Consider the following 125959-nt stretch of genomic DNA (forward strand, 5'->3'; position numbering starts at 1 on the left):
ACATGGGCTGCCACTATGGGTACCTGGCCCAAATTTCTGACAAATCATAATTTCCTGATAGGAATAAGTGAGAAACTGTTGATGCAACTGCCTCGGGGATGATTGGTCAACACCCCGAGTTTGGGCAAATGTGGGGAATTTCGCTCAAAAGGGGAGACAGTTACAAGCAGTTTTAATTGTTGCAAGCGTACGAACTCAAGAAAATCCACTTGAGAGAGAAGTTTCAATAAACAAAAAGGAGTTTATTGGAAGACAAATAATAAAAGCAATACACTAAGTTACTAGGAGGTCCTAACGTAAAAGCAATACTAATATGTTTAAAAACAGACTATTGTAAGGCACATTTAGCTTAAAGTTCCAAATTATATGGAAATTCCCAGGCTGTCTAGATTGTTACTTTAAGACTGGTGTGTGTGTGTGTGTGTGTGTGTGCGTGTGTGTTAAGGTTTCAGAAATAAAAGAAAGGGATAGATTTAGCCCTGGAAGAGCCGGGCAAGAGGCTGTATCACCCGTCCTCACTGAAGATCTGACTTGGGCAGCTGGAGACTAGCATCTGTCCAGGGAGGCAAAGTGGAAAGCAGGAGAGTTGAAGGAATTAGTGGGGTTGCTCATGAGGAAAGTTCCAGCATGAGGTCAGCTGGATAGATCAGCGGGGGTGGGTGGGGTGGTGCACGATCTAAAACCAGGCACAATGAGCTGATCCTTGGCGTGAGGGCAGTGAATTGGCCAGGCAGGTAGTGATTTCAGCACAGGTGGCCCCAATGGAGAGGGGAACACCAAGGTGGTCTGCTGGAGTTCTTGTTGCAATGGAGTCCCCAGTGTGATAGAGAGGGGAACACAAAGCTTGCTTGTTTCAGTCTGGTGAAGTCCCAAGTGTAAAGCACAAGGGACCTCTTGTAGCAGTGGAGTCCCAAGTATATAATACATGAGGAAGAACACTGAGTCATGGGGTTAGGGATACTTATATCCCACAACCAGTATTGCCTCTAACAGGGATTCTCAGATGTTGTTGACTACAACTCCCAGATTCCCCAAGCAAAAGCATTTGTAGCTGGGAATTCTGGGAGTTGTAGTCAATAACATCTGGAAATCCCTGTTAGAGGGAACACTGCCAACAGTGTTCCTTGAGAGCACTTTGCTGTTGTCATGCTCTGCTGAATAGGGGAATCTAGACAGGTTTTTCCAGAATGTGTTGTGTCTGATCGTCCTCCCTGAGTGTAGGGCTGGACTGGGGGCACTGAGAGGGTGGTGGAATGTATGTGGGGAGGGTGCCGGGTTTTTAACAGAATAGGTACTTAAGGGTGGGAGTATTCACTGCTGCTGAGTGTGACGGGGCGCAGGGGCACACCACAGGTGGGGCGCACTGGGAATATGCCCTGTTGCCCTGTGGGCCAGTCCAAGCCTGTCTGAGTGGGAAGGTGCATGAATCACCTATTGTATTCAAGGCTGGTTGTGAGGACAATTGGAGTGTGGAGGTGCGTCCAAGAGTATCCTGTGCTGGGATGGGCTTCCCAATATTTCTATCAAAAGTTTCGATGTGCACCTTTTCAAGTTACGTCATTGACTCACCCCTATTGTGAGGGAGTCTGCTGCTGCACTTGTCTTTATCTGCTTTCCCTTCTTGGCCTAATTGCTTCATTTGCAACAGGTGTTATCTCTCTTGCGAGAGGATGAGGGGAGTTTTAGAGTTCATACTAAGACCAAAATGACCTCGGATGCCAGATAACTTGCAATTGCTAGTTCTAGAGTCTGCTTAGCCGGGTCCCCACATAGGGAGGGGGTGTGCGAAGCTAATTCCCTTTGCAGTCTGTGTTACTTGCACCCCAAATCTAGGGGTGACTAGTCCACTGCCAACTAAGTGACTTGTCCCCATTTATAACATAAACTGGGAGCTCACGTTGAGGTGCAGCTCATGAACATAGCAAAAGTGCAATCTTCAAGCCTGGAGATGCAGTTGCAACCAGGGAGGCTTCTGGGAGCGGGCAGAATAAGCTCAGCTGGTAACAGTGTCCATGATCCATGTTTCCCAAAGAAGGACAAAGATCATCTGAGGGGAAGGTAGGAGAGGTCCTGCCTCCACCCACCCACCCCACCTTGTCCTCCCTGCTCTGCTCACAGTTCATGAGAACAACCTGACAGTCTCATTCAAGCTGTCTGGAGATGTGTTGTTGTTGTTTTGTTATTGTTATTGAAAAAGAATATCAGAATCTTGCCCTAGCAGGATGAAAACTCCAAACTGCTTAAGGTCAAACAAGATGAGATGTTTACTGTGTGCTTAGCAATTGCATGTATCTCTGTTTTCTTTTGTAAAGAGCTGCTGGATTGGGGCCTGACCAGAATCAGGGCCGCAGTAGGAGGGAAGAGTCAAGGCATCCTCCTCCCACCCTGGTACAATCTGGATGAGGCTCTGATATGACTGCTATTTTCAAAGAAAAAAAGAAACACATAAATGTCATGTTTGACCCTAGAGAATGCATTGCACATATATAGGTTTAATTTGCAGTGTGACATTTGAATCAGTGATTAGAATTATCTAGTTAGTTATTTTTCTTTTCATTTGATCAGAATATGGGAGAGAAGGGAAAGGAGTGGTCAGATATGAAGGCAGTATGTTGTGGGATATGAAGCAATGATGATTTCTTTTAATATGACAGAAAAGGGAGAGGAGAGTTAGCTTCTCTCTTGTGGTAGTAAGCATGACTTGTCCCCTTAGCTAAGCAGGGTCTGCCCTGCTTGCATATGAAAGGGAGACTAGAAGTGTGAGCGCTATAAGATATTTCCAGAAGGCTTCAAGTTCCCTCCCTGGCTTCTCCAAGATAGAGCTGAGAGAGATTCCTGCCTGCAACCTTGGAGAAGCCGCTGCCAGTCTGTGTAGACAATACTGAGCTAGATGGACCAATGGTCTGACTCAGTATATGGCAGTTTCCTATGTTCCTATCTCAAGCCTTGATTTCCCTCTTGGTTGTACATGAAGTGGACAATGTTTCGGGACACCAAGGTTGAGACCGAAGACAGGGTCCAGGAGCGGTAGTAGCAGTAACTGGCATTCAGCTGTAAGTGGATAAGGTCACATTGCCAGGGCAACAAGGAGGAGAAAAATTCTCTACACTGACTTCACTAGAAGGTTTGTTTCATTCCCACAAAGCTGTCAAGTAACATGAAACTCTTTGTAGCGCTGACCACATAGCAGTGAATGAAGAGACAGAAAAACATTACATCAGTAGCTAACTACGCTGCTGGTGGGGAGAAAGGGAAAAGGTGAAGATTTCTGAAAACTGCACGTTTAGCAGCATTGTGAGAATGCTTCCCTAGTGTCCTCCTAGAAGTGGTTTTTGCTTGCTTTGCAACTTATCCTCTACTCCCTCCATACCCATTACAGTCTCCTTAGGCGGGTGCTCTTGGAGTGGTGCTCTCTGCATCTCTCTGCATGTGCTACATTCTTGGAGTGGTGCTCTCTGCGTCTCTCTGTAGCATCTGCCAGCCCTGTTGAACTCTAACCGCTCCTGTGCCTGCTTCATAGTCATTGTTCCCCTATATCACCCATTCTCTTCAATGAGACTGGCTTGTTTTGGAACTAATGTACGCTGTAAATGCTTGATCTCACTGGACAGCATAGATTTGGGAATGAGGGCAAGGCCACAATGTGTGGGAATTGTGACAATAACTTCTAGGGAATGGACAGATAGGAAAGCTCATGCTGAAGACTGAGTGGTGTTTGTTGGTGTCTATCTACATCTATCTATCTATCTATCTATCTATCTATCTATCTATCTATCTATCTATCATATTTTTATACCGCCGGATACGTAAATCTCTAGGCGGTGTACAAAATTTACAATATTTAAAAGTCACAAATTAAAATACATGACAATAAAAATGATAGAATAAAATTATTAAAACAAGTTGTAAAAAATTATTAAAATTAATTCTAAGTAAAAGCCTGAGAGAACAGGAGGGTCTTGAGGGTCTTCCTGAAAACAAACAGAGAAGGAGATGCTCTTATTTCAGCAGGGAGCATATTCCAAAGCCCTGGGGCAGCCACAGAAAAAGCCCAGTCCTGGGTCGCCACCAAACGAGCAACCGTAACCGGACCTCTCCAGAAGATTGGACCTCTCCAGAAGATTGGTGGCAGGGATTATGACAAAAGAGGCACTCTCTCAAATATCTTGGACCCAAGCCATTAAGAGCTTTAGAGAATAACCAGCAGTTTGTATTTCACCCGGAAACATATTGGCAGCCAGTGCAGTTCTTTTAGAACCGGTGTTACATGGTCCCTTCGTGTTGTCCCAGAGACCAATCTGGCTGCTGAATTTTGTACCAATTTTAGTTTCCAGACTACGTACAAAGGCAGCCCCACATAGAGCGCATTACAGTAGTCAAGCCTGGAGATTACCAGCATATGTACCACTGTTTTAAGGTCATTCACCTCTAGAAATGGACTTAGCTGACATATCAACTGAAGCTGATAAAAAGCGCTCCTGGCCACTGCCTCCACCTGAGAAACCAGGGAGAGCTTTGGGTCCAGGAGCACTCCCAAGCTACATGCCTGATCTTTCAGGGGGAGTGTAACCCCATCTAGAACAGGCAGATCAAAACCATCTCTCGGGTCCTGTCCCCCCAGAGTCAGTACCTCTGTCTTATTTGGATTCAACTTCAGTTTGTTATCCCTCATCCAGCCCATTACTGCTTCCAGGCAGGCATTTAGGGAAGATATGCCATTTCCTGATGAGGTTGGCATGGAAAAGTAAATCTGGGTGTCATCAGCATATTGGTAACACCCAGCACCAAACCTTCTAATGATCTCTCCCAGAGGTTTCATGTAGATGTTAAAAAGCATTGGAGACAGTATGGAGCCTTGTGGGACTCCACACTTTAGTTCTCGCTTAGCGGAACAGTCTCTAAGTGACACCATCTGGAATCTGCCAGAGAGGTAGGAGTGGAACCACTGTAAGACAGTGCCACCCAATCCCACCTCCCCCAGGCAGTCCAGAAGGATACCATGGTCGATGGTATCGAAAGCCGCAGAGAGATCCAAAAGCACCAGCAGAGTCACACTTCCTCTGTCGATAGCCAGTTGGAGATCATCTATCAGGCTGACCAAGGCAGTCTCGACCCCATAGCCCACATGAAAGCAAGTTTGAAATGGGTCTAGATAATCTGCATCATCTAAAACTGCCTGGAGCTGAGAGGCCACCATGCACTCAACCACCTTGCCCACCCATAGAAGATTAGAAACAGGTCTGTAATTAGCTAACTCTGAGGGATCCAGCGTAGCTTTCTTCAAGAGTGGTCTAATGATAGCCTTCTTAAGACAAGAAGGCATTTTGCCCTCCCTCAGAGAAGCATTTAGAATATTAACCAGACCCTCTCTGATAATATGATTATCCGATGCAATAAGGCAAGTTGGGCAAGGGGCAAGAGAACAGGTTGTAGGGTGCACAGTCCAAAGCAGTTTATCCACTTCCTCAGGAGTCACAAACTGAAAGTGTTCCAATCTAATCCCATGAGAGGAGTTGCTGGACACCTCCACAGTAGACTCTGCAGTAATTGTGGAATCCAGCTTGGCCCGAATCCAAGAAATTTTATCCGCAGAAAAGTAGTTAAAGACGTCACAGTGAGTGACTGATAGTTCCAAGTTTAAATTCAAGGGGGAGGGGGTACATACTGGCCCCCTCACAACCCTAGACAATGCAGCTGGACATGAATTTGCGGAAGCAATGCGGGCACAACTGCCTGCCTCTGTAGCTGCCTGCCCTCATTGATGATGGCAAAGAGCCGACGTGCATGGGACCAGGACCAGGGGAGCTGAGCACCACCTGTCTCCACACCTGCCCAACTGCCTATCTCCCTCTGCCCTCATCAGCACCAGCAAGGAGCCAGTGGGCAGGCTAATGATGCAGTGGGTGGTGACATCATTAGTTTGAGTGATTACCAGTGCTGATGAGGGCGGAGGAAGGGAGGTGGGCAAGGGATGGAGGCTAGTCGTGATAGTGGATGCGGAGGTAGCAAAAACAGGAGCAGGAGCTGCCAAAGAATCTAGCCACAGGATGCTGCCCACACCACTATACTAGTGCAGCTTGGTGATGTCATCAGGTGCCATCAGCTTGACCAGAGAATGACGGACACAAGTTGGGACTGAGTGCGGCCATTGAAATGGCCAGATGCACTTGCATCCTGAAAATAAGCAATATGAAAAGGTGTGTCTAATGAAGGAGTGCAAGAACCTCCACCCGGGGGGAGGGGGGCGTGAGGAAGCAGACAGCCCCCAGATCTTTGCAATCCCCTGGACATTTACTCCCCCCACTGTGTCTCAATCATAGCTATGCCCTGTCTCAGTGGTAGCTGCTGCATTATCTTGTTCTAATATCTATCCCTTAATGCTGCAATTGAAAAGGTGTTTGCACTGTGTGTTGTCTTCTGAACCTTGATTACAGGATTAAGCTTCCACAAATGAATTGGTTACTCATTTGGTCTTAATGCAGGCCTGCTGAAGGGATTCTCCTAGTCCAGGGCTGTGTGACTTTGGTCCTCTAGCTGTTGGGCTATGGCTCCCATCATCACCAACTGTGGGCCACTGTGGTCCAAGAGCTGTAGTCCAAGAAGAGCTGGAGGGCCAACGTTGTGCAGCCTAGTCCTAATCCAAGGTAAAAGAAGGAGCAGGGAGTCTACAGTCTGGATTATATCTAAGGGGACAGCACATAGCTAATTTGCTGTGCCTGAACAGAGCACATGTTGCACCATGGAAGATTGTCTGGGAATGAAATCATAGCCAGGAAATATCCAAACATGGCAGCATTCAAGCAATAAATATGCAGTCATATGAGACCACAAAAAATGGAGCCCAGATGATGAGGAGATGCAACTTGAGGAGAGTCCAACTATCCAATGGATGTATGTGATGATGTCTGCAAATACAATGAAGCTTCCATATGTGAAGCTTCAACTGGCATTCTCATTTTTTTGGCCATGCAAATGGAATGCCTACATTGGTGAGAAGATACATTCAACTTTTCTTTTGTCTTCCATCTCACACTAGGAAAGAGCACAAAAGATACTCAGAGGTGCTTTTTACTCTCATGTGTGATGACAGTTTCAGAGTATGCACCATGACTGAGCAGCTAAGGGCAGAACTACATGTTTTGAAGGAAAGATACTCAGAGGTATATGAGTGTTTGAGTCCACAGCCCCATGTTTTCCTTATGTGAGGGCAAGGGAGTGTTTGCAGGAAAACTGGAGAGAGGAAAGAGGAGCATCCCTTTTCCGCACCCGTTGATTCTCTTATGCAAATTCCTTTCACAGGCTGTTTCAAATCACTTATGTTGTTGTTGTTGTTGTTGTTGCCTGGTAGGGCTCTGAAATGAAGACGTTAGGCTGGCTGGGGGGAAATAACATTGGGGGCAGTGTTCCCTCTTAACAGGGATTCCCAGATGTTGTTGACTAGAGGTAAAGTTGTGCCGTGCAGTCGGTGTCAACTCCTGACAACCACAGAGCCACAACTCCCATAATCCCCAAGCAAAAGCCATTGCAGCTCGGGATTCTGGGAGTTGTAGTCAACAACATCTGGTAATCCCTGTTAGAGAGAACACTGGTTGGGGGGCAGTATTTGCAGGAGGGAATCATACCTTGACAGGAGAGTTCTCTCACTTTAGCATTTCCCCTGTAAATACATCTCTGCTTGGACCTCCGGTTTCCTGTTTTGTCTGAAATGGTCTCTTTGAGTTGTTCCTGAGACCAGCCTGGCTGCCAAACTTCGTACTAACTGAAGTTTCCAGACTATGAACAGCCCAATTGGGCTAGAGTGATTGGCATGCTAGCTTTTAGTTCATGGGGCAGGAGGAAGTGATGCAACCAGCATCTTGTCCAAGACCTGTAAACTCCAGTAACAACTCCAGAATTTTATGGTTCTATTATTCAACAGGGCTGTTCATACTACCCTAAACAGGGTAGGAGGAGCACCCAGCTAGGGTAGGAGAGCTATGCACACTCCTGATTGGAGCTCTCCTACCCTAGCTGGGTGCTCCTCCTACCCTGTTTAGGGTAGTATGAACAGCCCTGTTGAATAATAGAACCATAAAATTCTGGAGCTGTTACTGGGGCTTACAGGTCTTGGACAAGATGCTGGTTGCATCACTTCCTGAATTCATGTGAATTCACACATCAAGGTAGAAGGAAGGGAAAGTGATCATGTGGGAGGCAGGAGGTGGGTAGGACAGCTTTTCACCTGCTCTCAGTAAAATGCTGGGGACTGAATGTGGGTAGGCCATGCCTGTCCACCCCAGCTCCACATGATCACTCTCCCCTCCTCCTATTTTGATGTTTGAATTTACACCAATGGCAGCACTAGGGGAAAAAAACTGAGGGGGGCACATAAGGGGCAAGGTGCATTTCTTGGTGGGCTAGCTATGCCCCACATGTTAGATTTCTGGAACAGGAAGGTGGGGGCAGGTGGGTGGCAAACTGTTCATCTCTTGCCCGCCTCTGGAGCCACCCTTGATTCACATGGTTGTGGATTGGGACTGCACACAGTTCTGCTACCTTGATTGGTCACCCCTTTGACCTGTTTAGGGTCATGTGAACAGCCCTTATGACTGTTAACCATTCCTTTTGAAACCTCTTAGTTACACTTGATGTTTTTTAAAAGGTCCGGATAAGAGACTTCTGAAATATTATTCTTTCAGATGAGAGCCAACAGTCACTCTTGATGATGCCAGTCTCTTGTGGATAGCTAAGGAAGAAACAGCAAATCCATTCTATGTTCCACAACTGCAGAATCAGCTCATAATTTGAATTTAGAAAGCTTGGCCTGTTTCAGATTAAAGGATCAGTTGGAAAGTTAATGCCTGATGCTTCTTAACAAACCAATGGAAAATACTGTAATGAGTTTGGATTTATGATTATGAATGCTAGCTGGCCAGCTCTTTGTACAGCACACAATTCCTCACACAGAAAACAGTAAGATTTTGCATTTATCCAGTGCTCCAACTCCTTTCAGAGGTGGGTCAAGAAGAAAAGCCATTTTGCACACGTAAAGCAATTTCTTGCTGGTGTGAGGGCCAGGACCTAGCAGAAAGGAAGAGAAATGGAAACGCTTTCAGAAGGGAGGAGAATTAAGTTACAGTCTTGCCACAGGATATTGGGAGCTTTTCTGCTTCTGCCCAGAAATTACTGCATTTCTTGCAGACAGAAGGTTTTCATTATCCCCCTTTATTTAAAGTTTTAAAAGTGACACTGTTAAACATGAAATGTGTAATGAATAGTAATTCAACATTTTTCCAAATATTAAAACAAACAAAATTTCTGGCATGTTTGATTTGTGTCTAACAGAACAGCTACACATTTGGATAGGGGTATGGGGGTGGTAGAGGAGAGAGAGATTGCATTACTTGTGTTTTCAAGACTTATTTCCTATCTTTTCTTCTATTCTACCAGTATCTTATGTAAATCTGGTATTTAATCACAATCAGCCTACTAATGTCAAGCTTGCTTTCTCCGTGGCTATAGAAGTAAACTCCTTACACATGTGAGTGGTATCATATTAAAATAAGAATATGCTTAAAATCAAGATCAAATTAAAATGCTTAAAAGTATACCCAGTTTGTTTTCAGAATAAAAGGTATGTATTAAGAATATGAAAATACGTTATGCCACCTTATAATGTTAAGCAAGGATTGTTGAAATAATGGTCTGTAGCACAGATGCCAAATTCATTGGGCTGGGAGGGCTGATTTACACAAGTGGTTATGGTCCCAGGAGGAGAGTAAATTCAGGACTGTGTATATACTGCCCACAATTCACAGCAACACTCCCACTAATTTAAAGGAAACAATACAGTGCATTGTGTAAGAAATAAGCTTTTGTTTGCTTTGATTAATCAAGGTCAGTAGACTACTCATAATTACACGGGGGGGGCATTTGAGGAGTGCAGTCTAATGTTCACACTATACTGTGGGCTACAATATGGTTTGGTATCTCTTGGTTTGTTGAACCTATAGATGCTGGTGGGGAGTTTGTCATAATCCTCTTTTATAATGTGTTTTACTAATGGTGTGTGATTCAGTCCATGGGTTCTGGTGGCTAGACATAATCCTGTCTAATCCTCACCCTTGCAAAATTCTTGTTTAAATCACATGGACACACTAGTACAATTATGTTGTGTCACCGTGTCATTTTATGAATAGTAGTTGTGGGGAATCATTGGTACCACTGTTGGACTCAAACCCTTCTCCTAAGAAGCTTAACACCTACATACACAAGCTACCTGGCCACTGAGTTATGGGAACCTGGGATAGGGATGGTGCAGTGGGTTCTTCCTGACAGCCTGCTTGTATTCTGTGTGCAGCAAAAGGTATGGAATGGGTCATATGACACCAGCTCAGGTGTTCCTGCTTTTGCTGCTTGCTGCCTTCCAAGCATGGTTAACATGGGGGTATCATTGATGAGCAACATTGTGATTGGTGGATAGTGACATAGTTGCCAAGATCTCAGTGGGAATTGCTGTACTTATAGCTATGGTGGCTCTTTTTTCTAATGCTATTGTTGTGTTTCCGACTTTGCTGCTGGGAAAGCATAGGATCCTGACCAAATTATACTGTAATGCACCAAACATATTGGGGGTGGAGGGTGGGGGTGGGGCGCTAGAAGGGATCATGAAAGAGCCTAGCACACCATCAACACAGCATAGCTCCTCATTAACTAAGGGCAGCTAGATGTCTGCTGCACATATGACTCTATCCTTCCTGTACTAGTGATCTCAGAGTAGAATATGACATACTGATGCCCTAAGCCAGGGATGGGGAACCTTGGCACTCCTGCAGATGTTGGCCTACATTTCCCATAATTCCTAGCTATTGGCCTCTGTGGCTGGGGATTATGGGAGTTGTAATCCAAAAACAGCTGGAGTGCCAAGGTTCCCCATCCCTGCCCTATGTCAGACTTAAAAGGCCCCATAACTAGGGATGTGTGAAATGTTTTGGATACAAAATGTTTTGTACCCAAAACAGCCTGTTTCAGGTGTTTTGTAGACAAAACAAAACACCCATTTTCCAGATCCAAAAGTTTTGTATACAAAACAAAACGTCCCTGTTTCGGCTACAAAACGTTTTGATGTTTCGAACCTCCATTTTGTGGTGATCTCTGAGTCAGTCTCCATTTTGTGTTTGACATCTCTTTGAATTTCCCACCCTTCCAGCCTTCTGACCAGAGACCTAAATCATGGGCTGACCTGCTGACAATTCCCTCCTTGATCCCCATTGGCTCTTTTGCTTCTTGCCACTCTTTACTGACCCCACATTGGCCAGGGGAAGGGTTGCTAACCCATGGGGTGCTGGGTTCTGTTGTATCTGTATTGTTCTGAGTGTAGATTCTCTGGTAGCATATGAGAGTGGATTCTTGTTTTTCACTGAAAATCTCGTATGCTACCAGAGAATCTACAATGAACATCTCAGAAACAACAAAACCCAGTACCCCACGGGCTTATGGGGGTGGTTGGCACCCTATGTGCACTACACAACCCCTTGCTCTGGGCAACCCCAGTGCCTCCCAAGTGGAATTATGGGGCTGCTGAAACCTCCATTATTCCCTATGGGAGAAATCTTAAAGACACGTATACTTCAACAAATCACAAAAGACCAGCCCTTTGCCCAATTCTTTTGAAATAATTCTGGAAGTTTCCTTGCCCCCACTGGGCACTACCACCCACCACACTCCACTCTGGGTCATCCCTTTCCCCTTGATTTGAAGTGACACATTTGCTGGAATCCCCATTATTCCCTATGGGAAAATTCTTAAAGATGTGTAAACTTTAAAAATTCGCAAAATATCAGCCCTTTGCCTAATTCCTTTGAAATTTGGGTGGTAGTTTCCACCCATTTGATACTACCACCACCACCCACTCTTTTTGCCCTGGGACCCTTTTTAAAAATCCAAATCGATTCAGATTCAGAAAATTCGGCTACAAAACAAAACAGGGCTGATTCGGATTCAGAAAATTTGGGTACAAAACAAAATGGGGGTGATTCAATTCGGATACAAATCGAAACAAGAAAATTCCAAAATGCACACCCCTACCCATAAAAATAAAAACAGGTTGGAAGTCACACCCTGGTACCTCACTCTCCCCTGCTAACTACTCCCCTCATGGTTACAGGTGTGTTCATCTGAAGAGGCAAACACTGCCTGTAATCATGATGGCAGGCATTGGTCTAAACCAGGCCCTGGGCTAATACAATTTCAATATAACTTACCTGGAAGCCCAGCCCACAAGCAGCTAGGAAGGGATTGGAGTGCTAAATTAGAAGGCTGTGTCTGCACATGAGAGACACATCTTCTAGAGTAACAGTGGACAGAAGTGACTCCAATCATGGGGTAATCCAGTAGTTCCTTCGTCCATCCAGAAATTCCACTTCTAATACAACTTGTTCCGTGTCTCTTGAAAAAGCTAAAGTTTCGCTTATAAGAAGTCAGTGGTAAGGACGTTCTCCTGGTTCTTCTCAGCTTAAACTTGCCTTTGTTGAGCTGCATCCCACTAACCTTTGGCTCAATCTCTAAAAATATTCCTCTACTTTCTTAGATTTAGACCACATCTCTTACTTACTTGTCAAGGCGCCAAGTTAAGCAAACTTAATTCTTTTCCTCACTCTTCATAAGTCAATCCTCAAGTCATTTAATTATTTGTGTAACTCTTTACAAAATAAGCCAAATCCACCCCTTTGAATAGCTCTGGCTGTTGTTTTTATTCCATCCCCCAACATTCCTGTCATGTATGTCATGTAGTTTGTTCCCTGTTATATTAGAGTTTCCAAACATTAAACATTTTTTTGCCACTAACATAAAAAATATATATCTCAAATGTTCATAACATATATTAAAGATAACAGTCCTGCAAAATGTTAACCAGTGGATTTTCCCCTTTATGCAATATTTCCTCAAGCCCTTCAGCAATTGCAGGAATTATATATGCAAGGACACTGACTGGGAGTCTGTTGGCAACTTTGTATGGGCCATGACTGTTGATTTCCTATTTCAACAGGAAGCTCTGTCCTCCTTCCCTTGTTTTGTACTGAAAGAAGCGGAAATGTTATCAGGGACTTGGAATTTCCTCTTCATAACGATTAATCTTTCTGTCATGAAGGAGACTGTAATTTAATTTTTTGACTGTGAGAAACATGCCATTAAGTGTTCAAGACAATGTGTAAATTAAAAGTCCAACATTTTACCCATAATTTCCTTCCAGAATAAGATATTATTTCTAATAACATTGTCTTCTGATATACTGTAGAATGTCTTTCCATGATTTTTTCTGTCTTTGACTCTGAGAACCATTTCATACATAATGAAACTAACAGGTGCACTGTGCACTATGTATTCCTCAGTGTGTAACCAACACAGGAGTAAAACCCTGCAATGATAGCTAGCATGTACATTCACAGATCTCATCCAATATGCTGAATAAGAATTGCATGCAGGGAATGCTTCCCTCATGTGCACAGAGGAGAAGGTCAAGATGATCCAGTTGACATAGTATACCTGGACTTCCAAAAAGCTTTCCACAAAGTTCCTCATCAAAGACTCCTTAGGAAACTTAGCAGTCATGGGATAAGGGGACAAGTACATTTGTGGATTGCTAACTGGTTGAAAGACAGGAAATAGAGGGTAGGGATAAAAGGAGAGTTTTCACAATGGAGGGAAGTAAGAAGTGGCGTCCCCCAGGGATCTGTATTCTTATTCATAAATGATCTAGAAGTAGCGGTAAGCAACGAGGTGGCCAAATTTGCAGATGATACCAAACTCTTTTGGGTAGTGAAATCCAAAATGGATTGTGCTGAGTTCCAAAAGGATCTCTACAAATTGGGTGAGTGGGCAACAAAATGGCAAATGCAGTTCAATGTTGGCAAGTGTAAAGTGATACACATTGGGACGAAGAACCCCAGCTTCAAGTATACGTTAGCAATAGCAATAGCACTTACATTTATATACCGCTCTATAGCCGAAGCTCTCTAAGCAGTTTACAATGATTTAGCATATTGCCCCCAACATTCTGGGTACTCATTTTACCGACCTCAGAAGGATGGAAGGCTGAGTCAACCTTGAGCCCCTGGTCAGGATTGGACCTGTAACCTTCTGGTTACAGGGCGGCAGTTTTACCACTGTGCCACCAGGGACTCTTACGTTGATGGGATCTGAGCTGTCGGTGGCTGACCAGGAGAGGGAACTTGGGGTCATGGTGGACAGCTAGTTGAAAGTGTCGACTCAATGTGTGGCAGCTGTGAAAAAGGCCAGTTCCATGCTAGGGATCATTAGGAAGGGGATTGAAAATAAAACTGCTAATATTATAATGCCCTTATACAAAATAATGGTGCGGCCACATCAGGAGTACTGTGTACAATTCTGGTCATCACATCTCAAAAAGGACATTGTAGAACTGGAAAAGGTGCAGAAGAGGGCAACCAAGATGATTAGGGGCCTAGAGTGCCTTCCTTATTTATTTATTATTATTTAATTTATATACCGCCCAAACTTTTGTCTCTGGGTGGTTAACAAGGACATAAAAACAATTAAAACAAAAATAAAAGGTTAAAATAGTTTAACAATTTAAAAACAGTATAAAATTAAAACCTACAAATTTAAAAAGCTGAAAAAGCTTGGGTGAAGAGATGGGTCTTCAGATATTTTTTAAAAATAGTCAGAGATGAGAAGGATCGTATCTCAGCAGGGAGAGCATTCTACAATCATGGGGCAGCAATCGAGAAGGCCCATCTCCGTGTGGCCATCAGACGAGCTGGCGGTAACTGGAGATGGACCTCCTCAAGTGACCTCAATGGGCAGTGGGGAACATAACGAAGAAGGCGTTCTCTTAGATAGCCACAGCCTAAGCCATTTAGGGCTTTATAAGATATAACTAGCACTTTGTATACTGCCCGGAAACCAATTGGCAGCCAGTGTAGCTCCATCAGCAAGGGTGTAATGTGGTCTTTCCGAGATGACCCGGAGACCAGCCTGGCTGCCGCATTCTGAACCAAGTGAAGTTTCCGGACTTCGTACAAAGGCAGCCCCATGTACAGCTCATTACAGAAGTCCAGTCTGGAGGTTACCAACAAATGTACCACCGTTTTGAGGCCATTGATCTTGAGAAACGGACATAGCTGGAGTATCAGCCAAAGCTAATAGAAAGCACCCCTGGCCACAGCCTAGACCTGAGAAACCGGGGAGAGGTGTGGATCCAGAAGTACTCCCAGACTGCGAACCTGTTCCTTTTGGGGAAGTGTGACCCCATCTAGAACAGGTAGGTCAAAATGGTCTCCGGAGTTCTGACCCCGCACAATAAGTACCTCTGATTTATCTGCATTCAGCTTCAGTTTATTCTGCCTCATCCAGCCCATCACTGCTTCCAGGCAGGCATTCAGGGAAGATATGCCATCTCCTGAAGAAGTTGACATGGAGAAATAGATCTGGGTCTCATCAGCATACTGATAACATCCCGCTCCAAATCCCCTAATGATGTCTCCCAGCGGTTTCATGTAGATGTTGAAAAGCATTGGAGAGAGTACGGAGCCTTGAGGGACACCATGCTTAAGCTCAGATTTTGAAGAGCAACAGTCTCCAATCAACACCATCTGGAATCTGTCCGAGAGGTAGGAGCAAAACCACTGTAAAACATTGCCTCCCACCCCCAACACCCTCAGGCGTTCCAGAAGGATACTATGGTCGATAGTATCGAAAGCCGGCGAGAGGTCAAAAAGGACCAACAGAGTCACACTTCCTCTGTCAATTCCCAACTGAAGATCCTCCATCAGGCCAACCAAGTCAGTCTCCACCCCATAGCCCGCCCAGAAGCCAGTTTGAAATGGGTCTAGATAATCCGTTTCCTTCAAGACCACCTGAAGCTGAGAGGCCACCACCCTCTCAATTACCTTGCCCAGCCATTGGAGGTTGGAGGCAGGCCTATAGTTGCTCAACTCTGAGATCTAATGTAGGCTTCTTTAAAAGAGGTTTAATGATTGCCTCCTTGAGACAAGGAATCATCCTGCCTTCCCTCAGAGAAGCATTTATGATTTCCACCAGGCCTCCTACAACAGCCTCACTGCTAGATAGAACAAGCCATGTCAGACAAGGGTCAAGAGAACAGGTGGTAGGCCTCACCGCTCCAAGCAGCTTGACCACATCCTCAGGAGTCACAAACTGAAACCGATCCAGTCGAACCACATAAGAGGAGTTGTTGGACACCTCCAATTCAGACATCAAATTAATTGTGGAGTCTCCGTCTGTCGGCCCGAATCCAAGAGACTTTATCTACGAAAAATTCTTCAAACACATCACAGCGGGTAACTGATTACTCCAAATTCTGGTTCAGGGGAGTGGGGGCAAATACTAGCCCCCTCACAACCCTGAACAACTCTGTTGGATGCGAGTTCGCAGAAGCAATATGGGCAGAAAAGAACCGCTTCTTTGCCGCACGTATTGCCTGAGCATAGATCTTTAAATGTGCTCTATGACATAATCTGTCGGATTCAAGTCGAGTCTTTCTCCACTTGCGCTCCAGCCGCCTACCTTGCCGCTTCTGCCCCCGTAGATCTTTCATATACCAAGGGGCCAGTTTTGAAGCAGGCCGGAGGGGACAATTAGGAGCAATCATGTCTACTGCCCTGGTGAGCAAGTTGTTCTAATTCTCAGCCAGGCCATCAACAGGATCACCGGCAGAGCCAACATTAAATCCCTCCAAGGCTTCTTGGAATCCTACCAGATCCAATAAGCTCTTCGGGCGGACCATTCTAATAGGCCCCTCGCCCCTGCAGAGGTGGGAAGTGGCTGTAAGTCCAACCTTAACCAAATGGTGGTCCGTCCATGACAATGGGGAGATCGTAGGAGTCCCCACCAACGGAACACCACCCTGATCAGAGTTAAAGACCAGATCAAGCGTGTGACCTGCAATATGCGTCGGTCCAGAGACCACTTGGGATAGGCCCATAGTTGTCATGGCAGCCTCTTGAACGTGATGTGTTGAACAATTGTCATGAACTCCTGAGCTGCCCCAGACAAATTGGTCCGGAAATGAACATTGAAGTCTCCCAGCACCAAAAGTCAAGGCAAGCCTACAACACCTGGGGCTATTTAGTTTAGAAAAAAGACGACTGCGGGGAGACATGATAGAGGTCTATAAAATCATGCATGGTGTGGAGAAAGTGCATAGAGAGAAATTCTTCTCCCTCTCACATCACACTAGAACTGGGGTCATCCCATGAAATTGATTTCTGGGAAATCTAGGACCAAAAAACGGAAGTACTTTTTCACACAATGCATAATCAACATGTGGAATTCTCTGCCACAAGATGTGGTGACAGCCAACAACCTGGGTGGCTTTAAGAGTGGTTTGGATAACTTCATGGGGGAGAGGTCTATCATCGGCTACTAGTCGGAGGGCTATAGGCCACCTCCAGCCTCAAAGGCTGGATGCCTCTGAGTACCACTTGCAGGGGAGTAACAGTAGAAGAGAGGGCATGCCCTCAACTCCTGCCTGTGGCTTCCAGCAGCATCTGGTGGGCCACTGTGTGAAACAGGATGCTGGACTAGTTGGGCCTTGGGTCTGATCCAGCAGGGCTGTTCTTATGTTCTTAATTCCCTTTCCCTCTCAGCAAACTATTCCTCCCAAAAATATGTCCCTGAGGGTCCCACAACCCTCAGGGACATGTTTTCAGGAGGCACAGGCAAAAATAAAAGGGTCTTCATTGATAATTGCCCCTCCAGTCTACATGGACGTGTTCCCCATGCACAGCTCTTACTCATTGGGGCTATTCTGATGATCAGGAAAAATCGGGCTAGGAAAGCCTAGCCCGATTTTCTCTGATCATCAGAACCACCGGGCTCGGCTGCGAGCCTGGTGGTTCTAGAGCTTATAACCCACTCAAGAACCCCTGCCCCAAAACCAGGTTTGTGGAGTGAACGCTCGGCAAACCTGGTTTTCTGGATTGTGAGTAGCCGCAGTGTGGCTTCGTGCTGTGCCTACTCATGAGTAGACCCCCAGAGGGGAGGTGAAAAGCCACCTCCCGGCTCCAGGGGTCTCCTCAGTATGCCCTGCGTGTTCGCGCAGGGCATACTGGGCCTTCCAGGGGCTTCGCGGCCCCTGAGCTCCCCAGCCCCCGCCAGCTCCATCACAGAGCTGGTAATTGGTTTCTTCTGCTCACCCGAAGAAACCGGGTTTCACGGATCGTGAGACCCGGCTCATAATGCCAGACCTTCTGTTTTATAAGCAAGTCTCTATAAGCATGCAATCCAAGAACAAAGTAATTTATTAATAAATTCTTCTTTGACTACATTTTCTTTGGCAGAGAGTATTTTCAAGCTGTAGGCCATGATACAGAATGAAATCCAGATCCTGTGGTTGACAGAAAGTCCTTTACACACTACTATGAAAAACACCTCTCATCAGTCCAGAGATGAGGCCAGGGAATATATGCACTTGGATCCTCGTAAGGCAGCGGTTCTCAAGCTATGAGAAGGATTAAAAATTCTCTTTACCACTTAAAGGATTGACAAATTGTATTCATTAAACTGGAATGTATTTTGGAAATACAGTTTAGATGCTATGGTGAATTTTAAAAGTGCTTTCAGAGCATAGTACAGATAGGAAGTATACTTCTTTATGTGCGCTGAACATAACATGTGAATATCTGTACCTTATGTGCATATGCCATTGGTAAAACTGGTCATCCGAGTGGTGAGGTAAATCTGGTCTTGGATGCGTTACACACCCCATGAAAGACAAAGTCTGCAGTTTGGGGGTGCTTCTGGACCTGACACTGTCCTAGGAGGAATAGGTGATGGTGGTGTGCAGAGGTGTTGTTTACCAGCTAGGGCTGGTAAGCCAGCTGTGACCTGACCTTAGTCACTCATGTTTGGTAACATCCATATTGGACTACTGCAACACACTCTACATGGGGCTGCCCTTGAAGATGGTTGGAAGCTTCAACTGGTCCAGAATACTGCTGCAAGGATACTCATGGGTGCAAGTCACTTCATGAGTGTTACACTCATCCTGTGGCATCTTCAATGGTTACCAATCCACTTGCAGGCTAGATTCAAGGTGCTGTTCTTTAAAGCCCTACATGGCTTGGGGCTGGGATACCTGTCAGATTGCATTTACCCATATGAACCTGCCAGGAAACTCCGCTCTGCATCTCAGACCCTGCTCATGGCCCTGTCTCTAACAGAGATCTGGTTGGCAGAGACTAGAGACAGGGCCTTTTCGGTTGTGGCCCCTTGGTATTGGAATGCCCTCCCAGAAGAGCTTCTCCATGCTCCCTCCCTCAGTGTTTACAAAAAACAAACAAACAATTAGACACACATCTTTTTAAAAAGTCTTTTAACTGTATTATATCTGGTAGGGGTTTTTTTAGTTCCTTAGTTCCTAATTTTTAGCTTTGTATTCACTTTTAATTTGAAACTTTAAAAATCTGTAATTTTAAATGTGGTTTTAGCCTGGTCATTTGTTTAATTTTATTAATCTTTTACTTTATATTGTATCTATTTTATTAATGTTGTGACCCACCTGAAGCAGTAGTGTACTGGAGGGGTGAGGTGTAAATATTTTAAATAAATAAATAAATAAATAAATATTGTACATGCATTGAACATAGAGTAATTTGGGCCAGAACCAGCTGGCCCAGGCGCAGAGCATCTGCACCTCTAATTCTCACCCCTCCTCCCCCCCCCCTCATTCTTGGCCATCCCCCATCCCTCTTGGTTCTCTCTCCTTCTTAGCCCCCCTCCCTCATTCTCGGCCCTCCCCCCTCCTCTCCCCTTCCCTCTCCCTCAGCTCTTCCCCACCCCCATTCTCGGCCCATTTTGACTGCTGCTTCCCCTCCCCTGCCTCTCCCCGCCACCACTTTCCTGCCTCCCGCCACCGCTTGCCCATCTCCCCGGCCACCACTTTCCCCAGCACCACTTTCTCTCAGCCATCTGGCCGTCCATTAGCCTGTCTGTTTGCTTTTCCTGGCTGCTCGCTCGTGAACTCTTGCGAGAGCTGCCACACATGGGATTAGCAACTGGTACATTTAAGAGAATTATAGAGAGAGCATTTAACTCTAACTCTGTAGCATTTAACTGGGATGTATCCTGCAAGGCTAGTTTTCAGACTGTCAAATCGACACCAGCGGGCACACTATTGTAACCACTGATGCTTCTGAATATGGTTTGGGTACTGTCTTGACCCAGCAAAAAGGGGACAGGGAAGTTACAGTTGCCTTTGCTTCCAGAGTGCCTACTACTTCGGTGAAGATGCATTCTCTCCTTGAAAAAGAAGTTCTAGCATGTTCATGGACAGTGAGGCACTTCAGGACATACTTGTGGGGCAGAAAATTCACTTTACAGTCAGACCATAAACCCCTATCTGCTTTATTTACTGCCCGGACAGGGGATTGAGTGTAGTGACCCCAAGAATAGCCAAATGGATCACCAGACTTATTGATTTTGATTTCCAGGTAGAATATCTTCCAGGTCTTTGGAATACAACTGCAGATTTTTTATCTTGATTTCCACTTCCAGGCCAAGAGGAGATCTCAGGAGGATGAAAGAGCAGTAATTGCTCACATAGCTTCATCTACTCATGGAGTGATCATGTCTTCTGAATGGAAAGTAGCCCTCAGTGCTGATCAAGTGCTTACTGAACTTAAACCTTACATAATTAATGGACAGCCATGCAAAAACAAGGTACCTGAACATCTTCAACCATATATGCACATAGCAAGTGAGCTGTCCCTTCTCAGTCTGCTGGTGGACTGATCGTTTGGTGGTGCCAACTTCTTTTCAAGCAAAAGTGATCAAAATTGCCCACGAAGTTCACCTGGGCATGAGCCTGACTAAAAGGTGAATCAGAGAAAGTTTCTGATGGCCAAGGATGGACAAATCAATTTAAAATGTGCTGTATCTGACAAATCGCAGAAGACTTTTACCACCCCCTTGACTCCAGTAGAGTATCCCAATGGTCTCTGGGGAAAACTTGCTCTGAATATAATGGGGTCTTTTGATAACCAACCCACAAACCAAATATTTGTTATAGTGATGGTGGCTTACTATTTCAAGTGGCCAGAATTTTCGTTTGCTGACAACATTACTACAAGCAAGGTGATCCAGTTCATGGTTGTAGTTTTTGCAAAAGAAGGTCTTCCTAAAGAACTATTGATTGACAATGGGGCACAGCTTACCTCATTTGAAATGGAGCAATACTTGCATAACCATGGGATAAAACACCATCCTCAAGAAAATGGTTTAGTGGAAAGAATGAATAGATTAGTGAAAGAAAGTTTACAACTGACTACTATGCAATAACAACCCTGGAACGAAACAATTAGGGATCTGCCCAAACCGTGGTTCAAAGCATGGTTCAAGCACTTTTAGGGAAATTAGACAGGGAACTGTAAGAAAAAGGAGTGCAGGTGCTTATCTGCTCTCTGCCACCCCTTCCAGCTTCCTGTGCACAGGCACCATTTGCATGGTCAGCAACATCATGCTGACCACACAAATGGAGCCTGTGCATGCACGGATGCTGTGTATGCTGACAGCATGTGGGGCTTTTGGGGATGCACGCTGCCCCAGCAGGATCCTCACTCTGAGGATGCAGAGATTCATGATTGGGCAAGGGATAAGCAACAAAAATACAAATTGTATGTGGATCAGAAAGGGGGTGAGTGGATCAGAAAGGGGGTGCAAAACCGCAAATATTTCTGATGGGAGACTTCGTTCAAGTATGGCTGCCTTATAAATGGAGGTTCCCGATATTCTGGACCAAAACAAGTTATTGAAATCTGAGGACATTCTGTCATATTGGATGATGGAAAGAAATTGAACACTTTGAGACTTTCCAGCATGCATACTATGAGAGAAGAGGGAAGGGAGTCTGGTTCCCAGAGAGGAATTGGAGAGAATTTTGATCTTGCTTCCAGTTTTGACCTCACAGAGGAGCAGGGGAGTATCTAGGATAGGGCAGGCAGGGCACATGCCCCGGGAGCCAATTGAAGGGGGCGCCATTTTAAAAAAATTAAAAAAAATTAAAATGGCCACCGAAAACAAAATGGCCATTGTGCATGCTCAGGTGGCCTCTGTGATGCCCTAGGCCATACCAGGCCTCGCAGAGGTCATTTGAGCATGAGCGGTGGCCTTTTTTTTCCAGCCGCCATTTTAAAAAAAAAGATTTTTAAAATGACCACCGCACATGCTCAAATGGTCCCTGCGAGGCCCTAGAGGCCAGTGGGGGAAGGGGGAAACTTTGAAGCCTCCCCCCATGGCCTTTAGGAAGCCCCCCAAAGGAATTACAGGTAATTTTTTAAAAAACAAATTAATATAATATAAGTCACTGTACACATATTCAGACTGTCACTATGTACAGAAAATCAGGGCTTGTGAATAATGAGCTGAAGCTTATGAGCTAGGATTGTATTCATTTGCTCTTACTTTGCTTCTTGTGATAAGTGAGTTAAACATGATGTCTTAATAATATGGCTATTAATGGTGAGTTTGTCTTTGAATCAGTGTGAAATCCTTAGTATTAAGGCCCGCTGGGAGTTTCTTGCTCTCTTTCTCTCATTTTAACTGTCTTTCTGAAATACTAGAATATATTCCAAGCAGTGACACAGTTTACTCTGCATATCCTTTAATTATTTTCAGAGTATCTGGGAAAGGTCAAATTCTCCATTTATTTTTAAAACTTATGTAATAGTGATGCTACAATGCATAGCAGAGAATTAGACAGGCACTTCTGTTTAGTTTTCCAAGTACACCTCCACATAGTATTTGGGTATTTCATGAGCCCCAGCATACTGAAATTTGTAGTTTTCCAGCATTTTTTGGTCTGGCTACGTCCACTGCTAAATAGTTTTTGAAATATTAAAAGATTAACGAGCTTGACTTGTATTTCTCAGCTGATATTAATTTTTCAGCTGGTAAAGTTATCTGAAAGATGAGTGTCAGATGTTTGGACAGGGGGCGCAATTTCAGTGCTTGCCCTAGGCGCTATTTTCCCTAGATACGCCTCTGCAGAGGAGACTGATGACAGTGATCAACAATCCTCTTTACCAGAAAAAAACCATCATTAACAGCTCCTGTGCCAGAGAAGAATTAGGAGAAGTGACACAAGACCACCTAAAAGACTACAAGACTTTGTCACTTAATTTTAAATTATAAAGGGGAGGGATGTGTTGTGTTCTGTCTAGTAATCTTTTACGTTTTGTTGTTGAGAAGTTTGTCCCAGTGGGATCCTGTAGAGACTGTGTTTGGGAGAGGGGTGGAGTCAGAAAAGAAAGGGAAGGGAAGGAGAAGGAGAAAATGGAGTTCTTTCTGAATAAACCCTTAGTTAAATCTACATAAAATTACTTTGAGTTTATGAGGGAAGGAGCTGTAAAACAGGAGGAAACAATAAATTCTGCTTTCTGCATATTGAGATAATGAACCAACATCCAGGCAGAAACAGCTATAAGAAAATTGGCAATATTGATAAGGGCGCTTTCCAGACTAGCTGCTCAACACAGCAAAATCCCTCTGTTGAGGCAAGTCACATTGAAAACATAAACAGCAAGGGGAGTAGTCTCACAGAAACTAACAACCTGAAAAAACAGCAACTTCCTTAAGCCATATATATGACGTTCTAGCTCTTTATATCGAATACATACATACATACATACATACATACATACATACATACATACATAAAATATATTGCAACAATTAAATTTGAGACTAGGCATTTGGCTGCTGTCCACATAGGGACTGTGGTGTCACAGCGCAGGAAGTGTGAAAGCACACTTCCGAGATTCAATATGACCCCGTTGCACGGTCTAATCTGGAAAGCGCCCTGAACTGAGGGGATGAAGAAGGGAGCAGAAAGACAAAACTGGGTATCATCAGCATTATCCATTATATTGCAAGCCCAAAGAAAAAATCTGATTGTTGAGGGGAAGCGTATGCAGACGAGAAATGAAAAATGCAATTGACAGATGCTTTAAAATAAAGACTTTTGGTAGTGTTGTGTTTTGAAATAAGGGATCCCCTTTTCCTGCTGCAAAGATAAATATTTATGTGGTTATATCTGCTTCACAGATATTATGTTCAGCGTATGGTAGAAGTTTATAATAGTCCTGGCCAAGAAACATTTTGTTCTCCTTGGCTGACATCACACTTCTAGATATCAAACAGATGCCAAGAAAGAACTATGTCCACGTGCAAACTCCACTCATGCCAGGAAGCACAGCAACGTTGACAAAGAGGGATGCTGAGATCAGGATTGTGTGAACACATTCAAAGAATAATGTCCTGGCATTGCAGTCACATGCCATTCAATATAAAGGTGCCATATTTTAGCTACTATTTACCCCCCCAAATGGGATTTTTCTTTAGAAAAAAAACCCAAACAAGAAATATCAAAAGGCTATAACCAGAAACTTTCATAGAGTAGATACAATTTTTTAAGATGAAAATATTCTTAAACTCTGTTTTAAAAAAAGATCCCATTTAATAAAATAGAATAATCACAGACCACCCAAAGTTAAAAGAACTCTGGGACAGAGATATCAGATGGTGATATCTTAAGTTGATATATCCCAAATGGGATGATAAGGGTTGTTAATATGGATGATTCCTCAGCTAAGGGAATCTGTCAAAATCATGCTCTGATATCCGTGTTGTGAAAAATGTGGCCCCATCTAAATTATTATCAATATTATTTATTTACACAGTCAGACAGGTGTTATTGACTGGTTTGTTTTATCCAGACATCGAGTCCTTCCCAAGGACCTGGGATGGCTGAATTTTATTGTCAATGTTGTTGCTGTTGTTATAGGTATCGTCGCAGAATATAGGCTGTTCCCAGTAAAGCTGCTTTTTGTGATTGGCTGGTGGTGATTTCTGTGGCCCCTATGGTGTTGAGGTGCTCTTCAAGGTCTTTTGGAACTGCACCCAGGGCGCCAATTACCACTGGGATTATTTTAGTCTTTTTCTGCCACAGCCTTTCAATTTCAATTTGTAGATCTTTGTATCTGGTGATTTTTTCTATTTCTTTTTCTTCTATTCTGCTATCCCCTGGTATTGCTATGTCGATTATTTTGACTTGTTTTTCTTTCTTCTCGACTACAGTGATATGTGATGTATTGTGTGGCAGATGTTTGTCTGTTTGTAGTCGGAAGTCCCATAATATTTTTACATCTTCATTTTCAACAACTTTTTCAATTTTATGGTCCCACCAATGTTTGGCTACAGGTAGCTTGTATTTTTTGCAGATGTTCCAGTGTATCATCCCTGCTACCTTGTCATGCCTTTGTTTGTAGTCAGTCTGTGCGATCTTTTTACAACAGCTGATTAGGTGGTCCACGGTTTCATCTGCTTCTTTACAAAGGCGGCACTTGCTGTTTGTGGTGGATTTTTCGACTTTTGCTCTTATTGCATTTGTTCTTAGTGCCTGTTCTTGTGCAGCCAGTATTAAACCCTCTGTTTCTTTCTTCAAGTTGCCATTCTTAAGCCATTGCCAGGTCTTGGTGATGTCTGATTTTCCACTTATATTGTGCAAATATTGACCATGCAGGGGCTTATTTCTCCATTTTTCTGCTCAGTTCTTGACTTGTTCTTTCTTGTAGGCCTGCGTTGTTTCATTGGTGTTGAATAGTTTCGCATTATTGACCATTTGAAGTGCATCTTCTCCACTGTCCTTTATATATTCTTCAAGGCCTCTTTTCTCCTCCTCTACTGTTTGATGGACTTGCAGCATTCCTCTTCCACCTGAGCTGCGAGGGAGGTAGAGCCTATCTACATCACTGCGGGGGTGTTTATTATTATTATTATTAATTCTATACCGCTCTATATGCAGAAAATGTACTCTGGCGTGGCCAAAGCCCCCTGGTGCCTGAGATAGCAAGGTGAGTTACTGTGATCTCCCCATCCATGGGATGTAGAGCAGGCTGACTCCCCCCATGCCCATCTTCTTATCTTACCTGCACCACTCCTTATGTGATGGGTGACCACTGCCACCCTTCTCTTCCTTCCCCTCTCAGTCTTCCTCCTCCCTGCCTTTTGAAAAGGGAAGTCATTAGAGCACCAGCAAGGGCAGGGGTGGAGCCACCATTGGGTGAATGGGTTCAAAGAACCCAGGCCGCCACCAAACAGGGGCTACACCTTGTGGCCCCGACACGCCCCCTGCATGGCCGATCTTCCTCCCAAATGGAGCCAGCCCCATTTGGGAGGGAGATCGGCCCGTGCTGCGTTGGCTGCATGGCTGGAACAGCTCTCCCTGCCTTTATACTACTGCACTGCAGTAGTTATTGTGTGTTTTTGGACACAATAGAATAACCTTCCACTGGTGCCAGTTCTCTCTCCAGTTTTTGTTGTTGTTGTGGACTGTTGTATCCGGGCATGTGTGTTTCATAATCAAATGGAAGAGTAATACGAAGAACAGTCCATAAGTGGTCATCATGCAGATGTTCTCTGTTTCCAAACAGAGATGTCACTTTTCTCAAATATGTCAGATTTATGCCATTAACCCTTCTCCAAAGTAAAGATTTTTTTACACACAAGTAGAACTTCCTACTCCTGAGTAGTCCCATTGGATGCTGCCCCAACTTTTAGGCACAGAACCCACAATAAATTAACATATCACTCCAGGGTAGTTCAGTAGTGTCCCCCACATCCCAAGCATGGTGCCCTGTGTGACTGCACAACTCACTGAGAATGTGAGTTCTCGGCTAAAAAAAGGAGCACTTCAAACCCACACTAATGAGGATCCATACCGCTCAGTTCTCAGCATTTCAGCTGAAAGGACATTCTGTGACTGACCATCTGGGAGCAAACATGCATTCTACAGGCCAGTCACCTACAATCACCATTGGGGGCAGTGCTTGGTTTCTTGTAGTTTGTCCTGGGCACAAACTTCCTAGGTGTTAAAATTTGCTAGATAGGCATTGTCTCTGCTCTTGTCTAGGGGCATGCGTGTCTGAATGTTTCGTGTCTATGTTTGTGTTTGGGGATGGAGACTAAGTTCTTCCCTCCTGTTAGCTTCTTACTTGCTGTCCTTAATTCAAACTGAGAGGTTCTCCCTCTCTCTTCATAAGAGACTGCTAGTCTGTTTATTGTTTTCTTAAGCCTATGTTTTAGTTAGTAATAAATATCAAACTTGTTTCTCATTTAAAGTTGGCTTCCTGCTCAATTATGTATAGAGTATAAGTAATTTCTGAATAACACTGGGCACACAGAATACCAACGTCTTCTGTCTATCCAAGCCAAATACAGTTGACAGTGCTTCCCTTTCTATTATTATATTATTATTATTTTTACGTTTATATCCCACTCTTCCTCCAAGGAGCCCAGAGCGGTGTACTACATACTTGAGTTTCTCTTTCACATCAACCCTGTGAAGTAGGTTAGGCTGAGAGAGAAGTGACTGGCCCAGAGTCACCCAGCTAGTTTCATGGCTGAATGGGGATTTGAACTCGGGTCTCCCTGGTCCTCAACCAGCACTCTAACCACTACACCATGCTGGCTCCAAAAGAAAAAATAAAGTTTTATTTATAAAGAAATAAATAAAGAAATGTGGTTGCATTTCTGGGAGTATGTCTGACTTCTTGTGTTTCATAGTGCCTACACAGGTCAACCCCTTGCTCAGGAGATCATGTGCCAGCTATATACAGGGGTGGGTGGGTTTATTCCTCACCGCAATTCTCTGAGCGCAGGCTCAGATGAACATCGCCTCGCACACATGAGAACAGTGGCAAGAATACACTTGCCTTGATGTCACTGGTGGATGTGCCAAAGCACATTTGGCACATCTTTTCATCATGTGAGAGGGATGAAAAGATGTGCCAAGAGCACACATCTTTTCATGTGCACTCTACACACATGCCCCAAGTGTTGTTCCATGACTGTATACATTGCTGCACAACTTGCAGGCTTACTTGTCTTTGTTGCAGAACTCCAGCTCGTTTCCCAAGCTAAACATCTCCTGTTAGTGCATCAGTTGTTTCTGCATCACAGCACCAACATAATTTCAAACTGTACTTCTTTAGTTTGCTTAGAATGTGTTACCAGAAGGAACAATGTCTGAGAAACCTAACAGCTGTTCATCAACTGCTGGTCAGACCCAGGAATGTAGCTGTGTTTCAGCTTCTGCACAAGCAAGATCCAGATACCTGTAATGGTTGCCAAGTTGGCAATCACTCACGAGCACCCCTCTAAGGTGTGTATGTGCGCGTGCGCACCAACCCCCAGGTTGGTCGCACAGTTTCTGCTGCACCTGCCACCACCGCCCAACTGCCTGGCACCCTGGCACCCCATTTCCCCCTCTCCCCAGCTGGGTCATCACCACCGCACCTCCATGCCTCCTTGTCCTCCCCCCTTCCCCTCCAGCCGGGTCTCCTCCTCCTCCAGTTCTGGCTGCAGGTCTCACAAGACTTTTGGCAGATGGAGCCAGAGAAGCACAGAGAATGGAGGGAAGAGGACGGGACGAGGCGGCAGCAGCTCCCCCTGGCAGCCCAGAGAGACCAGAGCTGGGGGCCTGGGGGTGGAGGGAAGGTTAAAAAAAAATCCTTCCTAAAAAAAATTGGCACAACCCTTCAGGTACACAGATCTGATCCTAGCAGGGCAGCACAAACATCCAATTATGAGCCTAGCAGATCTAACAGATTTAGGAAAGCCCCAGAATGGTACCCTTATGGAAAGGGCTAGGCTGGTTGGCTAGAGGGGAAGGATGGCAGAAGCATAGCTGTGTGCATGCCATACAAAACTGGAGGGGATAAAACTGTGCTTAGAATAAATGGTGCAAATCAAGCCAATCAGTCTATATTTTCTTTCTTTTCATCATCTAGACTGCTTCCAAAATCCAGGTTCTCAGAGAACATGGCATTACTTTGGCAAAGTGAAGAGTCACTGCATTTGAACAGCAGCTATTATGACTTGTGTACATATGCAACTTCAATTCCATGTATTCTCCCAAGTTCTTTCATTTATGCTAGATGCAATTAGAAAATCCTGGAAAAATAGTAACCACTAAAGAATGAGTAAAGTGTGCCGTTGAATCGGTTTCAATTCCTGGCAGCCACAGAGCCCTGTGGTTGGTAGAATACAGTACAGGTTTACCATTGCCTCCTCCCGTGCATTATAAGATGATGCCTTTCAGCATCTTCCTATATTGCTGCTGCCTAATATAGGTGTTTCCCATAGTCTGGGAAACATACCAAAGGGGATTTGAACTGGCAATCTCTGGCTTGATAATAAAGTCATTTTCCCACTGCACCATTAGGTGGCTAATGACAACTGGTACAGCAACCAGCCTCAGAATTGATAATGAAAACATTGAAGTGGTGGATAGCTTCTGCCTTTTAGGATCAACCGTCAATAGTAAAGGATCCAGCAGTCAAGAAATACGCCACAGGCGAGCACTTGGTAGGGTTGCAATGAAGGCCTTGGAAAGGATATTTAGATGCTGTGACATGTCTATACCTGCAAAGATTAGAATCGTTCTGACAATGGTTTTCCCTGTGACACTCTATGGATGTGAAAGCTGGACTTTGAAGAAGCAAGATAGAAAAAGTATTGACACTTTTGAACTTTGGTGCTGGAGAAGACTTTTGAGGATACCAAGGATAGCCAGGAAAACAAACAAATGGATCATAGAACAAATCAATCCAGAATTTTCACTCAAGGCACAAATGACCAGGCTCAAACTATCATACTTCAGACACATTATGCGAAGATCCAGCTCCCTTGAGAAGTCCATAATGCTGGGGAAAGTTGAAGGAATGAGAAGAAGAGGACGACCGGCAGCAAGGTGCATGGACTCAATTACGACAACAATGAATGCACCACTGAGAGACCTTAAAGGCCAAGTTGTAGACATATCATCCTGGAGAGTATCTATGTGGTTGCTAAGAGTCAACACTGACTTAACGGCACTTAATCAATCAATCAATCAAAGAATGAGTAAATATTTAAAACTTGTTACCTTTTAGATTTGATTTGATTCAGTTTATTACCATCATAGATCATTATACAGTTCAGATATAAGGGTTCTCAGAAGTGAATATCGATACTAATGTCTCTGTGTATGTGTGTGTGTGTACACATAAAATACACAATTAAGAACTATTACATAACATTAATATAAAATTGAATAAGATAACCACCACCACCACCACCACAAACATCTCCAACACACCATGTGTGGATCTTGATTGCAGCCATACAGAATTTGGCCACCAGATGCAAGACATCAGTATATGTATCGGAGAGAAATACATTTATATAAAACTCATCAGAATTAGTTGGATATTGAAAAACAAGAGGAGCAATAAATCTAAGATGCAAATCACGATAAAAAGAGCAATACAAAAGTACATAACCGATTGTTTCAACATCGCCATTCCCACAAGGACACAACCTCTCCAAATAAGGGGTCCTCCTAAACCTACCCTAATCTTGTTCCCTTACATAAGTGTAACTAGCACAGAGCAATAAAGGTACCAGGAAATGAGGTGCAAAAAGAACAATAAAGATCATGCACAATATTCATAGTCACGAAAATAGTCACAGCAAAAATTTTAATAGCACAAACTTTGCATGCGGCGCTTTGCATGGCACAATAATTATTAACGTGTGTGTGAGTGTGTGTGTGTGTGAGAGAGAGAGAGAGAGAGAGAGAGCGTGTGTTATGTGCACACACTGCCTTGATACTGCCATCCAAAACAAAACTCTTTCCGCTCACTGATTATAAAAATTAGAGGGAACACAGCTCACAGGTACTCCAAATGTGGCCGCACCATAGATTTGTATAAGGGCATTATATAAAAAGTAGAGGTTTATGCACCTTTACGCAGCTGGGGGTGGAAATTCCTCCCAGAATCCAGATGTGAGTTAATAAATGTCACAATTTAAGTATGAGGAAAGTGCAGGTTGACAACAGATGGATGACAATGACGTGAACCCCCAGCACTGGTTCAGTGGCGTATCTAGGGAAAATAGCACCTAGGGCAAGCACTGAAATAGCGCCCCCTGTCCAAACATCTGACACCCATCTTTCAGATTACTTTACCATAATATCAGCTGAAAAATACAAGTCAAGCTTGTTAATCTTTAATCTTTCAAAAACTATTTCGCAGTGGACGTAGCCAGACCAAAAAATGCTGGAAAACTACAAATTTCAGTTTGCTGGGGCTCATGAAATACTCCAATACTATGTGGAGGTGTACTTGGAAAACTAAACAGAAGTGCCTGTCTAATTCTCTGCTATGCATTGTAGCATCACTATTACATAAGTTTTGAAAATAAATGGAGAATTTGACCTTTCCCAGATACTCTGAAAATAATTAAAGGATATGCAGAGTAAACTGTGTCACTGCTTGGAATATATTCTAGTCTTTCAGAAAGACAGTTAAAATGAGAGAAAGAGAGCAAGAAACTCCCAGTGGGCCTTAATACTAAGGATTTCACACTGATTCAAAGACAAACTCACCATTAATAGCCATATTATTAAGACATCACATTTAATTCACTTATCACAAGAAGCAAAGTAAGAGCAAATGAATACAATCCTAGCTCATAAGCTTCAGCTCATTATTCACAAGCCCTGATTCTCTGTACATAGTGCCAAACTGAATATGTGTACAGTGATTTATATTATATTGAATTAAAAATAATACCTGTAGTCCCTTCCGGGGGCTTCCTAAAGGCTGTGGGGGGGGGGTCTGCAAAGGTCCCCCCTCCACCCGCTGGCTTCTAGGGCCTTGCAGGGACCATTTTAGCATGTGTCATGGCCATTACTTTTTTTTTAAATGGCCACTAAAAACAAAATGGCCACCATGCATGCTCCAATGACCTCTGCGAGGCCTGGCCTGGCATAGGGCCTCACAGAGGCCATTTGAGCATGTGCAGTGGCCATTGTGTTTTCAGGGGCCATTTTTTTTTTTTTAATTAATTTTATAAAATGGCGCCCCCTTCAAGTGGTGCCCGGGGCACGTGCCCTGCCAGCCCCACCATAGATACGCCCCTGCACTGGTTCCAGCGTGCACGCTTCTCAAAGCAATGCCAATATGCAGCTGGCCATGCCTCCTGATGCTGGCCATATCTCCCGATACCAATGCCAAAGTCAAGGGGCTTGGCCAGCCCCCCTCCCTTGCCAGCACCACCATTCCCCATTTTGTGGCAGCCATACAATACCTTTGCTGCAGCTTCACTTGTTGGATGGTTTTCTTTCTCGTTTGCTCTTTCCCCCTGCATACAAGCAAGGTGCCTGAAGTTGTCACCTCCCTTTGCCTCATGGACAATCCACCACTGTGAACCTCCCATAGCAAGCCAATGAACAAAGGGTGACAGTCCTGGACTATCCTGGTCAGGATCAGGACTAAGTCATAACTAAGCACCATTGAAATAAATGAAACACATCTAACTTAATTCCTATTAATCTGAATGGAACTTTGCAATGACTAAATCAGTTTGGATCCTGACCCCTGCCTGGAAGTACCTGTAGGGCCAGCTAGTAAAACGTAACCCCTGTATTTCTACAACGGCATCTGTAAAGGGGCATTTATGGGTGGGGGATGACTGTTCTATTCTTCAGACAGAAAAGGGGGAAATAATGGGGGGAAATAAAGAAGCATACGATCCAATTTTAAAGAAGATTTAAATTTCCTTTTTTTCTTTCCAAAACTGAAGCAATATGTTTAACATGGATGAGGAAAATATGCTCCCTAATGTTTTCTTTAAGTTGCGGGCACACTTAAAAAAAAACACACAAATGAAAATTAATGAAAGAGGAGAAGTATTTGGCAAAGGTGCTAAAAGAGTTAAGGTCTCAGTCATCCCGTTCCAGAAAAAAGTGATTGATGATGGTGATGTGTAACATTTCACCCCCTAAGAAACGTCCTCCCTTCTCCCTCAAAAATGAGAAGGGGGCGGTGTGCGGCTGAACTGAAGTTCCCCCATTTCCAGGGGCTGGCTGACTCTGCTGTTGTTTCAGTTTGGGTTAAAGCCGGGTTGAAGTTATCCTGATATTTCTGGGAGGAGATCCAAAAAATGTGGGGCGGGGGAGGAAAAGGGGTTAGGAGGGGAGGGGCTGAAGATCAGGAAAGGAAAGCAAGGTGAGGAGAAACCCTTTCCTCAGTATCACAGTGTGTGTGTGTGTGTGTGTGTGTGTGAGAGAGAGAGAGAGTTTCTGCCTGGAAAATATATCAGCCTTGATGCTCTGGCTCGCTAGAGACAAAGGAGCTGCACTTCCCTGAAGAGGACGGGATTGATGGGGAGGATCATGGAACTTTAAAGGAGAAAGCGGAGAGCAGTTGCAGCAGCTCTGACTTCAGCGAAATGTGCCTCTCTCTGGCTGCTCCTGGAAAAAGGCAGAGTTGCGCGGGTAGATGGAGAGAAGCAAAAAACCTTTAGGCTGTTCCTTTTCCCTGCACCCGGCTTGGGAAAGGAGGTGAAAGAAAACGAGCCATAGTAAGCCGGACGTTTCCTGGAGTCTGTTTTGTAGCAGAAGAATTGCCTTTGAGCTGCCTGCCCCGTCGTAGATCTACATGGCCAGACTCACTGTCTAAAGAAGGACTTTGAGGGGGGGAAGATACCGCTGGGAGGGGGACTCTGCTTGTGAGGGTAAGTTTTTCCTTTGTACTTTTTGTGAGACACAAATTACTCTTGGGTGTCTGTGGCTGGGTGTTAAATATGTAGATTACTACGTAGTCCTCTTTGGCTTGTCTCTCTAGCAACAGATCCCAGTTGTCGGTTGATGATGAAGATCTCCGTCATTTTTGTTTAAACTGTTTCCCAAAATGAGGTTTCCACATTTACATGATCTACAGGCACATCTTGAGAGCACCAAACAGCCCTCCTAACTTTAAAACTAATGCTAACCCCCCCACCTTCTTGTCAATAATGGTTTTGCTCTTGATACATGCTCCTCTGTTAGAGTTGAATTTCATCTAAAGAGAAAGCCAAAGCAAATCTGGGGTGCATGGAACATGTGTAGGAACTCTGAGGGCAGTAAAAATAATTTCAGTGGATTAATACAATTTATCTGGGGGTGGAATGAGTGTTGCATTTATGGACTATCTGTGAGAATCCAGTATTGTCATTAACACTGCCCTCCCCCTGTCTTTTTATTTTTAAAGTTGCTTTCACAATGAACTGGACACCAGTTGTGAGCTTAACTGTTTTATGGGCCACATGGCTAGTGTGTGGCTCTGAAAAGCCATTGAGGCAAGAAGAACGAGGGAGCCATGGAGTCAGGAAAGGGCTTTTGGCCTACAGGGGTGGCAGCAGACCATCCTCACAGCTGAGGAGAGCTGAGGCATCTCACAGACTTTCAAGGCCTTCTGGTAGGCTTCGTTACCGGCCCCTTGTCAAAAGGGATTCTTTGGAGTTAAAAGGTGCACAGGCAGCTCCCCTGGAAGGTGGGAGTCGTGGCCAGATAAAGACTAGTGATACCAGAATACGCCAGGTACAGAGACCTCAACCTGAAATGATTAAAGATGAGGGAGCATCAACTGTGTATCGCTCACGAATGGTACGTTTCCCATCTGGGTCCAGTTCTCCCAATATTCTGGCCAGCTTTGCTGGAAAGAACAGGGTCTGGATAATCTCTGCTCCTCATGCCTCTGATGGTTATTACCGACTCATGATGAGCCTGCTAAAAAATGACGTCTATTGTGAATTGGCTGAGAGACACGTCCAGCAGATTGTCTTGTTCCATTCAGAAAGTGAAGAGGGAGGGAAAGTTAGGAAGATAACCACTGAAGGGAAAATCCTGGAACAGCCTCTAGATCCCAGCCTGATTCCCAAGCTCATGAACTTTCTGAAACTAGAGAAGGGGAAATTTGGCATGGTGCTGTTGAAGAAGACATTGCAAGTAGAGGAAAGATACCCCTACCCAGTGAGGCTAGAAGCCCTATATGAAGTCATCGACCAAAGCCCCATAAGGAAAATTGAGAAGATAAGGCAAAAGGGCTTCATCCAGAAATGCAAAGCAGCTGGAGTAGAGGGCCAAGTGATTGAAGAAGGTAACAATGGTGGTGGTGGCGGCGGCGGCACCAGAGTAACAACGAGTGGTGGACATGTCCACTCATCCCCAAAGAAAGAAGAAACTAGGAAAAGCAGTGCTCAGCCAACAAGAGTTAAAACTGTGAAGAAACATTTAACAACCACAAGGCCATCTCCTTCCCCTACAACTAGAGCCACTACCCTTCCTCCTACAACCACAACTCCTAGGCCAGTCACCAGAGTAGTGACAACAGCAAATAGACCTACAACCATCACCACCACAAGTGTTCCTACTACCCAGAGAACCTGGACCACAAAGTCACACACATTGATTCCCACAGCACCTGAGACAACTACTGCCCAGGTTACAGAGGATTTCTATTCTGCTGTATGGAAAGAGAACCGCAGAGAAAGGCATCCAAGCCACACACACAGGCAACCATCCGGTACTAGAAGGCCTAGCAAAGCCATTCATTATGATACCTACACAGAGATCCCAACAGCTCCCTCAGAGCACTACACGAGGGCAAGTTCTGGTAGATACAGAGACAACCGCACAGACAGGAAGGACTATAACGGTAGAGATTCCAGCATTACAGCAGGTCCACACAAACCTGCTAAAACCAAGCTACCTAAAAAGAAAGCCCAAGACAAAATACTGAGCAATGAATATGAGGATAAATATGACTCAGGGCAACCTGTTGTCCCTCGTTTAGGGGAAGATGTTCCTGTAGGAAACATCCCACCAAAGAAAGGGAAAGATCCAAAGAAACATGACCGTTTAGATAAATCTGAGAAGAAGAAGAAAGAAAGGTCTGAGAAGAAAGGTGAAAAACAAGCCAAGAAGGACAAAACTGAAAAGAAGAGCAAGCAAGAGAAAGAGCGCAACAAGAAAAACAAGAAAGGAAGCAAAACTGAGAATGAAGGGATCTTGAAACCCAATTCCAAATCTTTCACGCAAGCCTCCAGGAAATCTGTGACAAACCTTTTGGATTTCTTTGAAGGCAAGAGACGACTCCTGGTAAGTAGTGTGCACTAACATTTGTCACTTCAGTTCACTAATTAGCCTCCTAATTTGTGAACCACATTTATAGCACTCTACCACCCCAAAGGGGCAGCCATTGCGTGATTCTGGCTCCTAGCTGTATTTGGTTGCATCTTTTACCTCTGTCTTTAAAATGTCTTTCTTACTCATGTTCTTTGATATTTAGGTAGCATCTGTTTTCCCCTGGAACCTCTCAGGAGAAAGCAGGTGCCACCAGAACAAGCAAGTTCATGTTGGGGAAGAAAAGGAGAAAGTAAAGGTCTAGAAATGCTCTCAGCCAACTGTTACCTGTTTTAGCCTCGGGGGGGGGGGGGAGCCCATATTCTTCTGGAAGCTGGTAAAGGCAAAGTGAGGGTTCTTTCTGCACAAGTGTACCTCATGACGATGCTGACATGTAGAGCAACCTCTAATCATTTTTATAAGAAATCTACCACTTTTTCCTTTGAAGTGATAAATCATAGATATGTGCCCTCCGGAATTATATCATATTATTCTTTCCTAGAAAATTCAGATAGAATGGAACTCTGGTATTTTCTAACTAAAAGGGGGATAAATAGAACACCTGTGATAAGTAAGTTGCAAGTGTGGAGGATGCAGTTGTTTTTTAAAAAAGTTTTGAGTCTAACAGCATATGCATTTAGAACACAAAGGCAGACTTTTAATCACTGATCGCAGCTTGAGTTTACCCATCTGCTGAACAGAAGAAAAAATATTGGAAAGAGGAATTTACTCGGGGGCGTAGGTAGGGGAGAGGGGGCCCGTTCTCACACACACACCCTGGTGGCCCCACAGAGTGAGGGAGATAATGATGAAGAAAATAAGGAGGGGTAGAGCTGGGGGGGACCTTGGGAGCTTGGGGGCCTGGATTCTTTGAACCCATCTGCTCAATTATAGCGACACCCCTGAATTTACTGTTCAGGTTTCCTAGCCTAATTCTGCAAGCAGGAGCAGAGCAACTCTTCTTCTTTGGCTCCCTGGGCCCTAAGAAATAGGGGAACTTCTCCTTGGATTCTACCCCAGGCTTTGCCTGCTGAATTCAACACCAAGATTTAGAGTGTTAAAAGAAATTGATACTTCTACACGTGCAAAACAGAAGGTATGTAGCCAGAACTGGCATCAGGGGGTTAGCATACTTGGGCAACTGTCAAGGGTTCAGGCCCTTATTTATTTTATTTTATATTTATATTTATTTTACATTTATATTCTGCTTTTTCCTCCGAGTAGCTCAGAGTGGTGTACATTAAAATGGCCCACTGCTGTTCTCTGAGACCCATAGTCTTCAAGTGGTAGCAGAGTGAATCTCTCAGGGGCTGCCCAGGTAGGAGGGGGCCCATGGAGTGTACTTTGCCAAGAGCCCCCTTGTAGTGATAGTAAGGACTGGAGGGAGGACTAGGCCTCAGAGCAACTGCTGGGAAGGTGGACCTTTCCTAAAAGTGTGTGTGTGGGGGGGGGGAGCCCGGGAAGTTCAAATCAAAGGGACCAATCCAGAGGACTGGGGCACTTTCCAGATTAGACCCTGCAATGGGGTCAGGACATATCTCTGAAGTGTGCTTCCACATTTCCTGTGTTGTGACACCGCAGTCCCTACTCTGACAGCAGGGTGCCGTTCATATTTCCAATGCCTTATTTCGAATTCAATCACTGTGATATAGGGCTATGATGTCATATATCCAGCGTAAAGAAATTGTTGTTTTTTCGGGTTGTTAGTTTTCGCGAGACTGCTCCCCCTGCTGTTTATGTTTCAAATGCGATTTGCCTGAATGGAAGCATTTTGCTGCTGTTGAGCGGCTAACCCAGAAAGCACCTGGGTGGGGATTTCTGTCTCACCCACCAGCAGAAGCTTTGGCTTATTAGTTAGTCTGTCCCAGGAGGGCCCTGAGGAGGCAGCAGGATGAGAGCCGCTGGGGAGATGGGAAGGCCTCTGAGTAATAAGTTAGGACCAAATCAGTTAGATGCATGAAAGAAGTTGTTTTTCTTTACTGATTGCTTGGACTCTGCATTGTCAGGTTAATGAAAACTTTCTCTTATCATCTGTTTTATGAAAAGACAAATGTTCTTATTGCATACCTTTAAAAAAAAAATCTAATAATAAACCCTTGTTGCTGAAGTGTGCTAGTCTTCATTTTGGGTCTGCCTAAGTCATATGCCTTTGAAGGCCCAGGACTGCACAGCCTTTTGGGGAGGGTTATGCCACTTTAACCTCCCCCAGGAATCTTATGTGAAAAGAGTGGTGTGTCCCACATTAAAATAAAGTGGATGGTGGCAGCCTACTGTGAATCCCTTACAGATAAGGATTCAACCCCAGTGAATTTCCCTCATATCCTCCGGCTCTGGTAGGAGTCAGGACACCCCTGAATTCTAGAGCCAATCCTATATGTAGCTCATGCCTCATAAATATATAACCCGTCACAGGTGGTGCCGCTGAAGGGGGAAAAAACAACAAGAAAGATGGACTCTTTGGCACAGTGATGACGTCATCAGAAACACTTCCTTATGATGGTTTGTCAACATGGCAAAAATAGTGATCCAGAGAAGTCTGATGTAGATCTCAGTGAAACAACATACAGTATAGACTCTTATTTCATACAGTGTTTCTGAGATTAATGTCAGTCTCCACACTAGTGTTGCAGTAGTGCAATGAGAGAAGTTGCTCACTCTTAAGAAGTTTGTGGAGCTGTGCAGAGTTGCAGTGTTATGCAGTGTCATGCAACTGCTGGTAGAAATCCTTTTCTAGGATACATACAGGGTGTTGTGGAACATGCGGTGGAACCTATCAATATCTTCCACTAGCTCAAGAACAGGTCTGGACCAGACATTGCTTTCTTTGTGCAATGACATTGCACAATCTCCTTGCACTAGTGCAACAGCATTACACTAGCACAGGGCTGCACACTTGTGGTCCTTCAGTTGCTGTTGGACTACAACTCCTATAATTCCCTATCATACCCCTGGATGGGATTGCGCTGCCCTTGAAAGAGTTGGCCCGCGACTTGGGGGTCCTCTTGGACTCGCAGCTCCTGCTCGAGCAGCAGGTGGAGGCCATAGCCAGAGGTACTTTTGCCCAGCTTCGGCTGGTCCACCAGTTGTGGCCCTATCTCAACTGGCAGGCCCTGGCAACAGTAACTCATGCCCTTGCCATCTCTTGCCAGGATTACTGTAATGCGCTCTACCTGGCGTTGCCTTTGAAGACGACCCGGAAGCTTCAGTTGGTCCAGAATGCGGCAACCCGCCTGCTTATGGGAACTAGGAGATATGTTGTATGACACTTCTTTTGCCATCGCTGCATTGGTTACCTATTTGCTTCCGGGTCCAATTCAAGGTGCTGGTGAATTTAAAATGCTTCAGGGCTTAGCACCTGCTTACCTTCAGGACCGCCTCTCACGGCCAGTTCTGCCCCATCCTGTGAGATCTTCTCAGGTTGCCCTTCTTTCGGTCCCTGGTCTCAGCGAGGTCCATAGTACTAGGAAGGGCTTTCTCTTTTGCCTCCCCTTCACTTTGGAATTCTGTTCCCCACCCCCCACCCCGCTTCGGTCTGCTGCCTCCCTTTCAGCCTTTAAGATCTTATTGAAGACGTTTCTTTTCCTCCAGGTGTTTGCCCTTTAAATCTCTCTCCCTCTCCCTCTCCCTCCATCTCAGATGCTGTTCTTGCCTATACACCGCTCTGAGTCTGTAGATTGGGCAGTATATTAAATCTCTTAATAAATAAATAAATAAAATAGTGGCCAGAAGTCAGGGATGATGGGAGCTGTAGTCCAATATCTGCAGAAGGGCCAAAGTTTTATGACCCTGCACTAGTACAACGCTAGCCTGATGTAGGCCACTGTCTCCAATGGCACTTACTCCTAGGTAAGTGTGCTTGCAGCCTTAATTGCTACCTTTTTCCAAAGCACAGGCTCCATGTCTTTAACAGCCACATGAGAAGCAGATGTCCAACAGGTTCAGTCTATTCTGGAGGTGCAATGATAGGGAAGTTGTGCACCTGTTGAATATCTACCTTTTAGTAAACTGGCAAAGATGTAAAACCTTTGTTGGGAATCTAGGTGGCCACCTTATTCTTTACTGATAAGAAGACTGGTCCTTTCTAAACACACAGTCACACATATGAATTGACAGATAGCCTTGTTTCTTGCAATGCTTCCACCATCTCTGATGCAGGCTTTGTTTTCAGCATGTGGTAGAATGGAACTTAATATCAAGGTTCTGACCTTGAATTTAAATTGGAGGCCTAAACAGCTAGGGGAGGAATTAAGATCCAGCTGGTGGCCACGTCCAGGGTTGCCAGCTGCCCAGAAAAATCCTGGTTCGGCCCTTTCCTGTGCCTTGGATTTGCAGAAATCAACAAGCTAAACTTTTTGTGTTTTGGAGATAAAAATTATCACCTGCTACTGTCTGCAGATCACATATAGTTAAAGACATAAGAGCAAGGGCCAATAAAAAACCTGGCAATACAGAAGCCAGCCCTGAAATCTGGATTCATCACTGGTTTAGGATTCCTAGCCTCTACCAACTCTTTGTGTCTGTAGTTTCTGCTTCAGGCTCAGCTATTTTGGTTCAAGTACTTTGCTTTTGTTTGCAATCTGTGGTTGAAGTACAGTGCAAGGGGCTTGTGTGAAGAAGCCTTTTTATTCAGACTCAGGACTCTGCCAAGGCTGCATATGCAATGTATACTAAAATTAAAACATGTAATCATTTTTAAATGGTTTATTTCAAAAAGGATGACATTTTATTTTAAAGCTATGGCTTTAGAAGAAGACAGTTAACCACTCCTAAAAGTTAGCCAGAATAGTCGTGATTTACCTGTGTTGTCCCATTGACTTTGTAACTTGAAACTAAAACAGGCCCATAATTTCTTACTGATGCAACACTTCAGAGTTTTTTCTTGTTCTTTTAAAGAATTGCTGTTTGTGCACATGTGTGTGTACCACAAGAGCAGAAACACAAACATTTCTTCTTGAATGAAAAACACCAATATATTTGCATATGTACATCTATATTTAGACCTACAGATTTAGATCCCATTTAGCTTGAGACTAGTTCCGTATAAGTAGGACAGAGCTAAAGCTATGTGTGGTGAATTTGAGGTGCAATAGCTAGAATTTAGGGTTTGACTTGTGGGCCAAAAATAGGACTTATGCAAAGTCCCGTTCAGATATTTATATCTCTGGTATGGTTACCATATAGCAGAAAAAGAAAGCCAATGTGTAGTGATAGATAATTCACTGTTCAGCTATGAAGCTCAAGTGTGACTTTATCATTACTCATACTCTTTTATTCAGGCACAGTGAATTAGCTGCATAGTATCCTCTTAAATAAACCCCATCTTAAAGGCTAGTGAGACTCATAGGCCACATTCACGTGTAATGTGGAAGCGCAGGTCTAATGGACCTGTGATTCCACTCTCCTCCCCACCCCTGCTCTCCTGTCCTAATTAAGACATAATGGAGAGCACTCTCTCTGCAGTCAGCAAGACTGCAGAGAGGAGGGAGAACTGGCTGTGTGGGAATCCTTGCTTGAAGGACAACCCACACAGCCAATCATGCCCAGAGAGAGGGAGGAGCTCTCCCTCTCAACTCCAGTTGAAAGGAGTTCAACAGCCTGCAGTTCCAAATTTGGATGCAACGCAGGCTGCATGGAACCTTGGGTTGGGGTGATGAAACTCACTATAACCCAAGGGTTCAAATTGGAGTTCCAGACAGGAAACCTTGGGTTGCTCGCATTGCAGAATTGGGGTTGCACGCATTCAGATGTAATGACCCTGTTGTATCCAGGACACACAAGTGATATGGTCCATAAAAGTTCATTATTATAAGCAGTCTTCTCAAGACAGTACAAACATCATAAGAGCAGAGCAAGCAGTCAGTCAAAGCAGAGCAAGACTAACTCCCATTGCTTTCTGTTCTCTTTTATACATTAGATAAACACTGATCCCTTTCATCTAGTTTCTTACTCTCAGCCCCTTAAAGGGACAGTACCTTAAAACCACATCACCGCTTTTCTCCCCTTCTTAAATAAGATTAACACACAATTTTACATTACATAATCCTTCGTCCATACTGGTAAACATCTTATACGAACTGACCGGCTTTCAGCAACCCCTTCCTCTTATCTTGCTCATTTTCCCTTTGGGTCCTTTGAACCTCTTCTCTCGATTGAAATCCAGCCACTGAATCAGAATTATCGGGTGCTGTCTGTGAAATAACACCCTCCTCCTTACTCACAGGAGCTAAATGGGAAGCATTCCACAGCCTTCCATCCAACAATTAATAGGTATACTTTCCCTTCCTTTCAACAACTTTACAAGGAGATGTAAATCTGCTCTTCCCTTTTCCTCTAATTCCTGGTGTCTTGACCTGTACATATAAACCACATTTAAGTTCTCATGCCTTAGCCCTCCAAGACTGATCTATATACACTCTGGACTCTTCTTGTTTCTTTTCCACCTTTCTCCTCATATTCTGCCCTGAAGAAATCTCTGGTCTTTATTTTACTACCTGAGCCACATACAACTTAGTCTGCATCTCTCACCCATGCAACAATTCTGTGGGTGATTTTTGTGTTATTGCATGATGTGTAGCTCTATATAACTGCAAGAATTCAGTAGTAAAGTTTTCCCGTGCTTTCCCTTCTAGTCTTGCTGTTTGTAGGCTATCTTTTAAGGTTCTTCCCCATTCAATTGACCCATTCGCTTGGGGGTAATATACAGGTGTTCTCCTATGTATGATGTTACGTTCTGCTAGAAACATTTCAAACTCCAAAGAGATAAATTGAGTCCCATTATCAAAGATTATCTCTTTAGGGTTTCCTTCCCTACTGAAAATGCTGGAGAGAAATTTTATGACTACTGCAGAAGTAGCTTGTTCAGAACTCTGGTTCTGCGTTATGTGAGAATGTGGCCATAGATATTGTTTTGCATTTCTCACTTGCCTGAGTGCCAGGCTATACAAAGAACCTAGAAAGAAAGGGCTGTTTTAGATAATCAATAAGTCTGGTAGTAATGGTGATACTGTAAAAATGCTGTAGATAGCGAACAATCATGCATTGTCAAAATGCTTTATTGGGCTGTTGTCTGGATGAGCAGCACACATCACAGTTCACTTCTTGCAAAGTACTATGAGCATGAAGTACTGGCAGGCCTGGGACTGACACTGACTCTGAAGAGCTGAGAGAGACTTCAGAGTGACTTTTGGAGGGCCTAGAGTCTACCCAAAGTGGAACTGGAAGAGCCTTCTATTTGTGTAACAGAATCTTTGGATCCAAGCCTAAGTGATTGACCCTTACTCACACAGTTTCCTGATTTGGACATAATGGGAAATGGAGGTTTAACAAACCAGGAAGCTTTGCATTCAGCTGGTTGTACAAAAGGAGGAGGAAAGGTGATGGGAAGGAGAGGACCCATGGCTTTGTCACACCCTCACTAATACATTGAGGCTGTTCACACACACACAGCCCAGCCTGGGCTAGGCTGCATGTGTGAAGCACCAGGCTCAAGCCCGATCCTGGCCCTGCCCCCACACCAAGCCTGTGTTTTTAACCCGGGGTTACCTGAGGTTAAACAAAACTATGGTTCGCTCGCTTAACCTTGGCTAGTGATCATCTGGGCGATCACTGCCGGGTTAAATAGGCCATTTTGGCAGTGAGCCAGCGGGAAGGAGCGGCTGCTCTAACTACGTGCCCTGGAGTACCTTGGGATGTGGGAGGGGGGAGTCTTTCCAGCTCCTGCAGTCGCTGCTCCTCCGCTTGTGTGGCTGCATGGCATGGCGGAGGGGAGGGCAACCACTGCTCGTCTGCCAGGGAAGGCAGGTGAATTCCTGCCTCCCCCACAGCACACCCATCAGCGGCCTCGAGGTCGTGTGAAAGACCTCATTATCTGGCTGGTTGAATCATCTGAACCAGGCCAGTGAGCTGAGAGTTCAACTAAACTATGTAGATTTGGGGGCAGAAGCAGGAGAAAACCACTATGGGGATGTAGATCCCCACGGCAAATGTTATCATGTAGTCCACTCAGTTAAGAAGTTACCATGGGAGCCTTGTGAATAATATCTGAGCTGTATCCTAAGACAGTTAGCATTGCTAAGTCCCACTGAAATTCATGGAACTTCAGTTAATCATGACTGACTTGGCTCATTAATTCCAGTGGTGATTAGGCATGACTTACCTAAAATGCAAAGCTCTGTTTCTTCTGATACGAATACCTTCTGCAGACTATCATAAACTTGTTCTCTGTTGTCTCCTAGCTGATCACAGCACCCAAACCTGAGAACACCATGTATGTGCAACAGAGGGATGAATATCTGGAGAGCTTTTGCAAAATGGCAACTAGAAAAATCTCAGTCATCACAATTTTTGGCACCATGAACAACAGCCGCATGAAGATTGACCACTTCCAGCTGGGTTAGTTATTTTGGTTTTAAAAAAGAAAATTCTTCCCTATCTTTTCTTTCTTTTTTGAAAAAAGGAACAATTTAATTAGGGTTAAAACTTGAGAGGCCTTTTGTTGTGGTGAAATGGTCCCTTTCCCCTTCTATATTTGCATAGCTGGCTCTGGTATTTCCCCTGTTTACTTTTCCAAAGCAACGTGTCCACATTCATGGAGTATCTCCACGCTAGTTTATCAAGTCAGTGAAATAGCAGAAATCAGAGAAGTGTGACTAGGTTATGCTGGGGTCAAAGAGTCATTCTATTCAAAGAGTCTCTAGTATTCAGATCTTTGTGTAACTGTGTGATTGTTTACATGATAAGTGTTCAGTTTATTCTGCACACCTTTAGCACTAGGTGGTTAACTTCAAATGCAACAAAATAGTAACAACAACAACAGCTGGCAGATGTTAAAATAAAATGCCATGTTTATTACTCATATTTACAAATGTAATATTTTTGGGTGAAGGAGACCCATGCTTTCTTTTCAATATTTAATTCAGGAGTGACTGGTGGTTAGAATTTTGGATTTGCACTATGGTTAGGCATGGGTTCTGTGCAGCCTTAGAAGTTCACTCTCATGTAGCTGTTTGGATTACCCATAAGGGCTTGCCTTAAGTTTATTTGGAGGCTCTGTTCTTTGCTTGTTTTACTGCAGTCTAGAAAACCTCTGAGTGTTATATAATCAGAACAGAAGCATTATCTACTTGTTGGCTTATTTTTAAAAAACAAAATTGTACATTGCCTTTTTTTTCTGCCAAAGACACTGAAAGCAATCCATACGTTTTATAAACATATTAAATATAGGTGATGAACAGTAAATTTGATAACAATTTGCAAGCTCAGTTAAGGCTTAAATTATTTTCTTGTTTTTTATAATTTTATTTCATTATAATCTTATTTATTTGGGTGGTTTAGATGACAATGCAAAGATTCACATGATGTGAAATTTATATAGGATTACGTAGTATGATGGAACAGCTTATGTATTTCAATACCAAAGATTAAAATTTGGCTGCAGATGAGAGCTTTTGAAAATTGTATTGCTTTGGACTCCTCTTTGGATATTAACTATTTGCAGAGGGAAAGGTTTTTAAGTCTGGGGAGGGCAGGGCATGAGCAGAAATTAATAATTAGTATTAGGACAAACAGTTTATTGAGTTCTGTGCATGGGCAAGATCTTCACTGCTGTGTGAGCATAAAGGAAAACATACATGCTCCAATTAATTTAAAGTGTACAAATACCAACATTAATTAGAGGACAGCAGGGGTTTTTAATGGATCTTAGAATTTACCACTGCCAGTAATCTCTTTCCAGTCTTCTAAAATGCCATTTCTGGTAGACTTTTTGAACTGTTCTTTTTGGCTTAAACTTTTGGGATGAATTTGTACATTTGGGTTAATCCACTTTTCAGCATAAAAGCGATTTGTTTAGTCATGCTGTCACTGAAATATAAACCTGAAACTATCATTCTAAATTATGAAACCAAACCCTTAAGAGATAAAGAAAAGACAGTACTGGGATTATACAGCCCTGATTACTATTAACCTTATACTGACTGCTCTAAGCTTGCACAGACTTCTAAGGCTGCGCTTAATGAGTTTGCACTGGCCTCCTATCTATTATTTGGCTTTAGATATTTCCATTAACAGCATCATAAAAATGACCCTCAGATGCTTGTCCATAAAGATTTAGTGGCACACATTTTGTGCAGTATTAGCAGGGAATCAGAGAATAGTGTGGATGCAAAAATGCTGGCTTGGAGCTCTGTCAAGAACATCGTTCACTGGGAAAACATGCATGGAGGGCGAAGGGGGAGCAATTTTCATTTCTCCCTCCTCCCTCCAAAGGCCATTTTGCTTCACAAATATGTCCTTGAAGGTCATGCAGACCTCAGGGACATATTTCTGAGGCCAAAAAGTCCTTTTGGAGCAGCTGAAATCACTCTCCCTCCACATACATTTGTCTGTTCAGCAACCTGGACTGAGCTTTGAGACCGCGTTTTTGCAGCCACACTGCTCTCTGCTGCTCACTAATACTGTGCAGAATGTTTTAAAACTGTTGCATTGGCAAAAAACCTGAATGCAGTTGTTGTCTTGGCATATGCATCTGGAGCACTGAAAATATTTTCCTCTTCACTCCCTTTCCCCCTTTGTTCTATGGCCTGGTCTATGCATCATTCAAATATAAGTTTAATGTAGGTTACTGACATTGGCATGATTGTGTGAACCCACATCAAGGCAGGAATCTCAGGTTCATCTCAGGCCATAAACCACTTGGCATGGATTCACACAATCATGCTAGTATTGGTAAAAAAGTGAAGCGTGCCATCAAGTTGATTTTGACTCCTGGCACCCGCAGAGCCCTGTGATTTTCTTTGGTAGAATACAGAAGGCATTTACCATTGCCTCCTCCCACACAGTATGAGATTATGCCTTTCAGCATCTTCCTATATCACTGCTGCCTGATATAGGTGTTTCCCATAGTCTGGGAAACATACCAGTGGGGATTCGTACCGGCAAACTTCTGCTTGTTAGTCAAGCATTTTCCCGCTGCACCACTTAAGGTAACCCCCATTAAAAAACCTAGATTTGAACTAGTGTTTAAATTTGCATTCGAACAGGCCTGCAAATGATTTGGGTTTCCCTAGCACTTATCCCCATGTAATTTTCCTCTTAAGATAATGAGAAGCCCATGAAGGTGATAGAGGATGAAGATCTTGTGGACCAGCATCTCATCAATGAGCTGAGGAGGGAATATGGAATGACCTACAATGACTTCTTCATGGTGCTGACAGACTCTGATATGAGAGCTAAGGTAGGGTACATTAGCAAAGGTACTGGAATAAGGAAGTATATAAGAATGAAAATGTGGGAAGAAAAGGCCAGGAAAGAGAGTTGAGTGCATGCGAGAGGAGCTTAGGTCAGAATGGAGCAAAAAAGTATGCTAGTATTTGAAGAGGCATGAGAACTTTCCCCCGTAAGTTAAGGGGGATGGGGCCGAAACTCAAAGGTCGAGCATCTGCTTTGTATGCAGAAGATCTGAGGTTCAGTCCCTGCTTTCTCCAGGTGGGACTGGCGAAGGGAGACTCCTGTCTGAAACTTTGGAGAGATGACTTGGTATAAGGCAGCTTCCTCTGTAAGGGATATCAGTGGAGAATACTCAACTGTATACGGAGAGGACACACTTTCAAGTGTGCACTGGTGCACCCAGATGGTTTTGGCACCCGGACCATCCCACCGCAAGGCTGCCCCCACCACTGTGAGGGCTCCTCCTTGCCACCGTGAAGCCCTGCCATGCCAAACCGTTGTTTTTCTGTAATTTTAGCCGCCATGTGTGGGCCAAGCAGGCTTCGCTGTCCGTCCGGCCCAACAGTCCTTGACAACTGCAAGGCATGCCTGCGCAATTTGAATAGATTATCATAAGCCTGTGACATCACCCCACCGGGGGGTGGGGGGGTAAGTTGAGCAGGCCTTCTGAACACACCCCCAGCCATGCACATGGTGGCTAAAATTACAGAAAAGCCACAGTGTGGCATGGCGGGGCAATGGCAGAGTGGCATCAGAACCTCCCCCCCCAGTCATTTGGAGCCCCCCCCCAGACCTTGGAGGCCCTGGACTGGGGCCCCAAGGTCTGGGGGTAAGAGCACCTCTGCTTTCAAGTCCTGGTTTTGGTGAATGAGCCTACAAAATGGCTGAAGACATTCATGGTAGCATCTTCAGCAACATGACCTATAAAATAAATAAAATGATTTATTTCATTTATATCCCACCTTTTTTCCATGATGGAACTCATTGCAGCATATTTGGAATTTCTGGAGTTTCCCATCCAGGCACTGACCATACCTAGACCTGCTTAGCTTCAGCAAGGTTACTACATGTGCTTTCAGTTCAGACTATGCCCTGAAACCAGTTAATACTAAACTGATATAAATCTTGAGTCAGGACCAAGGACTGGGTTCAAGATCTAGGGGTTACATCCCTTCTATAACTTTGTTTGGCTTGATCTCCCACCCAGGGAAATCTGCGACCCCAATATGGATTCCTGGGCAGCCATCTTCATCCTCTACAACACAGAGATGAGATGGGATCAAATAACAATATTTATTCAAAGTTAACAAACAAAAGCAGCACCATAAGCAAAACTACAAAGATATTCATAAATCTGAAACTCCTCACTTCCTTCCCAAAGTTTAGATGCACCACAACAAGTCTGTATCATTTGATATTACCCACAGATAATCCACTTGTTAGTCTGTTAGTCAGTATTCCTATGTTTGGCTGGCCACCAAATGCAAAAATTAAGAGTTTTGCATTAAGGCAGGTCCAGCAGCTGCTGGCAAGCAAGAGCTCTGAGCTCCTGGGAGGAAGGATGGGATAAACATGTGATAAATAAAAATAATAATCTATCAGTATGCTGAGGCTTCATTATTAAGTTGCTATGGGAAGGTGGATGCTAAGGGTTTTATTTGTGATCAGATGCGTTCTCAACACTTCCTTCTGCAGCAATACTATGAAGTGCCTATAGCAATGAAGTCTGTGTTTGATTTGATCGATACCTTCCAGTCACGTATCAAAGACATGGAAAAGCAGAAACGTGAGGGCATCGTCTGCAAAGATGACAAGAAACAGTCCCTAGAAAACTTTTTATCCAGGTATTTTCTGAAGGTTTTTTGAACCCATTTCACTGGATAGTATAAATTGGTTTAAAAGTCAGCATTGTTGAATATGTGTTGACTATGGGTAACCGATTATTCTGGCAATTGTCTCAGTAGTTTAATTACAAAAGGAAACAAAGAAATGCCAGAGTTGAGGCCTGTCTAAAAGGGCAGACCCTCAGGCACAGCATCCCTGACCCCCGAATTCCAAATGTGTGCAGAAAGCTGTAGAAGACTCAGCAGGGTGTTTTCCAGACTGCTCGGGAGGAAGTGGTATAAAATCCAATGGCTAGCCCTGATGTTTTGAAGCCGGTTAGTTAGCCCTATTGGATTTTACAACACCTCCTCCCACACTGAGGATTTAAGGGGGGAGAGAGAAAGAGAAAGCAGGAGGAGAGGAATCAACCCCCTCCCTCCACTCTGGATCTGTACACATGGCACTTGCCTGAGAGAGAATAGGAGGGGTGTGTGTGGATGACTGACGGCTCTCCCTCCCCTCTCAGTGAATTTGCACAAGGGCAGCAGACTCTTGCAAGAAAGAAAGAAAAATGGCGATTTACACCCCCACCTCTAAAAGCAAGCCTACAGCGGAAATCCTATGTACTTTTACTTAGGAGGACATGGGGATGTGAGAACTGGATCGATGTCGAGCTGGTTCGCCATCAAACTCAGTTCAGCTTGACCTTGAGCTGAACCCCTCTCCCCCCGCTGGCAGCTCAGGGCTGGTTCGGGGAGCTCTACCCTCCCCCCCCCACACAATTAAAATCATTCACTGGCGGGTCCAGTGGCCTTGGGGGTGCTGGCTTGGCCATGGGGGGGGGTCCCCCTGGTCCTCTAAGAGCCATTTTTTGTCAGTTTTCGGGCCACTCCAGCCCTTCCCCCAGTGGTCATGGTCATTTTGGAGGCCACTGTGCATGCATCCTGGCCATTTGTGTGGCCGGGTCATGATCCGGGGTAGGCAACTTTTGCTCTCCAGCTGTTGCTAAACTATAACTCCCACTCTCCCTAGCCACAATAAACCTACCCTTGCTGTAGAAAAATGCTGAGTGCAGGGCAGGTCCACCCTCAGTGTGATCATTGACTTCTTCTGAACCTTCATGTAAGATTTATATAGAAACTAGAGCAGATGGACCACTGATCTGATCAAGGAATGATGTCTCAGTGCACTTTCCTGAGGTGAGGTAAGGTAAAGTTGTACCATCGTGTCGGTGTCGACTCCTGGCGACCACAGAGCCATGTGGCTTTTTTGGTAAAATACAGGAGGGGTTTACCATTGCCATTTGCCATGCAGTATGAGATGATGCCTTTCAGCATAGAGAACCTTTAAGATCTCACACACAGTCATTTGCTTTATGGCAGAAGGAAAGAATAGTCTTACTTTAGACCATGAGGAAGGGCCATAATTGAGAGACAGATGTCTGACCTAGACAATAAAGGGTCTGTGTTTCTGCAAAGGGGAAACCACACAGTGGTGTTTGCCTTTAGATAACCCTAATCATTAAAATAATAAAGCACAGAGTGAAATGCAGAAGTAGTATATCTATAAATGGAAATGCCTCCAAACATCCTTTTTGTCTTTTTGTTTCTGCAAATCAGTAGCTTAATGTAATGGAGAGACCTCCCGCATCTCTGAATGTTGGCAATACTAATTTGTTTTCCATAATTACCTCTCCTTTTGAATGAAACAGCAGGAAGGAGCATCATTTCCCTGCCATTGCTCTTCTGGGCAAGACAGTCTAAATGATGATGTTGATTGTTCTTAATTTGTACGTTGAGTCTCAGCAAAAGGAACAACATTGAGAACTCTACAGACTCATATAGGGGCAGACTGCCGATTTGTGTCTACTTTGTCAAGGGCCTTAGTGTTGCCTATGCTTATCTTTGATCACAAATTCCTTTCCCAGGAATCAACAGTCTGGGCTTTGAGTTTTATTTATTATTATGTATTCTGTGTTTATACCACCCTTACAAAAATGGCTCAGGGTGGTTTACACAGAAAAATAATAAATAAATAAGATGGATCCCTATCCCCAAAGGGCTCACAATCTAAAAAGAAATGTAAGATATACACCAGCAACAGTCACTGTTGCTGATGTTTTTAGTTTTGAATTAGTTTTATTCTAAACTAGTTGAATATTTCTCAACCTGGAAACACAAACTAAAAAAAGTTGGGGCACACTGGAATCTCCCAACACAGACACTTGTGATTTTTATTGTATTTCTTTACAGCTGGCTCTAAAAGCAGGGCAATTAAACTCCCTGCTTCTGCAGGTGGCTCAGCCCACAATGCACCAAGAAGGATGTGTCCCTCCCAGTGCATAAGGGAACAAACAGGCTCCAAAGTGGGACATTCACACACTCCACTTTTGGAACTAATTGGCTTCCTACGCCAGCGTGATGTAGTGGTTAGAGTGCTGGACTAGGACCGGGGAGACCTGAGTTCAAATCCCCATTCAGCCATGAACAGAGACGTATCATGGGGAAATAGCACCTAGGGCAAGCACTGAAATTGTGCCCCCTGTCCAAACATCCCACACCCATATTTCAGATAACTTTACCATAATATCAGCTGAAAAATACAAGTCAAGCTCGTTAATCTTTTAATATTTCAAAAACTATTTAGCAGTGGATGTAGCCAGACCAAAAAAATGCTGGAAAACTACAAATTTCAGTATGCTGGGGCTCATGAAATACCCAAATACTATGTGGAGATGTACTTGGGAAACTAAAATTGCCTGTCTAATTCTCTACTATGCATTGTAGCTTCACCATTACGTAAGTTTTTAAAAATCAATGGAGAATTTGACTTTTCCCAGATACTCTGAAAATCATTAAAGGATATGCAGAGTAAACTTTGTCACTGCTTGGAATATATTCTAGTCTTTCAGAAAGACAGTTAAAATGAGAGAAAGAGAGCAAGAAACTCCCAGCAGGCCTTAATACTAAGGATTTCACGCTAATTCAAAGACAAATTAACCATTAATAGCTATATTATTAAGACATCACATTTAACTCACTTATCACAAGAAGCAAAGTAAGAGCAAATGAATACAATCTTAGCTCATGAGCTTCAGCTCAGTATTCACAAGCCCTGATTCTCTGCACATAGTGCCAATCTGAATATGTGTACAGTGTCTTATATTATATTAATTTTTTAAAAATTTTTTTAACCCATAGCCCCTTTGGAGGGCTTCATAAAGGCCATTGGGTGGTCTGCAAAGGTTCTCCCTCCCCCCACGGGCCTCTAGGGCCTTGCAGGGACCATTTGAGCATGTGCAGTGGCCATTTTTAAAAATAATCTTTTTTAAAAAAAAATGGCTGCTGAAAACAAAATGGCCACCACGCATGCTCAAATGGCCTCTGCAAAGCTTGGCATGGCCTAGGCCTTCACAGAGGCCATTTGAGCATGCGCGGTGGCCATTTTGTTTTCAGCAGCCTTTTTTTTAAATTTTTTAATTTTACAAAATTGCGCCCCCTTCAAGTGGTGCCCGGGGCATGTGCCCTGCCTGCCCTACCCTAGATACACCCCTGGCCATGAAACTAGCTGGGTGACTCTAGGCCAGTCACTTCTCTCTCAGCCTAACCTACTTCACAGGGTTGTTGTGAAAGAGAAACTCAAGTATTTAGTACACTGCTCTGGGCTCCTTGGAGGAAGAGCGGGATATAAATGTAGAAAATAAAATAAAAAAGTACTGGCAGGGATATCTCCTTCCTGGAGCATTATGGGGCATATCGGCATAGCACACTGGTTGGGAAATGCTGAACTTGCCAGTGCCCTATCAGGTTTGGGAGATTCCTGTGTGAAGTCTCTATCCCACTAGGTGACTTGTACACATTCTACAATAATGGTGCTCAGTAGTGGGGAAATGCACACTGTGGTGATGTCACGACACAGGGCGAATGATCCAACACATAACCTGGGAAAGGAGGAAAAATTTAACCAGAGCATGCTCTTTTCAGCAGCAGCTACAGCTACATAATGGGACTATTCAAACAGCCGCACACGCACACACACGTAGGCAGGCGAGAAGGCAGGGTTTAACCTACCCTCCCTCGGACGACCGCTCTGAGCCCGTAGTGTCCAAGTCGCATACCCACACAACCAGCGCTGCCAGGAGCAGTGCAGGTAAACAGATACTGGGTCTTGTCGTCCTGGCCTCTGAGAATCCCACAGTGCACCTCGCGCCAAGCAAAGTGCACTGGCGGATTTCCCCAGGGAACTGGCACTCTAGATGTCTGTCTCTGCAAGCAGCTTGCACTGACACACAATCTCGGGAGCCAGATTAAGCACATGTTTGCGCCCTTAACCTCTGCTTAGAACCGGGCTTTGGCACTGGGTTTGGCACAGCAGCACCCTGCGGATTTCTGCAGTTCTCACGGGCAGCCAAGCCCAGGTTTGGCTGCTCATGAGAAGAGCCTCAACATGTTGTTCCAACCTCAGTGTATGCCCAAGATACGGCTCCATGTGTTTGTAGACCTATTTCCCTTCCAAATAGGATGGCCTTAGAATTAAGTTTTAAAGTTGGAAGGGACCTTGGAGGCCTTCCAGTCCGACCTCCTGCTCAGTGCAGGAAACTGCAACAGCATCCTTGAGAGATGGCCACCCAGCCTCTGAAAAACTCCAGTAAAGGAGAACCTACCTGTGTGAGGCACACAGGAGACAACCTGTAAAGGCATGGGGCAGCATCCAGACTCAGTTATTCATGACTGAGTTCCATAGAAATTAATGAGTATCGAGTTAGCCATGACTAACTTATCTCATTCATTTCAGTGGTGCATAGCCTTGACTAACTAGCTTGGATACTTCCCATCTGCCACAAAGCATGCATCAGCCCTCAATTTCTTCTCAATGAAGCACTGAAAAGAGAAGATTCCAGAAGACCAAAGAAGTACTGAGACACTATCAGTAGGACAGCAACATCTGCAGCCATTTAAAAGACCATTTCCTGCTATGAAAAATGCCCATGTAGTGCTGTACATTCCTCTAAACCCAGTTATGATCGTTTCTTCTATGGGAGTAGTATATTGTTTCTGAAGTATAGCATGCTTCATTGAGGCTTTCCAACTCATTACTACAAATGTGCACCGCACCCACCAACTTTCCTGAATAAGGCAACAGAAGGTGGTCTCTCACAGGAGAAAAAAAGTCCAGCTGGAAAAAAGATCTTTTATTCACATTAATTCTGCTGATCTACAGAAACCTGGGATTTTTACAGCAGAGCAGGATAACCTGAAATGTAAAATGGTATTTTAAAGCATTTGAGTACTATTGCTTCCTCATGCTCATAATCATCCTGATTCACAACCCAGTTAAATAGAAAAAAATAAATCTAGCTTTATTCCCATTATACTAGAATCAATGGTACAAAATCAGTTCAAAGATTCATTCAGATTAACTGGGCTTTGGATTGGACTGAATGTTCAGCACAGTTCTGAGCTCTGTATGACAATAATATCAGAAAAACTTACAATAAATTCTGGCCTCAGATCCATTTATAATATATTTAGGGAGTTCATATCTATCCAGGGTTCAAAAGCAGAATTGTGTTTATAATTCTCTAAAACAGAGGTATTTTCTAGCAACAGCAGAATGGTCCCTTTGCTGATGGTTTACTTGCTAGATATAAGTTCTTTTTCTTGATCTTCAGCCTGTAAAAATCAACCAAAGTGAGCTTAGCCCTTTCCCAAACAACTGGTCATCCATGATGGCAGATGGAGTGGTTGACATTAATAAAGTGTATGAGCAGGAAATGGCTGAAGCAAGAAGTGGTTGTGGTAGAAAGAAGACTTTTTAGTACTTGTGTGGGGAAACAGTTGAAGAGATACCTTGTTCCATCTTCCCCACTTTCCAGCCCCCACACCTACTCATAATCCTCAAGCCCTTGTCAGTCCAAAGTGGGTTTTTGCAAAATAATGAAAGGGCTGGAGATACAATGAGTGAAACAATACTGTAAAATTATTTTTCAACCTATCCTGAGGGGGAGAGAGGAGCCTGTTTGGCTTCGGAACCGAGCTGAGCTGTGAGCCTGCCCGGGTGCCCCCCTTGGTGAGGAATGAACCGCCACCACCCACAGAGAGGCTAGGCAAGATTTGAGGAGTGGCAACTCAAACTCAGACACTAGTGCCTATGCCTTAATCCACCTATCGTTGTGATTCAGTCCCCTACATCTCCAGATAAGGCTGGGAAAGACCCCTGTTTGAAACTCTGGATAACTGCTATCAGTCAGTGTAGACCACGGTTTTCAAATGTGAGCCCCTAGATGTTGTTGGTCTACAACTCCCATCGTCCTTGGGCCATTGTGACTTGGGATGATGGGAATTGTAGACCAACAACATCTGGGGGCCCAAGTTTGAGAACTCCTGGCATTGGCAATACTGAGCTGGCTGGATCAACCATCAGACAGAATAAGACAGCTTTATGCACTGCTCAGGGTTCCAGTGACTCACAGGGGTGGGGTGGGGGGTAATATTATGCAATTTAGGAAGATTTCTCTTAGAGTACCCTCTTTTCATTCCAGATTCCGATGGAGGAGGAGGCTGTTGGTGATATCTGCTCCCAATGATGAAGACTGGGCCTACTCACAGCAGCTTGCTGCTCTCACAGGTCAAGCCTGCAATTTTGGTAAGTAATGCCCCCATTCTATTATTTTCTAACCATTAGCTACGATGATGACGATGATGATGATGATGATGATGATGATGATGATGATGATGATGATGATGACGGTCTCTGTGACAGAATGAGAAGCCTCAAGCCTGTGAGCCAGAGCTACCTTCACCCTATGCATTTGCCCAGCTAAAGAAGTGCCATTAATCATACTGTTGGCAGAAGCTATTTTTGGCCATCTCCACGTGCATGCTCCATGTGATGTTTTGCAAGTCTCTTTCAACATGTGCCAGCCTGAGCATTCGGGGAATCTCCATGCTAGCAGCAATGTGCAGCAGTAGCTTGAAAATTACCTCTGAGATGGATCCAGTGAATATGGGCAAGAGGCGTACAGACATGTTGACCCATGCAAGGAGCACCACCATGCAGAACCCATTTTGGGCACGCCACCTACTGGATATAACATATGAAGAGACAAACTCTGAGAAACAGGCATTTAATTGCCTACTTCATTCATTGGGTTTCAGCATCTTGTTGCCTTTGTCATCTGTATCTCTGAACAGCAAGTTAATAAGACATGACCTTTCTTTTTCTTTTTCCCCCTCCCCTCCCTCAAATCTTGAATCAGATGGTGATTCTGGATCCTTGTAAACTAGCAGTTTTTAGGCTCAGCATACAACTTGACCTCAAGCTGACTGGTCCACAAAATATCTTCCATCCATATTCTAGAATGGTGATCCTATAAAACTTTCTATGTAGATTCCTAAAGAAGTTCCACATCAGCCTTATGCATTGAAGGTTTATGGAACAGGGGCTTTTGAAGCATGTCTTTACCTTCTGCATTATAGCAATGTTTGCTTTTGGCTTAATGGAAATGTCTTTTATCACACCATCTCCCGTATTCCTTTACAGGTTTGCGTCACATAACTGTCCTGAAGCTGTTAGGCCTAGGGGATGAGATTGGTGGAGTGCTGGAACTGTATCCAATCAATGGTGAGAAACTCTTTCAAGTTTTTAACTGCTAATCATGGAAGATATTTCTATATGTTTATTGAGCTCTGTTCCTGCAAGATGCATATTCCTCCACCACCCATCCCTGAAATGATATATTTTATGGTTCTTAAACGGTTCTTTAGCTGTGGCTACAGAACATGCACAATAGCCACAGCTGTGAGCACAGCCATTAGTGAAGCAAAACAGTGCCTTAGTAGCCACATTTGAGAAACAAAACCAAGCCCGGTCTTGTCCACACATGAGAACCGGTGGGATCACACCTGATCTCAGCACACCTTGGTGGCAAACCCACCAAGCCAGCCACCCTCTTAAATGGAGTTAAGAGAGCGTGAGTCCTCTCTTGACCCTGCTTTTCTGATCATCTGCCAGCCCTGGCTGCTTGCAGCCGGGGCTGGGAGATTGCAGGGTTCCCGGCTAGTGTTAAGGGGATCCCCATAATGCACTGCACACCATGTATTATGGGAATTCTGGGGGTGGGGTGATGCCTCCTGGCACCCTGACCCTCCCCTCTGCCAGAGAAGGCAGCTGAACATCTGGGTACATTATCTTCCATGCCCAGATTAACAGAGAGGATGGTCTGTGGTGCAGATAAGGTAAGCCTTTTGAGGCTTCCTCCTCCCCTGCCCCTTCAAGCCCTTTCTTATGGATTGTGAGAAAGGGCTCAGTGGCTGACATCCTGAGGCTCTTCACACGACCAGTGTGAAGAGCTGTAAGGGGGTTTGCGGGGAGAGCGGGCTTTGCCATACACATACACAGCCTGCAATTCCCTGCATTTAAAAGCTGTTTCAGGAGGAAGAAAAATGTCAAGCATATGAAGCAGAACTGGTATGTAGGCAGGTAGAAGATCTGTGTGGGCTGCATGGACTGGATACAACTCAAAGGCCCAGTTGTATTGAATTAATTTGAATTGTCTAATTCAGATGCTTTTGCTTATTACCTTGATCCCAGTAATTTCTGGATAGCCCTACTGCATCTAAGTTACATTAATGCATTCTGCATTAAGTTATTTTGTTTCTCCTGAACCTTCTCCATTTCCCCTAAGGGTATTCCTCTTGTAGGCATACACTATAGTTAGCGTAGTGTCACTGTGGTCTGTAGGATAAAGAACTAGGGCCTGAGGAATGATCAGCAGCCCTTACCACTGGCAGCAATATAAGAAAATGACATTGTATGCTTTAAGAATTTACCTATGGCAATAGTAAACCCCTCCTGTATTCTACCAAAGAAAACCACATGGCTCTGTGGTTGCCAGGAGTCGACACCGACTTGATGGCACAACTTTGCAACTTACCTGTGTATATCAAATGCTGATGGTATCCCCAATTCTGGCCTTTTCTAGGAAGCTCCAGTGTGGACAGAGAAGACATCCCTGCTCACTTGGTGAAGGACATCCGCAATTATTTCCAGATCAGCCCTGAATATTTCTCCATGCTTCTGGTTGGAAAAGATGGAAATGTCAAATCCTGGTACCCTTCCCCAATGTGGTCCATGGTGATAGTGTACGATTTGATTGATTCTATGCAGCTTCGGCGACAGGAGATGGCCATTCAGCAGTCCCTTGGCATGCGATGCCCAGAAGACGAATATGCAGGCTATGGATACCATGGTTATCACCAAGGGTACCAGGAAGGTTACCAAGATGACTACCGTCACCATGAAGGTTACCACCATGGATACCCCTATTGAGCCTTTGACTGCACCCTGCTTGCATCTTAGTCGCTGTTCAAACCACAAAAGGGCCAGCCATGGACATCCTTTCACAGCTGCCTAAACCCTTTTCTTTCTTTCAGTGTTCAGTCAAGGGACTACACCAAGTATTGGCCTTTGGCTTTTCTCTAACACGCATGTCCATGAAGTGAAATAGATCAAACCAATATCACTGATGCCTTACGGAATAAAGACTCTTTTATATTTTCAAGCCCTCATAATCTGAGGGTATTACCAGGTGCTGTGTATGTATAGAACACCCCTCCCCACTCCAGCCGTGGACATTGTACTATCGGCAGGATACGGACTGTAAAATAGACACTAACACTTGTGTAGCTCCTCTCCCCACTGCATGGGGAAAGAATATTTATTGGAAAATATTGTGAATGTTTACTGAAGAATGGTGGATCATAATACAAGATTTACCCCTGAAAAGGTAGTTTTTGGGAAAGCAATACAGAATGGATCTTTCTAGAAAATGAATGCTAAAGGAATTTTTTTAAATGCTTTGACTAAAAGGACTTTTTCATAATAAACCAGCTCTGTAATCAGCTGGTTTCACCTATCAATTACCAGTATGAAAGCTGAGATTGCTAAACATTTCAAGTAATAGAGAGGAAGATTCTTAGGGCATACCTTACATCATGTTGCTGCTTTGGTGGTGCCCTTTTGCCTTGCAGATGACGTTTTTCTGCCTTCTTAGGAAGGAGGGCATTCAGCTCAAGTCATGTTCCATCTTTGGAACAGAGTAGATGGAACTTGCAGGGAAATCCCACCCACACACCCCTGCTATTTCTGCCTTGGTTGGGGGAAGTCGGACTTTCTCAAAGCATTGGCACTCTCTAAGAAAATTTCCCCAAGGGCTGCCATGTTATCTCAGGAGACTGGAATCCTCTCAGAGAAGAAAAAGCCTTGCATAATCTGAAGTGATAGGACTGTTTTGTGTCCAGACCTATCATTCATTCTGTAGAGCAACGCAGCCCCTCCACATGTACAGACCTTGCCCTTTTCCAGACTTGCCCATCCTTTGTCAAGGGAAGGAGTGGCACTCTGAACACGAGTAGGGCCCTCCAATTCTATATAGGCAGGACCAAGCCCATCATGTCTTTGCCTTTCACTCACTTGCCCTTGAAAGCAAGACCTCTATAGCTATGCTTTCCTGGCTGTCAATGCTATCCTACCTTTTAGTTCCAGATTATATCAATCCATTCCACCAAAAGATAGCCACTGTCTCAATAGTCTGAGGCAAATTGCACCTCCACTGGAGGCAACCACTTAAGCTCCCACACATTCCTTCACTGGGTTCTATAAGAGAAGGATTTTTGCCTCAGTTAGTGTCTCTTTGGGATAATTGTTCTTCACAGCACAAATGAAAAGTTTAGTTCTCACTGAGGTGGGGAAACTTGTATCTGGGATGTAGCACATATGAGCATGAGCCCATGTCCTTTGCCATGTGAAACATCATGTGCATGGATGATGTCTGTATCTCACACTCACACACAACCAGTGTTCCCTCTAAGGCGTGTTCATGTGCATACACTCACACAGTTTATGATGGCTCAGATAATTTTAGATCCTGCAACCCAGAATAAAACTCACTCCACACAGAAATGAAAAAATTAGAGCACTGCACACAACCTTCCATGCACATGACATTTCACATGGAAGGGGGTATGTATGTATGTATGTATGTATGTATGTATGTATGTGCGTGTGCACACGCAAGCACGCACACACTATTCCATGTGAAACATGTGCATAGATGTGCATATATATGTGTGTGTGTGTGTGAACACATGCCTGGTTGTGGGTGTGTAGTGGATTTAACCCAGCCTTCATCTCAAAGCAAGCTCACGTGAGGGGAAGGAAAATGCTGAATCATCCTCTCTCTTGCTTTCACCCACAAAGGCTGTTCCTTTATAACTTAAACTGTTTCTTTAGTAGCTCAATCACTGCCAACACGCCCACTTTTTAACAGTTTAATCTCCCTCTGGTGTGGACAAAATTCCAGGACTTTTTTTTTACTATTGGAAAAGTACACAAAAACCTCCATGTGCAAGCCTACACGTGATGAGAAAACTTGGTAGAGTTACTGAGCAATCAAACTGAAATGTGTGTTGCATCAGAGACAAAAATCCCTTTCCAGCCGCCCCTTCTCGAGTTAAAAATCCACTCAAAGAAGCTGGTTAAAATTGAAAAAAACAAAAGGAAAAATAAACTTTATTTAAAATACTGCAGACTACTTCCGTCTGAGGCTCTCTCAGCTTTTGGTTACAGGCAAAAGGAACACTCGGTAACTACAAGAATACTTCAAAAAGCACCCTCAGATGATATTGGGACAGCACACTTTAAAAATCATAGTTACCCAATTGCAAAGAACATAGATGTAAGAAAATACAAAAAGTCCTTTTTTAGAGTTTACAGAGACTTTTGGAATGCCCTGCTGGAATGGCACCGGCTCAGTTTCTCTTAGCTTGTTACGTTACATACAGATAAAACACAATAGAACAGCTGTAAGGATCTGCAAAGCACACTAAGGGAAAGTAAGAAGTCTAATGCAAGCTAACTAACAAACTATTCCCTAGCTAAACCTTTCCCTGAAGCCAAAGTCCTGGCTTCTGTCCTGAACCTACCAAATCCATGGTAGAGACTTCAGGCTCCTGCAGCCCTAATTTGCCAGGATTGCAGACCTCCTGGTTGCAGCCACTGGCCTGGCCAGCCAATCTGTTGCTCACCCACCCTGGCTCCAACTGAGAACAAAGAACCCCTTCTCTTCCTGCTGCAAAGTCCTCTAGGTCCCGCCCACCGTGTGCTAAGTGGCTGATCCCTAGAGGTCACTGCCTGTCAGTCAAGACAGGCTTCACTTCTGGTTCAGTCTTTAGGGGAAGGAGGGGCCGTTCGCTACTGTGTGTGTGTGTGTGTATATATATATACACACACACACACACATATATATATATATACACCATCCATGTACATAACATTATACACACACACCCCTATGTATGGGTGTATACATAGGAGGAGAGCTGGTCTTGTGGTAGCAAGCATGACTTGTCCCCATAGCTAAGCAGGGTCTGCCCTGGTTGCATCTGAATGGGAGACTTGATGTGTGAGCACTGCAAGATATTCCCCTCAGGGGATGGAGCTGCTCTGGGAAGAGCAGAAGGTTTCAAGTTCCTTCCCTGTCTTCTCCAAGATAGGGCTGAGAGAGATTCCTGCCTGCAACCTTGGAGAAGCCGCGGCCAGTCTGTGAAGACAATACTGAGCTAGACAGACCAATGGTCTGACTCAGTATATGGCAGCTTCCTATGTTCCTATGTATGTATGAATGAAGTGGTACAGCTTAGATACAGACTTGCCACCTAATCTCACTGAAAACTAGAACTTTGGGATCTTGCCTTGCAGGGTTATTAGACTGCATGATGGACATGACCCTGCCCCTCAGACGTATAGTTTTGATATACCTGAGCTGAGTATGCTCCTGCCTTTGTGCGAGGGAAATGGAAATACTTACCTAATGGATTTCATAAGCAGGACACATTCCACCCACCCCACCAGTGATATGTCCCATGTTATCTGGAAACTCATTAGCTGAAAGGAAAATTATTTATATCCAAGAGCTTATACAATACAAAAAGGCTAGAGGCTGGTCACCACTGTGGCCAGTTATGACTACTGCTACTACTTACCTGGGATCGACAGGAAGTGGCTGGGTCTACAAGTTTCTTACATGTGACCTGTGAGAAAACTCTTTCCTGCCTTAGCATTATGGTGATGCATTTAACTTCTTGCCTGTTACTCCAAGCTCAAGTGTTCTCAGCCTTTTACCTCAAATCCATCCAATCCATTCATTCTGTTCAGGGAAGGTGAAACTCTTAAACTCTACTAGTCAGAAAAATATGTTTCCCATCCCCAAATGGACCATCACGTAAAGTACCCAATCCAGACTTTGCATAGATGGTTATAAATCGTTGTAAGGGCAAGCAAAACACATTCTCCACAGCTGAAAGAGTAGGAGTTGCCAAAGTCTTGGTGTGTTTGGGTAATGCTGACCTGTGATATGTGTTGGGCAGATTTATACATGCAGGCTTTTTATGGGGAAAAAATTCTCCAGGAATTTTTAAGGGAATGTGTCTCTGCCTCTTGCTTCCTTAATGGAAATGTAATTTAAAACTAATGGGCTCACAGATGTTTCCTGGAAATATCAAGCTAAGAAAGACAGATGTAATGATGGCTGCTGAAGTGTAGAGAGACTTAAGGCGATCACATGCAGTAAAATACACTGAAAAAATATATACTGTGCTACAGTAGCCCTAGATTTAACAATTGGGTGGAGAGGGTGTGTGTGTGGGTGGGGTTGCTACTAATGGTTTCCTTTGCAAAAACAAGCTGTCTATTAATGAAATAAGCATCTGGAATCTTCATTTGCAAGTAATTTCCGATTACATTTTGAACAAGCCAAATAAAGCAGAATCCCCTCTCTCTCAAAGGGCAGAAGTAACATTATACCAGGAAAGATGTATTTCCTGCACATGTGTCTGCCAATGAATGTGAAAGCAAAGGGGTGGGGGAGATTTACAGGGGAGGACTGGCCGACAGGAAAATGCTTAATGCCTTTCCAGGGAGCTTTCCCCTTCAGCCAGGCTTCTTCCAGTCTCAAGGCACGATTGGTGGAAAACCAATTACATACACCTAGCTATGCAGACATTCGCAAAGGAGAACTGATATAGTCATGGGCAGTGTTCCCTCTAACAGGGATTACCAGATGTTGACTACAATCCCCAGAATCCCCAGCTGCAGTGGCTTTTGTTTGGGGATTCTGGGAGTGTAGTCAACAACATCTGAGAATCCCTGTTAGAGAGAACACTGGTCATGGGAAGGATTACGCACTCCCCTCTAACCTGCCCATTCTCCCTGCAAATGTCCCTGCTCCTACATTAACATTTTGAGGGAAAATAAGACAAAAGTTTGGGCGGTATGTATGTACGTATGAATGAATGAATGAGTGAATGAATGAATACATACATACAGTATGTAGTTCCTTTAAGATACAAGACAAGTGTGTATAGATAGATATCCAAGTTAACAGTGAATTCAGAATTTTAAAACATTTTAACTTCCTTGAGGCTATGCTCTGAATTGAAATACAAAGGGAGAAGTAGGAGCTTGCCTGATTTACTCTTCCTTTGCCTTAAGAAAATCCACAATATCCAAGCTACAGAGGGGCTTAGTGTAAAGATGCTACCCAGCCTGAAAGCAGTGAGTGACAGTTTCAAATGGCTCACATCAGTTCATGCCATTACCACCAACCCCCTTCAAATTGGCATTTGATTTCTACATTTTTTGCAGTTTTAGAAAGTCAATTTTAACAAAAAGAAACCCCACTTTCTCCACATACTTCTTCTAGCCCTATAAAAATAAAACAAATTGTTCTAGTAAAAACTAATCTGCCTACTTTCCTTTCACTATCCCTACAACTGGACTGAATTTGATCCAGATCGGTTAGGCAGTTCACACATTAGTCCATTTGTGCCTCAAATGTTCATGTATCTGCTATCTTGAATTGGGGTGGATGACATCATCACAAACTATTGTTTGAGGTGTCCCTACAACTGTACCAAATTTGGTCCAAATTGGTTCCCAGTTGCTCCTCAGATGTTCATGTGTCTACCAGCTTGAATCAGGGTAGATGACATCATTACAAACTACACCCTTGAGCCGTCCCTAAGTGTCCCTACACTTGCAGAAAATTGGGTTCAAATCAGTTAAGTGGTTCACAAGTTAGCTTGATTGCACCTTAAAATGTTCATGTGTCCGCCATCTTGAGTTGAGGTGCATGACATCATCACAAACCACACCACTGAGGTGTCCCTGTGTGTCACTCACTACAACTGTACCAAATCTCATTCAAATTGGTTAGAAGGTTCACAAGTCAGCCCACTTGCACCTCAAATGTCCATGCATCCGCCATCTTAAGCCGGGGTGGATAACATTACCACAAACTATGCCACTGAGGTGTCCCTATGCATCCCTACAGCTGTTCCCAATTTAGTTCATGTTGGTCCGGGCACTGCAAAGTTTATGGAGGGGGGACACACACATGGAATGCCGGGTGTTCTCATAAGCCTACTGGAAAGTAAGCTAATAAAATCCAAGGTGCATTCAGTTGGTTAGTACACTTCAGTTTATTTAGCCCTGTGGCACACAAGTCTGGACTGTAAAACAAAACCCAACACAAAGGGGTCCCACATTAACCCGAGGCAGTCAGGCTGAGTCCCTCAAAGAATGCACTCAGATTTAAAAAGAGTGAACAGCAGGGAGCCCATGCCTTCCTTTATATTGACAAACACTGGACAAGTTTCCCTCAGAAACCAGCAAGGCTATTACAGTAGTAAAACAAGAGCCAAAGCAGAAATCAAATCACTGTCAACATTAACACCTGCTTCAAAGCTGCTCTTCTATTAGTAACAATAAATTATTGTTTCAAATGGTATTTCTGAAGGAATACTGGTAAAGGAAATTATAGGTCAGGTTCAAGGGGGTGCTCCTTTAAGACATTTCTTTAAGGCATTGTAGGAGTGTCATAAAAGAAGCAAACCCAGCGACACTGTATCCTCCCATCAACACAAACAACAGAAACATTAGCAGCAGCTTATATGACCACACCACCACTTACTGGAGTACTTGCATACATTCCAGCTCACAACACTTCTGCAAGACAGAGTTTGAACAGTACTTCTGCCTTCATCTTAGAGACAGGCACTGGGGCTGGAAGCGTAAAACTGAAGATCCACATGTGACCATTCATGTGCTATCAAGGTTCCCAGTTATACTGAGTGAAACATCTGGATTTAAAATATTCTTGATCACCCTGCCAGACTAGTCACTTGCCCAGCAAAATATTAATTTTTTCTGGACTATTCAACCACTTCGGAACACTGCTCAAGCCAGTTTCTGACCAAACAGCATGCAAACAGACAGGCCTGTAAAATGCTGTATCAAGTATTTTATACTAACCTGCAAGGCTGACTTTGACAGTGTTTTTCAACACAGCACATTTTTTGGAGTTTTGTATTGAAAGACACAGGGAAATGCACTATCTTCTCTCTTCCGTATATTTAACTCTCTTAAACGTATCCATCGCCTGTCTATCCCCTGTCCCCGTCGCTAGTCTGGCAGCTGCTCGCGAACTCTCACGAGAGCCGCCATGCAAGCGATGGGGACAGGGGAGTAAATAGGGATGCTGGCTGCCGCGAGTAGGTGGCAGTGGCAGCAGGCCAGCCCAACTATTGGGAACAAAAGGCAGCAGCCTGGCTGGCAGAAGGAGGCGGCCGCTGCCGGGAGGCGGCAGGTGGGAGGAGGTGGCGGGCCGGCTTTCCGGCCAGCCGACCAGAAAGTCGGCCGGGGTGGGGGAGACGCCCGGCCCAGCTAGTAATAGATCTATTTCCATATAACAATAAATTAAATTAGACTCCTAGTTGTATTGAAATGGATAGGATACATTTCTTTGTTGCCGTAACTTCATCTTGGATGGTGGTCCTTGAGCTTTTATCACTAAAGCACCAAAAATAAACAGGAACATGCAACATTTTCATCACCTGGATGGCTCTTTCAATTTGCGATGAGGAGGGAGAAAGCTCATTTTGAGCCTTAGATATCCAGGTGAGGAAGCCTTAGACATCCAGGTGAGGATCCTCATGCCCTTGAATACAAGGTATGCAATACTCAGTCCCTGCAGCTCATCTGATGAGCAACCTGCCAAGTACGGACCAGGCCTTGCCAATACACTGTGACGGAATCCACCACGGAAAGCTGCTTCACACATTACATTTTAAAATTGTTATTGTATAAATCTTACATGTACACCAAAACACACAGTTGTGCTTGTCACAAATGCACATTTCAATTGTGTGCATTACAGAGGTATTTGCCCAGGAACCACAGTTAGCGATGGCTCCCTGAAGCATATACACATAGGGGCAGAGACCCATTTGCCAATATAAAACATTCCCAATGAGGCAATGTCAGTGCTACATCCCAACACATTGCAGCACAAAATAATCTCAAATATAGTCCAACAGCACACACATCTGTATCTCTGGAGGACTACAAATGGGCAGCTTCTATGGCCCTAGCCATTACGGTCTGAATTTCCCCCAGTACCGCCAGCTTTGAAAGGACATACTTTGCTCAACTTCAGTTCAGTGGAGTTAAGATTCAGCAATCTTAACATCCATGGTTCAGGGATGCTTCCAAATCTATGTAGCTGCATCCACATAGCCTCCCATGATCCATACCACCTTGAATGCTCTACTGCTATAGAAGATCTTCCCTTTGGTGGTGTCAAGTAAATAAGATTTTCTTGCAGAGCTTGATGACAATAAATACAGTTTCAAATCCCTCCTTAGGTTTTAGGTGTGGTTTTTTTTTTAAGTAAAAGCACTTTCCACCTATTCATGGAAAAGGCTCCCTCCACGTGATATTGTTGAACCCGCATTTTCTTTCAGAGAAGTGCCTGGAATTCAAAAAGCCAAACCCATCCTATAAGGCCTCTTCCTCTGAATCATGATCGCTGTCTTGCTTGGTAAGTCTCTCAAGCTCTTCTCCATCCTGTTAAAACAAAGACAAAAAAGGGAGAACGTGAAGGGGGGAAAAGGCACACACAAATATGAAGCTGCCTCACTTAGTCAGATCACTGGTCCATCTAACTCAGTACTCTGACTAGCAAATGGCCCTGTGGTTTCAAACACAGGAATCTTTCCATTCTTACCTGGTGCACTGGGACCCATTGCAACCCTAACCCATACTGTGGAAATAAAACATTATGCCATTCTTTCTTTTCTAATTATTTATCTGCACCAATATATGCGGAATTTGATTTCAGTAATGGGACAATAAAATTCATTTTCTCTATGCTGCGCATCTTTCTGTAACAGCAACACAGAGAGGTGAAAAGAAATGAAAGTAGCAAGCAGGGCAACTTCTGACAATCTGTGCTCATGAATAGACTCATTATTATGAATAGACTATTCATTATGAATAGACTCAGTATCACTCCACATAACTTTGAGAGCTGCATCTCGGAACAGGATGTTCATGGATGCATGTAAGTAAATTGTGCCGTCGAGTCAGTTTCGACTCCTGGCAACCACAGAGCCCTGTGGTTGCCTTTAGTAGAATACAGGAGGAGTTTACCATTGCCTCCTCCCACGCAGTGTGAGATGATGCCTTTCAGCACCTTCCTATATTGCTGATGCCCAATATAGGCGTTTCCCATATTCTGGGAAACATACCAGCAGGGATTCAAACCGGCAACCTCTGGCTTGCTAGTCAAGTCATTTCCCCACTGCGCCATTACATTTTACCTTTTAAAAAAAAATTTTTTTTTTTAATATATCCCGCTCTTTCTCCAAGGAGCCCAGAGCGGTTTACTACATACTTAGGTTTCTCCTCACAACAACCCTGTGAAGTAGGTTAGGCTGCGAGAGAAGTGACTGGCCCAGAGTCACCCAGCTAGTATCATGGCCGAATGGGGATTTGAACTTGGGTCTCCCCGGTCCTAGTCCAGCACTCTAGCCACTACACCACGCTGGCTCATTAGGTGGCATGTAGGAAATGCTGAAGTCCCTTCTCCACTCTATGTGGAGGCATTCATATAATCACAAGTGTTTGCCCATCAGCTTAAAAATCATTGCACATTTCTAATTGTAAATAGTACCCTCTGCTGGTTAATATCTTGAATAGCAGAGCCAAAATTCAGCAGAGTTAAGTGTAATTCAGCCCATATCAAGTGGCAAGGAGAGGACCAGACTAGATGCAAAATAGGAGATCCGTTATTAGGATCTACTTCCTTAAAAAAAAAAAAAAGGCAATTGGGAGCCAATCAGATCTGGACCCCAGCACTAACTGTGGGGTGGCTTTAATAGACACACACACACACACCCGCCGCCGTTTCTTCCAGTCAAGGGAGGTGGGAATTTAATTGGGGAAATGTCATGGGGTGGAATGGTTATATCCCCCTTCCCCTCGATCCAACTCAGAGGCCACCACAGCTGCTCTTCACTGGCCATTGGGGAGGGGCAGAGAAGGGGATGATTTGATTATGTATCTCCCTCTGGTGTCATGTCTAGTTCAGCCCCAAAGGGACAAAGGTCACCCTGGGCCTTGCAAGATTTAACTCTGCATTAGATTAGGGCCAGCATATTTGGTCATTTTTCAGCTCAAGAGAATACAAAGGCTGTTCTTCAGTTAGCAAAACCAGAACTGTATTTGGAAGCTGCAGAATAAGCCTTATTTGTTTTTTAATGCCCACTGCAATTACATGCAAACAAAATTGCATGTTGCATGCAAACATCTGCTCCCAGAAAAGCTGAACTCTTCTCAGTCACAGTGACCAGAGAAAGTTATGCTATTAAAACAAAACAAAAAAATATGCAATTGTTTTGCATAGTTTTATTGATTCAAATTGTTTGAATCAATTTTACTGATTCCAAAAATTAGATTACCATACATTCCTAAAATGCTTTCACTGTTGAAAAAGAGGGGTGACTGCTCAGGACAAAGCCACACATTCCAGAAGGGGTACTTTGTCCTAATTACACATAAGCACAAGAGCTTTGGTAGGATATGGAAAAGAGTTCATAGTGGTGGGTATGTAGTATGAGGTGGGGGGGGGGGCAGCACTGGCAAAAAGAAACAACCCTTTTACTCCAGTGTTGCGAACAAACTTTACCCCCTGCAATGAAACAGGAACTGCCCATTAGCCAAATTGGGCCAGCACTCCACCCAGAAAAGCTGCTACATGGTACAGATGTGCTGCATTATACATTTCTATCTCACTCTTCCTCCAAGGAGCCCAGAGCAGCGTATATGGTTGTATGTATCCCCACAACCCTATGAAGTAAGTTAGGCTGAGAGAGAAGTGACTGGCCCAGAGTCAGCCAGTGAGTTTCATGGCTGAACGGGGATTTGAATTCGGGTCTCCCTGGTCCTAGTCCAACACTCTAGCCGAGGGCTGCACAACTTCGGCACTCCAGCTGCTGACTAAAACTCCCATCACCCCCTGTCACAGTGGCCAATCGTCAGTGATGATGGGAGTTGTAGGCCAAGACCTTCGGAAGGGCTGAAAATGTGCAGCCCTGCTCTGTTCACTACACCATGCTGGCTCTCAAGCATTAACTGAACAGAACCGATAACTCAAGGCTGACTGAACAGACACATTTTTGAGGCAGGAAGAGAGAAAAACGGTATTTGTGGCCCCTTGCACATCCCGTTGCAGCAGGAGCAACCCCACTTCCCGGTGCCAACACCATTTCTTGAGCATGTCTCTACAGTGAGGAGGCTAGTAAGTTTTTGCAGAGCTGAGGGGGACAGAGCCATACATTTGCCAGGGACAGGATGCTGCTTTTGCCACTGTGGTCCTACCAAGCAGCCACAGTGGCTGGTGTTCCCCCTAAGGCGGATGCCCGGACTTTGTTGACTACAACTCCCATAATCAACATCTGGGCATCCCTCTTAGAGGGAACATAGGAAGCGGCCATATACTGAGTCAGACCCTAGGTCCATCCAGCTCAGTATTGTCTTCACAGACTGGCAGCGACTTCTCCAAGGTTGCAGGCAGGAATCTCTTTCAGCCCTATCTTGGAGAAGCCAGGGAGGGAACTTGGAGCCTAGATGCTCTTCCCAGAGCAGCTCTATCCCCTAAGGGGAATATCTTACAGTGCTCACACTTCTAGTCTCCCATTCATATGCAACCAGGGCAGACGCTGCATGGCTAAGGGGACAAGTCATGCTTGCTACCACAAGACCAGCTCTCCTCTCAACACTGGCAGTGGTGGGACAAGCCAACACTGCCCATTCAACAGTCTTGGAAGAAGACATTTCAAAGCCTTACCCCGCTGGAACGTTCCCATGCACCTCCGCCAAATTTGCTTCTCTCCCACTGAGAAGTGTATTCCACGGATCGAGGGCTGCTGCAATGGTAGATAAATATAGACAAAAGAACCACTGGAGCTTCCAAGAAAAACTCCAGAGAAGGCTTGAAGTCAAAGACAAAGACAGACACAGTGGTGATGATCACGGTAGTAACCTGCGCGGTCAGGACATGGAACATGTTGTCTCGGAACTTCAATATGAAAGCCACCGAGAGCCCAAGGAAGGCAGTGACAAAAATAAGGGCCACAGAGAATGCATTGTGGCCATAGAAGAAGCCACAGTATTCTATCTGCCGTCGGCGTTCAGGGCGGAGGCTCAGCATCAAAGCATTGAACATCGCTCCAAAGAGATATAGCTTGGTGTTCTGGACAAAGATGTTCTCACTAAACTGGCCTCCTTCTTTTAATATCTTTTCATTGTAGATGTTGGCCAAGGCAGAGATAAAGCACTGCAAGAGTATGAGTACATGTCCAAGACCAAGCGGAAGCTTTCTCAGAGCTCCTGAGGCAGCAACGGTGATGTTCCACCTGAAGGTGGGAAAGTGCCATGCTGCCGTGCAGTTTTCTCCTCCCCAGCACTCCCCCTCTGGCTTGGTGTATGGTAGGCAACTGTTTGAATGGGAGAAAAAGCTGTCGTGGTGAAATCCATGCACATTCAAGCTATGTTCGTTGTTTCCTGCCCCTGCAGTCAAAGCTACGATAGACAGGAACAAAATCAGCAGAGATGCCCACTGCACCCAGGAAACCTGCCGTCTGTGTGTAGACAAGAAAGATTCTTTCAGTGTACATGGACAGGCATGAAACAACCCAACAAGTGAAACCCAAAGCAACATAAGTGTCAGGTGAGGCACTGGTGTGTATGCCCCCCGCCTCTCTCTCAGACCAGGGTTCCCAGCAATCAAGCTCCCACATCTGACTTCCCACACTACTGGAACTCTGTTTTCACTGCACACCAGTAGACTGAGCTCTTAATTCAAGGATGCCTTCTAGGTTTCTTTACTGGCTTGTCTGATTCCAAGGGTCAATGCAGATTTAATAAGCCCTCCAGGGATTCTCAACGTTGGGTCCTCAGGTGTTATTGGACTTCAACTCCCATAATCCCTAACCAAAGGACTCTGGAGCTGGGGATTATGGGAGTTGACGTCCAATAACATCTGGGGACCCAACGTTGAGAAACCCTGCTCTAGAGCCCTGGGAACATAGGAAGTTGTCATATACTGAGTCAGACCATTGGTCCATCTAGCTCAGTATTGTCTCCTCAGACTGACAGCGGCTTCTCCAAGGTTGCGGGCAGGAGTCACTCTCAGCCCTATTTGGAGATGCCAGAGAGGGAACTTGGAACCTTCTACATGTAAGTATGCAGATGTTCTTCCCAGAGCAGCTCCATCCCCTAAGGGGAATATTTTACAGTGCTCACATGTAGTCTCCCATTCAAATGCAACCAGGGTGGACCCTGCTTAGCAAAGGGGACAATTCATGCATATTTTTATTTCATACCACCCTGAGTTCTGATTTTTGGAAGAAAGGAGGTATATAAATCTAATAAATAAATACAAACTTGCATGTATGATGTTGGTGGCAGAATCTGTAACTCCTGAGTCAGGCTTATTTGCAGACTAATCCCACACATGTTTAATTCAAATAGAAGTCCCACCAAGTTCAATGGGACCTATAACCGCCCTGAACAATTTTTGGAAGGCCGGTATAGAAATCGAATAAATCAATAACAACAACAACAACTATGTGTACGTGTGTGTTTTAGACTGCAGCATTATTCATCAACAGTCAGCATAGCAACTGAACTAAGATCCATCAGGATCAAAGATTTGTTCATTAATGTACAAAAACTAAAATTATTATTGAATTTATTTTAGCTTCCCATGTATTTCAAAACAACTTTGGACTCGTGTTTATAAGCACTTTACAGAGACCTTGATAACCTAATAAACAAAATGCAGGCAGCCCTCAACTTAAAATATTCCAAGTTAAGACAAATGGTACTTGGATATTTGTAAACTTCCACCTTGTTTCAACTTTACAACACTTGCTGCAGAAAGGGAGACACCACTAGCCAGCTGCTGGTGTGTGTACTGAGGAGACAACAGTGGTTCAGGCTCACATTGTCACGGAGACCAGCAGTCCTCGCACCAGCTGCAGCAACTGAGGCTGCAGAGGAATTGCCCGATTTCCCTGTCCAAGAGGTTCCCCATGCCGTCATCCTCCAGGCTCAGATGCTGTGCTATGACGGCGAGAGGAAAAGAGCCCGGCCTGTTCTCAGCCCACACACCACTTCTCATTTGCCCTCCACTTTCCCTGTCTAACTGTTATCCAAGAGGAGAAGGAAGTGGAGGAGAATTATCTAGTTGCCTCCTTTCCTTCCACAGAAATGGGAGAAAGAGCCACGAAGGGACTGGGAAGCGAGTGGGTGGCAAGAGTGGGCAACTTCTGATTCTCTACCATCAACTTCTCTGCTGCATATCTGTCTGCACACACCACCAGCTGTGATTGCAGCAGGGGGGCGGGGGAAACAGGGTATCTGGACTTGGTTCAGGAACCAAACACCCATTTATAACATTGCTTCTACTGGGGAATAGGTTTCAAGTTAAGGCGTTTCAATTTAAGAAACAGCTTCCAGGAACCAATTGTGTTGCAAGTCTGAGGACTTGCTGTAGTAATAAATGAAAATGTGCTTCCACAGCTACTTACTTCAGCACTATTCTGAACAGGAGAGCTGTTGTGATGATGACAAAATTTGAGAACAGCACAGCCATAGCCTAGAGGGAGGAAAGTGAGGCATAAAGTTACAAGCAAAATGCAACCTAGTAATAAGATATCCATCAGCCTGTAGGGCTGTGTAATCAGGAAGCCCTGATGGTGCAAACTAAGCAAATTTTCCCATTGCCAAACAGAAGGTTAACTGCCTTTCCAGCAGATTAAAAACTGGTTAAGAACTGGGCACTTCTGGCACTGAACTGATATCCCAGAAGTCCTTGAAAACTAGCAGTCATGCGTTATTGTTTTTGCAAGGAAATAATAAAGTTGTACACACTTCTACTGTAATGCCCAAAGTTGGCCTTATGACTTTCACCCATGCTGTTTTTCCAGAAGTCCTTTGGTGGCCATAAGCAAGAAAAGCCCCACACACCATCATCACGCAAATGGTGCCCACACATGCACGGATGCCATATGCATAATGATGGCGTGCGGGGCTTTTGGGGACATGCACCACCCCAGCAGGAACCTGGAAGGGGTGGTGGAGAGCAATTAAGTACCTGCTCTCCATTTTCTTAACGTTCCCTTTTAAATTTCCCCCAAAGTACTCAAACCACAGTACAGGCACATCCTTACACGTTAACTACGCATGAAGGCTTAATATTCATAACAAAATTCATAGAATGCACTTCCTCGTTGAGGAGCACATATACATATGCACAGCATTATACATAAACATGTATATTTAGATGCTACATACAAAATCAAGAAGGCGTGTGGAATATTAGGATAGGTTCTTTCTTTTTCTTACTATTGGAAAACACTGTTCTTTTTTTAATGAGAGAAACTGCATGCAAGCTTTTTAGCACATCCTGTTTAAAACTGGGTGTGGCTGCCTGGAACCAGAGAAGATGGCCATCTCTGTGCTGAACTTTGAGGCATTTGAAAAAACTCAAGGGACTGTTTCCTTTTAAAAACAAGTTAGCTGAACCTACACTCTGAACCTCCTCCAGCTTGCCCTATAGCACTGGGCTATAACGGGACAACGTACTGCCCAGTTACCATCTGTTCTTTTTATATGGGTTTTGGGTAGCTGAACTAAATTTATTGTGGTAGTGGTGGTTTCATTATGCCTGTCCACCCAGTTTGGACTGCAGATGGTTTAATGGATACAGAATGCATTAATTGCTGCTTGTATCTATTATTTTTAGAGCTGGTGCAGTGTAGCAACCAAGAAACATAGCTGTGAAGCAGGACTTCTCCGGTCAGAATGTTATGAATCTACTAGGTGGCCTTCAGCAAGTCATTTTCTCTCAAGTCCTATACAGAGGTGTGTGTGTCTGTGTGTGCACACACGCATGCATGGGTGGTGGTAGGGATGATGTACTTGTTTGTGTTCAGTGTTCCAGAGTGTGCCTGGAAGTCTCGTCCCCAGCACTGATGTGCTGAGAAGTCTCACTCTCCCCGCGCTCTTTCCATTCATGGAGTGTCTAAAGAGGAAAATGCTGTAAGCGTAATGGTGGGCGTTTCCATTGTCAGATGCCTGGAGCACCCCAGAAATGCCCACCATATACTTAAGGCATTTGCCTCTTCAGAAAAATGCTGTAAACAGGGAAAGTGTCAGGAGGGTGAGGCTTTTGGGTACAAGATTCCTTCCCCTTCCCCACCCCAACATCTGAACTGGACTACTATGTCCACACTCATACAACACGTGTACACGAGTCCTGTTCTGTACACAGGTACAGTTATTCACATGTTATGTTGAACACAGGTACAGCAGTACACTGCCTACTGCTGTATCACCTATTTGAGGGGCCATTACCCAGATTCACTTTTAAAACACAGGTACAATCATTCACACAAATACATGTACAAGTATAAATACATCTTTATAACTGTACAACATAATGTCTGAACAGGGCTTCAATCAATCATATGGAGAGAATACTATACAGGGTTGCTTTAAGGATTACATCAAGATAGTCCTATAATCCCCTGCTAACTTGGCAAAGAGGCACCTTTTAACATGGAGATTATCTTTTATTTAGCAGGAGGAGAGTAACTGGCCCTATCCACCCCCAGCACAGTGTCTCCAGTGACTGTTGCTGGTGTCTATCTTATGTTTCTTTTAGATTGTGAGCCCTTTGGGGCCAGGGAGCCATCTTATTTGTTATTTCTCTGTGTAAACCGCCCTGAGCCATTTTTGGAAGGGCGGTACAGACATTGAATAAAAATACATACATACATACATACACACACGTGAAGCCTTCTGCATATGAAAAGAAGCTAGACAAATGTTAAGCATTATTATTTTTGTTCTGTTTGCTGTTTTCTTTTATAGTGAGCCAGATTTTTATGGGATTTTGTTAAGCTGCCTTGAATGCCATTTGGCAGAAGGACAAGACAAAAATATTTAAAATAAGATATACTCTAAGTCAGGGCTGCACAGCTTTGGACCTCCAGCTCCTATCATCACCAGCCTTAGTGGCCAGTAGCCAGGGATTATGGAAGTTGTAGCCAAACATCTTCAGGAGGGCTTGTGCAGCCCTGCTCTAGATGAAGCTCAGCTCGGTTCCCTTGGCATTTGTTAGTGCCAAGTTTGTTTTGAATACAAGCTTCTGTTGAAACCATTAGGTAAGACCAACGTGCTTTTCTATCCCCTAGCACAACCGCAATATTGCTCTGGCCAAGCCTCCTCCTAGCCATCTGGTATAGCATTCATGGCATTGGTAGTTCATCGGGAGAGCTAAAAACGTTGACCTAACCACAGTCACCTGACATGACCGTTAACTTGTTCTGGGCTACTTTAAGAATAAAACAACTTCTCCGTAAGTATGGGACTATGAGACTCACACAAGACCCCTGAGTAAAGAGGACATCCTGTATTCTTGAAGGATTACTTACCGGCTGGAGATAGGACATCACATAGAAAACAATTAGGTTATCGAGAAAATAAAGAAAGGCAGGAATTGACCATTTAACGTAGCTGCAGAATTGTCTCCATGAGCTGCAGCCAAATCCACTATGAGAATATCCCCCTAAAAAGAAACAAATGGATTGGAGAGAGAAGAATAAGTCATCAAAGCTACTTAATTGCTCACACGCACACTTTGCTGAATGTTTGCAATTATTGTTGGTTTTAAACAGCCACAATCTTTGAATCCTTAATAAGTTTACAGTTCAGGAATTTCCTCAAAGACTCAAATAAGAGACTATACCATGCCTTTCTGGAGTAGAAACTAGTTTCAACTATGCACTGGATATCAAGATCTCCAAAATCCAATTCTGTAGAGATCATTTTAAGTTTTCTTTCCAATGTATGTACAGTGCTTCCATAATAGCTTTACCATGGGCTGCATCCTAACCTTCCGTGGAGGGCTGCCTCGCTGTCGGAAGCTCCTTCCGCTCAGGGAAAGAGTTGCACTTACACAAAGGTCCTTTCCACTCATGGAAGGATGCTTTGCGTAAGCACAGGTCTCCCTCTGCCAATGAAAGCAACCTTGACACAGCTCCACAAGAGGTCAGGATACAATCACGTCTTTTTTGCATGCTGAGGCATTTGTGTGAAATAATTCCTACGTGGAAAAAACTGAAGGCTGTCACACCAGAGAAACAGCTAGTTTCCAAGTATAATCACATTTTTCAAGTGGGGCCTTTAAAAAAACAACAAAAAACCTCTCCACACAAATATGACATAGAAGAGTCACAACATAAGCACTTTACTTCACAAAAGAAGCATGAACTGGGCCTGCAAAGCAAGTGGTAACTTTGAAAGATGCATGGGTTTAAGAGGGGATGGAACAAATTCATGGAGGGTGGGTTCGTCAATGGCCATAAGTCATCATGTGGAATGGCTAGTAGTCATCATACAGAAACTCCACATTCAGAAGCAGAATGCTACCGAATCCAAGTTGCTGGTGAACAGCAGCAGGAGAGAATGTATTGCCTTCAAGGTCTGCTTGCAGGCTTCTGGTGGCATTTGGCTGGCCACTGTGGGAAGCAGCATGCTGGACTAGATGGACCTTGGGCCTGATCCAGAAGGGCTCTTATGTTCTTAGGTCCACTACACAATTTTTGCTGGCTTATACTGACTGCTAAGCATGATGACATTTAGAACAGAAAGCTGGTGTTATTTCTAAAGCACCACAATCCTAGATAAGAAGGAGCTGGTTCAAAATAATAAGGAGAAAGAGCTAGAGATTAAAGACACAAAAGCAGAGAACCAAAAGGAAAGGGGTTATAGACAGTGTTCCTGCTAAGGTGTGCATGTGTGTGCAAGCTGACCATTTTAATGTCCAGTTAATTTTAGTTCTCACTCAGGATGAATCAGGAAGGCCCCACTCTGAATGCACATGTGCACACACTGCTTTGATACTGCCACCCAGAACAAAACTTATTCTGCACACAAATGAAAAAAATGAGAACACACTGGTTATGCAGCCAACTTTGTCTCTATTGAGCCCTTTTGCATTTGAAGAAAAAGAACTAATGCATGCTTGGCATTTTCCATTAACAGCACAAATAGGCTGGGATCCAAAGAGCTACTTAAGCCAAGCCAAGGATTTGCACTTGCCCAGTAGAATTTTTGACAGTTCACATCCCCTTTGAACAGCAGACCCTCGTGCCATATTTCAAACAGGTTTTCCAGTTCTCCTCGATTCCACAAGTTGTTTCCCATACCACAAGAAAGGCTGCTGTTCAAGAAATACATGCCTGAAGCCTCCTTGGACACATGGAACTAGTTGTATGGTTCTTTGGATTCTGGCCATTTGCGGGGCGGAGGGGGAAATCAATTTGCTGGTATTTTGATTTATAAAATAATGAAGCCTATTAGCCTTTCACTTAATCGAAGAACAAAAAGTATCCATATGCTCGACTTTAGTAGGACTATCAATCTATTTAAGGTTCTTTATAAACATTAAATGATTTCGGCAATATTCCAAGGAATTATCAATCATGTTTTATGGACTAGAAAGAGAAAGATGAGAAACATCTTCTCAAAGAGCTCTGCTAATGCACATCGTGCTAGATCCAGAGCAGCACAATCAAATTTTTTTAAATGGCGGAACTAAAAAGCAGAAACAGAAATCCCAGTATTTAACACCTACACTACGTATAGGTCTGCTGGTCCCATTTTCTGTGATAGCTCATCTGTACTGTAAGATGGACATCAAGAGCTGTTAAATAGGTAGGATGAAATTACATAGCAAGTACTCTAGAAAGGCCATTGTAAAACCTTTAATGAATACTGCCAGCTAGATGGAAAACTGATAGGCCAACCCAGTGTTTTAGGAGCGTGTGGCATCTAAGCCACACAATGATGAAGGAAATCAGTGGCTATATGCGTTTTGCTACTATATATAAAGAGCCCCTGGTGGCGCAGTGGTAAAACTGCCGCCCTGTTCAATCCTGACCAGGGGCTCAAGGTTGACTTGGCCTTCCATCCTTCCAAGGTCGGTAAAATGAGTACCCAGAATGTTGGGGGCAATATGCTAAATCATTGTAAACCGCTTAGAGAGCTTCGGCTATAGAGCGGTATATAAAATGTAAGTGCTATTGCTATTGCTATATCCATTATCTAGACATTTCAGATATTTATACTGCATACATGCTTTGTGTGAATGACTGTATGTGTATTTATCTTAAAAGTGAACTTGCATACAGACCCTCTCAAGTACAGGTACTGATACGTGTACATTGTACATGCATTTAGCATATTGTGTGAATAACTATATGAGCGTAAAGATCTGTACATGCATACACTATACACAGATTCACAACAAACTGAAAATAGGGCTTATGACTCCTCTGAATTTGTGGAGCTGCATAAAGTGTAATCTTGTAAAAAATAAAATCTTGTCAAAATATAACGACCTTTTAGCCCCAAAATGAATGGGCAAGGACTATAACCATGATATTCAATTAGTGGGATTTCTTCAGATCATATAGATTTTAAGCAAAGCAAATGGCAAGAGAGATATTTTCCACTCTTCACACCATTGCAGTTTTCAGGGCAGTAATGCCACATCCAAGGAAATCTCATATTTTGCAAGCCAGACAAATATTATAGATGCCCCAAATTGCAGAGACACACAGTAAACTGCTAGAGGATATGCCCACAGCTCAACTCCCAGCAGTAGTCTTACCATTAACAGCTTACCTTTCCTTGTTACCCAGAGTGCCATTACCAGACAGAGCACCAGCTTAACTAATTCTGAGCACACATTCACAGTTGCAGGAAGGTAATCATACTTGTTTTCTGAGGAAACAACAACAGAGGTCTCAAAGAAAAATGTCAAAACTATTCACCCGGACCAAAAACAAGTACTGATTATAACCATGTAGAACTGAATGATCAAACATACCTTCATTGGCAGAATATTTCATCAGGAGGATACGACTGGATCCCAGAGTAACAAAGGCACCACCTAGAAGTATTGTGTACATGGCTGACTTCAGCCACCGGTTAGGCTGGCTACAGCATTTGGACTCCATTCTGTCACCTCGTCATCAGTGCCCTTTGAACAGATAAGCAAGAACCCTTATCAGACAGGTCTGCTCAGGAAACAACATACATTTTATTATTTTCTGGAGTTCTCAATAGGCTTCTAGTGATTTTCCCGAAAAAAATTGGACAAACTCCATTTTGCTGAGAAACGAACCACACTCTGAGGAATTCTAATCTATTCTTGCAGTGCTGTTATAAGAGAACCATTAAAGATACTACTAAAGGTAAAGGTAAAGTGTGCCATTGAGTCAATTTCAACTCCTGGTACACACAGAGCCCTGTGGTTTTCTACAGGAGGGATTTACCATTGCCTTCTCCCATGCAGTATGAGATGATGCCTATCAGCATCTTCCTATATCGCTGCTGTCCAACATAGTACCAGCGGAGATTCAAACCGGCAACTTTCTGCTTGTTAGTCAAGCATTTCCCCGCTTCGCCTAGCACAATGAAATGCATGTCCACTCTAAACTTAAGAAGAATACCAGTATCTGGAAAGTTTATTCCATCTGATACAATTGGGGACATGTTGTACGATGCTAATTTAAAGCACTGTATTTTAATTCAAACTTACGTATTGTATAGGTTATATATAAAAGTTAGGTTATATAAAATTAGGTTATATATAAAATATATAACTTATCCCTGCAATCAGGCTCTGTACCAGAGGACAGGAAAGTAGCAAGTGTAACACTGATTTTCAAAAAAGGATCCAGGGGCGATCCAGGAAATTACAGGCCGGTTAGCTTAACGTCCATTCCGTGCAAATTGATGGAAAGCATCCTCAAGGATAAAAGCACATAGAAGAACAGTCCCTGTTGGGAGTGAACCAGCATGGCTTCCGCAAAGGTAAATCTTGCCTCACAAAACTTTTGGAGTTCTTTGAGAGTGTCAACAAGTGTGTGGATCAAGGTGATTCAGTTGACATAGTATACCTGGATTTCCAAAAAGCTTTCGACAAAGTACCTCATCAAAGACTCCTGAGGAAACTTAGCAGTTATGGGATAAGGGGACAAGTACATGTGTGGATTGCTAACTGACTGAAGGACAGAAAACAGAGGGTAGGTATAAATGGAGAGTTTTCACAATGGAAGGAAGTCAGAAGTGGGGTCCCCCAGGGATCTGTACTGGGACTAGTGCTTTTTAATTTATTCATAAATGATCTAGAAGCAGGGGTAAGCAGCGATGTGGCAGAATTTTCAGATGATACCAAACTCTTTCGGGTAGTGTAATCCAAAATGGATTGTGAGGAGCTCCAAAAGGATATCTCCAAACTGGGGGAGTGGTTGACAAAGTGGCAAATGTGGTTCAATGTTGGCAAGTGTAAAGTGATGCACACTGGAACGAAAAACCTGAGGTTCAAGTATACGCTGATGGGATCTGAGCTGTCAGTGACTGACCAGGAGAGGGATCTTGGGGTCGTGGTGGACAGCTTGTTGAAAGTGTTGACTCAATGTGCAGCAGCTGTGAAAAAGGCCAGTTCCATCCTAGGGATCATTAGGAAGGGGACTGAAAATAAAACGGCTAATATTATAATACCCTTATACAAAACGATGGTGCGGCCACACCTGGAGTACTGTGTACAATTCTGGTCACCACATCTCATAAAGGACATTGATTTTAGAACTGGAAAAGGTGCAGAAGAGGGCAACCAAGATGATCAGGGGCCTAGAGCACCTTTCTTATGAGGCAAGGCTAGAACACCTGGGGCTATTTAGTTTAGAAAAAAGACTACCGCGGGGAGACATGATAGAGGTCTATAAAATCATGCATGGTGTGGAGAAAGTGGATAGAGAGAAATTCTTCTCCCTCTCACATAACACTAGAGCCAGGGGTCATCCCATGAAATTGATTGCCAGGAAATCTAGGACCAACAAATGACAGTACTTTTCCACACAATGCATAATGAACTTATGCGTTTATGCATAAGTTGTATGCTTATACAACTGTGGAATTCTTTACTACAAGACGTGGTGACAGCCAACAACCAGGATGGCTTTAAGAGGGGTTTGGATAACTTCATGGAGGAGAGGTCTATCATCGGCTACTAGTTGGAGGGCTAAAGGCCACTTCCAGCCTCAAAGGAAGGATGCCCTTGAGTACCAGTTGCAAGAGAGTAACAGCAGGAGAGAGGGCATGCCCTCAACTCCTTGCCTGTGGCTAGCAGCAGCATCTGGTGGGCCATTGTGCGAAACAGGATGCTGGACTAGATGGGCCTTGGGCCTGATCCAGCAAGGCTGTTCTTATGAGGTGGTCTGCAACTTGGTGGTCCTCTTGGACTCGCAGCTCCTGCTCGAGCAGCAGGTGGAGGCCATGGCCAGAGGTGCCTTTAACCAGCTTCGGCTGGTCCACCAGCTGCAGCCCTATCTCGACCAGCAGGCCCTGGCAACGGTGACTCATGCCCTCATCATCTCTTGTCTGGATTACTGTAATGCACTCTAACTGGTATTGCCTTTGAAGGCGATCCGGAAGCTTCACTTGGTCGAGAATGTGACAGCCCGCTTGCTTATGGGCACTAGGAGATATGTTGTGTGACACCTCTCTTGCGGTTGCTGCATTGGTTACCTGTTTGCTTCCAGGTCCAATTCAAAGTGTTGGTTCTCATCTTTAAAATCCTTCAAGGCTTAGCACCTGCTTACCTGCAGGGTCGCCTCTCCTGGCCAGTCCTGTCCCATCCTGTGAGATCTCAGGTTGCCCTTCTTTCGGTCCCTGGTCTCAGAGAAGTCTGTAGTACTAGGGCCCACGGAAGGGCTTTTTCTGTTGCTGCCCCTTCAACTTTAGAATTCCCCCCCCCCCCGATTCGGTCTGCCTCCTCCCTTTCAGCCTTTAAGATCTTACTGAAGACATTTCTTTTCCACCAGTCTTTTGCCCTTTGATATTTTTGTTTGTTTGTTTGTTTAGCCCCCCACCCTTCTATTTCAGGTGCTGTTTGTACACCGCCCTGAGTCTGTGGATTGGGTGGTATATTAAATCTCTTAATCAATCAATCAAATAAATGAAAGTAGATAAACAAAAACAAAAGAGCACAGACACCAACATCCCTCTCCCATAGACTGGGGAAAAACCCCTCCCTATCATCTCTACTGAATCAAGATATGAGCCCCTGGTGGCGCAGTGGTAAAACTGCCGCTCTGTAATCAGAAGGTTGCAAGATCGATCCTGACCAAGGGGCTCAAGGTTGACTCAGCCTTCCATCCTTCCGAGGTCGGTAAAATGAGTACCCAGAAATGTTGGGGGCAATATGCTAAATCATTGTAAACCGCTTAGAGAGCTTCCAGCTATAGAGCGGTATATAAATGTAAGTGCTATTGCTATTGCTAAGATGAGGGAATCAACCCATATCAAGGTCAACCCATAGCAGTGTCAGTTTTGTCTAGAAATAAAAGCAACCTCAAGCATACTTTCACAAAAGTGGCCAGTCCCCCCAATTCATGTTTTTGTTAATTATTTCTCTTGTTCACATTTGTGTCCCCCCACCCCACCACCAAAAAAGCTAAATTTAAATAGCTAAATTACAGTCAAACTGCATTAGTCTGAGTGCTTCACAAACCGATACAGACTGATGAATCTCGTAGACATGCCTGGATAGAAATTTTGTTACGGCTTGAGTGTGCCAATTCATCACACCCCGCACAATTAATCTTTATTACGGTCTTAGAACAGCATGATGTAGATTACATTAAGGCAGCATAAAAACAGGCTATGCCCGGAACTGTGAAGACAGTAGAGAGGCTAAAAGCTATACACTGTTATACAGGTACTGTTAAGCTGCGATGAGCTATGTTAAAACTACAATTAAAAACAAGTAAAATGGGTAAAGGTAAAGTGTGCCATCAAGTTGATTTCAACTCCTGGCGCCCACAGAGCCCAGTAGTTTTCTTTGGTAGAATATAGGAGGGGTTTACCATTGCCTTCTCCTGCGCAGTCTGAGATGATGCCTTTCAGCATCTTCCTATATCGCTGCTGCCCGATATAGTAGCTGCGTGGATTCGAACCGGCAACCTTCTGCTTGTTAATCAAGCATTTCCCCTCTGTGCCACTTAAGGTGACTGTAGAAATATTTAAGTGGTTAAAATCTTAAAGCACACCCCTCACAGCAGGCTTCAGGAACTGCAACATCAACATGATAAATACAGACAAAAAGTTGCACAAATACAGTACTTTCTTTTGCAGGAACTACTTTCCACACTACCAGAACAACAGTAAAGCAAATAGCAGTAAGGGAAGCTTCTGTGTGGACATGCCCTATGATGACCGAGAACTGTTTTCATACTACGTCACACTCAAGTCAAAACCAGTGACACAGTCATTTAGGGCTTATACACACAAACTTGCAGAAGGAACAAAGGCAACAGCTTCCCTATTTTTAGCATTACCTGCTTGCTAGCCCAGATTCCACACTGGTGACAGGACAACTGCTCAATCATTCACATGAACCTTGCTGTAGAAGTATTACCCTCACTCCCAGATTTGGAAGAACATGAGGGGTGGGGGAGAAGGTTGCTTGCATCCTTAAGAACAAATGATTAAATGGTGGGGCAATATGTAGGATATAAGATGAGAGAACCTGCCAGGAGCAACACAGGACTGAAAGAACTGGGCGGGGTCATTCCCCTCAGGCTCTTAAGGCTTTCAATCTTAAGCTCATTAACATAGTCCTGCCCAGGAGCACACAAGGGGGATAACCCATCGAGATGGCCTTGATTGCAGCAACCAGAAGAAACCTTCACGGTAAGTGAACCAATGCTCCATTTTAAAGAAAAAATAAAGTTTCAAATTCTCTAAAATTACACTGGTTTGGGGTGGAAGTGGGGTGGGAGGAATCATCATAAATGATGTCACCAAACTGTCCATTAGTTACTCTTGAATACACACCCTATTAACAAAAGTGTTAATTGCACTAGCAGGAGGGAAAATCTGGTTTTGTCAGCAAGAACTACCTGAACACTATAAAAAAATCAGTTCCTCCTACAATGGAACACAACCTGAAAGAAAGACATCTGAATCCCTCTACTGTTTCAGGATGATACAGTGAAGTTATTTCCAAAGCCAAAAAGGAAAGCAAAAATGTCCTAATCCTACATCTTTAGAATATATGGGAGAGAAAGAAACAGCAGATGGATATTCGCAGCAAACACTGTTAGAAACAAATTTATTACATTATTGGTGCAAGGAGGTGGAAGAGCTCAGTTATGACAGCAAAGACATGGCCGGGGGCCGATTGTGGAGAAGATCATGAACTGCGCATGTCCATGTTCCAAGTCAAGCTAAAGCGGAAAAAACATATGATCTTGAGAATGTACGCACCATTTTCAATGAAAACATCAGAAACCGCTTTGAAGTCCTGAAATTCATTGATAGGGAACCAGAGGAACTGTGGAATGAAATCAAAGAAGTTAAGGACAAATGTGAAAGGAGACTGCCAAAGACCAAGAAACAGAAGAAAGAAAAATGGATGTCACAACAGATGGTGGAAGTTGCCAAGAAGAGAGCCAAAGTCAAGAAAGATAAAGACCTCAGGAAGGAACTTAATAGGGAATTTCAGAAAGCTGTTAGAAGAGACAAGGAGCAGTACTACAATGACATCTGTAAGGACCTTGAGGATGGAAACAGACATGGAAAAACAAGAAAAGTTTTCCAAAAGATCTCTGAACTCAGAGGGAGTTTCCAACCTCCAACTGGTATGTTAAGGGATGCCAAAGGACAGATAGTAGCTGATTCAGAGAAGATCAAACAGAGATGGAAGGAGTAAACTGAAAATCTGTACAGCAGGGATGTCAATATCCAAGGTACTCTAGAAGATATTCCCTACTTGCAAGAAACTCTAGTACAGGAAGATGAAGTTAGATCAGCTCTCCGGTCATTACCAAGTCGGAAGGCTACAGGAATTGATGAAATAGCTACAGAAATATGGCAGGAAACAGAAGAGGAATCAGTCAAGGCTCTAGCCAAACTATGCCAGCAAATTTGGAGAACAACATAGTGGCCAACAGATTGGGAGAGGTCAGTCTACATACCCATACCAAAGAAAGGAGACTTAACAGACTGTGCAAACTATCACACAATATCCTTAATTTCACATGCTAGCAAAATAATGCTCAGGATCATCCAATGCAGATTAGAGCCCTATGTGGAAAAGGAAGCCAGATGTTCAATCTGGTTTCAGAAAAGGCTGAGGAACAAGAGACATCATTGCTGATACACACTGGATAATTGAGAAAGCCGAAGAATACCAGAAAGAACCCTACAGAAAAGCCTTCAATTGCGAACATGTCAAGTTGTGGAATATCCTTAGGAAAATGGGCATCCCAGAACATCTTACTGTTCTCATGAGAAACCTATACACAGAACAGGAAGCCAGATGGAGCATGGTAAAACAGACTGGTTCCAGATTGGCAAAGGAGTAAGACAAGGCTGTATACTGTCTCCTTTATTCAATTTATATGCTGAACATATACTGAGAGAGGCTGGATTGGAAGAAGATGAGTGTTGTTTTAAAGTCGGAAGAAGAAACGTCAGTAATCTGCGCTACACTGATGACACCACTCTGATAGCTGAGAACACAGATGATTTGCAAGCTCTAGTAATGAAAGTCAAGGAGCACAGTGAAAAAAATGGGACTATAACTAAATGTAAAGAAGACTAAACTAATGACAATGGGTACAGCGACCAGCCTCAGAATTGACAATGAAGATACTGAAGTGGTGGATAGCTTCTGCGTTTTAGGATGGACCGTCAACAGTAAAGGATCCAGCAGTCAAGAAATACGCCACAGACTAACACTTAGGTTGAAATGAAGGCCTTGGAAAGGATATTTAGATGCCATGACGTGTCTACACCTACAAAGATTAGAATAATTCAGACAATGGTTTCCCACATGACATTCTATGGATGCGAAAGCTGGACTTTGAAGAAGCACGATAGAAAAAATATTTACATTTTTGAATTTTGGTGCTGAAGAAGACTTTTGAGGATACCATGGACAGCCAGGAAAACAAACAAATGGATCACAGAACAAATCAATCCAGAATTTTCGCTCAGGCACAAATAACCAAGCTCAAACTATCATACTTCGGACACATTATGTGAAAACCCAGCTTCCTTGAGAAGTCAATAATGCTGGGGAAAGTTGAAGGAAAGAGAAGAAGAAGACAATGACCAGCAGCAAGATGGATGGACTCAGTTATGACAACAATAAATGCACCACTAAGAGACCTTAAAGGCCAAGTTGAAGACAGATCATCCTGGAGAGAATCTATCTATGTGGTCGCTAAGAGTCGACACCGACTTGACGGCACTTAATCAATGAATCACATAACTGAAGAACCATAATCAGCACGTATATACGTAATTAGCAAAGTACTTCATATACCCCTCTCAGTACACCTTTATTAGAAAGTTTACTATCCCCCTAAGTAGGCCTGTATTATTAACAATGTATGGCAGACAGGAGTAGGGCTGTTAGCATTTTACCAGCCCCACCTTTATGCCTTAAGAAGCAGCTCCATATGCAGCTTTTTCTGTTACCATTTCCAGAGGAAAAGCTTCACCTGTTCATTTTCTCTTTCTCGGATTCATGTTACAGGTACAGGAAAGAAGGCTATAAGAAAGAAAGAAAGAAAGAAAGAAAGAAAGAAAGAACGCTTCCTGTCAGCAGCTTGTGACAAAAAGAGAATTGTGGTTTGTTTTGAGTCAACTGATAGCAAGCTCTGAATCAAGGACTCCCCAGCTGAGTTCTCTTCACTACTATGCTATGCCAGCAGATCTAAAGCTCCACAGACTGAATTACAAAATAGGGGAATTACCCAACCTCCCATTTTAGTTCCTGTAGACCAGTGATGCTCAACTTCAGCCCTCCTGCAGCTGTTGGCCTACAACTCCCACAATCCCTGGCTATTGGCCACTGTGGCTGGGAGTTCAGGGAGTTGTAGTCCAAAAAAGGTTGGTGGGCCAAAGTTGAGCAGCCCTGTGCTAGACATTTGTCTCCAACAAAATAAACAGCTTTCATTATTGCTTCATAATAAGAGATAGGGGCAGGGGCTTACTCTTAAGAACATAGACAGCCCAGTTGGATCAGGCCTAAGCCCCCTCCAGTCCGGCATCCAGTGGCCCACCAGATAGCTCTGAGAAGCCCACAGGCAAGAGGCGAAGGAACATAGGAAACTGCCATATACTGAGTGATACCATTGGTCTATCTAGCTCAGTATTGTCTACATAGATTGGCAGCAGCTTTTCCAAGGTGGCAGGCAGGAATCTCTCTCAGCCCTATCTTGGAGAAGCCAGTGAGGGAACTTGAAAGCTTCTGCTCAATGCCACAAGTTGTGGTGACAACCAACAACCTGGATGGCTTTAAGAGGGGTTTGGATAACTTCATGGAGGAGAGGTCTATCTACTAGTCGGAGGGCTGTGGGCCACCTCCAGCCTCAAAGGCAAGATGCCTCTGAGTACCAGTTGCAGGGGAGTAACAGCAGGAGAGAGGGCATGCCCTCATCTCCTGCCTGTGGCTTCCAGCGGCATCTGGTGGGCCACTGTGCAAAACAGGATGCTGGACTAGATGGGCCCTCTTGGGCCTGATCCAGCAGGGCTGTTCTTATGTTCTTCCCAGAGCTGCTCCATCCCCTGAGAGGAATATCTTACAGTGCTCACATGTCCTCTCTCTTGCTTCCCTCTCTCTTGTTGTTGCTCCCCTGCAACTGGTATTTAGAGGAATCTTGCCTCTGAGACTGGAGATGATCTATAGCCACCAGACTAGTAGCCATTGATAGACCTTTCCTCCGTGAATTTGACTAAGACCCTTTTAAAGCCATCCAAGCTAGTGGCCACCACCACACCCTGTGGAAGAGAATTTTACAGATTAATTACATGCCCTGTAAAAAAGTACTTCTTTTTGTTGGTCCTAAAATTCCCAGCCTTCAGCTTCATAGGATGAACCCTGGTGCTAGTAAGAGAGAGGAAGGAAAAGTTATCTCTGTTCACTCTCTACTCCATGCATAATTTTATATACACGTCAGGTCTCCCTGTATCCACTTCCTTTCCAAACTGAAAACCCCCAAACGCCATAGCTTTGCCTCATAAGGAAGGTGCTCCGGACCCCTGGTCTTCCTGGTTCTTGCACCTCTTCCCCAGTTCTACAATGTCCTACTTAAAATAGGGCAATCAGAACTGCACGCAATACTCCAAATGTGGCCGCACCACAGATATATATCTCTCTCTCACCCTGCCTTTCTCAAGCAGAGGGTAAAGAGCACACGCAGAATAGGACGCTTACCTGAAAGCTTCTGCTTTCTCTGCAGGCATTGCCTTCTTCTCTTCCACTTGGCACTTACGCACGCGCAGAAAGATAGAGAACGCCTCCGCCTCCATCACATGACTGAGGGAGAAGACTCCTGCATCGCTCCGAACGACGTGCCACCCGTAGAGACAGAAAAAAGCTAGAATGACACACTAGCTCAACCTTCGGGAAAACCATGAGAGCCACGTTAATGCTCGTAGTTCTAGGCAGCGTTCCCTGAAAGAGGGATTCCCAGAGGTTGTTAATAACAGCTCCATAGTTCCCAGCCAAAGGCCATTGCAGCTGAGGATGATGGGAATTGTAGTCAACAACATTTGGGAATCCCTCTTACAGGGAGCACTGGTGTCAGACTAGACGATCTGTCCAGTTTTAGACCAGAAGAACCCATAAAGACAGTGATGGATGTGAAGGACTCTAGTCTTTCCACCCCGCAGCTCTAGGGTGGCGCTGCTCAGCTACAGCAGGGATCGCTTTCCTGTGCAGGGTTCTCCTGAGGCTGGGAAAAGTGGAGAGGGGTGGTGGTGGTGTCAGATCACGTGGCTGGGGATTCGCTCATGTGATCCCCACCCCCTCCCCATTGGAGGAGGCGGAGGGGGGCTTGTGGCGCCTGCCTGTCGTCTCCCGGAAGGAAGATAGAAAGGAGGAAGCCGCGGGGTTCGCGGCGGTGTGGTCGGTGCCGGGGGCTGGGATTTCTCCGGCCGCCCGTAGCAAGGCAGGATGCAGAGCGTCATCAACACCGTGAAAGGGAAGGCGCTGGAGGTGGCCGAATACCTGACGCCTGTGCTTAAGGTGAGGCCCTGCCCACAAGCCGCCCCCCGCGGGAAGGGGCAGCGCTGCTGCTGCTACACACACTAAGGGGGAAAGGGAGTGGTCGCGCCCCGCGGCCAGGAACCCCAGCACCTCCTCGCAACACTCTGCTGGGCGAGAAAAACAGAAATCACTTGCAAAGGGAAGGCACGGAGGAAAGCTCTCCTGTCATGCCCCTAAAGAAAAAGGGGCCTCTGCCCCACAGACCCGCGGAGGGCGCAAGAAGAGGTCTCTCCCCTTTTGCCTCTCCACGGTAGGAGAGTGTCTCACTGCCTGCTTCACAGAGGTCCCTCGGGAAGGACGTCCCTAGGCGTGGAAAGGCGCCCACGGTCTTCCTGCATCTGTCACGGGCTGCTCCTTCTGCATTTCATAGTCGTCTGGCCCCGCTACTTGCGACCTTTCTCTGTCCAAGCCTGTGCTTGGTGTATGTGTAGCTTATGTTGCAATATATCTGTTGTGGTTGTTGTTGTTTTACATTTATATCCCGCTCTTCCCCCAAGGAGCCCAGAGTACTACATACTTGAGTTTCTCTTTCACAACAACCCTGTGAAGTAGGTTAGGCTGAGAGAGAAGTGACTGGCCCAGAGTCACCCAGCTAGTTTCATGGCTGAATGGGGATTTGAACTCGGGTCTTCCCGATCCTAGTCCAGCACTCTAACCACTGCACCACACTGGCTCTCTGTTAGTCTTTAAGGTGCCACTCCTGGACTCTCTGTGGTGTGTATGTGTTTTTTCGGTAGGTAACTGACTTGGTTATTCCTCTGAAATTTGGTCCATATAGTTATCTTCACACATCAGGCTTCTTGTGAAACCTCTCTGTCTCACAGGGCTACACAGCTGGAGGGCATCTCTCCCCACCCACCCCACCCCCGAATTTGTAGTTTTTACTGCTTTGGCAGTAAAGTATAAAAGGCGACAAGTGTTGCCAAAAGCACAAGTGTAAAAGAAATGCACTTATGCTCTTTAGTCTTGCAAAATGAAATGTTTTCCTACACATGCAGAATTGTACATGTACAACAATGCCCAATAGGAGACTTTCTCCATGCAAGTGATGCATGTAGGAAGGACACACCTCTGCTATTAGAGAGACACTGCTGTATGTGTAGAGGTTACTGCACTGCTTTAGAGGTTACTACAGTTGCCTCTGCAGTAGGGAGACCTCCACATTCATTATAGATGTTCCCTTAGCTCTGTTATTTCCTCTTGGAGCACACTTATTTAGGAGCCATAGATGGGACTGGAAGTATTCAGATGTTCTTGGTGCTTAAACATGTCGTGCTGGTTCCTAGGGATTGTAAAGTTGCAGCCTTGTCCACACCCAGTATTTTTAAAATGGACATGCTAACTCCTGGAATCTAGGAATTTGAAAAACTTTGTCAGCCTTGATCATCAAGTTTTGCAGAGTGCTGTGCCATGGAATGCGTGAAACAATTTATCCAGAGAACTGACACCACCTCCTTTCTAGTGGTTTTGAACTTTCTGGTGATTTTATTGAGTGGCATAAGAATGATGATGTAAGTTGAAGAAACCTGTAAGGCTAGGCAAAGTTGATGAGGCTTTTGATGGACTTAATTGTGGGTGGGTGGAGAAGGCAGGGGTTGAATGACACCTGTGATGTGATGGAGCGTTGGACTGAGCTAGTATCTGAGGAAAGTAGTGAAGTGCGAAACTGATCAATGGACAGGAAATGACTGAGAAAATTGAGCTAGAAGAAAAACAGAAGTTCTGTTGTTGGAGGATATGGGTGTGAAAACTTTGTAGTTCTGAAACCTATTCCTGAAGTGCTGCTGGTATCTCATGACTTTGTCAAGAGGTATGATAGTGCAGAGAGAGGTTCACATTAGATACATAAATCTGTTGCATGGCATGCTTACATATGCATATTTTAATGTGATTTATTTGTTACTGCATTGTTCATTTATTTTGAAATTTTTCTCTTGTTTCATCCTATGCTTAAATGGCTTACAACCATAAACAACAAAATCCCCTTTTAAGAACATTAAGCACAAACAAGTGAAAACCTCCAGTACCAGCAACAAATTACATATCCAACCCAACTGACTATTAGATAAGTTCTTTGAAGAATATTATTTACAAAGGACATAGTTTTGAATTGTAAGCTGCTGGCAGTGTTCCCTCTAACATGGATTCCCAGATGTTGTTGACTACAACTCCCATAATCCCCAAGCAAAGGCTATTACAACTGTGGATGCTGGGAGTTGTAGTCCACAACATCTGGGAATCCCTTTTAAAGTGAACACTGGCTGCTGGTGGTCTGCACTATCTTCCTTTTGTAACTTGTCAGTGAATAGTTGCCATCATCTAGTTTAATTTTGAGTTTCAAACTAAATATACTTCTAAAGTGCACTTTCTGACACCTTTTCTGTTTTCTGCCAAACTTCTGGTTATCATGTTTTGTTAGATAATTGGAAGATGTTTCTCTTCCTTCTGCAGACTTTGTGCATGAGCTACCTTTTCAAAGTATAGACACATTTTAAAGCCAGAAGTTATAGTCAAAGCTGCGTGAACCAAAGCTAGCTTGATGATAGGAGCTGCAACCTGCCTTTGCAGGAAGAATTACAAGACTACTGTTAGCAGGAGTTGTGTGCCTGACAGTCATCTTGAGCATCAGGGGTTTTTTTACTAGTTAGTTGCCTTTTTAGAATTTTTGCTTACACAAGGAGAACTGGTTAAAACTCTCGTTACCTTTGAAACAGTTTAGCTCTACACCTGGCTATGTTCCATTGATATAAAGGTAAAGTGTGCCGGCAAGTTGATTTTGACTTCTGGCTCCCACAGAGCCCTGTGATCTTCTTTTTGGTAGAATACAGGAGGTGTTTACTATTGCCTCCTCCCATGCAATATGAGATGATGCCTTTCAGCATCTTCCTATATCGCTGCTGCCCAATATAGGTGTTTCCCATAATCTGGGAAACATACCAGTGAGGATTTTCCCATAATCTGGGAAACATACCAGTGAGGATTCGAACCAGCAACCTTCTGCTTGTTAGTCAAGCATTTTCCCACTGCACCACTTAAGGTGACATTCCATTAATATAGATGTCCATAATTGTGGTTGTCAGCTGGCCAGTGGATGTCAGAAACCTCTTTCTTGTGCCTTAGATGCCCAGCACAAAGTGAGAAACCCCTCCCCTCCCTCAAGATCTCATATTGCAGAGATCTTGGAGGAGGAAAGGACTCTCACTTCATGCCAGGTAGGAGAAATGCATTACATCCCTTTTTAATGAACAACATATTGTTACCAAGTGGGAAGTGTTGCCTTCAAAGTTCAAACAGCATATAAATTATATTCTCTTGGAAATTTAGTGCTGCTATACATGTTTTGAAGTGCACAATACCAGATGTTTACAGGAGTTAATAATTTAGTGCCGTATGTACATTTTAAAAACTGTATACAACTTTTAACTAGAAATGTGGCAGCTCAATGAAAGGAATAGAGCATGTGGGATAGCCATTCTAGGAATGGTAGTGTAGGTTTTTATAATCCAAATTTATGACCTTTTTGAGTAGGAATGGTAATAAACACTGGTTGACATACTACACAGAGAAACATCAACATAAGAAAGAGGCACCCATGCTGCTATGATGTATTTTAAAGCAAAGCTATGCTGTTGTGGAGGTGGGCTGCTCTTTGCCTACTAAGGTTTGTGCAACTGTAGATGCAATGCTACTCCCTTTATTCCCAGCAGTGAAGGTATACTTCACAGCAACATGGACACCTTTCTCTTATAGCAATGTTTCTTTGCATGGTAGTCAGCCGCTTACTTCAGTGTCCTTGAGCTATGGATGTGTAAATACTTCCCTTTTTGGTTCATTGAACAAATGTTTAACAGTGAGAGGTATGTTAAGAGCTACTTAAGCAGTCAATTGCCGTAATTTGATAGTCTGATTTAGATAACATACCTGTGACTTAGCTTTAAAAAAACCCAACAACAACCCAAAGATTGCAGTAGTGGGCAGGGGAGAGAGAATCTAAAAACAATATAAGCCTTGATAAGACACCAGTGTAAGAAACACTGTAAGAAGTGTTCCTATTTTTGTTAAAGCTGAAAAAGATACTAGGAGCAGGTAGCAGAAGAGGTAACATTTGGGAAGTTCTGTGTTGAAAGCATGCCAAAAGGAATCCAACCCCAGTGAATAAGTTGTTTCCTAGGGGCTCTGAAAACTCTTAATAGTTATCTCCAGTTCTTATTCATATGCTTTTTGATATGACTAGTAAAGCCATTGAAAATAGGGGTGTGCATGAACCGGTTCGGAGGCCATGTTGGAGGCCTCCGAACCGGACCAGTCCGGTGAGGGGGGTCTACCTTTAAGGGCGGGCGCCCCTGCCCGATCGTTGCCAAGAAGTCGATTACATAGGAGCACACATGCGCCCGTTGCGGCACACATGCGCCTGGCGCCGCCTGGTGCGCGTGCACGGCGGCGACAGGCGTGTGTGCGTGCCGCGACAGGCGCATGCGTGCTCCTATGTAATCGACTTCCGGGCAACGACGGGGACAGGGGCGGCAGGGAGGAATGCTGCCGCCCCCAAAACTTCAATCTTAAATGCAGCGCCGGAGGGGGAAGAGCGACGGGAGGGGTAAGTTCTACCCCCCCGCCCTTAAAGGTAGACCCCCCTCAGTGCCGGACCGTGCCACAGTGGTTCCGTGCACACCACTAATTGAAAACTGGTGGTGGTTTTGGGTGCTTATAGAAACTGAACTCATTCAGTGGGACAAGTATCGTTTTTTTAATTAACTTCTCATTCTGCAAAGAACTATGCTCTAATGCTGTATACTAAGGAAGCTGGAAAGGCTTCTAAATTAAGGCCTGCAGTTCTACAGCAAAGGAGTGTCTAGCCAGAAAGCAGAAATGGGAATGAGTATATATTTTTTCTTTATTTTGAGATCTTTGACTTCAAATGTTTACAGATAACTTACTGTCTTTATTTTCTTTGCAGGAATCAAAGTTTAAAGAAACTGGAGTTATTACTCCTGAAGAGGTATGCAGTTTAATATTACTTGAAAAATCAAAATCAAAGCAGTAAAAATGTGGCATTCCTCTTGTAGGGTTTGCTGGATCTTCTTGTTGCTAAGTAGAATTGGGACATGATGTTAATATTTGGGTTTTTGTTAAATAGGTATGTACCTGGGAAAGCCTGTCAAGATTATAAAAACATTTTTTGCATCACTAATAGCATAATTCTATTTATGTTTTCTCAGATATAAGTTCCACTCTACTCCTAGGTAAGTGTGCATAAGATTGCATCACTCATGACTGCAATCCTCTGCATGCTTCTCGGAGGTAAATTTCTTTGGACATATGTAACAGAGTAAAGCCTTTGACCAAGAGCTAGCTCACATGAGGGAAAGAAAATGCTGAGTCATCCCTGCTGAGCCGCCTGAGTGAGCTTCTCATAAAACTAATCTATATTTCTGGTAGCATTAAATTCTGCCAAGCACCCTAAAGTTTGCAGAGAACCAGACCAGTAGATTGAGTGCTTTAATCCAAGGTCCCTCTGTAACAGGGTACTGGGCAATTTTTTTTAAAAAAAACCAAAACCTTCCATATGTAGGCAGGCCTACATGGGATGAGAAAACTGATAGCTGCTGAGTGCTTGTGGATGCTTTTGCACCAGAGAAATCCCCTTTTCTGCCCTCCACTTTTTCCTTAGTTAAAAACCAACTCTGAGCGGCTTGTAAAAAGAAAAGGACAAAAACACACAGTTTTATTCAATTACTACAGACTGCTTCCATCTGAGGCTTCTAGCTTTCTTAGATACACTCACAAATACTTAGTAGGTTGTAAAAATAGGCTGCAATAGGCATGCTTAAATGTTTATAGAGTCTTTTGCAACACCCTAGGTAGGGTGGGTGTAGGCTAGTGTTTCGTATTTTAATTACGTTACAGGTAAACAATATAGAACAGTTTCAGGAATATGCAAAAGCGCACACACAAATATAAGTTCCTGATGCTCAGTCTGACTAAACAAACTATTCCCTATGCTGAATTCCCCTTTCCTTGAACTCGCCCAATTCCTGATGAGAATCAAGCTTCCTGCAATCCTTTTTTCTTTTCTTTTCTTTTTTTAAAAGGATCTACAGAGTTATTCCTTGAGAGAAACCTCCATGCTGTCTTCAGCCATGAGGGAGCAAAACTCCATTGCCCCTCACTAAGCCTTTCTGCACATGCTTCTCTCCAGCAAGACCACCCTTCTTGTTCCCAGAATTCCCAGCAACCACTCTCTAGCTCCCACCCAACTATTGTTCTGATTGGCTGCCCTGGAGTTCACCAGCGTGTCAGTCAAGACAAGGGTTCATTCCCTGTTAACTCTTTAGAGGGAGGGGAGGCTGATCACTACAACATAGTTACATTTATTTCTGAGAAAACATACATAGGATTGCACTGCAAATCATTGATCTGTTTTTATAGGTGTTTTTCAAATATTTTACTCTGTTTTAACAGCATCTGGAAGCTGCTTTGGGGACCATATTAGTGAAAAGGCGGGATATAAGTTTCTTAAATGTCTATGCTGTAGGCAGCTGATAGCAAAGAAGATTGTAAAAGGAAATGTGGAAATCTTCCCATTTCTTCTTTCTGAGAGTTCTGCAGAAGCAAACACTAAAATAGCCTTAAGTTTTAGCAGTGGACAGAATTAAGGCTAATATTTGTGTGAAAAAATGAATACTGCTTGCACAAGGGGGTAGAAAGGTGATTTTCATTGTCACTCCCTCCTTGCAGGAGTAGAACATTTTTAGTTGCACAAGTATTTGTCTGAATGATACCCACCAATCTTAAACAATATCTTTTTTATGAAGAAAAACCTTTTCTCTATCATGCTGTAGAGTTCTCTGTGAGTGTTTGGATCTCACTTCGGTACTGGTCCTTTCATGAATGAGGGATGGTGTGTACTTATCCCCTTAGCTAAGCAGAGTCTGCCCTGATTGCATATGAAAGGGAGACTAGAAGTGTAACCACAGTAAGATATTCGGCTTAGCGGATGGAGCCGCTCTGGGGAGAGCATCTAGGTTCCCAGTTTCTTCTCTGCCATCTCCAAGACAGGGCTGAGAGATTCCTACCTACAATCTTGGAGAAGTTACTACCAGTCTGTGTAGATGGTACTGAGTGAGATGGATCTATGGTCTGACTCAGTATATGACAGCTTCCTATGTTCCTAGCTATGGTCTCTAAATACATGTTTGTGTTGTGCTCACAGACTTCAGACTGTGTGATCAACACAGTCTTCAGATTTTATTATCAAGGTCCGGGATATTACCTTGTAACCCTAATTGGAAAATAGATGTTTGAGACCCAGTAAGCATGTGAAATGAGCAAAGGGCAGAAAGATGCAGATAAAAATAAATATAGGAAGAAAGAGGGCACGCTCAGGCAAACTTGGAAGGAGAGAGGGTTGTTAATCTGTTGCAAAGTGTTAAAAGTGAATTAATCTGTTGCAAAGTGGATGGCAAAAGTGAAAGGTTTTTAATGTTACAAATCCTGACAGATGTATTCATTCTATTCATGACTGTAATCTAGGCCACTCATTGTGTTGCAAATAGATATAAGAAGGGATGCAAAAAATTATACACACCTTGGGAGAGAGGGTAGGGATATACATGCCTTCCACCTGTTGCCTTTCCCTTTTTTCTTTTTAAAGAAACTAACTTTTCAGTTCGTACATATAACTTATTTTTGTTCGCTTATCAATGGAACACCTACCATGTAGCTCTGTTTTTACAGAGATCTGAGAAATAAGTGGCAATGAGGAAATCTTAATTTCCAGTAGATAATACAAAATGCCAACAAGGGATTGCTGCATATTTCATCTGCTGTGATAATAGTGATAAATAATTTGTAGAGCACATAAAAAAACAAGCTCAGGAATTTTCATCAAAAGGAAACTAACTTAAAGCTTGCTTGCTCGCTCGCTCGCTCTTTTTGGCAAGTGGGGTTCATCAGGTTAAGAAATGAGTAAAAGTAATTAATAGTGCTTTGCTGAAAAGAAAATAGTTGCAAGCAGCTCTGCTTCTTGAAAAATGTTTTGTCCCTTGACAGAAAGGTGTGAAACTGTTCACAAGATGACAAATGCCAGAGAAGGTGGTGGGGACTGCCTTCCGTTCCCAAGGCTGGTTTCAGGAGTCAGTATCATTGGGCAGTTGCCCAGGGCCCACTGCTGATATCTAAGTCCACCTCATAGTCTTCATGTTGGGCTAGCAAACAACTCTCTGGGCCCATCTAAGTAGGAAGTGGCCTGTGAAGCACAGTTTGCCAAGGACCTCCTAAAGCCTGGAGCTAGCCCTGCCCATTGGCACTGCCCACGTAACCATGTTAAATCTCTTCCTTTGGGAAGCATACTTGAATGCACACTTCAGTGCAAGGGAGCAACAGTCTGCTTGCCTTGATCATAGGGCCAAGTTCCCCACCATCACCACAACTGGCAAAAGATTAGGAAATCAGCTAAGGAAGTGTGGTGCCTTTGAACATTCTTGTGCGGCCCTAAATGACAACTTGCACGTTCAGAATTGAATGCATCTTAACATCTTATTAAGGTGATTTGAGGTTACTCCCTGAACACCTGGCAGTAGGTTTTTACTGCAGAATATTCACAAACAGGAGTTTAATATTTAATGGTAGTGAATGCATATAAGTTCTGTTTAATTTGACTGCAAGTAGCTTATACTGAGCCAACTGAACACTTAACTCCTATTTCATTCATAGCTAAACAGAATGAAAGATGTTATCAGTTTGGTAGCTTCTTGCATTACTATCTGCCGGCCTATTATTCTGAACCCTTGCTTTGAAACTTAAGCCACAGTTCTATGCAGAAAGGTTTGATAGTGGTTAGAGTGATCATGTGTCCTCTCTTGACCTGAAGAGTTCTTTGAGTGGTTGTCTGGATTCTGATCACATCTGATATAAAGCAGCTTTTGGAGCCAGGTATTTGCCCTATACTGATATTGACTATAATGGTGGGGACTTCATTAGCTTCGTTCCTCTACAGAATGGAATGAAAGTTGCAGGCTTAATTGTCTATTGGGAGGACTTCAAGCTACCAACATTTCAGGCAAATGGGTCCCAGGATTTCTTTGTTGGCATGCTTTACCTGTCTGCCTTTGAATCCTTTCCAGTCTGGCTTCCAACCTGGATATGGGATGGAAACTGCCTTGGTTGCCCTGGTAGGTGACCTACACCGGGAGATAAACAGAGGGAGTGTGACTCTGTTGATTCTCCTGGATCTCTCACTGGCTTTCGATACCATCGACCATGATATCCTTCTGGGACATCTCCAGGTTGGGACTTGGGGACATGGTTATATGGTGGCTCTACTCCTACCTGGAGGGGCGTACTTGGAAGGTGGTGCTGGGAGATGCCTGATCCACCCTTTGGCCTATTCAATCCCCTATGCTGTTTGACATTTACATGAAACCTCTGGGAGAGGTCATTTGTGGGTGTGGGCTATGGTGCCATCAGTATGCAGATGATACCCAGCTCTACTTGTCTTTTAAATTGGCAGACACCAGGGAGGCAGTGGATACTCTGAACTGGGGCTTGGTGGCTGTTCTGGGCTGGATGGGGGCAAACAAGCTGAAAATTAATCCAGATAAGACAGATTAATAAAACTCTGGGTTGATAAAACTGATCATCCAAGTAGTGAGGTAAATCTGGTCTTGGACGGGTCATGCTCCCTCTGAAAAACAAAGTCCATAGCTTGGGGGTGTTTCTGGACCTGACGCTGTCCTTGGAGGCACAGGTGGTGGCGATTTGCAGAGGTTCCTTTTACCAGCTATGACCCTGCTTGGAGAAGTCAGACATGACCTTAGTCACTCATGCTTTTGGTAACATCCAGATTGGACTACAGCAATATGCTCCACATGCAGCTGCCCTTGAAGACTGTTTGGAAGCTTCAGCTGGTCCAGAATGCTGCTGCAAGGATGCTTGTGGGCTCAAATCACTTCATTAGTGTCACACCCATCCTGCGGCAACTTCTTTGGTTACTGGTCTGCTTCCAGGGTATATTCAAGGTGCTGGTCTTGACCTTTAAAGCTCTACATGGCTTGGGGCAGGGTACCTGTTGGACCGCATTTGTGCACGTGAACCTGCCAGGGCCCTCTGCTCGTCATCTTGCACCCTGCTCACAGCCCCGCCTCCGAGAGACAGGGACTAGAAACAGGGCCTTTTGGGTTGTGGCCCTCCAGCTTTGGAACTCCCCCCCATGAGCTGTACCATGCTCCCTCCCTCAGTGTTTTTTTAAAAAAATAAAAATACAACTTTTAAAAGAGGTTTTTCAATGTTTCATCTGTTGTTTATATCTGATAGGTTTTTAGTTTTTATAGTTTTCAGTTTTTAGCGTTTTAAATAACTGTTAATGTAAAACTTTTTAAATTGTAGTTTTAATAGTGGCTTTATCCTAGTCTTTTATCTTGTTTAACTTAATTTGTTTAATCTTATTTTACTTTGTATCTATGTTGTTGGTGTTGTGAGACACCCCAAGCAGTAGTGTACTGGAGGGGCGGGGTACAAATATTTTAAATAAATAACTTTTTTGACAGATGTCAGCAGACACAGATCAAAGATTAGTAAGTTCAGTGGGAAAGGGGCAGAAAAGGCAATAACTTTGTTCTTTGTTTTCTGAAAGTTGCAGGGATGGTAGTCTCCTGGGGAGGTTTTGAGCAATTTTGTTTTGTTTAAGTGGAGTTCTCTTTCATTCTCTGGTTAGAGATGCAAGAAAGGACTTGGATTGAAAATTTAGTGGCCGACATCTAGACCAACATTGCATGAATCAGTGTGCTTCCTGAAAATATGGCCCTGAGGTTGGAGGAATTTTAGGGACACATTTTCAGGAGGTATAGATGACTGCAGAAGGAAGCAGGATTGGTGAAAATTGCCCCTCCCCCATTGGGGCACAAAACATTTTTGGGCACACATATTAGTCTGGATGCCTGCCAGTAGTTTCAGTAGTGATTATTAAGATGCTGAAAGGCATCATCTCATCCTACGCAGGAGAAGGCAATGGTAAACCCCTCCTGTATTCTACCAAAGACAACCACAGGGTTCTGTGGTCACCAGGAGTCAAAACCGTCTCGACGGCACACTTTACCTTTATTAGTACATGTTCCATTGGCATCCATCACTAGTTCTTGGAGGAATGCCTTTACTTCTTGAAAATGTTCAGCGTGCAAAGGCCACCTATGCAGCCTGGCTTGTAGATGATCTTATTAACGGCTCCTATTCAGGAATTCAGCCCCAGTTCACAGAATTGTCTATAAGCAAATTATGTAGATGTCCTGATCAGGCCTCGTTTTGGTGTATATCTGCAAGAATCATTCCAAGAGCCATTCTCTATCAATTAGAGTAGATAAATTACTGAGCTGGCACCAGTAGGCTTTGGATTCACATTCTGTATAGAACAGGGGTAGGCAACCCTGGCACTCTAGCTGTTTTTGAACTACTACTCCCATCATTCCCAGCCACAATAAATGGAGCTTTAAAGCTGGAGAGCTGGTTGACTACCCCTGGTATAGAAACTGTTCATGATAAAGCTGCTTAGATTGGTGAAATGCTGTATATTTCAATTATACAGGGAAACATTCTACTCTTCCTTTTTTTATATAGTTTGTGGCAGCTGGAGACCATTTAGTTCACCACTGTCCTACTTGGCAATGGTAAGTAAACTTCTGCAGGCAACACAACAGAGGAGCTAGAACCTAATTCACCACCTGGGATCCTGTAGGTGCAGTAGGAAGCTTGTATACATGTTTCCCACCACAGTGTGTATCGAGCAACATGTGCAGTATTCAGGCATACCTAATGCATACAATCTTTCTACCTACACTATTTTTTTTTAAAAGGGGATAAGGATATCGCAAAGCACTTCTATGTATGCATGTGCACATGTAGCACTCATGTCACCTATTGCTGCTTGAGCACAGTGGCGTACCTGCAAGTGCTCTACACTAAACATAGAATTCCCAGTGAGTCACTAGGCAAAGAGAAGCCTGTTTTATTGGTTCAATGTGTTTATGTGATAGCCTTGGTTTAATTCTTTCCTTGAACTCTACCAGTTTTCTCTCCTGGCAAATAATTTAACCGGTCATTCTGTGCTAATTGGTCAGAAGTTTTGCATTAATTATAAGTTGGTCCTGGAGTGAAGACATTTTGACTTCTGCCCAGATGCCATGGACACTTCAAAGCACTCATGATATTTGCCATATTACTTGTGAGCTTTTATTGGCTCCATTGTCATTACAGCCAAATTGGATTACCTTGTTATGATAAAGGGAGGGACCTCCTGATTCCAACATCTAGACAATCTTCAAAGTAATTGCTTTTATGAAATGTACATATTTACTTTTCTCTGTGTTGAATAGTTTTAGAAACTACTTTAGCAGTTTTATTTTTCATATTGCCAGTGTAGCTACAATTGTTAGAAAGCAAATATTAAATGCTGCAGAAGGAGGTCGATAGTGAAAAAGACCTACCTAACAATATTAGGTAGCCATTAGGTATTAACTCCCTAACCTAAACTTGAGATTTTTTCCTAGGATTGTAAATGTGAGAGGATTGGCACTTTTCAATCTGCCAAGGTTTTTGCACAAGTCTCTGAGCTTCTACTTTTTCGGCAAGCTCACTCTTGATTGGTTGCCAGTAAACTTGATGGTGTTGCAAGTTATAAAAGAATTTAAGGGCCAGAGAAAATACCATTCTGAGAGTATAGCACATTATTGTGTTTAAGCAGAGATGGAAATCCAAAGAACCACATGGCTAGTTCTGCATCTCCAAGTGGCCTTTTGGGCTTGCAGACTGGTGGGGGTGAGGTGTTGACAACAGCCTCTAGTGCTACATAACAAACCACTGTTGAAATTGTGGGCTTTTTCAAAAGCAGTTGATGCTATGGCTGTGGGGCATTGCTATTCAAAGGATAAAGGGGTTGTTGTTTTTTTTTTTTAATCCCACTGGGCATGCCCAAACCTTTTAGGTGCAATTATGCTGGGTTCTGGCTGCAATATTAGTTGGAAGTGTGGTACTACAACTGTATAGGAAGCAGATTGTATGTCTGACTTTGTATATTTCAGGGCTGCAGGAGAAGAATTAAAGTTCAAGGCTTATCTTCCAACAGACAAACAGTTTTTGGTCACTAAAAATGGTAAGTTTGACATTAGTTTGTAATTGTGACTGACTGTACACCAGCCACAGGCCTGCAGAAGTGTGCCTTTAATTTCAAAACTGTAACTGAATAAACTTCCTATATTCATGCCCAGTTCTTTATACTGTATTGCACATTTTGGAGTGACAGTGAACTTTTGAGATTTCGACTTCTTTATGCATGTGGCCTCGGTCAACAATTGGCATTTGTGGCACTGCTCACTTATAAGTTTTTCAGCACTATTTGTTCTGTTAAGCACACAGTGTACTTGCTTGAGATTTGTGGCCTGGATTACATACACTTATTAAGGGAATGGGGATTGGAGTAGGTGTTCTTCTTTGCAGCAGGAATCTAGACTAGATGGCTTTTTAATTCTTTCCAACTCTGCTTCTGATGGGTTCTATAACAGCTAAACTGAGTGAACATGAGATGTAATTTCTGCAGAGTAATCTGGAATATTTACTAAAATGTCATTTGTAGCATTATTCTGTAGTATTTTGTGTATGTGCATGTTGCAATGTAATTGCTGCTCTTTGTATTTGTCCTTCTCTAATTCATCCTCCTTGAATGTGGATAATGACTGTAGTCTCACCATGCTGCATACAAGAACACCAGTACTTCCTAGCTGTACTAAACATGTCTTGCTTTGGGTGTATTCGAAATGCACTAGAATTAATCACTATAACTGTAAACATACTGCACTGGCATCAGACAGGTCTTGCCTTCTCTGTTTTTTCCAGCTGGAGTATCCTTAGCCATTAACAAAAATGTATTGGTCCTTCGTCCTTGTTTTTTGTACTATATAATTTTATTTCCTTGTATACCATTTTTCAACCAAAAAAAAGTTCTCTAAGAGACTTACATAGCCAATGGTATACAAAAATGGTTCCCTATCCTAAAAGGTCTTGCCATATAAATATTCTTGTTCATGAGGCCATCCAGTTTATCCTGCACCTGTATTATTTTCCAATTCTTTTAATGTTAATGCCTCCTAATGGTGTCAACTGAAAATTACATAAGTAATTGCTTTCCCCTTTCCAAGGTAACAAATTAAACCCTTAGATAAAAAGGCTTAGATGCTAGTCTTGGGAAGCTCTCACTAGTTTCTTTTCAAAGTTGGCCCTTGCATCTCCCTATTAAATGTGCTTTATCTATTTTGCAATGCTGTTTTGATATTTATATTTTTCTGTTCTAAGTAACAACTCCTGTGTGGCACTGAATCAACTGCTTTACTAATATTCAAATAGATATTTGCCCTGCTTGTTACTGTGTGACCTGTGGAAACACAACTCCCAGTGACATTTGCACTGATTCCTAGATGCTTTCAGTAGACATTTATTGGCAACTAGGTGAATTAGGTTAGGTTCAACTCTGCACTTATCAGTGGCAGATTCAAATGTGGGGAGTGTCTTGCCATGGCAAGATTTAAAGTGATACATCAGCAGTAAGTGATGTAAATATCCAGTTCTAAAGAGACTGAGAGAGATTCTGTTCTGTTGATTGTGTGAATGAACACTATATGCTGTTATGTGTAGTGCCATGCTATAAGCGATGTAAACAGATGGAATATTCAGATGAACTGGAAGCCATTATTGAAGAAGATGATGGTGATGGAGGATGGGTAGACACATTTCACAACGCAGGTATTTTAATCTTTTCTAGTATACTTGTAACCTTATTTTTTAAATCCATGTACGCTCAAATTCTGGTGCCTGTCAGTCATCCCATTTTAATCCAAAAATGTCCCAATACACATCCAAGACCATTCTTAAACTTTAGCTTAACTTCACTGAATCCTTAACCATTTTAAAAAGCAGGTATTGAAAATACCCCAATTATATCAAAAGGAGGGGGTGGCTTTGAGCAGCTGTATGTACAGGCATAAAGTTTCAGTGAGTTTCTTTTTAACTCTTACTCGAACTGTCTAGACCCTTTGGAGCCAGGCGGTATATAAAATAAATAAATAAATAAATAAATATGTATGTATGTATATGCTCTTAACAGGTGTCCCTGGAATGACAGAATCTATTAAGGAGATCACACTGGAGAGCAAGGTATTGTACGTTTTGTGAGTAGTACCCTAGAAGACTAATAGAGTAGAAGCCTGCTATACTGGCTGGACTTGCCTCTCTCCTTTTCAGATTAGTAGTATACTTGTTATATGTCCAGTGGATGGGTGCCTGCTATGAGCAACAGCAGTTATCCCACTCTGTGCCTGTGGAGCAAGAACAACTATGAATATGTTTGAGATTAGTCTGCAGATGATAGATTCAGTAAAAATTATGAAGCACACAGGTCCAGATTCATAGTATTGGAAAGAGTTCTAAAATGGAAACCAAAATAAAAAATTTCCTAATGTTTTGGTGGTGTAGCAAAATTCCCCTGGCTGTTTCAAGAAGACTTAAGTTGCTCATCAGCTGACTTGGTCTGGACTGCTACCCTAAACTGCTGATTACCTAGAACTCTCAAGGGTGGGCTTACCCCGTAATAATCTGTGTTGCTTGTTCCATCTTGTCATATTGAGAAGTGGCTGAACTGGGCCTTGCTCATGTTCAGCAACACATACTTTGATTTTAAGCTATGCATTTCTAAAGTTGAAGGAAGAGTTAGAAAATGTCCCAAAGAATATGTGCTTGGTGGTCACTGTGTTACAAGGGATTGCTTATTACGAAGTATCCACTTTGTTGTGCTCTTGTTCTCTGTACTGTTTCTGCGTGTGAATTATGTTTATGCCACTAGATGTCAAAGTGCCTACCACTTTACAAAAAATCACAGAAAGATATGTCCAATTGCTCTCTAATATAACAGGGTCAGTTTGAAATCTCAGTTGGAGACTTGCCCAATGGTTCTCTGCAGGGTTGATTTAAAATATCTTAGCCAAAAGCTAGATACTTGACCAATATTCGAAAGATTGATTTGAGATGCCTCAGTAGAGCAGAGACAGACCTGCCCAATTCCAGTGTCACAAATTTGAGATCCTTGCAGGATGACTCCCGAGGACCAGTTCAATCTTCTTCATATATAATTCTCTTAGGTGTATCCATCACTAATCCCATGTGGCAGCTCTCGCGAGAGTTTGCAAGCAAATGCCTGGATAGCAACAAGCACAGGTGGGAAGGAAGAAAACAGCAGTGGCAGCCGGGCCTGCGGGCGGGGGGCAGGGAGACAGCAGGCAGAGAAAATGGCAGGCCGGGAAGAAAACAGCGGGCAGCGGGGAAGCAGCAGTGGCAAATGAGAGGCCCGCCTGCCGGCCCAAAGGAAGGATGGCCTGCACTGGGGCCGAATGTGAAGGGCGCACAGGTGGCAGAGAGGGTGACGCAGCCTCCCCCTCTGGCCCGCCTGCTGGCCCAAACGAAAATACTGGGGTCAAAATGTGAAGCACAGAGATGGCGGAACAGCCGCCTTCGCCAGCACCAGGTCTGCCCGCACTGGAGAACGGCTGAGCAGGTGGCAGAGAGGGCAACACAGCCTCCCTCTCCAGGCCCACCTGCTGGCCAAATGGCAGGCCAGAGAGCGGGGGGGAAGCAGGGGGCCAGAAAGTGGGGGGGGAGCAGGAGAACTAGAGGCGCAGATGCTCTGTGCCCAGTTCAGCTAGTTCTTAAAATAAAGTCTTGGGTCTTCAGTCTAGACCATACATTATTCTGCAGAAAGGTGCCTTTCAGATGCTGTTTTCTCATCTGCTTTGCACTCTGTATGTGCTCTAGAGACACCTCGGAGTCAAAGGAACTGAACACTACCCCCTGGGAACTCCCTCTGGTCCTTTTGCAAGATATAGCAAATATATATCTATCAAGAAAAGCAAAATGTCTTTTCTTGGCAGAAGACATGAGAAATCACAGATAGCAAACTGTCCTTTCAATGTTTAATAAAAAGCTTTTACAAATAAATAAGCGCTGGCAAGTAATGTGTGTTGCCTTAATTATTAGCAATAACTAATACATACAAACTTTTAATAATATCTTAACCTTCTAAGAAAGGAAGAAAGGCAGGAGGTGGATGTGGGAAGAAAGAGAGAGATTGGAATATTAGGAGTGGAGCTGAGTTTCTTAAGGAAGCCTTCATTTTACTAGGCTTCAACAGCTTGGGGAGTTGGCTTGAGGCTAGGACATGAGGCTGGTCTCTCTGGAAGCTGGCCACAGATAGTGAAGCATCTCGGAACTTTTGAGAGTGTCGATTCAAACACAGGATCGAGCACAGGGTAAATCTATATTCTGATCTCTGCCCTTCAGCAGAGATCACAAACAGAGATTTTGTGCTTTAAGTAAGGCCCGGCTCACAACAGTTTCTTTTTAGATCACACGCTACAGTGCCATCCAAAAGAGTCAGAAGTCAAATCCAATAAAATCCTCAGATCCCTCTGTCTTCCTTTTGAGCCATTTCATTCCAGGCTGTCTCAGCTCCAAGCTGCTCCTGCTCCTCCCTTCAGAATAGGCCTTTCATGTAGCATTCTACCGTCTTACTGTGAGAAAAGTATCTTTTCTACCAGTTTCAGACAGGCTCTGTTGTTCCTTCTGAGCTTTAGTCCTTGAGTAGGCAACAGCATGATTTTGCTGTCTCTGAATTTCTCTCTGTAGCTAAAGTACAGCATGTTTGCAGCTCCAAAGATGAGAGGATGGGCTGAGAAAAGAAAAAAGACGCAAAATAACCTTATTAATTGTTGTTGACAATTATCTCTAATATCTGTGTTGCATAAACCTTGCCATCTTGGGTTACATCACAGATGAGCATACATTGGTAAGGTTATTACAGTAGCCAGCCAGCCCCTAATGGCCTGAAGTTAGTATGTCTCTTGTTCACAGTTTCAAAAGTCTCTGCATCCCTGTGAATACAGCACAGGCATCCAACTCCCATAATTCAAAAGTTCATAATTCAGAGTTCTCCAAAGAATATCCTGCTCCATGGACAGGCACAGTATCCATCTTAGGTTGGGGGTCTGACCCTGATAAAGATTTGAGCAGAGCCTAATATGTGCACAACTTCCATACCCCTCTTAGGATTGAAAAGAACAGGTAGTTTTTTTCAAAACAATGAGATGCACAACAGAGATCCAAATTTTATTAAAAGAGATTGAAAACAAGTAATAAATGGAATATTTCCACATGACATAGTACATGTGTGTTAACTTGAGTTTCAAAACATAGATTTTCCCAAGTTTTACCCTTTTTGCTAATAGAAACCTTAACCGCTAATAAATTAAGGTGGATTCTTGTATGGGAAATACAAGTAGACGCTATGATTTTAATAAACAGTGTTTACATTATCTGATGTGAACTTAAATTAAAGCGGAGGAACCAGGCGAGTAATGGAACTAGCACTACCTGGAAGACATCAGCTGCCAGACTAAGGGAAGGTCGGGGAGGACCAGTTACTTTGTACTCTAGGAGAGACCTGTGTGGGCTTCCTGGGCAGGGATATGTACATGAAGGCAGATGAAGGATTCTGAGTTTGGATAGGTTCTGTGGTTTGCCATGATGCAATGCATGAGAGTGGAAATTTCTTTAAAAGATGTCACACATTTTAGTAGGGTTGTGCTGTTGTCGGTTCCTGGGGCATTAGCTAGCTAGAGAAATGGGATGGATCAGGTTTTGTTTGGAAGGCATCAGTAGTACCGTAAACATCCAGTATTTTGGTAGGACTTCATGATCAAAATTCCTGTTTTTATTATGTGACGTAAAACTTCATTTCTGAGATAACGTGGATACCTTGAACCATGCCTACACAAATTACTGGGTTCATGCTATTTGGGTATAACAGATAGAAAACTCTAAAATGGACATAAGAGCAGCATGAAAGTTCAAGGTGCTTTTTGGTCATATTTTGGTATTACAGTGAATGGCTAGTTTACTAGTTCATTCCAGTACTGCAGCCTCCTCATGGAGTTATATGTAACACTTTGCATAGTGTGCTTCTCAAGTTTGATGCACAATCATGCTGACTTAGATGTTTTGTTGAACACTGAACACTTTTTTTTTGGTTTTCAAAGGACAATACAAAATTACCAGATTTCTCAGGATCTTGTGAAGATGATGATGATGATGATGACGATGGTGGGGAGGCTGCTGATATGGAAGGTAATTGCCTCTTAAACCAATTACATTTCACTAATCATGCTGCTGTTGATTATGAAGCTAAAAGAAAACACTTCTGCTTCCATCATTACATTTATCCAGTATTCTTCTGTGAAAGATTCACTCCACTGTGCCACAAATGCTGTTGCTGCTCAAATAAATGAAAACTTTCCTTGAGGCGGAAAGAAATCTGTTGTTCTTTTCACTTGCCTAGAGAAGCAAAGGTCTCACATGGCAACCACCAGGATTTAGGGTCAATCTTAGGAAGAACTTTATAACTGTTTAAAATTGGAGAGCACTGAAAATCTGGAGCCTTAATGGTACTAATAGAAACGTCCATTTACTAACTGTTTAAAGAGTTAATTAAATGAGCTTTTGTTTGGAATTAGTTTAGGCAAATTTTATCCTGAGGCAGGATTGACTGATAGAGAGTGCTTCTTAACTTCCAGTGTAATATACTGGGCTGAATGTGGTATATTCAAACAGTATCTCAGCTATGAAGCTCTCTGGGACAGGGGTTCTTAATCTTGGGCCTCCAGATGATGCTGAACTACAATTCCATCATCTCTGTCCACAGTGGCCAAAGCCTGGGGATGATGGATGGTATTGTCTAACAATGTCTGAGTACTCAGGCTTGGGAACTCAACTCTAGGAGATGGTCTTGGAAAAGTAAAGGTCATAGTGGAACTGAAATGCCACTTGGAGATCCTTGAAGGGAAACAGTTTATCCAAGGAGTAGTAATCCATGAATACAATACATGCAAGGATTCCGTTGTTAGAGATGAGGCCGCATAGATGTATTCCATAAGGGTATTCACATGATCAGGAGGAAGACTGTGCAGAACTGAACTTCTCCCCTCCAGATGATCCTTCACCATTGATGGGAGCATGGATTGCATCCCCACACCATCTGTGCTGCTGCATTCAGTGCAGCTCCAGAAGCCAGGATGATGCCCCTGGTGGTGCAGTGGTAAAACTGCCGCCCTGTAACCAGAAGGTTACAAGTTCAATCCTGACCGGGGCTCAAGGTTGACTCAGCCTTCCATCCTTCCGAGGTTGGTAAAATGAGTACCCAGAATGTTGGGGGCAATATGCTAAAATCATTGTAAACCGCTTAGAGAGCTCCGGCTATAGAGCGGTATATAAATGTAAGTGCTATTGCTATGTGTCCTTGCCTCCATGTATCCCACAGTGCAACGAGCATGGTGCATTGGGGGATACCCACATGAGCCCATGAAGCTTGAGCACACAACACAATCCCAATGCCCAGGTTAAGTGTGTGCTTGCACCCTTAACCTTGGCTAAAGGCCAGGCTTAAAAGTGGGGTTTGGCCGGCAGGCAGCACTGGGATCTGCGTGGATCCCGACGCTGCCCATGAGCAGCCTAATGCAGGTTGGGATGCCCTAGCCTGGGATGGACTGCTTGTGAGAACAGCCTTTTAGGTGTGTTTTTTATGCATACCTCTTAATTGTGTTAGGAAAGCAGGAAATATAAACAATATATAATACAAGCCTAAGATGGGTTTTGTCTAATTACACATGGGATCAGCTGTTCTATAATAATTGTAATGATTCAATAGCTTCCCTGAGCTTTTTGTGGAAGGCTGAGTTTCATATGTAATAAATTGGTTTCAACATGCATATGTTCTTCTAAATATTTATGCCTGAAGTCAAAATAATTAAGAAAGGGAACTTAAAAGACCTAGTATTAAATGGCATAAAGACTTGAGAGTATATGTATCAGTGGAACATTATAGTTTGATTATAATGTTCACACTATAGGCAAAGTTGCTTTCCATGCTAAAAGAGGGGATGGCATTAAGAGGAAGAGAACACAATTCTGCTATAGTCTTGAGACATGCAATATATAGTCTTGAGACATGCAATATATTGCACTAAAACAACTATAAAGGTAAGTTGTTTTAGCCATCTTAAGTGGCGCAGTGGGGAAATGCTTGACTAACAAGCAGAAGGTTTCCAGTTCAAATCCCCACTGGTATGTTTCCCAGACTATGGGAAACACCTATATTGGGCAGCAGCAATATAGGAAGATGCTGGAAGGAATCATCTCATACTGCGCATGAGGAGGCAATGGGGAAACCCCTCCTGTATTCTACCAAAGAAAACCACAGGGCTCTGTACCTGTAGAAATATATTGATCACCTGCCAGTGACGGCAATAGTAAATACAAGGGGAGATTAAATCAACCTCTTTTATTTTGCGATCTGTGTTCCTAAATATAACATAAGAACTGTTTCTGAAAGTAACTATAGGTGAACAGCTAAGGAACTTAATCAAATTCATATTTGTTTCTTTCATCCTAATCTCCTTTGCCTCTTGGGCTCTCTTCTTATCACTCAGCCTCCCTACCTCCTCTCATTACCACAACGAATGTTTGTAAACATTCTGTGACAACATAGCCACTGCCTAAGACAGTGATTCTCAAACTTGGGTCCTCAGGTGTTATTGGACTTCAACTCCCATAATCCCCAACCAAAGGCCACTGAGGCTGGGGATTATGGGAGTTGAAGTCCAATAACACCTGAGGACCCAAGTTTGAGAATCACTGGCCTAAGAGTTGAGCTGGATGCTCAAGGAAGCAGCTTACTACTGCTTTTTAATATGGTGTGTGGTTTGTTCTAAAACATTGCTGCACACTCCTGAGTGTCCAAGGAAGGAGCAAATTAAGGAACATGCAAAATAATGAGGTGGTTTTTATATTTTGTTTCAGAGTATGAAGAGAGTGGACTATTGGAGACAGATGATGTGAGTACACTGTGTACATTCCCTTCTCAGCATTAATGCCTCTTTTGACTTCTAGAGTGATAGAACACTCTTAAAAATGACACATGGATGAAATGTAAATGTGGTGTTAAGAACTTGCAGTGCTGCCTAGTGCCTAATAGCCAAAATTCAGGCACAGTTTGGAATGGGTAACTGATGACAGTTTTAAGCTACTAACTTCCTCCTTCATTCTTGGGCAGGCAACACTGGATACAAGAAAAATAGTAGAAGCTACCAAGGCTAAAGCTGATGTCGGCGGAGGAGAAGAAGGTATTCTACAGACCAGGACGTATGACCTTTACATTACATATGACAAATACTACCAAACACCAAGGCTTTGGCTGTTTGGCTATGATGAGGTACTATACTAGTTCTTTCCCCCCCCTCTGAAACTATTCATACCCCATTAGTTAAATGATTTCTTTATTACTTTTCTGTGGTCCACGTTTCTTCTGTGATGAAGATGAAGGTGGCAATCCTATGGTTCCCAGGCAGTGTGCTATCCAAGCACTAACCAGACCCAGACCTGCTTAGCTTCAGCAACATAAACTGTATGAGAAATGAAGAAGATTGGCGCAATATCTATCTACCTATCATATTTATACACCACCAGAGAGAGAGAGAGATAAAAATTAAAAAAAATATCCAGGTGGTGTACACAATCCAAATTACAATATAAAAACAAAAACAAACGAAATACTTTCACAGAATGAAAACAACTCTGAGAGAAACAATTAAAATTTCACAGGATAAAAACAAACAATTTAAAATTGTAATTAATAAACTGAGAAAACACATGTCTTAAGAGTCTTTTTAAAAGAAATCAGAAATGGAGACACTCTTCTTTTGACAGGGAGTGCATTCCAAAGCCATGGGGCAGTCACAGAGAAGGCCTGGCCCTAAGTTGCCTCCAGACGAGCCCGTGACAACCATAACTGGAGCTCCCCAGGAGATCTTAATAGGCTGCAGGGTTCATGACAAAGAAGGCAATCTTTTTTAAATACCCGGGACCTAAGCGATTTAGGGCTTTATAGGTAATGACATATAACGTGCCTGAGACCTGAGAATTGGCAATAGGCTATATATAACAGGCCTGCTCAACTTCGCCACCCCATCCCCAGCTGTTTTTGGACAGCAACTCCCATAATCCCTAGCCACAGTGGCCAGTAGCCAGGGATTATGGGATTTGTAGGCCAACATCTGCAGGAGGCCTGAAATTGCGCGTCCCTGCGCTATAATAAGGGCCTTGGATAAGATTCCAAGAAACAAGGAGGGTTGAAGCAAAGATCAAGCAGACTTCTGGGAAGAAATGTAAACAAGACTTCTGTAGCTCCGTTCCTAAATGGTGCTTACCTTTTGTGGTGACCCATTTCAACTGTCAACAAAGAAACATAAGAACAGCCCTGCTGGATCAGGCCCAAGGACCATCTAGTCCAGCATCCTGTTTCACACAGTAGTCCACCAGATGCCGCTGGAAACCTACAGAAGGAGTTGAGGGCATGCCCTCTTTCCTGCTGTTACTCCCCTGCAACTGGTACTCAGAGGCATCCTGCCTTTGAGGCTGGAGGTGGCCTATAGCCCTCTGACTAGTAGCCGTTGGTAGACCTCTCCTTCATGAAGTTATCCAAGCTCCTCTTAAAGCCATCCAGGTTGTTGGCTGTCACCACATCTTGGGGAGAGAATTCCACAAGTTGATTATGCGTTGTGTGAAAAAAATACTTCTGTTTGCTGTTCCTAAATTTCCCGGCAGTCAATTTCATGGGACGACCTCTGGTTCTAGTGTTATGTGAGAGGGAGAAGAACAACCAAACCCCTTGGTGTGCTCACAGAAATAAAAAGTAATCTTTGCAGCCAATAGCAAAGTAGCTTGATATGCATCTCTGGGTGCTGTCTCATTCATGCAGTCCGTGGCTGCTCTTCAGTAGTGTGTTTTCATGTGCATTACTGAATGAGGGCTTCAGTTGCACACTTGTATATGGTGTGGAGGATGAGAGAGCTGAACATGTGCTAGGTGCATGTCAGCAGGTATCTTCAAGAGGCTGGAAAAGCAGGTGTGCAAAGGACTTGTATGCCTGTTTCTCTGCTCTCCAAAAATCATGGATTTCAGCAAGCTGCCAATGATGACATCCATGAGTTTCAGGTTCCATTTGTGAGACCAACCACACATTGTAGCAGAAGCGCTTCTGTTCAGTGCCATTCTTTGTAAGATAAAACCCTATTTATACCTCCTTCCTATTGTAAGCACACAGCAGGCATCAAGTAATTACAACTGGATATTTTATTTTTACAATGTTGAATTTTTCTTTGGAGCTTTGTGGCTAAAGAAGTCCCAGAACCCACAAATTGCATTTCTAACTGCTATGATAGACAGATAGACAGACTTTATTATGATCGTAGATTAGACTGTACAACAAAAAACATTACAGAAGACTAGAGCATATAATACAAACAATGTAGCAAAACCTAGCCACATTGAAAGTGATCTCTTTACAAAAGTAAGATAACAAAAACTCTAAATAAAATTCATCAGAGTGACCTGGAAACTTCCCCCAAAGAGGAGAAATTAGTTTTAAACGAGCATCACTATAAAATTTAGAATATAAAATAACATGAGGGGTAGTTTCTAACTACTATTATACTACTAATAATAATAACTGCTGTTATTGTCGTCCTTTCAGTATTTCATGTGCAATACTCTTCAAGCCCCTCTCTGGAGGCTGTGTTCTGCTGGTAAAGAATGAAGGAGGATAACTTGATTAACTAGCTGACGGGGCACAAAGCATCTGCGCCCCTAGTTCTCCCTTTCCACCCGCCCACCTGCCAGCCACCTCCAACTGGCCTGCCACCACTTCATCCCGCTGGCTGCCTCCTCAGGTGGGCGTGGCTTCACCCACCGGCCAGCCGCTGCCTCAGGCGTGACTTCACCAGCAAAACCACCTCCTTCGTGCGGCCAGCTGCCCCCAGCCGCCAAACTCCTCTCCGCCTGTTGTTTGCTGGCCAGCTGCCTCCTGTCTCGCAAAGCCTGGAACTCTCGTGAGAGTTCCGCCACGTCTTGGAGAATTAATTATATAGATGTGTCTTCTAGAAGGGAGGGCAGAGTTGGGTTGGTATACAGTACATTGCATTTAACATCTAAAAATCTAAGATGAAAACTTACTTTTTGCTTACAGATGTTGTCTCTGGTTTTGTTAATATATTTTTCATCTGGATGTGAATTCTCTATTGGATAATTACCATGGAAAGAAGACATGTAGTTAATAAATACAGTGACCTAAATCTTACACCAAAAATAAGCTGAACTCTGTAACCAGCAAAAATTACGCATATTGGACAGATCTGCATACAGATCTGTGCATAATTCTGCTTCTGTGAAGTCATGGGGGAATGCAAGAAGCTATGCAAGGCACTGAAGTCCTAGACAAAACATTGTCACCTAGGCCCTGTTGTCTTCCCTGGAGTCTTGATAAGTCATTGGGCTTTATCCACACAGCCTTATTTCACAGCCATAAGGACCAGAAGAGCTTGTCTTTTTTAAAAAAATTATTGGGATGCTGATTTCAGTGCCCAAAGCCAAATTCTTCCCTCATGTTGTACTTGCATGGGGCCATCATGAGTTAAATTTGGCATGGAGTATGCATGTATTTGGGTTCAAGAGCCCTGGATTTAAATGTTGGCTCCACTGTGACCATTGAGTGATCCTAGGCACATCAGTAGCCCTTCTGTAAAACAAATTATTTATTTATTTGATTGATTGATTGATCGATTTCTATACCGCCCTTCCAAAAATGGTTCAGGGCGGTTTACACAGAGAAATAATAAATAAATAAGATGGATCTCTGTCCCCAAAGGGCTCACAAATTGAAATGGATCTCTCTGCTCTGGGGGGAAAAGATGTATGTGGCTTGTAATTTTAAATTTGATTTAGATGGTCATGAGGAAATGCTGTTTTGGTGCTGCTGACACTTCTGTTTAAGTAAGCAAAGAATCTATGCTATTGTGTTTTGACACTTCTCTCCTTTTCAGCAACGGCAGCCATTAACTGTAGAGCACATGTATGAAGATATTAGTCAAGATCATGTTAAAAAAACTGTGACAATTGAAAACCACCCCCATCTCCCTCCACCTCCAATGTGTTCAGTTCATCCATGCAGGTATTTCTTCAGTCTGTATATTTGTTTCATCTGCCTAAACTATATGAAGAAATTCATGGAAATGTGTTTGGTCAGGCTGTCTGAAGTGTGTGTGTATGTGTGTGTTGGGAGCGGGGGAGACTTCTTCTAGCAACCTGTCACTCTTCAAAGGTTTAACTATGTGTAATTTGTTTTTCTCCAACTTCTAGGACAAACTGTATCCTAAGTGTGTGCTTATTGTGCAAGTGGTTTCACTTGTGCAAGCAGAAGGGCATTTTTTACTGCTCTCTCCATCCTCTTTGCCCCACCCCCTCAAATGTCATCATGTGGGTTGAATAGCCCTCCAGAGCAGAATAGGAAGTGGGGATCAGTGAAAAAGGAAATTGCTTCCTCCCTTATACAAGTGGAACTTGCTTTTGCGCTATGAGCGCTTAAGGTAAAACCTCTGTCAAAAGACAAGACTTTGACTCTTCTAGAACTCTTAATATTTCTTTATTTTATTTTTTAAAAAGTCCCTGTAAGGTTATCCCTCTGGGGATCTTTACCAACCCAAACTCATTTTTCAGGTTTTTTTTTAATTCTCCAGAAGGTGGCAGTCAACTGAATTGGAAGTTAGAACAATTGCTTTGTTTCCACACATTTGGAACAAAGGTTCCAGTACTTTTAAGTAGTTCAGTTTTTTTTTTAAGTCTTTCCAACTAGTGTGTTCCTACTTGTACAAAATTGTATGCTTTTTGTCCTGACAGCATGTGTGTGTGTGTTTTCATTTCAAAGTCCTGTTACTCTTTGAATCTTTCAGAGAAAGTACAATGCTATATGTTTAACATATCAAATGTAATATCAGAATAACTGATTGTTGTACTTGAGACAGGCTGCTTAACTTCCATCACTGTTTTAGTTTTTAAAAATCTGAGATTCTCCCCCCGCACCACACCGGTTTTAAATGGAGGAGGAGGAGCCTCCTCCCTCTTGCTTCACAGTCTTATATTCTGCTCTGAAGCTAGGCTGTTAGTGCAACTACTACAAAAGAACATGTTTAGACATTCTGTTGGCATTCGGAGTTGGCCCTGATCCTCTTCCTGGGACAGCCGAAGTTATCAGTGCTGTGGCACTAGTCCTGAGCGAAAGTGCTTAATGTGTACAGAATCGGTGCCCAAGGGCCCTGGCAACTGGGATAGGAAAGGAATGAGGGGTGGCTGACCATGTCTCCTTCAGAGCACAGCCTATGCTACTTTAAAACCAAACCACCTAGCTGGGCAGTTCTGTCCCACTTACCTTTCATAGAATGCTCTTGTAGCTTTAGCAGTGGGTGCAAAGGTTGTATCCCTTGAAAGAGTCAAAGGTGAGGGGTTTTTTCTATAGTGAAAATCCTGTTTTCTTTCACTTTCCCATCTGCTACATTTAAGTATCCACTGTTACATCTTACAAAACAACTTGGTCGAAAGTGTCGTGGGCAACATCCAGACTAGATTAAGCACCACTGAAATCCGAGATGAGTTAGTTATGACTAACTTAACTTCTGTTATTTTCAGTGGATCGTAGTCATGGCTTCGTCTGGATGTTATCCAGTTCGTGATACAATCAACCACCATACAGTATTGCAGTTTGAAGGAGGAACAGAAATGGGAGTTTTCATTAGAAGCTGCACTTTTAACCACTGACTCACCGTCTTTGTAGGCAACTTTGTGTGAGAGACCACGTATTATAACTATTTGTCTTCATCTGTTTTGATCAAACTCCCAGCTCCTACTTTATAGGCCTGTTTGGCTTCTTGACTGCCTGATGTCACCTTAAACCCTGGAAATGCAGTGCTCAGGACTGGTGCTCAGACTTAGTAGAAGCCCTTGAAGTTGTAGTGTCTGCTGGTCCATCCTTCTAGTGGGTGTTGCCCCTTTAACCACTCTGGGCCCTCAGTGGGAGAGATCAAGGGAGCAAATTAAGTTGAGTGCCTGCTTCTTGTTCTCAGTCTTGCCTTGCTTCATGTTATCCCAGGCTTTCTTCCTTGTCCTTGGGACCACCTGGGGATGAAAAACCCCTTTTTCTGGATCATTCTTGTGTATCATGTCCTGGAAAGTTTGTTCTTGGAACTTTCTTGATCAGCAAGACTTATTCTAACAGCAGTCATAAACACTTGTATTCAAAAGTAAATCCCGCTGAACTCAATGGGGCTTATTCTAGTATTACTGGAGGGTTTTTACATACACAGGAGTCAACAAGGCTTCTTATTGTCAAGGAGGTCTAACCTATGTTAAATGGAGAACTGTGCGCTAAGAACAGCGGTAAAATAGCTAACGTTCTTGTAGGCATCTGTTGGATACCAGCAGCTCATCTCTGCCAGCTGATGGGAATGAGGACTGTGTTCCTGTTTGATAACTTTCCTGTACTAGAAAGGTTGGAAGACTCCTTTACTCCAGAAAAGGACACCAACTCAAAGTAGCTACTGAACAATAGTGCCAAAGGGACTGTCTGTGTTGAACAACTTTTTGGCTACTTTCTTTTCTTCCTGTACGAATATGACTAATATTTATATACCGCTTTTCAACAAAGGTTTGACTAGGTAAGGTTGAATGGAAGGAATTAAAAAGTAATGTCTCCTAAGTTTAAGGTGCTGAAGGCTTTCCTCTGCCTCTCATTAAGAATATATAATAACATCGACCTTATTTTGGTATTGTATGTACCATGGATTTGTCACATTAAGCACAGTATGGCAGCAGGATACTAGTAGCAATGGTAAATGGCAGCCTAGTCAAATTTCAGGAAGACTGTTTGCTCGGAGTTGCCCAACGTTGGGGTGTGGTACAGAGTTTTATTTTATGTTCTTCTGTACAATATCAGTTCTAAACAAATTTGGCAATCACTTCCTTAGTGTGTCATGACTTGTGCTAAGTTTGGCACGATCTTTGATAGCGTAACTGAAAATAAAATCTGGTGTTGAGAGTTCTTGTGCTGTTTTCTCAATCCTTTTAAAAAGGATTGTTATGGAAATTTGTTAATTTTCCATCATTGCTCTTCATTTCTGTGCATTTCCCATCAGTTCATGAAGATGCCAGACTACTTTAAGTCCAGAGGGGCTGGTAGTCCCAGTTTTCAGTCAGCTGTTTTACATAAACCATTAACAATTATCAGCTTTAACACTTTGATATAGACATAGACAGACAGACAGAGACTCTCTCTCTCTCTCTCTCTCTCTCTCTCTCTCTCTCTCTCTCTCTCTCTCTCTGTGCATGCATGTGCGCTAAAGGGTTGTTGGGAGTACATGTACTTACAATTTTGGAGTGTTATGGGTACTTTGGGACAAACCCATTAAGAACCCATAATACTCCAAAACTGAGCATTTGTACTCCCAACTCCTTGCAACTGTTCCTGAAACCCCAGGTGGTTTTATTAGCTCAGTCCTGACAAGTAATGGGCCAAGGCTCTCTGCTGTAGAGGGTATGCTTCAAGGCAGAGCTTGGGCTGACTGAAGTAAAAGAGATTATTATATCTGAGCACATGAAGAGGCTACTCTGTCATATTTTGGAAAACAGACAATTGGTGGCTGATAATATTGGAATAGGAGTAAAGAATCTGAGTGACTGACAGACTGCAACACTAGATGCAGCATCCTGCTTCCTCTCTCCCCTTTAGCTAGGTTTGCAGGATGGGGCATTCCACTTTGAAAGCAGTATGTCCTGAGAATTTTGAGTGCTATTTCATTTGGTTCAGCAGTGTACCAAACACTGCTATACTGTTGGTACAGCATAGCTCTACACTCTTTTGTCATAGATCTGTGTGAAATGAATTGCCCGAAAAGGGGAATTGACTCAGGTTTTTAGGAAGAATTGGTTCAAGGCTTCTGAGAGCTTCAAAAAATGAGTCTTGCATACAGGCAGTGATGTCTGTTTTGGAAGTTGGTGTGTAAGATGTGTGGAATTGCATCAGATGGCTTATGAGGCTACACAGTACCCGATAATGGCACACACTGGCCCTGCAAACTACACTATGAGTTGGAATGGTGATTTTATCAGTCTGGGTATGGTTAACAAGTGGCAGAAACTATGTTGGCAGGGATTTCTAGAACCGTCACATTATTTTCTGTGATGTCTTACAATCCAGCTTCAAATTATGATAACAGGGCATCTCTGCATGGATGCTTCCTGCTTTATCACCCAAATGTTAACCAGACCTGATTTGAAGCAACAGTTTTAAATCTGTGTAAGTCCTTGACTGTGTTTGCTGCTGGGAAACAATAGGGTATTCATCACAATCGTGTAGATTAATTGTAAGCAAGTAGCTTTATCTTGTAGAGTTAACAGAAGTATGCTTGTACTAACGTTCAGGATATTTACAATTTTGCTTTCAGGCATGCAGAAGTGATGAAGAAAATAATTGAAACTGTGGCAGAAGGTGGGGGAGAACTTGGAGTCCATATGTATCCTTTTCGTTGAATTGGTGTTTAAGTTGTATAAACAGTAAAAGGGCTTTACCATGACTTGTTTCTTTTTCAGATCTTGTCTAAGTAAGTTAGACTTGCTTAAGTTCCTGCTCTTCCCCCACTCTTTCTTTTCTCCCCTCCCCAGCCTCAAGTTTCAGATTGTCTTGCTCAACTCAAGTAAACTTGATCAATCTATCAAGTTAATCTGATAACTGAAAGGAGAGGTAACTACATGAAGTGACATAGCCCACTTTAGACTTGCTGTAGCTGTAAGATATTGAGGCTCTTCTCACGAGTAGCAGGAACCTTGCGAGGGAGCCCCGTCTGCTCGTGTGCAGCAATGGGAGCCGCCCAGGTCCCGGCAGGGGCTCAGTGGCAAGCCCGTTTACGAAGCCCACTGTGCTTAACCCAGGTTTTGGACGCGAGAGCCAGGTTGAGGTTATGTGTCGGCACGGCTCTTCACCGCCATGATTCATGAGTAGCCTCCCGGCGTCGGGAGGCTCCCCACAAGGCATTGCACCCTCACGTTGTGCCATATGGAACTTCCAGGGGCCAGGAGGCCCCTGAACCCCACCGCCCCATCCGGCTCCATGACGGAGCCAGTAATCGTCTGGGCGGCCAATGCGGCCGCCCAGGGAGTGCTGCCTGATCGTCTGTGGGGAGAGCGGGTCACAACCACTCTCCTTGTCGACCCTGTCTGTAGAGCCTTATTGCCTTCTAGAAGACTTCTAATAAGTCCATGGCTTCCTATCTGCTGGCAGGAATATGAATATAGGTGCCCCAGAACAGTTCTGCTTATGTTTGCAGTCCACATGTCTGCACTTAAATGGATTATAACAAAAGTGTCTGGCAGGGGGGAGTTCATAAGTTTTGTACTATTCAACTAACTCCCATCTGACCTCAATGGTAGAAGTAACTGACAAAATGAATTGTTAAATAGATTTATTGGTGCATATATGAGATGCTGTTCTGTTCATTGAATTACTAGACTGGTGGTTTATCTGGAGCTTCCCTAGGAGATGCACTGGTGCTTGATTGTTGAAGGGTGAGATTGTAAAAGTGTATTTGTGTGTTGCTTCCTCTTCCTGCACTTCCAAGCAGACCCATGGTTGTGAAATTCCTGAGTGAGTTTTTCCTTAATTCCTATTCAGGTATCTTCTAATTTTTTTGAAATTTGTACAAGCAGTCATTCCAACAATAGAGTATGACTATACAAGACACTTTACAATGTAATTAGGAGAGAGAATGTTTATGTTAATTATTGGTCCTAATTTTTAAAAATAACCCATACATGTGACTGACTTGTTTATCCACCATTGTATACAATTTCTGTAATGTACCACTTCTATCAAGTTTATGCATCAAAATAAAATTCCACTACCAGCCTTACTTTTTAATAAAGATCTTTATGTGTAAAAAAAAATCACTTTTTTTCATCCCTGTGCTTTTAGGCATATAGAAGGGTGTTTATTTTCACTTAAGATATTTCTACCCCTCATCTTGATGGCAGCTCTCATGGCAGCTTATAGTAACACCTCAAAACACAATAAAAACCACAACATCTAAAAACAATCTTGATTCAAGGAATAAAAACCACACAGACTTGGGAGAAAATCATTTTAAAATGGAGTGTGCACTAGTCTATTGGCAGAAAAGCTTGATTAAATACAAATGTCTGTATTAGGCATCTAAACGATAGGAGGAAGAGTGCGAAACAGAACTTGCAAAGGAGGGAGACACTGCAGGGAAGGCCCTGTCATACTTGGTGGCCAACCAGTCCTTAACATATTACTTCATTTAGTATATCCTAAATAGACAACAACCTGTTTATATTCCACTTTTCAACAAAAGTTTCCAAAGTGGTTTACACAGAGAAATAACAAATAAGAGGACTCCCTATCCCCAAAGGGCTCACAGTCTAAAAAGAAACATAAGGTAGACACCAGCAACAATCACTAGAGGTACTGTGCTGGGGGTGGACAGGGCCAGTTGCTCTCCCCCTGCTCAATAAAGAGAATCACCACCTTTAAAAAAGTGCCTCTTTGCCCAGTTAGCAGGGATAAATCTCATATGCCACTAAAGCCATCTGAGGTGATTAATTGTAGCCAGATTAGTATTTAAACACTTATTTAGTGAAAATCATGCCATGTAACTTCTGACCAGTTGCATTTCACAGTAAATTCTAGAACAGATTGAAATCTCAATTTTCTTTAGGAGCAGATATGCATCTGAAGCTAACATAACCATAACATAGCACGTTGCCATTGGTCTGGTCCTGGTTCTCTATTGGTCATTCTCTTCCTCCTCCCTTTTGGACCTGTGTTTTTGATGGAGGTAAAGGCATGACTGCTATGTGTGCTGTATATAAAGTTGTCTAGAATCATTTTTTTCAGTTTACTGATCATACACTGAGCAAGGGTGTGTAAAGACGCATCCCTCTCCTTTCCTAAAGTAGGAAATGGAATCACTCCAAGGAATACTGAGGAGAGGAAGCTGCCCCTTCCATATCCTTACAGCTGGAAGGAAGAGGAAGCAGCTGTTTTTCATGCAGTGACCAGCTTACGTCAATATAATATATGTTGTCAGCAAATAAGTGGGGTTTACTGGATGCCTCCTCGATTAAGAGAATCTGTTGTTGTTTTTTACCATGGAAGAAACATAAATTAGGTTCATAAGCAAAGGATGAATGGAAGCAGTGGCTGAAATTCCTACCAATTTCAGTGTCAACTAGAATCCTCCTGTTGCATCTTTCTGTGCAGGCTGTCAAACTTGCACCTCTAACACTGCCAGAACTTTGACATAAAGGATGGACATGTGACTATGAACTGGTTTTAATATTAAGGGGTGTAACATCAGGTTTGGTTTTAAGGTCTTTATAACTGTTTTTGAAACAGCTTAAAACGTTCTCAAAGAACAGTGTGAAGGAACAGTGTTTCAGCTAACCTTACGCTTCCAAAAGTGCATCTTAAATAGGACCTAACTAAGGCTGTGAACTTGAGCCAGTAACTTTTTTTTTTTATTGTTTTAATGAGAGCAATATTTTCTCTGACTGATCCACTCAAAAATTTGGAAGTGAACTTATCCAAGTTATTTCTAAAGTCACTTGGCGAGCATTTGGCCTGATTACCTTATTGCTCTACTACAAATTCTTTAATAAGTAACCATGGGAACTAAAATACTTGTTCGTTAATGCTACCTTTTTTCCAAGCCCAAGGGTCATGTCACATGTCCTAATATTTTGTCAACATTTAGACGTGATGCTGGCCATGCTGTGGCGCAGAAACTAGTACTCATACACAGGGTCCTGAGCCAGTTCTGCACTTGAGGGTGAGAGTCTGTTCTAATTTCTCGGCATTTACCCTTCAATGAATTGCTGAAAGTGATGAAGAAGAAAGGAATCTGTTCCAGTTGAAAATAAACTCTGCTTCCATTATTCCTCTTTGCTGTGCTGCATCTGCCACTCAAAATCTTCCAGTTAAGCTGGCAAGTAACTCTCCCTCTTATATTCCTCCAAAAAGTCCAAACTGTCTGTTGCTGGTAAATATTAACTTTCTTCTGTTTGTCAAAACGGGAGTAGAAAATAACACAATCCCCTTTTCTTTACTCAATACATGTGCTCACTGGGCATGTGCTCAGAACTGATTTTCTGGGCACCATTAGAAATTCTCCTAAGCTTCTGCATTACCAGCAGAAGAGCCAGCGTGGTGTAGTGGTTAGAGTGCTGGACTAGGACCGGGGAGACCTGAGTTCAAATCCCCATTCAGCCATGATACCCTCTGGGTGACTCTAGGCCAATCACTTCTCTCTCAGCCTAACCTACTTCACAGGGTTGTTGTGAGGAGAACCCTATGTAGTACACCACTCTGGGCTCCTTGGAGGAAGAGCGGGATATAAATGTAAAAATAAATAACTATAAATAAATTACCTTATTCTGTGACAGAATTATGGTTTATGCTCTTATTATAGGAACCAAAGTTAGAGATGCCCCTTCAGTTCGGTTTTTGGAAACTATACTCAGTACACTACCTTGATAATGAACCACCTAAAATCTAGTAATGTTTATCCTGCTGGCAGTAGTGATTTTGAAGGTCACTTTTCACAGATATTTGTGTTTCAGCTATCTGCAGTATTGAGTTTGTGCTCCCAATGAGATTACTTTTGAGTATAGTTTCATCTCTTAAAATTAAGCCATCGGGCTGGGTCAATGTCTGGGCAAAAGAGAATCTCCATGTAGGCTGTTCTGAATGCCTTAGAAAAACAGTAGGATGCAAAATGTAATCACTGCATAATTCTGATGAGATGAAACTTTGAACAAGCTTTCAAAAAAAAACACACAAAAAAACCCTTGTAGTGTGTGTTTGCCTTGCTGATCCTTAAACTGAGAGGTGGAACTTGCTCGATAGCTAACATGTGATTTATGATACATGATTATTATGATAAGCCCATTGTTAGGAAAAGACTTTGAACAGTATTGCTGGGCTGCTGAAGCAGACAAAATAGAGAATCAGCCTAACACAATGTTTCCTATAGCCCTTTGGTCCTGTGACCTCACCATGACGCCTCAGTGAGATTAGTTTTGTTAGATAACATGCAAGATTTGGTGCTTAAAAAAAACTGAGTTTGCAGGCTGAACATCAGACAATTGCAACAGGAGCAACTAGGACCAATCACTGCACATGACACACTACAAGAAAGAAGAGCTGTATGATTATTAAATGTACAAGAGGAATTTTTATATGCATTTAAGAGAGTAGAAACAAACACTCTATGTGACAGTCAACCCATTAGGCTCTCTAGATTATGCCACCTTATACTATTGAACTCAACTTCAGAAGTGACAGTGTATACGTGGGGTGGCCTGTTGTTTGTTTTTAAGTCTGTTTCGGAAGATGGCACATTAAACAGCCCTCTAGTATCCCACATTGAAGGGTCAGCTTCTTGTGTTAACCAGAGCCATGTTGCCCACTGTAAAAGTGGACTTAAGTGTACTTCACTTTAGACTAATGGTCATTCAGAAATTTTACAACACAGAGGGAAAGGGGTGCATTGGGAGGTGGAAAATAGAAGAAGAAAAACTACCAATACATGCTGGTACTGAGGGAAGAGGTTTGGAGAGGTAACTATCTAGAGAGCAAGCAAGAATACTGAGCAAGGACTTCCTTTGTAAGACAAAATATGTTGGAATGCATTGCTCCCTTGGAATGTCTTTTTATGAAAAGGTTGGGTTCTTCACACTTATTTTTAATATCTATCTATCTATCTATCTATCTATCTATCTATCTATCTATCTATCTATCTATCTATCTATCTATCTATCTATCTATCTCCCTCTTTCTTTGTATTATTTACATCCGGAACTAGTTCGTGTTGCATCGATAAAGAAATAAGCTGGTGTGTGTGGAAGCACATGCTGTAATAAAAGCCACAGTCCAGCTCTATGGATGCTTTTTCAAAAGTCAGCCTCATGGAGTTTAGTCTTTGTGCATAGGATTGCAACTTTAATCTTTAAGGACTGGTCTGTATCATTTTGTTACAACAGACATTCTAGAGATGTTTTTCTGGAACTGTATTAGCTCATTATTCTGATTAATTCTAGCTTTTGTTGTGCCTCATCCAAATTTTGATAAGGTGACTTTTTAAGCTGATAAAATACAAAATTTCTGAACTGTGAGGTCAAAAGGCTTAAAAAGCCCACGCAAAATTCAAGAGATCAGACCACTAGCCTGGATTTCAGCTGCA

The 125959-nt window shown here is 43.4% G+C and overlaps 3 protein-coding genes across 7 annotated transcripts; 2 read left to right on the forward strand and 1 right to left on the reverse strand.

The window, feature by feature from the left end:
* Positions 1-33091: 33091 nt before the first annotated feature.
* Positions 33092-60671, forward strand: CCDC80 (coiled-coil domain containing 80). The gene is made up of 8 exons (XM_053310931.1): positions 33092-33600; positions 34116-36004; positions 44263-44419; positions 47125-47261; positions 48950-49098; positions 55620-55723; positions 56621-56701; positions 58062-60671. The coding sequence occupies exons 2-8, from the start codon at positions 34127-34129 to the stop codon at positions 58406-58408; spliced, it is 2853 nt and encodes a 950-aa protein (XP_053166906.1). The 5' UTR covers positions 33092-33600; positions 34116-34126; the 3' UTR covers positions 58409-60671.
* Positions 60672-64598: 3927 nt separating this feature from the next.
* Positions 64599-89275, reverse strand: SLC35A5 (solute carrier family 35 member A5). Of its 4 annotated transcripts, XM_053310936.1 has the most exons (8): positions 88851-89275; positions 87133-87182; positions 79443-79595; positions 79238-79336; positions 75982-76115; positions 73072-73139; positions 70326-71118; positions 64599-67042 (listed from the first exon to the last, which is right to left on the reverse strand). In XM_053310936.1, the coding sequence occupies exons 3-8, from the start codon at positions 79570-79572 to the stop codon at positions 66974-66976; spliced, it is 1293 nt and encodes a 430-aa protein (XP_053166911.1). In that variant the 5' UTR covers positions 79573-79595; positions 87133-87182; positions 88851-89275; the 3' UTR covers positions 64599-66973. The 4 variants fall into 4 exon arrangements, with proteins under 4 accessions (XP_053166911.1, XP_053166909.1, XP_053166910.1 ...); XM_053310934.1 differs by lacking the exon at positions 87133-87182; XM_053310935.1 differs by lacking the exon at positions 88851-89275 and having other exon boundaries at positions 87065-87182.
* A 168-nt stretch (positions 89276-89443) lies between these two features.
* ATG3 (autophagy related 3) lies at positions 89444-121643 on the forward strand. Of its 2 annotated transcripts, none has more exons than XR_008319765.1 (12): positions 89444-89663; positions 94642-94683; positions 101295-101344; positions 102755-102825; positions 104361-104468; positions 104830-104879; positions 108809-108896; positions 111624-111658; positions 111877-112035; positions 115700-115827; positions 117339-117493; positions 120149-120217. XR_008319765.1 is itself a non-coding variant. In XM_053310938.1 (12 exons), exons 1-12 carry the CDS (start codon positions 89592-89594, stop codon positions 121451-121453), a joined length of 954 nt encoding a protein of 317 aa, XP_053166913.1. In that variant the 5' UTR covers positions 89444-89591; the 3' UTR covers positions 121454-121643. The 2 variants fall into 2 exon arrangements, 1 of the variants encoding a protein (XP_053166913.1); XM_053310938.1 differs by lacking the exon at positions 117339-117493 and adding an exon at positions 121372-121643.
* The last annotated feature ends 4316 nt before the right edge of the window (positions 121644-125959 follow it).

Source organism: Hemicordylus capensis, chromosome 3, assembly GCF_027244095.1.
Source record: "Hemicordylus capensis ecotype Gifberg chromosome 3, rHemCap1.1.pri, whole genome shotgun sequence".
Lineage (NCBI taxonomy): Eukaryota > Metazoa > Chordata > Lepidosauria > Squamata > Cordylidae > Hemicordylus > Hemicordylus capensis.

Bases quoted from the DNA above. Each gene is read 5' to 3' on its own strand.
- CCDC80 (XM_053310931.1), top strand. From the start codon at position 34,127: ATGAACTGGACACCAGTTGTGAGCTTAACTGTTTTATGGGCCACATGG. The intron at 36,005-44,262 runs GTAAGTAGTGTG...GTTGTCTCCTAG, and splicing joins AAGGCAAGAGACGACTCCTG to CTGATCACAGCACCCAAACC. The intron at 55,724-56,620 runs GTAAGTAATGCC...ATTCCTTTACAG, and splicing joins AGGTCAAGCCTGCAATTTTG to GTTTGCGTCACATAACTGTC.
- SLC35A5 (XM_053310934.1), bottom strand. From the start codon at position 79,572: ATGGAGTCCAAATGCTGTAGCCAGCCTAACCGGTGGCTGAAGTCAGCC. The intron at 73,140-75,981 runs GTAAGTAATCCT...TCCTCCCTCTAG, and splicing joins TGATGTCCTATCTCCAGCCG to GCTATGGCTGTGCTGTTCTC. The intron at 67,043-70,325 runs GTAAGGCTTTGA...TTGTTTTAACAG, and splicing joins CATGGGAACGTTCCAGCGGG to GATGGAGAAGAGCTTGAGAG.
- ATG3 (XM_053310938.1), top strand. From the start codon at position 89,592: ATGCAGAGCGTCATCAACACCGTGAAAGGGAAGGCGCTGGAGGTGGCC. The intron at 94,684-101,294 runs GTATGCAGTTTA...TTTTTTATATAG, and splicing joins GAGTTATTACTCCTGAAGAG to TTTGTGGCAGCTGGAGACCA. The intron at 102,826-104,360 runs GTAAGTTTGACA...TGTTATGTGTAG, and splicing joins GTTTTTGGTCACTAAAAATG to TGCCATGCTATAAGCGATGT.